The sequence below is a fragment of the Hemicordylus capensis genome, chromosome 5 (genome assembly GCF_027244095.1).
Source record: "Hemicordylus capensis ecotype Gifberg chromosome 5, rHemCap1.1.pri, whole genome shotgun sequence".
In the NCBI taxonomy this organism is placed as follows: domain Eukaryota; kingdom Metazoa; phylum Chordata; class Lepidosauria; order Squamata; family Cordylidae; genus Hemicordylus; species Hemicordylus capensis.
The window spans coordinates 129,999,415-130,143,593 of record NC_069661.1 but is presented as its reverse complement, the minus strand read 5'-3'; the positions used below and the strand labels follow the sequence as shown (position 1 = coordinate 130,143,593).

Sequence of the window (144,179 nt, the reverse complement as noted above, 5' to 3'; positions counted from 1 at the left end):
TGTTGTAAAGTAAAGTTGTGCCCTCAAGTTGGTGTCGACTCCTGACGACCACAGAGCCCTGTGGTTTTCTTTGGTAGAATACAGGAGGGGTTTACCATTGCCATCTCCCACACAGTATGAGATGATGCCTTTCAACACCTTCCTATATCACTGCTGCCCGATATAGGTGTTTCCCATATTCTGGGCAGCAGTGATATAGGAAGGTGTTGAAAGCCCAGTGGTTTACAAGCAGCTAACCCGCTTGAGAAGCCCTCCCCTTAGCCCAGGTTAGCAGAGCGAGCGCTCTGCTAACCGGGGTTAATGAATCATGTGCTGTTGCGGTGCGGCTCTGCACTGCAGCAACTCATGAGGAGACCCCTGACCAGGAGGCTAAAAAGCAGCCTCCCCACTTGGGGGTCTCTCCAGCATGCTCTGTGTGCTTGCGTAGGGCATGCTGGAACTTCCGGGGGCCGTGTAGCCCCCAAACTCCCAAGCCCCCGCTGGCTCCGTGATGGAGAGCTTAGCCCACTCTCCCCGCAAACCCTTTCAAACTGGGTCTCACTGATCGTGAGACCTGACTCAATGTCATACAGTCGGTAAGAAATTAAGCTGGGGGGAGGTTTGCGTTTCAGGCTTTGCTTATAGTAAAAGTGCCCATCTCTTACAAATCACAAATGCAGTAATTTACTGTTTTAATTGCCTAATGTTAAACCAGTCACCTTATGGCGCAGCGGGGAAGTAACTTGACTAGGGAGCAAGAGGTTGCTGATTTGAATCCCCACTGATATGTTTCCCAGACTATGGGAAACACCTATATCGGGCAGCAGCGATATAGGAAGATGCTGAAAGGCATCATCTCACACTGCGTGGGAGGCAATGGTAAACCCCTCCTGTACTCTACCAAAGACAACCACAGGGCTCTGTGGTCACCAGGCGTCGACACCGACTTGAGAGCACCACTTTACCTTTACTTTAATGTTAAACCAGGGTGTTATTCATTCATTCAAATGGTGTTACAGCTAGGGATGTGTACGGAACTGCGACAGGGAGGCTCGGAGGCGGTGGGGATCTCTCTTTAAGAGCAGGGGAGGGTGCACTTACCCCTCCCGCCACTTTCTCCCCCCGGCGTCTGTGTTTTACAAAGCCGATCTGGGCAGCAGCGTATCCCCCTACCACCCCATTGTCCTCGTCTTCCAGATATGACTGGAAGTTGCCAACGCATGTCAGCGACTTCTGGTCATATCTGGAAGACGAGGACAACGGGGAGGTGGGGAGGTATGCTGCTGCCCCGATCGGCTTTGTAAAACGCTTACACCGGAGGGGGGAAAGTGGTGATGGTGGTGGGAAGTGCACCCTCCCCTGCTCTTAAAGAGAGACCCCCACCACCTTCAAACCAGTTTGGAGGCCCATAAAGGGTCTCCGAACCAGTTCCATGCACATCCCTAGTTACAGCAGGACTCTTTCCAGACTTGCGGCTATGCTAGGCAAAGTTGGGCTGTGCAGGGCTTTCTATGGAAGCTTTTTCAAAATACAACACAAAATGTGTCATAGTAAGAAATTCTCCTGGGAGACGGCATCCTATGCACACTGATGGGATCATGTCTGTATTTGTTCATGAGCTTCATATTCCACGCACCCTTATTGAGCTGACATGCTTGACATAAATCCCGGTTTCAGTCCCTCAGTGTTGGGATATAATGGAAACATGCTTTCCATACTTTCCTGTCTTGGGGTGAGGTCCCACTGGTAGTCATGTGCATTATTCATGTCAATAATTAGAAAAGATTTTGTGCCAAAATATAATTAATGAGCCTTCCTATCTCTTTTCAGCACAACAGTGCCAAAAGTTAGCCTTTGGGCCGTATGGCAAGTGTCTGCCTTGGGCCACAGAGAAAGAGATGGAGGCTGTAGCTTCACTTGTAAGTTGTGGTATTTTTTCAAATGCCAAGTGGAAAATGAAAAAATCGCTTCCAAGCAGTGATCGAGCATGGAAAGCTTTCTGTCTCAAAACAAATTCCTGACAAAATTATAGCCACCAAAACACAGTGGTTAAAGAAACACATGAACCTTGGCTTTCCTCACCACAAATACTAGACTTCACATCTGTTTCTAGGAAATTGCCATCCTGATGACTTTTAGGTTCATCTTAGCCTGTCACTAGGGGCCAATTAATACTTTTGGAGGCTCTGGGCCTAAACAGCATGAAAGAGGATGGGGAACACACTGACACATCCCACACCTAAATTGCTTGCATGCTAAAAGAACCCAAGTGTCACATATAACATGATGTGCAGGAGAAAATGAAACCCTCAGCCAACTAGAAGACTGTATCAGAATTATACTTTGCAAATAGTTTACCTGGATTAGCTTTAGATCAGAAATATACTGAAGGATCTGGTAGATAATAATAGTAGTATACATTTTATATGGAGTCTCATCTCTGCACAAAGGCCATATTAGAGGTTCTTCTGCACAACAGGCTGCTGCTGCCTCACAGGATCCGTTTAGATCCTAACCAGACATTCAGAAACTGGTGACTCATTTCTCCCTTGTGAGCAGGTTGCTCATAGATAGATATCAAGGATCTATAGGGATTCCATGTCCAGATGGTGGGAAAAAGTCAATATCCATCACCAAAAAAGTGGAAATAGAGGATGCTTTTCACCAAAAAAGTTTCCCAAAGGTCTCCACTTTGCATTAAATTTGCATAGGTTTATTGGTATTATATCTGCATATTTTGATAAAAACTGGATAATTCAGAACTGTATGTCTGCTGTCTAGGTGCAGAGTTTTCAAGACCTGGTTGCTTCTTAACGTAAATTCATCTCCTGGTTAGGTTTACCACACACACAGTCCTCTGTCCTCTTCCCCCACAGGTCACCCAGCCTGCTCTCCCCAGCCAGGCCAGCAACTTCACTTCTTGGCTCGAGGCAGGGCAGCCAGCTAGTTATGAAGCCAGCCTCTTTGCATGCTGGCACAGTGGTGTATGCATGGTCTCCCACTTGCTTGCTGTGCTCTATGAATACAAACATTTATATATGGCTTTTCAACAGAAGGTTTCACAGTGGTTTTCAATGAAAAATAAATAATAAGATGCTCCCCTGTTCCCAAAAGGCTTACAAGCTAAAAAGAAATGCAAGGTAACACCAGCAACATCTAAAGAAGAAATGTTGTGCTTAGAGAGAGGATAGATTGATCCTGGAGCAATCAGCATAGTCCAATATAGTTATTTTGATCACTATTACTCTAATTTCTGGTGACCACGTTAGGCCCAACCAACTATGCCCCCCGTTACCTCATAGATTCTGGATCCTTCCATGTCTCTGCTATGTTGCAGTGACCAGACACTTGAGGCCGCATTCACATGTAACACGGAACCACAGTTTAAGGGGCCAGCAGTTTCGCAGATGTTATATCCAAATGTGGGCTAATGAGAATTGGTGCAGTGACGAAACCGAGGGTTCAGATTTGGAACTCTAATCTGAACCCTCAGATTGTAGTAAGTTTCATTGCTGTAACCTGAGGTTCCATGCAGCTTGTGGTACATGTGAATTTGGAGCTGCAGGCTGCGTCCCCTGGAGACCGAGTTGAGGGAGGAAGCTCCTCCCTCAACTCCAGCATGATTAGCTGTGTGGGCTGTCTTTCAGTCAAGTAGGAAGCCCACACAGTCAACACCCTGCCTTTCTGCAGTCTCTCTGACTAGAGAGAGACTGCTCTCCTGTACGTCTGAATTCAGATGGGAGAGCAGGAGGAGCGGGGCATGGAACCGTATCACATGCAAATGCAGCCTGATTCTCTTCCCCACCTTCCCTACCTCAGCATGGGCTCAAACTGGTACAGATCCATTGTACAGCTGTTTCCCCGCCCTGCACTCTTCATAAGAAGGCTGGATGGTGGCATGTATTTTACATGATTACAAAGCAATTCAAAGAACTCAGTTTGGCCCCGACCACCAAATGCTCTCCTCACTTGATGTCTTGTGCCACTTGCAGAACATGCTCTGACTGAGCGTGATCAAGTCGGGTAATGAAATTACTAGAATGCCACTAAATATTCCATGCAAAGGCAATGCTTATGGCAATGAGGAACAGAGTTTTTTTCAGTGGTGACAACTTCTTGGTGGTGTGGTGGTCTGCATTGTGAGGCTTCTTTGGCATATTAATTGAGATGATTTAGGAAGTCTGCTAAAACCATAAGCCTCAATAGAGCTAAGGAGATCCATGTGTGTAAGCAGCAGTCTTCTGCATTCATATCACTTGCTGGTTTGGAACCAGGGTCACATATTGGAGCCAAATGTGCATCTGAGCTGAGCTTATATTTCTTTGGATGGGGCATATGTTCCAATGGGCATTTGAATTCATATCTCTGTTCCCATTGTAACCCTTTTATGTGCTGCTAGAAAGGGACGAGGGTGTTCTTGTTTAGGAAGACTGAGACTTTTTGTGTGAGTAGCAAAATAATTTTTATGGAATATATATATATATACACACTGTATATATTGGTGTGTGTGTGTGTGTGTTCAGACCCCATTTTCACTTGATGGAGCCAGAGGAGAGAGCATTGGTTTACCACACCCTGAACAAGTATTACTGTGCTAATGGGCTAACAGAGTCTGTCACTCCTTTGGGTGTTAATCATAGCAGAGGTGTTAATCATCCAATATGTCAGATATACACGAATAAGTTCTTTTATTCTTAAAAGAACAACTCAAGTATTTTTTTTTTTAATAGACGAGACAGAATGGAATTGCTTTATGTCAAACCTGACTCATTTTCTCCTCTATACGCCTTGATTGAAATAATGGAAAGGATGACTTTCTAGGAATATTTCTTTCTTCTGTTGCTCTAGTAACGTGATAACAGTTGCATCTTTTTCTTTTAGAAGTCTTCCAAAAAGGAGATTCATAAGAACATTAACCCCCTGCTGTCTATCATGCTGTTGACATTTGTTAGATTAGATCAAACCACTTTCCCCAAAGATATTAAAGACATTTATAGGTAGCTTCTGTCTAGAGGTTTGCCCTTAGGCATGACCTGCCCATTCTTGGGAACTGGAATGAATACAATGCAGGTTCCTGTTTCCTATCATGCCTTTTGGCACTGCAAGCTGCATAACGTATGGTATTGCACCCCTGAGGTGCAATATTTGTTAGTGCATTCCAGTTGCTCATTAATTTTCTAGAAATGTGTCTTGTTGAGAAAGGCCTGGGTGGCATAAAACAAGGCTGAGGAAAATGTTGATTTCATACTCCAATATGCAAGTATGGGATAGGGTACTCCGATTTTTTCTGAACCTTTGGGATATTATTATTTAGAATATTTATTTTTATTTTTAGTATTTAAAATATTTATACCCTGCCCCTCCAGTACACAGATACAATGTAAAATAAAAGCAATATAATTCACCAAATTAAGTAAACAAGTCAAAAGTCAGGTTAAAAACCACAATCAGTATTAAGTTTCAAATTAAAAGTTATGTTAAAAGCTAAAAATTGAGTTATAAAAACTAAATAACCTACCAAATATAACCAAAGATATAGCATTAAAAAGCCTGTTTTAAAAGATGTGTTTTAGTTAAAAAATAAATAAATAAAATAAAACACTGAGAGAGGGAGCATGGCGAAGATCTTCAGGGAGGGTGTTGCAAAGCCGAGGGACCACAACCAAAAAGGTCCTGTCTCTCATCCCCGCCAACCAGATCTCTATTAGTAGCGGGGCCATGAGCAGGGCCTGAGATGATGAGCGGAGGGCCCTGACAGGTTCATATGGCAAAAGCAGTCTGACAGGTACCCTGGCTCCAAGCTGTGTAGAGCTTTAAAGGTCAAGACCAGCGCCTTGAATCTAGCCTGGGAGTGGACCAGTAACCAACGAAGCTGCCACAGAATGGGTGTGATACTCATAAAGCGACTTGAACCCATGAACATCCATGCAGAAGCATTCTGGATGAGCTGAAGCTTTTGAACAGTCTTCAAGGGCAGCCCCACATAAAGCACATTACAGTAGTCCAATCTGGATGTTACCAACACATGAGTGACTGTGGTCAGGTCCGACTTCTCCCAGTAGGGTCATAGCTGACGTACCAGCCATAGTTGGTGAAAGGCACTTCTGCACACCACCACCACTTGTGCCTCCAAGGACAGCATCTGGACCAGAAGCACCCCCAAGCTGTGGACTTTGTCTTTCAGAGGGAGTGTGACCCTGTCCAAGATCAGGTTTACCTCATTACTCATTTACATAGCATTTTTCAACAAAAAACGGTCTTAAACAGTGTACATAACTTTTGCTATGTGAAGATGGTTTCCCAAAGAGCTCACCATCTAAAAAAGAGACTAGGGAGACACCAGCAACAGCAACTGGAGAGATGCAATGCTGACTTGAAAAGGCACAGTTGCTGCCCCTCTGCTAAATATAAGAGCCACACATTAAAAAATGCCTCTTTGCCCCATTAGCAGGGGGTATTTTACAGAATACATAGCAGTAAACCCAAGTTTGCCATCATGTGTACATTGAACAGCGCACTGGAGCTAATCCCATCACCTTGCCTTGCATGTCTATATTAGGCATATGGTTGCAAACATATTTGTTATATATCCATGCTTGATATTCATTTAAGCAAGGAATGAATTTTGGCACCTCATCTATGGAGTAGCCTCTCCAGTGAGGCTCACCTGGCGTTGTCACTTTGTTCTTTTAGATGCCAGGTAAAGACCTTTCTGTTCACTCAGACTTTTTAAAATTGATTTTTAAAAAAGTTTTAATGAAAGTTTTGTATTTTATTTTTTATTTTTTTATTTTGTGTTGTCATTTGTCTTGTTTCATGTGTTTTTATTAGATTCCGCCCCCCCTCTTGTGATGTTGTGAGCTATCGAGAGAACATTTGTTGTGGGGTGACTAACAAATAAAGTTGTTTTTATTATTGTTGTTGTTCGTTTTGTTGTTATGTCCAGGCTTCAAGACAAATCAGCTTAATACATCAATGAGTTCAAAAAGTATTAAAACAATTGTACATCTACTATGAATCAATGACAGTATAAAAAAGCTCATTTCATTGACCCCCTTCGGATGTCATGGGGAACCTGAGGCAAACTCATCTCAAGTTCGACCCCTCTGATGTCCGTATGATCAGAACTGCAGTCCTCACACTCAAATGTGGTTCTGATGTTGCCCCCAAACCTTGGAATGAACACTCAGTCTGTAGTGAGTTCCACTCATCCAACTGAGGGTCCATTCCCTCCAATGTGACATCCGTATTTGGAATGAACTCCAAACTGGAGTTAAGAGAGGAAGCTCCTCCTGTGAGCTTCTATCCTATTGGCTGACATGGGCTGTCTTTCCTGCATTGGAGAAGCCCATGCAGTCAGTCCTGCCCCCTTTGCCAAGCTCCCAGACTGAAGACTGTGCTCAACTGGGAGCATGCTGGGGGTCTGGTGGGGGCAGGGAATGGAGACACACTAGTTTGCTGTTCTGTCCAAAGGGGCCCATTCTATTTGAGATTCAGGTTTTCATGCTGTTACTGCACTGTCACTGTTTCTAAAAGCAGAATGCCACAGTTGTGGTACTATAAGTGCAGAAGATTTAAAGTGTTTATCAATTTAGATACCTCAATGTCTAGGTTATCCAAATTACAGTTTGGAGGGATGGAAACCGAAACATGAAATCTGTTTGAATTAGGGATATCAGGATGATAGGACAGTGCTGTTAGACATAAAGGTGGGGGATATTATCAAGCTCTTATCGTCCTCAGCACAGGCTGTGGGAGCCCAACCACACACCCCACACATTACTGAACTATCTTCAGGACTAGGAAGTTAAAACACTTACTAGATCTAAGGAACTGACTCCACATTCACTGATACTGAATGACTTAATATCAGACTTTCATTATTCCTTTGACTGTTGGTCTGTTCATTTAAGCTTTAATGAGCCACCTTTCAGTATGGCCACTCTCAGGTTGTCTTAAAAATAATGGAATCATAGAACGTTAGAGTTGAAAAGGACCTTGGAGGCCTTCTAGTCCATCCTGAGAGATGGCTGTTTGGCATCATAATAACTCTAAAGCATCATTGTCATCGTCGTCATCGTCATTCATCATCATTCACAGTGTCATCATCATTGTCATCATCATTCATCATCATCATCATCATCTTCATAGTCATTGTCTTGGCCAATGCAATCAAGTCCTTCCATTTTACTAGGTGTGCTCACTTTATCCCAGCTGCAATTAAACGTTTTACAGCAAAGGTCTATCTGCAGCTCCTGTACGGTGCCCATTTAGGCCCTTTTGAGAACTTCACCCCATTGGAAGTAATACAAACAAAATTCCTCAGAGCAATCTTACAGGTCCCTTGTAGTGTTCCAAATACTGTCCTCAGATGTGAAGCAGGAGTCACTAGGTTAGAAACGAGACATTGGCTGCACATTATTGTATTCTGGCTGAAGTTGAACTTTCCCCAGGTGGGCTTGGCTCTTTTAACATTGGCAGATAGCTACACCTCGAAATGGAAGGTGGCACTAAAATCCAAGCTCCAACTTGACAGTGTCCCCCAGGAAGAGCTCATCAGGCTGGGGTATGACCAAGCCATATGGGTCATCAAGCAGAATGTCTTAGACATAGAATTGCAAGATGAATTAGCAAAGTTACCGAGAGGATTGTATATAGGTAACCAGCCTTTAAATACTAGGCCTGCTGAATATTTAAACAACTTATCAATAGCAAATTTCAGGAGAGCTATGACTCTTGCCTGCCTTGATGCACTCTCCACTGCAGTTCTAGTGGGGAAGTTCAAAAAGATATCTTAGCTTGCTTTTGCCTATGTGGCTGAAGTGGCATAGAAACCACTGCTCACGTGATTCTCTGTTGTGCCTTTTACAAGGATATTTGTTTACATTTTATTTCCCCTTTGTTAAAGAATTTTCCTGGCCACACTGATGAATTTTATTTAGATTATTTGCTGACCAGGCTATAAACTGTGCAGTTGTCAATGAGAGTGGAGATAACAGAACAGAATACACTGAAGGAGAGCAGAATGTGTTCCAGTTTTTTCATGTTTGCATCCAAAGGAGAATTAGAAGGGCTGTACAAAACACTGAAGGTCAAATTCAATATCAAGCTGATTTGGTGATCTGAATTCCTCCCTGTACTTTCTGGGCAGATAGTAGATATCATCTTTTAAAACCTCTACTTTGCTTCCAGCAGCCAGGGAGAAGCAGCTGTGGCAGTTTCATTTTCCAAAAGAGAGGAATAGGATCTCTTGGGAACTGTAATATTTTCAGTGGCTGAAGCCATTGCAGCAAACTGTGAAAAAAAACTACAACTCTCAAGAGACCTATGTCCTTCCCAGGAGTTCATGGAGGAAATATATGTTTATTGCTTAAATGAGTATTTGGAGCATGTGTATAGGAGCTATTCAGATTAGTAGCTTCTCCCACATGGTAAAGCAATGTTCTGGGAGCGCATTGGAACATCTATGGAGGACGACCCAATGGGTGCACTCTTAGTGCATCCCTATCCTGATTGCATGTGCTAGTGGCTGTCTCATCAGAATTGACTTAATGTTACTTTAAAAATAATGAACCAGAAACCTGCTGTGAGAATATTGCAACAATCGTATCTGAGATGTGGGAGATTTTGCTGTGCTCTCACTGTAATCATACCCTTGTGGATAATCACTTCCAACATGTGCTGGGGGACACCTGTAGCACTTTAGGATTGCTACCTACAAATTTCCCCCACCCCAAAAACAACAACCCATAGAGATTATGTGAAATCTTTTAAAAGAAAGTCCAAGACCTGCAAGCTTGCAAGAAGAAACAAAGCCAACATTCCAAATTGTAAAGCAGCACATAGTGAGTGTTTTTAGCTACTTATTCGATCTGTCAGGACTGGTGATTAGAACGCTCATGTTACATCTATAGAACACTCTTTAAATATTTCTTTGCATTCCTGGCCGAAATAAAAGCACTGAAAGAGTCTGATCGTATAATCTACAAATAGATCATAAAAGGAAACGGGATAGTTGGAACGTCATTCCCTCCTATGCACTTGGAACTGCTGATGTTCTAGAGAACCAAAACAGAGATGAAGGTCCCTGAAGGATTAGTGGGCATTATCCAACATCCTAATACTCTTGCTCAGTTCTTGTCTGACTGTCCAGAGTTATAATTGATATCAGATGGCAGATATATGAAGCTCTACTGAAAAGCACCATTTTGGCAATTTTGCTTCAGTCGGTTCATTCAATCCCTTCAAATGAGGGACACAAACTTAACTTTTTTAACTTGGTGACAAAGGGGTGTTTTTGATGACATTGCAAATAAATGTTGGTTGAACTGATGTACTGGGGAGCATATTGTATGGAATCTTTGAAACCAACAGATGCATTGGTTGATCACTCAACTCACTTTCTGCAAGAATTATCTGTGGCACCTCCTTGAGCTAACATCCTGATTAAATTACTCAGTACTATTAAATTACTCAGTACTACACAGTTGGTAGTACTCAGTGGTACTACCCAGGAGTTACTCTAAGCTCTTACATTTCAACAGGGCTTCACCTAGCAAATTTAGTCAAGATGTCGGCCAGTGTTCTAATCTGAGGGTTGACAACAATCCTTGCAATTATGGATGTGCCCACCATTATGGGGAGGGCACTTTTCCTGCTTTCCCTCCACTTCAGACAAGCCCCGTCAAAACTGTGAGTGGCAGGCTTGGGTGAATGATGTGCCAGGGGTGGGACTTTGGCCCACTGTACATGGCTACAGCAGGGCTTTTGGATAACTTCTGAATTAAGCTACTGATGCTTTCGTTCTTGAACTGAGATGCTTCTCAAGACTTCCTCCGGATTCATTTTTCAGGCCTGCTTCAGAAGACTGGATTCAAATGTTTCCCTGACATGTGTTCTCCTGTATGAGTCCTGCAGTTAAACAAATGCTCATGTTTCAAGACAAATGCTTTCTGTAAATGCCTGGCCTCTGTCCTGTCTTGAACTGAGTTGTGCATATGCAGTCAGGGAAAGAGTGGGGAAACACTCTTCTAAGAAGGTGTTTCCCCGCAGAGGTTATGAAGACGATACTGATCATGAACACAGCAACTGAATCCTGATGTGTGGAACATCGCTGCTAGGTTACTGCTTTTACAAATCAGTGTCATGTTCCAATCCAGTATTGTGCTGTATTGATTAATAGAAGTTTTCTGGTATTTTTTACCCCTGAAATCAAGTTGCATTGTTATGTCTTCTTCTCAGCACCCACTTGTTTCCTCTCACATGCTTTTGCCTGCACGCACATATAGTACGGGGCTATCTCTCTGGCCTCCTGAACACTTAGACACACAAAAGGGAACTTTGATGATGGCCACTTTGGAGAGGAAGCACTTGGGGCTCTGGAGGATTAGAGAGTACTTTGCACAAACAGCCGGGCTTCAGAACAATTTTAGCAAGAGCAATTTATTTATTTATTTTATTTACTGAACACATATTTATACCTCCCAAAATGCAAGTTCTCTGGGCGGTTTACAAGACAATAAAAACAACCAATAATAAGATCAACACATTTCAACAATTAAGATTTAAAACATTAAAACTACTAAAACACAATTTTTTAAAAAACTGTTAACACTTGTCCTCTCAGAACTCTTTCATATACCCTGCCTCTGGCCTCCACACAGAAAGACCCAGCAGGAATACATATGCCACCATCCCAATGGGGATGAAAGGTTAATGCACTAGACAGTAAACAAGGTGGTGGTGAGTAATACCATGACTGTACTCTGAACATGACAGATAAACGTTTCTCTGGTCTCCTCTTCTGCACGTTTCTCTTGTCTCCTCTTCCTGTCTGTAATGAGAACTGGGTCATGGCTAATCTGTATCAGTTAAACAATCTTCTCTCCTGTGGCAGCTAGGATGGGGTGGCCTTTCCATGAGGCAGATTGAGGTGGTCGCCTAAGGTGTGGGTGTGAGGAGGGGTACAGGAAGTAGCAAGTACTGTCCCTTGCCACCTCAGACACACCCACCCACAAATGGGGAGGCATCATATTGTCCTTAGCCTCGGACAGCAAAATGTCTCATACCACCTCTGAGCTAGGAGCAGTGTCTTCCACTGTAGGGCTTATCTGATCACAAGCCACCTTCCATGCAGGTAAGCCCTTTGTTAGTGAATGCCAGGTCTGCTGACCAAACACTCATTCATTGCACCTGCTGGCTAAACACTCAAGTTCACAATTGCCTTGCAAGATCATAGCCTGGCCACAAGGAGAAGAACAAACTGACTCTGCATGCTTAAAGGTTGCATTTGTCTACATGGTGGAGGACACTGCCTGTATACCCACTCCAGAACTGAGCTTCTCAGGCTTGGAGGCTGAAGAACTGGGCCAATTTGAGGTGACAAGAGAGGATGTTCTAAACTGTCTTGAAAAAATAAAAATTAACAAATCGCCAGGGCCAGATGGAATCCACCTAAGAGTTCTGAAGGAATTCAAATGTGAAATTGCTGATCTCTTAGCAAAAATATGTAACTTGTCCCTACAATCAGGCTCTGTACCAGAAGACTGGAAAGTAGCTAATGTAACTTCATTTTTCACAAAGGGATCTATGGGGGATCCTGGAAACTACAGGCTGGTTAGCCAGTGCCAGGTAAATTGATGGAAAGCGTACTTAAGGACAACATTGTTAAGTATATAGAAGAACAGGCCTTGCTGAAGGAGAACCAGCATGGCTTCTGCAGCATGGCTTCTGCAAGGACTAATCTTGCCTCACTAACGTTTGGGAGTTCTTTGAAAGTGTCAACAGGCATATAGGTAAAGATGATCTAGCTGACATAGAATACTTGGACTTCCAAAAAGCTTTTGACAAAGTTCCCCACCAAAGACTCTTGAGCAAACTTAGCAGACATGGGATAAGGGTGCAGGTTCATGTGTGGATTGGTTACAGATTGAAGGACAGGGAACAGAGGGTAGGAATAAATGGACAGTTTTCACAATGGAGGGAAGAAAGAAGTGGGGTCCCCCAGGGATCTGTACTGGAACCAGTGCTCTTCAACTTGTTTATAAATGATCTAGAAGTTGGGGTAAGCAGCTAAGTGGCCAAATTGGCAGATGACATTAAACTATTCAGGGTAGTGAAATCCAAGAGAATGTGAAGATCTCGAAAAGGATCTCTCCAAACTGGGTGAGTGGGCAGCAAAATGGCAAAATATGCCAATTTTTTGCCATATATGCCAATGGCAAAATATATTGGCAATAAGGTTCAATATAAGCAAGTGTAATATTGCATAGCAAGTGTAATATGTAAATACATATTGGCGGGTTCGGGATGGGGACCCCAACTTCACATATACACTGATGGGGTCTGAGCTGTCAATGACTGACCAGGAGAGAGTTCTTGGGATTGTGGTGAGCAACTTGTTGAAAGTGTTGACTCAGTGTGTGGCAGCTGTGAAAAAGGCAAATTCCATGCTAAGAATCATTAGGAAGGAGAATAAAAAATAAAAATTCTAGTATTATAATTCTTTTATACAACTGTACAGTGTGGCTATATTTGGAGTACTTCTGGTCACCGTACCTTAAGAAGGACATTGCAGAACTGGAAAAAGTGACGAAGACATCCGTCAGCTTAACATCCGTTCCAGGCAAATTGATGGAAAGTATCCTCAAGGATAAAATTGTAAAGCACATAGAAGAACAGGCCCTGCTGGGAGTGAACCAGCATGGGTTCCGCAAAGGTAAATCTTGCCTGACCAACCTTTTGGAGTTCTTTGAGAGTGTCAACAAGTGTGTGGATCAAGCTGATCCAGTTGACATAGTATACCTGGACTTCCAAAAAGCTTTCGACAAAGTTCCTCATCAAAAATTCCTGAGGAAACTTATCAGTCATGGGATAAGGGGACAAGTACATGTGTGGATTGCTAACTGGTTGAAAGACAGGAAACAGAGGGTAGGTTAAAATGGAGAGTTTTCGCAATGGAAGGAAGTAAGAAGTGGGGTCCCCCAGAGATCTGTACTGGGACCAGTGCTTTTTAATTTATTAATTAATGATCTAGAAGCAGCGAGGTGGCCAAATTTGCAGATGATACCAAACTCTTTCGGGTAGTGAAATCCATAACTGATTGTGAAGAGCTCCAAAAGGATCTCTCCAAACTGGGTGAGTGGGTGACAAAGTGGTAAATGCGGTTCAGTGTTGGCAAGTGTAAAGTGATGCACATTGGGATGAAGAACCCCAACTTTGAGTATATGCTGATGGGATCTGAGCTGTCGGTGACTGACCAGGAGAGGGATCTTGGGGTCGTGGTGGACAGCTCGTTGAAAGTGTCGACTCAATGTGCTGCAGCTGTAAAAAAAAAAGGCCAATTCCATGCTAGGGATCATTAGGAAGGGGATTGAAAATAAAACTGCTAATATTATAATGCCCTAATAGAAAATTATGGTGCGGCCACACCTGGAGTACTGCGTACAATTCTGGTCACCACATCTAAAAAAGGACATTGTAGAACTGGAAAAGGTGCAGAAGATGGCAACCAAGATGATCAAGGGCCTAAAGCACCTTTCTTATGAGGCTAGGCTACAACACCTGGGGCTATTTAGTTTAGAAAAAAGACGTTTACAGGGAGGCATGATAGAGGTCTATAAAATCATGCATGGTGTGGAGAAAGTGGATAGACAGAAATTCTTCTCCCTCTCCCATAACACTAGAACCAGGGGTCATCCCATGAAATTGATTGCCAGGAAATCTAGGACCAGCAAACGGAAGTAGTTTTTCACACAACACATAATCAACTTGTGGAATTCTCTGCCATGAGATGTGGTAACAGCCAACAACCTAGATGGTTTTAAGAGGGGCTTGGATAACTTCATGGAGGAGAGGTCTATCAACGGCTACTAGTCAGAGGGCTGTAGGCCATCTCCAGCCTCGGAGGCGGGGTGCCTCTGGGTACCAGTTGCGGGGGAGTAACAGCAGGAGAGAGGGCATGCCCTCAACTCCTGCCTGTGGCTTCCAGCAGCATCTGGTGAGCCACTGTACATAATGAGGTGGATCTCATGATCAGTGAGACCCGCTTATGCCGGTTTTGCGGGGAGAGTGGGCTAAGCCCACTCTCCCCGCAGATGAGCAGGGTGGTAGCCCTGGGTGGCCGGATCGGCTGCCCACACGTGATGGAGGCGGTGGGGGCTGGGGAGTTTGGGGGCCGTGTGCCCCCCAGAAGCTCCAGTATGCCCTGCGCAAGTGCGCAGGGCATACTGGGAAACCCCCCATTTTGGGAGGCTGTTTTTCAGCCTCCTGCCAGGGGGCTACTCACGATCCCAAAAACCGGGTTTGTGGAGCACTTGTTCCACAAACCTGGTTTAAGGGGTGGGCTACTTGAGTGGGTTACCTACTCAAGAACCACCGGGCTCACAGCCGAGCCTGGTGGTTCACACGGTTGTAGGAAATTGGGCTGGCGAAGGCTAGCCCGATTTTCTACAATCGTATGAATAGCCTCAAAATCTATTTTGTTAAACTGTTAATTTTCCTGATTCAACTCCACTGTCTTGTCCTTGCATACCACGACTCTCTCCTCTGGATTTTACATCTTGTACATAAGATCTGTGATGTTCCAGAGGGCTAAAGTCCTATGTGCAGCCTCCATATTCCTTGTATGTATGGCTGGACCTGTAGGGTGTGAAACTGCATGGGGAGGGGTTACAGAAACCTCATGATTGGTCTTTCTCCTGCTCTGGCTGGGTGGTTAGAGACTTGTTTTGTGGAGTGAAGAGTGTGAATTTGAAAGTTGCCTGTTGTCTTCTTTTTTGCTTCTGACATACGTGTTTCTGACTAGGCATTCAGAAAGGTGAGCTTAATATATTAACCTCATTCTCCCCAGCTAGGTCAGAATCTGAGCAAAGGATTCAGACTAACTCTGCACCCAATGGGAGCACACCACCAACAGTATATGAACCCTTCACGGTTAGGAGGTGGTCTTTGATAGTTATGTATGCAATTCATTTAAGTTCATCCCAGTGATTAATTGATTTATTTATTTCGTTTTTGGCCAAATCTGAAGTGCCCCCCCCCCATTCAGTGAGGGTCCAAAATCAGCCCTTCCAAAATGCCCCATTTTCAGTTTTGGAGCCGACTTGCTCCAAATCCAAAACCGAATTGCAGGCTATATCATTCTCCCCGCTGCTTCTCCCCTCCCTTCCACCCCAGTCCATTCCCCATCATTCCGTTCTCCTTCCCCAGTCCATTCCCTGCCAAATCCCCACTCTTGGGGTTCATTGCCACCATTGCCATGAGTTGGATTGGCTCCTTCCATGCTTCATCCCAATGGGGGCATTGTTGGCATTCAGCCACGGTGCCAGTGGTGTTGCCATGGATGCTGAGGCAGTGGTATGTAGAATTCCTCTTACCTGGATTTTTTTTTTAGTGTGTTTCTGTCTTCTCAGCGTTTGTGCTGGAAGTGTAAACTAAATTATGCCAATGTTACTGTGACCTAAGTGGGCTGTGGGTAGGTTGGGACCATAGCATTGCCCAGCCCAAGACTTAGTTAATTTTAATTGCAAGTGTATTTTATGTTTTTATTATTATTACCTGCTTTAAGTTTCTGTTATGGAAGAAATGCATATATAAATTTTAAGACTGAAACTATCTTGGCTCCACTGAGATAAAACTTGCTTCGAAATGTATAACTATTTTTTAAGTTATACTTTCATGGCCCTTGGAATATTGCCTTGAGATAAATATTACATGAACATTGCTTGGAAACAAGTACACACAAAGTTGACTAGTCTCAGCTGAGACCTTAAATTGCTAGTTTCCTGAATTTCTTTTCTTTCATATTATTACTCACTCTGGTTAGGCAGGTTATATGGCAGGTTATATCTAAGGACAGATACAAGCCAGGTCAGCAAGCTAAAGCTCTTTGTTTCAAGATGTCCTCAGAGTCCATTCATACTTTACTCTTTCAGCTTTGGCACAAAAACCACCCAAGTGCAAATGTCACAATATATGTGGGGCATAATGAACCAAGAGTGTGGTATGTGCATATTAAAACCTGGGCACTAAACACAGAAGTGGGGGGCCTGGTCAGTACAATGTGCATGCACCATTCACACCTGATAGTACTGCACATATATTTGCCATTTGATCCTCAGATTAACAGAGTCCTACCATGCGGATTTGACAGAGGTGGGTTCAGTACCTACTGAGAATGATGTTATACAACAAGAAGGCAGCAACCAGTCAACACAGGTCAAAGAGGAACAGGTCTAAGAAAAAGTGCAAACAGGAATGTATTTTAAACCCAACAACCTTCAGGCTTTTGGAAGCTGTTCTTTATGGGGAAAACTCAATTCCAATAGTAAAGTGTCTTACCAGAAGCACAGTTATTATAGGAGTTTTTGTAAAGTGGCTCCTACTTTCTGATACCAATATGATTTCAGGTAGCTGCATGGTTCACCAGGATGACCCCAGGATTAATCTGACCTATTAGTGAGATTACTTCGGAGAAGCAAAGAATCTTTTATATGACATTAGATTATGGGACAAATCGTGGCCTAGGTGACTAGCTTCTGCAGAGTATTCTTGATGATTTTTGGCAAATGTAGACAAAAGGATGTGAAAATGACTTGCCCATTTACTGGGGACTTGAATGGTGGAGAGATGTGCATGTGTAAACTGAATATGTATTGTGAGCTTTGCCCCTGCACAAGTTTGCCCTTCGGATGTTACAGTGGAACTATGAAAAGCAGAAGTACAACATGACTTGTGTATCACTTGTTGACAGAAGCCACTAGATCAATCAGTGTCATTGGGTCAGGTATTGTAACTTGACATTCTGGCTATTAAATGAGAGTGTGCACTTTTCTTCCATTAATCCAAAGACCTAAGAATTAATATTACAATTTCCTTGAGCTGTGAGTATATGTATAGGACTGTGATGTACCTGTAGGGAAAGTATTCAGCTGTAGCGCTATCAACTGCTTTATCAATGAAATGTGGTCTGTCTCTCTGGGCTTAGCAAGATAGAATTAATATAGTATTTAATATTTTAAAAACCTGCTGTGGCCTTGGTTGGCATTCCGTGTCTTCCTCAGATGATAGTGACTTTTCTATTGTTGATATTTAGCATTAGGAGTAGCATTTGGAGAGGAGTGGAGCTAAGAGGAGAAGCTGTTTTGAAGGGGAAAACACATTTGCTTTCTTTCAACAGTTTTTTGGCATTATGTAAATTTCCCCCTTTCCCATACCCACCCTGCCCACCCTGAGACAACCCTCTCCACTCCAAGCCAAACCTTTCACCCCATGATGGTTGCGGGGGGTGGTGTGTGAGAAAAGAAAGGAAAGATCAAGGGAAAGAGAAAAGGCGAGAAGGAAAGCAGGAGGAGCAGGGGCGTAGCAAGGCTGGAGTGGGCCCAGAGACAAGCTTTTAAAATGAGCCCCCCCCTCACTGAAGCTCAGCTCATGAAGTAAAGAAATCTTAAATGAGGCTGAATAGTGGTAACAAAAAGCATAGTAATATATATATATATATATATATATATATATATATATATATATATATATCCTATTTGCCACAATAGAACATCATCCTAAATTATTTTTTTAAAGGTTTTGTAAATTGTGGACGATGCAAGTCATTTAATGGTACTAGAGAAAGACATGCTGTTCTGGTAGCTCCAGGTCTTAACACTCACATCAATTTCGGAGGATGAATACAACTGAAGGAAGCCCGGGTGGGTGTGCGGCTGGGGGAGTCAGTCATGTGACTTGCCTCTAAGGGGGGGGGTCTTCCAAGGCAGTGGCCCCCCCAGACAACTGTCTCCCCTTGCCCAATTATAGTTACGCCTCTGAGGAGGAGAGAAGGGAAGGAACACTAGGGATGTGCGAGCTAACTCGAATTGAGCTGGACTTGAGTTTGACCTGGCTCGGGTCAAAGGCTTGCTCTCAAGCTTGATTGCTCCATAAAGAGTAAAGCTGGTCCGAGCTTAAGTCGAGCCAGGCCCAGCTCAAAGAGCCAACTCACAGGCCAGCTTACAGAGCTCAAGGAGCATATTTGTAAAAGAGTATTTATTTGTAAAGGTGAGGATTTGCCATTACAAATAAAGGGCTTTCCTTAAAGTAAATGTGGTGTGTGTGTGTGTGTGTGTGTGTGTGTGTGTGTGTGTGTGAAAAAGTAGTCTTTACCTTTAAACTAAGGCAGTGCCAATGGGGACGGTGGTGGTGGTGGCTCCTCCAACCTCCTGGCCTCCCAAATGACAGGACGCTCAGACTGTGGTCTAGTTAGGGCGTCTGCACATTAAATGAGATCTGCAATGTGCGCAGAGCCCATTTGCATCACCATGCAAATTTGTATGGTGATGCAAATGGTCTCTGTGCACACGCAGAAGTCACTCTAATGGCCTCAGTGCATGTGCAGAGGCCCAAACCGGACCACAGGCTGCATGTCCTGTCATTTGGGAGGTCAGGGGGTTGGAGGAGCCCCCCACCACCACCATCCCCACTGCAACCACCTCCACCATCCCCATATGTGCTCAGAGGCCCGAACTGGGCCTCAGCCTGCCTGGCCTGTCATTTGGGAGGCTGGTGTTGGCAGGTTGAAGGAGTCCCCAACACTGCTGCCTTATTTTTAAGGTAAAGACTACCTTTTTTCAAACACCACCACCACATTTACTTTAGGGAAAGCCCTTTACTCGTAAAGGAGATTCCTCTCCGGATTCCTCTTTACAAATATACCCCTTCAGCAGCTCGGGAACTTGCCTGGCTCGGCTTGATGCTTGGACCAGAACTGGCCCTGGCTCAATTGACCCTGAGCCATCCGAGAAACCCAGAAAACTTGGAAACCCGGTTCTGTGCACACCCCTAAAGAACACACACCTTTGCAACAATAAATATGGGTAGTCAAAAGAATAAATAAGATTATTCTATGAATAATTCAAGGAAGTTGTCCCACATTTCTGACCATTTATCTGGTTTATTTGCCTTGATAAGGGCCCATTTTTCATGTGCCGCTAACTCTGGCAGATTGTGCATCCAGTCCTCAGTCCTTGGTGGATTGGGTGTTTTCCATTGCTGCAGTATTAATCTCTTGGAGACTAGTGGACCTCTCCATAGCCATTGTTTAGAACTTGGATTTTGTCTGCAATCAGCTGTGATGTACCCCAGAACTGCATTTAAGTCCTTCAGTTTGAGAGAGATGAAGCCATCACTAAATTAATACTGCATTTAAGTCCTTCAGTTTGAAAGAGATGAAGCCATCACTAAATTAATACTAGTATTATGCTAGTAAATTAATACTAGCATAATACTAAATTAATACTCCTTCCAGAAACCTTGCACAGTGGGATAATCCCAAAACATATGTATAATGTCTGTGTGAGGATTACTGCATCTCCAGCAGTTACTGTTTGAGGCCAGTCTTAAACACTCAAGATGCAAGGGGGGTCTAGTAAGCCCTGAAAATAATCTTCTGTTGAATAAGACACAATTTACTATCCATTGAGCTCTACTTAACACTAGATAAAATCTCATGCCATTGTCCTGGTGCTAGTTTATGTGTGAGTTCCAGATTCCATTTCCTCCTAAGTAAATCCAAACCTGGGTCCAGGTCTCCATGTACAAATGCATAAAGGTTTTTATTTAATTTTGGGAGAAAGGACATCCCTAATGGCATGCAACAGAATATCTGGAGTTGTTGGAGCTGCCAGGGCGTCTGGTCCGAATTGAGCAGAAATACTATGTTGCCTTGATGGGGTAACTGGAACTCCTCTTGCAGGGTTACGAAGGATTTGTAGTTATTACTGTCATTTTTCAGTTGTGGTAGCCGATTGTTCCCTTTTGCTACCCATTGTTTCCATAAAATCAGCTGTTTTCAAATTAATATGTGTGGGTTTCCCCACAATAGGTCCATATGGGCATAGGGACCAAAGTTCAGTTGTCTTGCTAGCTCCTTTCAGGCATGTCAGGCTGCTTGTATTATAGGGGAATACACATTTCTGTCATACCATGGAATCACCACTGTGAAAGGACATGAATGTGGATGCTCAAGAATCTACTTTTCGCTGCTCTCGTGCACTGGTTCCACGTGAGAGCAGAATTTGGCTTGCCTGCCCTTTTCTAATGTTGTGCATTAGGTTTTGCTTGCTTCCTTGCCAGACTATCAGTTGTCGTTCTGTTTTGCTCTGCATTGTGAAGCAAATAAGTAAAGTTCACCACTGACAGCTTGTTAGTTTAGGCGGAGTGGCTTACATCTGATGACTTAAGCTCTCCATTCAAGGCTTTGCCAAAGGATTTTCTCTGTCAATATATAGATCTAAGAGAAGAGAAGTCGTTCACACTTACTGGTAGCCACCATGCACCTGGGGGGCACATGTGCCAGAGGGCAAGCCTCACTCACCTGGAAGGCACCTGGAAGACATCCAGAAGGTAGCTGGAAATGCTTTCTGTGTAAACTGATGCTTCTGTGCAGGGCCTGTATATACTGTACAGCCACTGCACTCATGAGAGCTTGCTTTTGGGCTGCCATAATTACACAAATGGCAGGCTGGATGGGATTGTTGGCTTGGGAGTCCTGCTAGTGCTCATTAATCCAAGTTTTTCCTTTTTCTGTATGTGTGTTTGTGTGTGTGTTTATTACTGGAAGGAATTTTCAGATATGCAAAACAATGAAAGACATAATAATGAAGCTGTATCATGGTTGCATCTAGAGTTCTAAAAAAAGACCAATTCTGTAAACATCTTCAAGAACCTTTCTTTTAATTTTCGTGTAATGGATCAGCTTTGATAGAATCAAAATGTCTCAAATGTTCCCTAGCCATTCATCCTGAAACTGAAAAGTTGTTAACCCAAGCAGTAGTAGCTGGAGAGTGTGGTGCACTTGAGGCAGTGTGGCAATGCCACCTCCCCAATTGTGTACCTCCTGTGGTGGTGGTGGTGGTGGTGGTGGTGGTGGTTTGTGGCAGCTGCAACAGCCTTTGCTGCTTCTTTGTGAGACTCACATCTGCACCCTCCTCCTCAGCAGTGCCACTTGCTACCACCTGCCTTGGTGCACACTCTCCTGCCTCCTTTGTGCACTGATGCCATGATCCAAAGGGAACTCTATGGAGAGAGCAACAGAGTACATTTGGCGTTCTGTAGAGCACCTCCTGCACTCTACTGCCCCTTCATTTTTTCCTCTTCTACTTCCTCCTCTGTATTACCAGCCAAGCAAGGGCAATAGGAAGTGCATGCCAAGTGAGGAGGAAGAAGCCATGGTAGCCGAGGACCCTCTCAGGGCAGCTCTTTGCCAAGCAGTGGATATGTTCAGTCAGATAATTAAATGGAAAATTATATGCTTATTGCCATTATTATTGAAATAATTCTTCAAATATTTCTCGTGAATCACAGGATATTTCCACAGCATGTTGGGAGTGGGAGAGAAGTCCTTGCTTAATCTACATTTTGAACTAGTATCAAAGTTAGTGCCATGAATATGTTTAATCTCACTGGGGTTATACACTAATGAAACATAAGCTCCTTTTATGTGTAATGTTCAATGCATGGGCCATCTGTGTACAGGCATATAGATCTGTAGGCATGTACACTTATTTATTTGCACGTTATGTTCAATGCATGTACAATAGTACAGGTCCTATCTGTATCCTGCATATGAGGGGGCTTGTACCCTGGTTCACATTTACAAATAATGCATATACAGTCACACAAAAACATGTGCATCTGTACAGATACCTGTGCGCATGAAAAATGTGATGTTTGAATAGGACTATCGTTTTGAAATCATTCTCTCTTAATCATGCACAGCATATAAATGGTGTCCTGTTTGCTGGAGAGATTGCATAGATCTACTGATGTCCAAGTTCTTAACTCCTGATGATACTAACAACACAAGACTGTTATCTGTTAATTTTTTTTTAAATCATTTGGGAACTTAAGAAACATGTTTAACAGTCTCTTACTGATTGAAGATTTCTTTTGCATTCTGTTAGTTGTCTAAGGAAGCAATATGATGCAAATGTCACACCAGCTGAGAGGCTTTTAGGTTTGGTGGACCACCAGCATATTTCTAGATACACTCCTACTGGAACAATACCTACTCTGGTCAGTGTTATGTTGCACAAGGTGTTTCTTTCTTCTGGCTGCTACTGTGACTGGATGGCTAGTGAGCTGATCTATGGCATGGATAGTGTAGGTTCTAGTCCTGCCTGCTCCCTATTTTTGGCTGACATGCCTGTGCTGGCCAGGTATGCAAAAGGTTGGAAATTGGTCCTCATTTCACTATTTTCCCTTGGTGGAGCTTGAGCTGGCTTGCCATCATTGCAAGCCAGTAAAAAGAAAGAAATTGAAAGGCATGGAAGTGAATGAGAGTAATTAAAAAAACACCCTATATGAATTAACAACTAGATAGAATGTATTTTCAGTAACTAAAACAAAACAAATAATTTGAAATGAAGTGTTTTTCTTGCACACCCCTACTGTGGCCTCGTTGTGTCTGGAGGATTATGTGTGATAGGCCATGGGGTCAGTGACATCATGGAGATGTATTCTCATTGCCATGCATCATTTGGCTCCGGATTGGATTGGCTCCTTCACTGCCTGCTCAACATGATGTTGCTAAGCCACTTCATGAATGATCTGTTCGGGAACTGTTGTGTTGGGCTGATCTATTCTCTGTTAGTGCTATTTATTTTCTATTTAACTCTTGTGCTGGGTGTGTATGGGATTCTCAGTCAGTTATATCAACATTATGCTGGCATAACTGGGGTGCATGTGTGACAGGATCATAGGATTGCCCTGCCTGGGACTGATACTTTATCAACCATTGGATCAAACATGAATAAAACTAATAAAATAAAACTCTGAAAAAGTGGAGTACATCTTTTAGGTAGTTATCTAACATTGATTGATTGATTGATTGCTGTTATATGCTTTCATATTACAGTCATTCCTCACCAACCATGGGTTTCTAAATCGCAGTTTTGAGTATCTGCTACTAGAAAATTGTGGCAGGTCTTGCCAACTGCGACCCAATCTCGGTTTGGCAAGATTTTTTTTGGCAATTTGGAGGACTTTTTGTGTGATTTTCGGAAGCCAGTGGTGATTTTCGGGGGCTCCCCTTCACTCCTCTTACTGACTCATGGTGATGGGGGGGAGGGTTTGGAGGGTTTTTTCCTATTTTTTTACTGTATTCACAATCCTTTTGTGAAGCCATTCCCCCTGCCCCCTATTTGCCATTGATTTAATTGGCTCGCCAACCATGAATTCACCAACCGTGAGGTTTTCCCAGAACAGAACCCTCATGGTTGGTGAAGTATGACTGTATAATGATGGTTGACATGCTACACATGTCAACACAGTGCTGATAAGCCTGACTAGATGGGGCTGCTGTGCATGTGAAAGACAACCCTGGTGGAATCAGGCTCAAGGCCCATCTAATTCAGCATTCTGTTTCCCACAGTGGCCCACCAGATGCTTCAGGGAAGCCTACAAGCAAGGTGAGTCCCCTCTTCTGCTGTTGCTCCCCTACAACTTATATTTAGAGCCATCTTGCCTCTGAGCCTGGCGGTAGCCTATAGTAATCAAAATTAGTAGCCATTGTCTTCCATGAATTTGTTGAAGCTTTTAAAGCTTTCCAGTCATCACATCCTGTGGCAGAGGATTCCATTGTTCCCATGTTATAGATGGGACTGAGACACATTGAAGTTATTCCCACAATCACTGGAAAGCGGGCTAAGGGAGCTTAGCCTGCTTTCCAGGGACTGTGGGAACCACTGGGCTCGCAGGTGAGCCCAATGCTTCCAAGGCGGCTAGCCTACCTAAAACACCCTCCCCGAAGACAAGGTTAATGGAGCAAGCTCTCCGTTAACCTCATCTTTTTGCTCGTGTGTTGCTGTGACACATGGGGACACACGAGTAGACCCCCGACCAGGAGGCTGCAAGCAGCTTCCCGGGCTTCAGGGTCTCTCCAGAATGCCCTGCACGCTCACGCAGGGCATCCTGGAACTTCCTGGGGCCACATGACCCTCAATCCCCGCTGCCCCGGCCAGCTCTGTGATGAAGCCAGCAGTCTTGTGGGTGGCCGATCTAGCCGCCCAGCTACAAGCGGCTGCTCATCTGTGGGGAGAGTGGGCTAAGCCTGCTCTCCCTGCAGTTAGCCCCAAAGCTCTTCTCACTGACTGTGAGAAGAGCTTTCTTATCTTTCCAAGGCTTAACCCTGTGAGTTATTAGCCTATAGGATTAAGATCCTATGGGGGTTTGGGGGAAAGGTTAAAAATTTGTTAAAAATCAACGCTTGCCCATTTTTTTGTAGATTGGTTGGTAGGTAGCACCCATCATGCCCTACCACCCAACCCACTTTGAAGTCCCTTGGAGCTACCCATGGGGAACAGTGGAATGTTTCAGGTTCCCTATTGTTCCCTATGGCCGGGAACAATCAAACAATTCATAGCAGCACCCAGTTAAAGCAACTGGGGCTGCTGGTACAATTTTGAGAGGGGAGGGGCAGTTGTTGGCACTGCAAATTAAAAAGAAAAAAAATACCCAACTAAGCCCAGCAGACACACTCTCTCTCCACTGGCAGACCCCCCAGGCCACCTGCTCTGCTGCTGCAGTCTCTCTGTTCCAGTGATCCAATCCTCTGATGTATCCTTTTCAAGAGACACACACTAAGGTACCTCAGCCTCCCAGAGTCCCCTTAAATCCATTTTGAAACACCCTTCTTTAGCCTCCCTCCTTCCAACCAATGGGGCACAGTTGCTCATGACAACACTTGCTTTGGATGATAACAAGCCAATCAAGAAGCAAGGAGATTGCAGGCCATTCGGAAGCCAGTGCCCAAAAACCAGTCAGCAAGGGGGAAACAAGCCTGCAAAATGGTGCTTGAAACACTTGAAATGTTTTAATCGAAACGGCGTCACTCTGTGTTGAGCTCAAAACAGGCCCTTTATTTTAAGGGCATTCTGTTTTGAGCTCAAAACACTCAAAATGGCCATTTTGAGTGCGAAACGTTTTGCACATCCCTATTCCTGAGTTCTTGGCGAGTTGTGCTGTCAGGTCTTTCCTACCTGTGCTGCCTGAAAATATCATTTCAGTTGGAGATGCCAGGGCTTGAACTTGGGAGCTTGTGCATATAAAGCATGTGGTCTCCCATGGAGCTATAGCACAAGACATCAGACTTTAGACTATAGAAGACATTTAAGCCTATACTGCTAGTTAGTCCAAATTTAGATTCTCTTTCATTAGTCTTTTCTTTTCTTCTTTGAAAACTCTCTTATTGGAAACTTGTTACCATGTTCACCATGAGATTTTGAAGAAAAAGGAGGAGTGAGATTTTGACTAATGGAAAGACCACTTAAATTTGAAAGTGTTGCCTGGAGGTATTTTCAGCTGCAGCACAAGGCTTCAGGAAGGAACTTTACCTGATATGATGTAATAAAATAAATAGAATAAATCCATGAATGGATGGCTTCTCAGTCTGGTTCTCAGTGGGTGGCAAACATCTACATTACAAACACAAGCATAACTTCTCCCTCCTTGGCAGCTTCACCAGAGTCTATGGACTAATTTGGCATGGAGATTACACTAGCCTTAAAGGTGGTCCCCTACTGTTGAAGGAAGTTTAATGAAGTGGTCCGGAGGAAGGAAAATAACAGGGTGCTTCCATTGGTAGTGCCAATCTATTTCATGTTCTTTGAATGATTAGCAGCCCAATAATTCCTCTGGAACTGTTGGCTCATCTCATCTCAACTGTTTCTTCAGCCAGCACGTGGCCTTGGGCCCTCTTGGGTTTTGGGTGCAAAAGTCATCTGTTAGGGGCTCAAGCAGCCAACTGATGTCTGTAATGCAAAGTGCCATGACGTCTAGAACCTACTTAGTATGATTAGTGCTTTTCAGGCAATTTTTTCCCTTCAATTTAAATACTAATACACTTCTGCATACCTTGAAAGTACCCTAAGCATGCCAAAACAACTACCATGTTTTTGGGTTGCTCCATTTTACTGCCAAAATGATAGGTTCCAAGCCACCCAGGTTATTAGAAAGGATGATGATGATGATGATGATGATGATGATGATGATGATGATGATAGGTTGGTGATGGGCATGTTGACCACATGACTTGTCTGCTTGGTGATAAGGTTGGAGATATCACACACTGTCTAGTTAAGCAAGGATGGTATATCTCAGTACCAGCAATGTTTGTGTCATGGTTCATGGGTCAGACCCCCGCATCTGAGACAGACTATGGCACAGATTCTGATGACGAAGAGGAAGAAACAGCATGTAAAGTCCCCCTTCTGCAGGATCCAGAGGATCCAATATGTCCTGAAACCCCACTCCAAACTGAGTGTGTCCCCCAGAACTAAGAGGACCCTATATGTGCTGAACTTCCTCATCGACCTTCTTTCTTCTAGGAGGAGGCTGAAGCCACAAACTCCTCTTGTTTGAAAGAGGAGGCTGAACCTCTGCTGCAGTGTATGGTTGAATAATAAGTCACGGGCACTTTAGGCCTTGCAGTATTACAGTTCAGGGGTATGGCCAGCCTCCAGATTTCCCCTTCAAAAGGACTTGGTTTGCAACAGAACCTTGCTGAAGGAACATAGTTGCTAAGCTCTCTCAGCTGGATCCTTCTGCTTACCCTTGCTTGCATGTAGACCTGACCTCTTGGTTTTTGACTTTGGCATGATACTTGATGTGCTTTATTAGGCTCCTGTGTATATCTGACTTCCCTGCTTTTCAGCTTGGTGACCTCACTTCACCTCACTCTCTCGATGAATCCTTGATGATAGACCAGCACTGCTTAGCCCTGCAAGACACAATAATTAGGATATGTAGCCATTCCAATTTGGAATAAAAAAAAATTGGTTGCTATTATGATGTTGAAGTCCAAGATGTCAACATCCAACATTTTAAAAATGCTATGTCTTCCTTCCTCAGGGCCAGGTGGACAGGCAGAGCTACAAGGTCTCAATACATAGATGAGAACATGCTGTTAGGAGGAATGGTTTAGATTTGTTAGGCACTGAGAAGAATGTTGAGACAAGCCAAGCTCATACAAGATATGGGCTCCATTTAATATTAATATTAAATGGAGTAAACTGCTGGAGATTAATACCATAAAGGTTGCAGAGCAACTTTAAAACTAATTTCTGGGGAAGAATCAGCAGTAGTCAGGAAGTGCCTGGTTTTGATCAAATTCCTTCCTTAGGGATGACAATGTAAAAGTTTCAGGTCATCTAAATCGGGATAAGGTTGAACAGGGCAACAAGCATGTAGAAAAAGATGTGGGAGCCATGTCCAAAGGATTGTAGAGGAAAATGCACATGCAATTTGAGTACAGATGCAAAGATATGGTAATGTTTAGAAGCCTCCTCCAAGATGAGGGAGCTGGAATGTTTGGTGCTAAATAAGAATATAGTTATAGTGGTTCTATCAGAAATCAGTGGGATACCATTATTCCTAGATACAAACACTATACAAGGGACAGAAAAGAATATAATGGGGTATATGTATGGCTCAAGGAGTTTTGGAAAAAAGTATTATAATAATGCGTGATCTTCACAACCCTTTATTGATCACACTGAAATGCTTGTGAGTCATATCAAAAAGACAAAATCACTAGATAGAATAAATGAATGGGTCATGGAACATTTGACTTGATCAATGGGAGCCAGCGTGGTGTAGTGGCTAGAGTGCTGGACTAGGACTGGGGAGACCCGAGTTCAAATCCTCATTCAGCCATGATACTAGCTGGGTGACTCTGGGCCAGTCACTTTTCTCTCTCTACTTCACAGGGCTGTTGTGAGGAGAAATTTAAGTATGTAGTACACCGCTCTGGGCTCCTTGGAGGAAGAGCGGAATATAAATGTAAAAAAAAAAATCATCATCATCATCATGGATCCACCTGTTGAATCCTGGACATAAATTTTTGTGATGCTCAAAATCCACGTATTAGTGAACCAACTGGGAGGAGTGAACATGCTGCTATTAAATTCAACATATATGTGAGCAAACCTGATCACATTTGATTTCAAAAGAGGAAATACTAAAAAAAAGTGAGAGGATTACTTAAAAGGGAATTGAAAGGAAAAGTCAAGAGGGTCAGATCTCTTCAGGATAGCTGGAGGTTATTTAAAACCACAGTATTGGAAGTTCAGCTAAAAGTTCAGCACAGATTAAGAAAGGAATGAACAAGTCCTAGAGAATACTACCATGGTGAACCAACAAAGCCAAGGAAGCTATAAAAGACAAGAAGACTTCCTTTGAAAAGTTGCATTTCCTTCCAAATGAGGAAAACAAAAAGAAGCACAAACGCTGGCAAAACAAATGAAAGTTGACTATCAGGCATGGGGGAGAAAGAGAATTTGAAGAGTGCACTTCTAAAGACTTTAGGACATGCAATAGTAATTAAAAATGCACCAGAAGCAGGAAGTCAACTAGGGACATTGTTGGACTGATAATGGTTGACTAGGTCTGCGGTTCTCAAAGTTGGGTCCCCAAATGACGTTGGACTAAAAACAACCAACATTCCCAGCCACTATGAATGAAGGAATTGCATTTCAGCATCCGAGGACACAAGGGTGGGAACCCGCATTCCCTCTAACAGGAAATTCCAGATGTTAACTAAAACTCCCAGCATCCCCAGCTGCAATGGCCTTTGACTGAGAATTATGGGAGTTGTAGTCAACAACATCTGGGATTCCCTGTTAGAGAGAACACTGTTGGGAACCTGTGGATTGCATGACAGAAAAGAAAAAGGAGCAGCAAAGGAGCACAGGGAGATTGTAGAGATGTTGAATTGTGTCTGAAAGCTCCAGAAAAATAACATATCGTGTTCCTCTCATCCATCTTCTGGCACAGATCATTCACTAGGATGACCAAAATGCTTTCAGTATCACTACTAAGACAGAACCTCAACTGAAACAGATTCAGATAACTGGTTTCATCCAGAAATGCCTGGTGTTGAGACGCTACTATGCATTCCAATACCTTGCCCAAAAGTGGAAGACTTTAACTTGGGCAATAATTATTTAAAGTGCTAGGTTCAAGACTTGGTTTCTTCAGAAGAGATATTACCGCTGGTTCCTTTATAGCAATGAGAATCATTCTCTTTTTTAAAAGGAGGCATTAGTCACCACTCAGATCTAAATAGAAAGACTCAGTCTGGCAGCTTTAAAAAGCCAATAATATGTCTCCAACTGTTCCTCAAATGTAATGTGCTAAAGACAGAATTTCTCACATTTCCTCACAAGCCCTTCTCTCTTTATTACACTGTACTCATTCACCATGTCAACATCCACCCTGTTGAACAGGCAAAAAGCCTCGGCTTTCTTTTTGATATCTTTCTCTCTTTGGCCTCACATGTTCAGTCCATCGCCAAATCTTGTCACTGGTTACACGTTGTTTTTCTTGCTCTCTCAAATGACCCTGGCCTTCCCCCCTTGCTACCCTCTATGCTGGGAATTGCTTCCCAGAATGCCTCTGTTATGCCACATATCTTCTTTCCTTCAAACTCCTCCACAAAGTCCACCTTTTCCATGAATCCTTTGGCACAATCCTCTAGACCTCTTACCCTGTTGTAAAAATGCCTAAGCATATGTAACTGAGATGATCACAAATTATTCCCCCACTTACCCATGCCTACATTTCCCTCGCCTTCCTCTGTTGTTTCTCTTCTGATTTTTAGATCCTTTGGGGCAGGCTACCATGGTGAACCAACAAAGTCAAGGAAGCCATTAAAAAGAAGGCTTCCTTTGAAAAGTAGCAGTCTTGTCCAAATAAGGAATACAAAAAGAAACACAAATAGGCAAAACAAATGAAAGTTGACATGAAAATTGGCTATTTGCACTACATGGCCTGAACATGAAAGGCTCTATATAAATAAAATTAACAATGAACAACAAACTTCTTGTAATGTTGTTCACACGACCTGTGAATGAGGCAGGGAGGTTGCAGTGGGGAATGCAGGTGCAATCTTACTTTCCCCAACTCCACGGACGCTTCCCCGGTCAGTTGCTTCCCCTTGCTAAATAGAGAATCACTACTTTAAAAGGTTCCTCTTGCTCATTTAGCAGGGGAAAACCTTGGGCCACCCAGCAGGGCAGCACTGGGATCAGCCCCAATCTTTGGTGCTCCACACAAGCAGACCTAACTGGTTAGGGCTGTGCAAGCCAGGATAGAGCTGCTCATGTGAACAGCCTCAGTGTCTCCCTAGGATTCCATTCCATGTTTCTGACCATCAATACCTTGCTAGCAAGTACTTTACTTGGTTTCCTAGCAGCTACAGTACCTGTGCCATCTTTAGTGGTATCTGTTTGGCAAGATTGTTGGGGGCCTTCTCTATATACTTGAAGGTCTAACACAAGAGCTGTATTTCCAGTTCTAACTAATCTGTGGGATTGGTCATATGTAATCCAGTATGTTACTGGCCATAACACTCCCTTGTACCTGGCATGTGTTTAAACTGGGTGTGTTGGGCAAGATGGCTTCTGACAGTCTTCTCTTCCCTTCCAAAGATTCCTGGGTATCTGCCTCCATTCAAATAATTTGTAAATGAGTTCATCATCTAGTTGCTTGGAAATTCAGGGAGACCTATTGACCATATATCATGAACCCCCAGGAACCTCTTGTGGTTGGCTTAATGATGAACCACTTGTCTTGATGTAGATTGACTTTGAGAGGAGGCTGTGCTTGTGAACTCTTATCCTCAACCTCTCCTCATTCTATGAAGAAAGCAATCGGTTTGTGTCCTGGACATCTAGTCTGAGAGTGTCATTGAGAAAGCTCTTACAAAGGCCATGCCTCAAGGATTCTTACTGCCTCTCTTGGACTCTCAAGGCTTTGACCTGTAATGCTATACTGCACTGTTTTCACATTTATGTTGGATGACTGGGATGCAGCTGCATTTATTACTGGCTTGCTTTATATTTTTGCAAATGGTACCAAATGCTAGCACAGGGGCTGGATGTGAGATAACACTGGAGCGTGAACAGTTTCGAGGCAGCAGGAGACTGGATGGTTTTAACCTAAATCACCAAATTGCTTCCTTTATTTGTTCCTTCCTTTTAAATCCATGGTGATAAACTTTAATCAGTTTTCCCCCTCCAGACATTTCCCCAATATCTCCAGAATTTTAATAACATCCGGCTTTGTTCAGCAAGAGAGAGTAATTGGTTACACCATAATTTTGCAAAAACCCTTTGTCTAGGTCAGTATGTACATGCCTAAGCTTGACTTTCACCAAAGTATTTATTTGCTTTCAGAAGGGATTATTATTTCCCTTTCAAAGAAGGAGGCGGAAATAAGGTGCCGTTGGCCATGATCCACCCACGTGAAAACTTGAGATTTGTTTGTCTCTTTCTATTGTTCCATACCTCTTAATTCTGCTTTGGCTTCCTGAATTTGAAATGTATATTTGTTTTAATCTTGTCTTGACTGACGTTCTTAAGAGAACCTGATGTTTTAATTCTAATCTTCAGTTACAAACTCATTAAAAAGCAGTCTGAATTTGGAAATGCAGACCCACTGGTGCTTGCAGAGTTCATGTTACACAGTACATAGACAGTTGGAGCATCAAGGCTCAGCCTTCCAAAGACTTATGTGCTAGTTTTGGCCCAATTAGCTGCATCAGTCTGTTTTCCCTGATCAGGACCAGGGCTGTGAGTAGCTGTACCTGAACCCAGGCCTAGGGTGTGTTTTCTCCAATCTAGTATTTTTTTCTGAGGTTAGTAGTTGCAGCTGGAGGCTGATACCCAAAGTGAAGCAGACAGAGGTCCAGGCTCCTAGTACCAGGCCTGGCCAATCCAGACTCTTCACACTGCCTGCCAATCACAGGGGTAAACTCGGCTCCAACCACTTCAGAAAAGGGTTCTCACTCTGGAAGTTAGCTGATATCCAGGATCAGCCTGCAGCTGATGGCTCACATGACTGAATACTCTTCTGTGGAAACAAAGATCCCTTACTTAGAAAACCAGATGTCAGGGAGAAAGGCGCTAACTTAACTTTCTCCATAAAATGCTAATTTTCCATGTGCACGGAAATTTGTTGGTATGGAGAAGCAATCAGTCAATGCAAGTGCCTCCCTCCACCCTGAAGTGGCACACACAAAACACATGATCACCTTGTGAAAAGGAGGCAGGGATGTGTCGGGGTTGACTAGATTGGGCATGGGCCTGAAGGCCAGGCCCATGTCCATTAGAGGACCCATTTGCCCAATTCCTGAAGCTCCTTTAGTTAGAAGAGCATCTGATGCTGCCACTGTCACTCATCATCACTGCCCATTGGGCTTATCAAACGATGGTGTGTTCATCTCAGTGGCAGTGCCATTTTAGATTATTCATTCCCCAGTGCCTGATGTGGTGGTGGTGGGGCACTGATAAAACTAAAGTGACAACACTGCTGAGAAAAGTGTCTGCTGCTACCACTACTGTCCACCATTACCCAGTAAGCCAGGACCCAATGAAGAGGCTTACTGAGTGGCAGTGGGCAGCAGTTGCAGTACCAGAGGAACATAGGAACATAGGAAGCTGCATTATACGGAGTCAGACCCTTGGTCCATCTAGCTCAGTATTGTCTACATTCCTCTGCTAACTGAGCAAAGAGGCACCTTCTAAAAGTGGAGATTCTCTTTATTGAGCAGGGGGAGAGCAACTGTCTCTATCCCCAGCACAGCATCCCTCCAGTGGCTGTTGTTGGTCTATCTTATGTTTCTTTCTTTGCCTGTTTGTTTGTTTCTCTGTAAACCACTTTGAGGACTTTTGTTAAAAAGCAGTATATAAATATTTGCCATATTCGTACATAGACTGGCAGCGGCTTCTCCAGAGTTGTAACCAGGAGTCTCTCTCAGCCCTATATGGAGATGCCAGGGAGGGAACTTGGAACCTTCTGCATGCAGGTGCTCTTCCCAGAGCAGTCCCATCCCCTAAGGGGAATTTCTTACAGTGCTCACATATGTAGTCTCCCATTCAAATGCAAACCAGGACAGACCCTGCTTAGCAAAGGGAACAATTCATGCTTGCTACCACACAGTAGGTGTCTGCTGTTCCCCGGGGGGGGGGGCACTGTGTGCCATGAGGGGCAGGGGCCTCACATCCAGAACAATAATAATTCTTAATGTTATTAAGATATATCATGATTGTAACTATCATGTAATGTTATGGCTTTAGAAACCTGTTTTGGCTTCTAATATTTATAGCTGGAACAACCAGCTCATCTTTATCAGTGTGCAACTGATTCATGCTTATTCTATATGATACCAGACATGGTGACTTAAAATGAACAACAAATTGAGATAACCCACTCATTTCCGCCCAGTCATTGGACTGAACTTAACAAGAGACTGAATCTTCAGAAATTCTTCCAGCAGAAATCTGGAAAGGCAGAACAGGCCCAGAAAATGATTAATAGTCTAATCAAGGATTGATGAATTTTCTTCATTGTTAGACATGGGAGAAATGAAATCTGGGCCCCCAAGGTATACAAATAGATATGTAATTACATTTTCTCTGGGTGTTCACTTGGGGGCATAAGACTAAGTGGCTATTAACTGGATTACATACAAAACTAAGTTAGAAGCTGGTTCCTGAAGTTTTATAACTAAATTATTGCTACTCCTACAAAATTGAAAATAGTTGTGTTCGTCTGAATTTAAAAGTGACCTGATGTGAAACATCATAGGTTTCTTATTTATCTAAAGAAGGATATTGTAGAACTGGAAAAGGTGCAGAAGAGGACAACCAAGATGATCAGGGGCCTAGAGCACCTTTCTTATGAGGCAAGACTACAACACCTGGGGCTATTTAGTTTAGAAAACACACGATTGCAGGGAGACATGATAGAAGTCCATAAAATCATGCATGAGCAAATGAATAGAGAGAAATTCTTGTCCCTCTCACATAACACTAGAACCAGGGGTCACTCTATGAAATTGATTGCCCCAAAATTTAGGACCAACAAACGGAAGTACTTTTTCACACAATTTGTGGAATTCTTTACCTCAAGATGTGGTGACAGCCAACAACTTGGATGGCTTTAAGAGGGGTTTGGATAACTTCATGGAGGAGAGGTCTATCATCGGCTACTAACTGGAGGGCTATAGGCCTCCAGCCTCAAAGGCAGGATGCCTCTGAGTACCAGTTGCAGGGGAGTAAGAGCAGGAGAGAGGGCATGCCCTCAACTCCTGCCTGTAGGCTTCCAGCGGCATCTGGTGGGCCACTGTGTGAAACAGGATGCTGGACTAGATGGGCCTTGGGCCTGATCCAGCAGGGCTGTTCTTATGTTCTTATTTATATTCCACCCTTCTTCCCTCATGGAGCTCAGGAGATGGGAATTAACCAAGCTGACTATCCCAACAGCCCTTTGAGGAGTTTAGTAGCTTGCCTAAGGCCATTCCTGAGTAAGATGAGTAAGGATTTGATCTCAGGTCTCCCCAGTTCAAGCCTAGCATTTTTATGACTTCACGAGGGGGGTCTGGAAACTAAGTTCCGTGAGGAAAGATGCAAGGAACTGGGTATGTTTAGCTTGGAGAAAAGAAGACTAAGGGATAGCTGTCTTCAATCATCTGAAAGTGTGTCACACAGAAAAAGGAACTGGCTCGTTCTCTCTTGCTTCTGAGAAGGGAGGACTGGAACCAATGGTTGGCAGCCCCAGCACAGCACCTCCAGTGACTGTTGCTGGTGTCTATCTTAGGTTTCTTTTTTGGATTGTGAAACCTTCGGGGACAGGGAGCCATCTTAATTATTTATTTGTTATTTCTCTGTGTAAACCGTTTTGAAAACTTTTGTTGAAAAGCAGTATATAAATATTTGTTGTGGTGGTTGTTGGCATTACAAGGAAGTAGAGTCAGGCTAGATATTATGAAAAATTTCCTAACTGCAAGATCTATTTGACCATAGAACAGCCTGCTGTGTGCAGTGGTAGGCTGTTCTTCGTTGGAGGTTTCCATTCAGTGGCTGGACAGTCATCTGTCAGGAATTCTATAGCAGTTTCCTGCACTGAACAGGGGTTTGGACTAGAAAACCTCCAAAGTCTTTTCTAGCTCTAAGATTTTACATATATATATATATATAAATCTTACAGGCAGATGCAAAAAAATTTCTTTTTAAAATAAAGTGGCTATAACGTCTTGATTTCTCTTCTCGTTAGAACTGAAATGGAGAACGCAAGAAGTGTGGCTGGGTGGGTTTATATTCTTTATAATCTAACTTCCTTGTATAATGTGCAGCAGGTGGAGCTGGTGGCAGGCCTAAACAAGCGCTAGAGAGAGCCCAGGGGCCTGGCTATGGAATGGAGTCATCCTGTGTTCGTGCCTGCCTCTCCAACACTGTGTTGCTGCCTGCTCCTGACTCCCTAGAATAGAGGCAAAGCCACCCTCAAGGCAGAAGGGCCTGCCTGTGTATTGCAGAGTATGAATTGGAGCATTGTCTTTGGAGTAAGCTAGTAGAAGCTCATCACACATCCTGGGGGAATGGAGCTCCCTCTTTCTCTCCCTCTCCATGATGTCTAGTAGTGTTTACCAATACATTTCCCTGCTATCAGCAGTCAATGATGGAGGGAGGGAAGGGTGGGGATGTGACATCATGAGAAATGTGACATCTTTTCAGCCTGGCTTTTAATAATATTTAATTGGTTTAAAATGTTTTTTAATTAGTTTTATGTTAATTTTAACTAATTTTATTGTATATTTATGTTTAAACAGATTTAATATTATATTCTTTTAATTTTTTTGTTTTAACTGCCTTGAGCTGTTCTGGGATGGCCGGTAAACAAACAAACAAACAAACAAACATCATGACATTAATAGATATCATGGGGAAATGACAGAGGAGCAGAATGGGTGACTGATGCTTATGGCAGCAGATACACATTGAGTATCCCATTTAGTTTGAGTCTCATATTTTTTGTCCATCCCTGATGTGATGTTCATGGCTGTTAGACATGCTGGCTACTAACTTTGCAAATCCTGAGTGGGATTCCTTCAGAGGGGATTTATTCAGAGTATTTAGAAATAGCTGAACTTATTAATGGACTTTTGAGCACCTTCGCACTCACTTTGGATTGCAGATTTGGTATTTCTAGTTGTGTGCTGCATATTTGCCATTTCACCGTTTTATCTTTGGGTTTTTTTGTAACTTTCTGATTGCATTATAGATCATTATAATTCTAGTTTGCTTTTCCAATTACATTGTGTTCAACATGAATGTTTGCACAATTACAGTTGTTAGTACTGCTTTTGTTCCCAGCATATAATTATTTTGGGTGGATACCCTGTGTCTTCAGTTTTGTTCTTATTGGTTCAGAAAGTGGATAGAAGCAGCTGCCTGTGGAGTCTGTGCTGATCAAGTAGGAGATATCTAAAACACAGGGACACTATGCTCATATACAACATCCTGAGAGAGAACTCCGAAGGAGCTTCAGTGCCCCCTCCCTTTTTATAATGCCTGAACATCTTCCAGTCAAGGTGAAAGCTGAAAATGACTATCCCAGGAGCATCATCATACGACACATTAAGAAGCTGAAAACTGGATGACAGCAGGGCAAAGGCAGAGATAATGGGACATATTGGTGCCTTGGGCAGAAAAATCCAAATTGCAACCCTCAAGATGTTTAAAAAATACAATAACTAGAGATTTGATCATTTACATAACTTTAATGGTACCCCAAAATCTTCTAGTGCAGACTAAGCATTCTGTCTTGTTCTACTATAGTAGGATCAACCCTGGATGAAGTTGTTTTGCCTTGGAACAACCCAAAAATATTACCAAACAACCTCTGTGTCTTACAATAGCTAGGGATGGCAATAATGACAATGAAACAATTTCCTCTCTGAAGAGTACACCCTACAACTTTGGGAAAATCATAATGTGCTCCCAGATTTGTATTCATTGAGCTTGCAAACTTTTGATTAATTTTGTTTAAAAATGTCAAAATTTAAAATTCTAGGGGGATTCTGATTTCCCATGCATATATGAAATTTCAAGTATCAGTAAGGCTAGTGGCAGGAATCAAAGGCCCACAGTTGTATATATTCAATTTCAAATTGAAGAAGTCGCATATTGGTTTTAAGAATGTATGCAATGTTTTTAAAAAACACTATAATGATATACTTAAAAACCAATTCACTGCTCTTTCACCCACGTTCAACAATATTATCAACAAAGACCAGTCACTTTTTTAGTCTATATGCTGAAAACAAAAGTATTTGTGCCTTTGACATACACACTATTCAGTTGTTTAAAAGAATATGGAATGAGGCACAAACTGTTTAATTATAATTAATGTTTAATTATAAGGCCTGGAAGGTTGTTTTGATGAAGAAATGCTGCTTTTGCTTGGAGTGATTCAAAGCAGGGAAATGACAGGCAGGCACTTAACCCTTTCTTCTGGGTCTGGTTTCCCAGCTTCAGGTCACTCCCAGGCAGCCAGCCTCCGTGCAGTTTTAAAAATCCCCATCCACCACCACCCCGATAGCTCCCATGGAAATAGCTTATCCTCATCTGAATGCATGGTTGAGCTACCATGACATGCATGACCTGGAGAGCTGGTCTTGTGGTAGCAAGCATGACTTGTCCCCTTAGCTAAGCAGGGTCCACCCTGGTTGCATATGGATGGGAGACTTGATGTGTGAGCACTGTAAGATATTCCCCTCAGGGGATGGGGATGCTCTGGGAAGAGCAGAAGGTTCAAAGTTCCCTTCCTAGCATCTCCAAGATAGGGCAGAGAGAAATTCCTGCCTGCAACCTTGGAGAAGCCACTGCCAGTCTGTGTAGAAAATACTGAGCTAGATGGACCAATGGTCTGACTCAGTTTATGGCAGCTCTCTATGTTCCTCCTTATCTGTGTGTAACGTGTAGGTTGATTCTCAGTGTAAAAAAACAAACAAGTTTCTAGCAATAATGATTATTCTGAGGAGTAATGACATGTAGTCTGAAACATGGGGTGGTCAACTGTCCCCACCCTGTTACCCTCCTTCAGTGATGTCTGTAGACCAGTTATGTGTCAAAATGTGCATCCAATTTGTCCAGAAGATGGGCAGAACTTAACCTGACCTGCATTGAACATACTTTATGGAAAGTATGTCTATGTGGGCTTTTACCTGGGGGGTTGGTGTACTGATCATGGGGATCAATCCCTGCAAGCCACATGGCACCCATGCAGAGTTTCAGCTGATCCCCCATCTCTTCTTCCACCAGTATGGATGGCATAGTCAACATGAGTGAAAACTGTATAGGCTGCTCCATATTTTCCACACTCTTTGATTTACTCTCAAGTGTTGAAATAAGAAGACTGCATGGGCATGTTAAGCCAGGAGCTGTTGAAAATGAGCTCATACGTTTGTTAAAATGCCCAGTAACAAAAAAACACAAAAAACTTTCACTGCATTTTTCTCAGTTCAGCTGTGTGCATAAAATATTTTATCACGTTTTAGGTTATCAGTGATTACTAGGAAGAGGATACATCAAGAAATGGTGTGTGTGTATGTATGTATATGTATATATATGTGTGTGTGTGTGTGTGTGTGTGTGTGTGTATGTATATATGTGTATGTATATATGTGTATGTATATATGTGTGTGTGTATATATATATATATATATATATATATATATATATATATATAACCAACCCACCCTGTGGTGTTTTTCGTTAATTCATTCACTGATCCTGGCCAGCTTTTGAATGGTATTTTAGTTACTTTTATTCCAGTCCTGGATTAGAGGCAGTTTCATATAGATGTTAAAAAGTATTGGAGATAGAATGGAGCCCTATGGAACTCCATACAATAGCTTTCCTTTTGAAGAGCAACAGTCTTGAAGCAGCACCATCTGGAAACTACCGTGTTTCCCCGAAAATAAGACAGGGTCTTATATTAATTTTAGCCCCCAAAAATGCACTAGGGCAATTAGCGGTACATCAGAAATTACTGCTAGGTCTTACTTTTGGGGTAGGTCTTACTTTTGGGGAAACAGGGTACCTGAGAGGTAGGAACAGAACCACTGCAAAGCAGTGGCTCCCACTCCCAACCCCTTCAGGTACTCCAGAAGGATACTATGGTTGATGGTAGCAAAAGCCGCTAAGAGAACCAAAAGGATCAACAGTCACACACACCCTGTTGATCATCCAACAGGCTGACCAAGACCATCTCAACCCCATAGCCTGCCTGAAATCCTGTTTGAAATGGATCCAGATAATCTACTTCTTCCAAGACTGCCTGGAGGTGAGACACCACCAGCCTCTCAATAACCTTGCCAAACCATGAGAAATTGGAGACAGGCCTATAATGCCTTAATTCCGAGGGATCCAATGCAGGCTTCTTCCACAGTGGTCTTATAATTGCCTCCTTAAGACAAGGAGGCATCCTGTCCTCCCTCAGAGAAGCTTTGATGCTTTTAACAAGACCCTCTCCAATGACTTCCCAAATCATGTAAGCTATGTCGGGCAAGGATCAAGAGGACAGGTCATAAAGTGAAGAGTCCCAAGCAGCTTGCCCACATCCTTGGGAGTCACAAGCTGAAATTGATCCAATTTAACCATACAAAAGGAGCTTCAGGACACTCTGCCGTAACTGTAAAGTCTAGTGGTTCCTCCACTCGCTCCTCCCCCGAGCTGCCTACAGGGAATGGGTGGCAGCACAGCAGCAGCAGCAGCAAAGGTGCCTCCTCAATGTTAGAGAGAATGACGACAGAGACCACACATTTGCATCCCCATCCAGGGTGGTGACTGGCTGGGTTGTGGAACTTGTGTATGCCATTGCCTCTCAAGCATTTTATTCATTATAAAATGTAGGGGCTTTTATTTATTAAAAGTTATTTAATATGCTTATATGAACTTCAAGAGTCAAGTGCCTTCTTAAAGAGGTATTCCCTCCTGTGCAAGAGAATGCTCCAATATGATGCCAGCTGCAATACATATGCACATCATCTAAGAACTAAACGGAAGCATGTTTTTTTCTTTAGAACTACAATTTGACACATGCAAGTCCAGTGGTCAGGTTCCCTTCCTGCTTTCACTACCTAATCCGAGGAGGGAGAGAAAATCTAGTCTTTGCAGAGAAGTTAAGGGAAGCAGCAGCTCCAGAAAGGTTTTGTTGCTGGCAGGACCAAAATGGGTCAACCCTATTATTATTTTATTTTATTTATTTTATTTTCATATATACACATACACACACACACACACACACACACACACACACACACACACACACTTAGTTTTCATATATTGTGTGTATATGTGTATACACACACACACAACAATATATGAAAACTAAGTGTGTGTGTATCTATCTATCTATCTATCTATCTATCTATCTATAATTTTTACAAAATAATCTTGATGCACCCCCTGTAATTTCCTGCTGGATCCACCCCTATTCATATATGAGCCCTCTCATAACCAACTCTGCTGGACATGAACTTGCAGAAGCAATGTGGACAGAAAAGAACTGCTTCGTTGCTGCATGCATTGCCGGAGCATAGATCTTTCACATTTGCTCTGTCTTGTAATCTGTCAGATTTGAGCTAAGTCTTTCTCTACTTGCGCTCTAGCTGTCTACCTTGCCACTGTATCCAGTGTAGTTCTTCCATATACCAGTTTACAAGTGGTATAGAGAGGGTGCTTAGGGGCAATCATGTATGCCACCCTAGTAAGTTCATTATTCTAAGTGTGAACAAGGGCATCGACAGAATCGCTAGCAGAAACAACCTTAAAGCCTTCCAAGGCTTCTTGGAATCCCATTGATCCAATAGCCTTTTCAGGCGAACCATACTAATAGGTCCTTCACCCCTATGGAGGAGGGTTGTGGCTGTGAGTCCAACCTTAACCAGATGGTGGTCCATCCATGAAAATGGGGAAATCACAGGAGTCCTCGCCCATGGAACACCATCCTGATCAGAACAAAAATGTAGGAAAGGCAAAAGAGAATCCTTCAGTATAACTGTTAATATATACTGTGCTTGTGTATAAAATTGTAAAGTATTCCATTCTATTTTATATACTGCAGTGGGAGAAGTGATTTCAGAACTAATTTAGTTACTGAATTGAAAACAAATGTTCTCAGAAAAAGCCTTGAGACTTTGGTGTGTGGCCTATTTTCAGGCACAACTCCTGATTGGCTCCTTTCCATTGACTGATTGTGGTACTCTGTTGCAAGTCTCCAATCAATCCAATATTTGCAACAGGAGAATAGATGCAAATCTGACAGTTACATGGCCAAGTCCCAAGATATTGTTGATCCGCCAACACCTCCCAGAGCACTCTCCCTCTAGTTTACTCATGGACTTTGCTTTGTCCTTGGTGGTTGTGGGCAGTGTTCATTTGGTGAAAAGTCATCATTTCGGGTGGCTAGTGTGACTTCATTATTCCACTCCCTTTCATGCCTGTCATGGGAAAAATACACAATATCTGTCTACCTTTTGTACTGTAGATGAATATATGACTGCTCTGGTCATGAAATGTCTTTACTTCCCTATGCATATCTGTGAGTTGCAAGTTGTACTTTTCAGTATGACTTCAAAAGTCTCCATCTGGGAAAGTGATGTCACTTGAATTACATTATGTATGAATTTGTTCAGTGCTCCAAGGCCCTTTGCTACTTATAAAGAGTTGCTTTACTTGCAAGTTGCTAACAGATTAATAAAATGCAGCTGGAACACCATGATTCAGCCATATAACTTGCCTGAATTCCTTCAGGGGTTTAGAAAGAAGCAGAAACAGAATGGCTTTAAAGTCTTTTAAAACCAGGAAAGTTGTAATACAGTAAGTCTTTTAGTACTTCTCTGATTAATGGTTGCTGACATGGGTTCGATGCTTGGCATTTGCTGGAGAAAAAAAAAAGGTACTTACAAGTGTTAACTATGTGGAAGCCATATTGTGTGACCAGAACTATTATTCACATTATCGTTAGAATGGAGGCTTCAAAAATGTAAATAACTCCTGCCAAAGTCAATCATCACATAAATAGTATGTAGAAGTATTAGAAACTGGAAGATTAAAAAACCTATGGCATTGTCCTGTAATACCTGTAATATACACACTGATGTGTATATAGTTATACAGTACTGCTATTTTGTATTTTGTAGCTTTCTCATATGACACATTGGCTTTGCATGTACAGAGGGATTTTGATACATATTCAAGCATATTATTCCACATTTCTCACATTTCTGAATTCACTCTTGAGGTTGCATCATGTGTGATGACCATCTGTCTGTGCAGGGAGAGACTTGTGGGTGGCCATCCCATTTGGAAGGGCCAGTCCAACAGTGGTCAGTTGCCTTCAGATGTTATAATCCTGCATGGCTCCCCACCCCACCCCACCTTCTCACAGAACAGAAGCAGTCTTCTGTATGCAGAAGCAACTAGACTACTCACAACATGTTTGAAGCACTGCAAGAGATTTTGGTCAACATCCCAGAGGAAGTCTTTTCTTCCTTGTGATTAGTTTGAGAGAAGATCCTTTGCTTGCCAAGCCTGGGTTAGTTTTTATATGGTAAATTTCAGGATGTAGAGAGGGATGTGGCTTGCATCAGGAATTAAGTGATCTTGAGATGGTACATTAACTGTTTGGAAGTGGTTGGAATATAAGCCTATTATCAATTATTCACAGTGATCTGTATCACTTTTGGAAGCAGCTTGGCCCAAAGCAACCTAAAGGGCTTGCCTGAAGGCAGGTAAGCTTCTACCACAAGTTTGAACAAACAAGTCAGGGCTTCCATCCATATCAGATTCATCATATTGTGTAAATAAAATCCATTGCCTCACATTTGCCTGACAAAAGTGCTTGTTCTGTTCCAGTGATTTGCTAAGCAATGCAGACTATCATCTCATGTGGCACATGATGGCACCTGAGAGAAAATGTAAACGTTTTAGCATTTACTATCTTCATTGAGAGGTCAAATGAATTACTGATATAAAGAACGTTAGTTGCTTAGTTGATGTTGAACTATTTTAAATGCAAATACTTCTTATAAGCTCCTCCTCCACAAAGAGAAGTTCACCACAACTAAAAAAAACTCCAAACAACTTTGCAATGTTTCAGAAAATATTGAAGTGCTGGCTTTGAGTTTACTTCTTATTATAGTATTTCTCTATCCACTTTCTCCTTACCATGAGAGAAATAAATGGGGTACCACAGTTGAGAACGCCATCTCCCCAGTTGCCATCCAGCTCACTTCCAAGAGTGGGGACACTGAGAGGAGAGTCTCTAATGAAGACCCCAGTGTACAGGCAGAATGATGTGGGAGAGGTGAGCCTTCAGGTATCCGATTATGTAGGGCTGAAAAATAAGCACTAACTTTGAGCCAGTGGGACAGTTTAAGTACTGGTAAGATGTGTTTTCAGTGCCCCATTGCAGTTAGCAGCCGATGAGCTAGGGATGCCAGCAACATTCTCCTGAGCCAGGTCTGGAAATGAATTTCAGGGGTTCATTGAAGACTACCTCTATACAGGGGCAAATTTTGCAGGCCCTTTAATTGTTCTCTGACTCACATTAAACTGCAAGTAGAGAAGAACTGTTAGTCTCCTTGCTCCTTATAATGCTCCTTTAATGCATTGGAGCTTTATGATTGTAAGGCTCGAAGGCTAGGTTTAAAGGGACGCACTCTGCAAATAGGGAGAGGTGGAGGAAAGTCAACTCCTCCTCACATGAGTCTGTCAGGGTCACAGAACCTTGTGGAGGATTGTCTTTTCTTCTCCCATTTTCCAGAGTGCAGCCTCTTAGTTAAATAAGGCATTTCTCCCTTGATTTCCTGGGAGACTGCTCTTCAGATGAGGAAGCGAGATATTTCTGGTTTTTTTGTGGTGGAGAGAGGAATAATTCAGTTTACTTCTGATTCTATGAGCCCCTTCTCACAGTTACGGAGAAGGGCTAGAGGGTGGTCTGCGGTGAAGGTGGGTCTAACTTACCTTCCCTGCAGACAATCAAGCCAGTGCTGCTGGGCGCACTCCCCGTGCACCCAGACAATTCCCCACATGCCAAGGCAGCAGGGACTCCTGCCAGGGAGGGCCAGAGGCCGAGATGTGTCTCCCGCCCCTTGGAAATACAATGATGCTCCGCGTGAGTGCATGGTGCATCATGGGGATCCCCCTCCCTGGGTTTCCCACAGTGTGGTGGCCACGGCTACAAGCAGCGACGGCTGCACCACTATCAAGGAAACAGGGTTAAGGGAACACTCGCTCACTTAACCTCATTTTCAAGGGTGACTACACAGGCGGGTTTGCTGCTGTGTTGCTGCTGGGATCGGGCCTGATCCCAACGGTTCACACGTGTGTGCAAAACTGGTCTGGGCTCCCTCAGCCCAGTTTTGCACGCACGTGTGAATAGCCTCTAAGTTAAGCAGCTGTGAGAAAGCTTGCTTCTCTCTGCTAAAGGCCGCATTTTGAATCTGAGGCTTTTGAACAGTCTTCAAACAGCCTTTTGCCCACTGCATTACAGTAGTCTAATCTGAAGTTTATCAGAGTATGGATAGTTTTGGTCAGAATGTCTCTGTTCAGGAGGGCCTCTGATCACTGGAGCTACTTGGGTGACAAGACTGGATCTAGGCGCACACCCAGAACCGTCCTTAAGAGGAAGTGCAACCAAAATAATTTGAATCTGTACAGATGAACTACCCACCAAAAACATCTTCATCTGAATAGGACTGAACTTCAATTCTTGGTCTTCATCTAGTCCATTAGTGATCCCAAGCATAAATTCAGCATCTCCACTGGCTCACTTGAATTAGATGTAAATGAAAGATAGAGTTGGCACCTTATAAATCCCCAGATGACCTCACTTAGTAATTTCATGTAGTTGTTAAAAAGCATGGGGGCCAAAATGGAAACATGCTTTGAGGGAATGGGTCACCCATTGTCAGGGATGGTTGGCAAGTGTTTTACTTTTTCTCATAAGGAGTGAATGGCCATCACTTGCTTATATGGGGGACAGTAAAAGGGTCTGTTCTAACTCGTATTTATGAGGCTAATATATTGTTTACATTTCTAAGATTTCTCCTCAGAGTGTCTGAGGATACCAAGGGCCTAACCGATGGGTTAGTCAAAGTCAATGAGGTGGATAAATTTGTGTAGACATGTCCCTGACTCTAGGGATGAGATAATCATTTGTTCGGAACCCTGCTTCAGTGACATATTCCCTCAGGAGATGCAGATGAAGGTCCAAAATCCTCCAAAAGGGATTGGACAGCAGTGACCAGGGATGTAGCCACCATTGCACCAAAGAGTCTGAAGAACTCGGGCTGCCACACCCCAGGGGCCACCCCTGGCACCCTAGCCATGCCCTTGCATCTGACATCAGATTCAGGAGTGTGGGCATAATCAGAAGTGGGCCACACAGCACCATTCACAAGACACATCAGCAGCCAGCGCCAGGTTTGTAGCCTGGTGGGAGTGGTCCTTGTCTGGAAAGGCAGAGAGATGCTTCTCAGCCAGGCAGAGAGATGCTCCCCACAACCCCTTCCTCTCCTTAGACCTGTTTCGCGAATGAAGATGGAGAAAGTGACAGAGAGGAGAAAGCGAGAAACTGAAATGGAGAAAGGGGGATGGATTTGCCTTCTTTATCATAAACTTGCCGCCTGTTAAGATAATCTGGGGAGGTCAGGTTATGGTTGCCACCGGCTTGTCTGGAGGAGACTTGGAGCCAGGTCTTCTCTGTGGTTGCCCCAGGTCTTTGGAATGTGCCCCCTGTCAAAATAAGAGCTTCTCCATCTCTGATTTCATTTTAAAAGATCGATACACCTGTTTCTCAGGCTTTTAATTAAAATTAATTTTAATTTTTAAATTGTTTTTAATCCTGTGAAATTATTTTAATGGTTTCACTCTGTGAATTGTTTTTATTTTTTATTTTGTGAAAGTGTTTTAATGGTTTTTATATTTATATTGAATTTGGATTTTGTGCACTGCCTAGAGATGTATATATCAAGTGATATATAAATATGATAATAAATACATAAATAAAACAAATGAGGTAAGCTTTAGGAGGAACTAGTTCTTTAGGAGGAACCCTTGCAAAAACTGTAGCCATGAACTAAATCACCTTGTTTGTAGTAATGCTGTCAGCAAATGAAACTTCTGGCCAGCTGAAATAGTAATCCACCATCACTATTACAAATCTTTTTTTTGTGGGTTGGCCCCATTATATCCAGAGCAAGTTTTTCCCAGGGATCATTGGGATACTCTACTTGAGTCAAGGGGGTGGTAAAAGTCTTCTGCAATTTGTCAGATACAGCATAAACCATACAGTGCCTGATTATATTTTCAGTGTGTTTGCCCATACCTGGCCATCAAACACTTTCTCTCTTTCACCTTTTAGTCAAGCTCATGCCCAAGTGATCTTTGTGGGCAATTTTGATCACTTTTGTAAGGAGGTTGGCACCAACAAATGATCAGTCCTCAGCACCAGCTCATTGAGAAGAGACAGCAAATACAAAAACAATGAATATATATATACTGCTTTTCAACAAAAGTTCCGAAAACAGTTTACATAAATACAAATTAATTAACTAATTAAATAAAATGGCTCCCTGTCCCCAAAGGGCTCACAATTTTAAACAGAAACATATGATAGACACCAGGAACAGTAATCGGAGGGATGCTGTGCTGGGAATGCATAGGGTCAGTTGCTCTCCCCTTGCTAAATTAAGAGAATCACTACTTTTAAAAGGTGCCTCTTTGCTCAGTTAGCAGGGGCACTTGCTACATGCATGTATGGTTGAAGATGTTCAGGTACCTTGTTTTTGCATGGCTATCCATTAATTATGTAAGACTTAAGTTCAGTAAGCACCTGATCAGCACTGAGGGCCACTTTCCATTCAGAAGACTATCACTCCATGAGTGGATGAAGCTGTTTGTGCAACTACCCCTCCTTCATCTTTGTCTTCTGGGATCTCCTCTTGGCCTGGAAGTAGAAGTCAAGATAAACAATCTGCAGTTGTATTCTGAAGACCTGGAAGATATTCCACCTGAAAATCAAAATCCATAAGTCTGGTAATCCATTTGGGGTTGCTCGACTTGATCCCTGAGTAAAAAAACAAAACAGACAGTAATATGACTTGTTTGACCGTAGAATGAATTGTCTGCCCCATAAGTAAGTCCCGAAGTGCCTCACTACCCAGAAACATGCTAAGAGCCTCTTTTTCAATGACATAATACATCTTCTCTGAAGCAGTAAGCACTCTGGGAGCAAAAGCTACTGTAACTTCCCTGCCCCCTTTATGCTGGGTCAAGACAGCACCCAACCCATCTTCAGAAGCATCAGTGGTTACAATAGTGTGCCTCTTGCTGTCAGCACTGGCCAGTCTGATAGTCTGAAAACTGGCTTTGCAGGATGCATCCCAGTTAAATGCTACATTCATTTTTTTAAAAGAAGATGCAGTGGAGCAACTTTGGAGGCAAATTGTCTAACAAATTTAGAGTAATACTCACAAAGTCCTAAAAATGAGCGAAGTTCATCCTTGTTGTGTGTCTCCTTGTTGTGTGGCTATGGTGCTTCCCGAATAGCTTACACCAAGTCTGTTTGGGTATGTACGCCACTCTGAGATAATGAAGCTATTCCAACGATCTCAGAATAGGGGAGCCCAGCCCGATTTTCAGTAATTGTTGGAACCACTGTGCTTGCAGGCAAGCCCAGTGGTTCCACGGCAGCTCTCCCACCTAAAAACCACTACCCCTAAACAAGGTTAATGGAGTGAGTGCTCCATTAACCTCATCTTTTTGGTTGTATGTCAGCTGTGGCTACCTGCAGCTGCAGCTGACACACTTGGGACGGTGCTTTCTTGGGGTTTGGGGGGCTGGGGTACCATATGGCTGTGCTCCCCTTCCCCCAACCTCTGGAGCTTCCCAACAGAGCCGTGGCCAGGCACTGGAGTGCCCAACCGGAGCAGCCGCTTGTCTGGGCAGCCGATCTGGCCGCTCAGCAATGAGCAACTGCTCGTGTGCAGGGAGAGTGGGCTAATCCTGCTCTCCCCGCCAAATCCGTGTGAAGCGCCTCATTGTGTATTTCAAGTATGTCACCGAGTGTGTGCAAAACTGACATATCAGCAGATGTATGCTCTATCATCTGTAATATGGGTTCTGTGCTATTTGAGTCTAACACTATCTGTATAAATTTCTAATGTTTTCAGCCTAATAGTGAGACTCCTTTTTGTGACACATATGCTTTTCCTTCTGCAGTATGGCCTTTGTAGTTCAGGACAGCAGTGAAGTATCCATTTATGGCAATAGGGGGTCCTCCATATTGCCATGGGTGGATGTCTGAAGGCTGCAAGTGTGCAGATCTGATGTAGTAAGGAGTTCCTTGTAAATTAGATGGGAAATGATAGTGTTTGGAGAACCAGAATCAGCCAGCATCTGCACTTCATGACCATTAAGCTTAACTTGACAACGTGGAGAAGCAGGTTCTGATACTGTCACACTTAAAACTCTGTCAGGAAGCAGTTAATTTGCCTCATCTTTGTCATATGGTGTTTCAGTAATGGAGTGGACAGCAGACTTGCAAACCTTAGCAAAGTGTCCCCCCCTTTTTGTACCAGTTGCAAGTGACTTTCTGTGCAGGACACTGAGCAAAATTGGCTTTGTGGGCAGAGTCTCCACATTGGCAATATTAGTAGCTTCATTGTTTGTTGCTGTCACTTTCTGGGGCAGTGTCATATGAGAAGATTGGGATTGGAAGGATTTAGACTGAACAGCCTGGATTTCAGGAGGTGGGTTTGGGAGTACCAAAGAGAACAATCTGGCACAGTGAAGAGCATTTTCCATTCTCCTAGCCAACTTTATAATTTTATCCAAGGTAAATTTCCATTCCAATAGCAGTTTTTCACGCAATTTGGAGCAGTTTGTTTTCATAACAATCTGATCCCTGATCATTTTATCAGTAAAGCTGGCAAACTCACATGTTACACTTAAGACACGCTATGCTATGATATACTGATCAATAGATTCACCAGATGATTGGGATCTAGAATAGAACTTGCAACATTCAGCCATCACATTCAACGTAGGGTTGAAATGATCACCTAAGGCGTGAAGAGCAGCTTCATAAGAATTGGCATCCCCTTCCAAGTTGGTAGGAAATGGCAAATGATCATAGATTCTCTGGCCTTCAGAGCCCGAGCAGTGAAGCAATATAGCCTTCTGCTTTGCTGGAGTAAAATTAGGGCTCTTTATGGTGAGGAGGTAATTGCAGAAATAGGAACTCCATTGTTTCCAGGGAAGAGCATGTTCTCCTGGGCTCGGCAAGACAAAAGGTGGTGATGGGAACTGAGCCATGCTGCAGTGGGCATCCAGTGAACCAGGGGTGTAGCAAGGTTAGAGTGGGCCCAGAGACAAGATTTTAAAATGGGCCCCTGCTCACTGAAGCTCAGCTCATGAAGTAAAGAAATCTTAAATGAGGCTGAATAGTGGTAATAAAAAAAAAATAGATAGATAGATAGATAGATAGATAGATAGATAGATAGATAGATAGATAGATGCTACAATAGAACATTATCCTAAATTATTTTTTAAAGGTTTTGTAAATTGTGGATGATTCAAGTCATTGAATGGTACTAGAGAAAGACATGCTGTTCTGGTAGCTCCAAGTTTTAACACTCACATCCATTTCGGAGGATGAATACAACTGAAGGAAGCCCAGGCGGGTACACGGCTGGGGGAGTCAGTCATGTGACTTGCCTCTAAGGGGGCCCCCCCAAGGCAGTGGGCCCCCAGACAACTGTCTCCCCTTGCCCTATTATAGTTACACCCTTGCAGTGAACGACAATGTGCAGGAGTGATAAGGAAAAGGTACCTTCAGGGATTGTGCAGGTCAAGAAGCTGGAGAAACAATCAGTAGCAGTGACAGTAGAAAGCAGTGCACGATTGTAGGCCCAGGGATGCAATGAAATGAGGTTGCAGGAACATTCACAAGCTTTGCAGGCTCACACACTTAGCTGGTTCAACATCTAATCACTATTTTTTAAATAGCTGTTTCTCTCATTGACATGAAGAAATCATATGTAGATTTCTTTCTGACTCCACCCCACACTCTCTACAGGATCCCCTCCCCCTACATACTTCTCAATAACACTACATAAAAGATTACGAGACAGAATACAACAATACACTACCAGAAATAGCCACTGAGATGACACTATGCTAGGATGAATAAGGATAGCTGCTCTCCCTCTACTAAATAAAAGAGAGTCACAATTTAAAAAACCCAGTTCTGTTCCTGATGACATGGGATAATGTATCTTGCTGACTGGTTCTGAAAGACCATATATTCGGGAAGGTTCTTGGACATGAGCCTGTAATTCTATATCTTAATCTTCCTATTTCATAATAATCTAAATAAGAAGTGGCAGTCCATGGGATTGCATGCAGAAGATCCTTATGCCTACTGGGGCTTTGTGTACTCTTCTCCAACAGCAGATGCTCTCCATTCACCTGTGTCATGGCTTGTTTGAATGAGACAGCTGCCAGGAACTGCTCCTGGGGCAGATGTTATGGGAAGCAGTGTGCACATGAATCTCTTGGTCCCCTAGTTTGCAGCCCAGATGCTGACTGAAACAAGGTTTACAGATAAAGAAAATGCTCTGTTTCAACTACAGCAAATCTTTTTGCAGCTTGAGACATCAATTTTATTATTGTTGTTGTTGTTGTTGTTTACACAGTCAGACAGGTGTTATTGACTGGTTTGTTTTATCCAGACATCAAGTCCTTCCCAAGGACCTGGGATGGCTGAATTTTATTGTCAATGTTGTTGCTGTTATTATTATAGATATCGTTGCAGAATATAGGCTGTTGTAAAGTTGCCTTTTGTAATTGGCTGATGGTGATTTCTGTGGCCCCTATGGTGTTGAGGTGCTCTTCAAGTTGTTTTGGAATTACCACTGGGATTATTTTGGTCTTCTTCTGCCACAGCCTTTCAATTTCAATTTGTAGATCTTCGTATTTGGTTATTTTTTCTATTTCTTTTTATTTTATTCTGCTATCCCCTGGTATTGCTATGTCGATTATTTTAACTTGTCTTTCTTTCTTCTCAACTACAGTTATATCTGGTGTATTGTGTGGCAGATGTTTGTCTGTTTGTAGTCGGAAGCCCCATAATATTTTTGCATCTTCATTTTCTACAACTTTTTCAATTCTATGGTCCCACCTATCTTTGGCTACAGGATGATGATGATGATGATGATGATGATGATGATGATGATGATGTGCTCCTTATGCCATGGCTACCCCATCGGCTTAGTTTTCATCTAACACAGGTCTGTACAACTTGTGAGCCTACTGAGTAACACGGAGGTGAATGCAGTCTGTCAGACATGTTTGTATGGTTGCCTGTTATGTGCCCGACAACCCTTTCTCTGCAGTAATCCTCGTCAAGCAGCAAAAACATGAGCTTTATCCAGCAGTTTGTTAGCCATTATGCATGGCAGAGAGGAGGACTATATTTACCTTGCTGAGTCACAATTTTTTTTTAGATCTGTCCTAGCAGTTGCAGAACATCTGGTTGGCATCTTTCTGCCCTCATGCTCTTGCTTGCAAAAGTGAGCACAAGGTCAGCATGGTGCAGACAGAAGAAAATTCCAAATGTTTGGTAGAGGAGTGATGAAGGGATGGAGGAAAAATTCAAGCACAGATAAAAACTGAGTCAATAAGTCATTCATCTTGATAAAGGACAATGGCCTTTCTTCTGCATGCCCATCGGAACATCCTATCACCACCCCGCCATTAACTTTTTTTGTTTTTGTTTTTTTGTTGGAAAAAAGAGTTCTCTGTCATGTAAGTTAAAACCCAAAGTGCAAAAGTGTGTCTTATCACCAGTTGCCAGGGATTGGAGAATGAGAGAGCAGCAGAGACAGAATGATCTGAGGATTATTGAACTTGTGCCATTTCTCACATAAGGGCTTCTCTGTTTTGCATCAGGGAAATCTGGAGAGTTTAGCCAGCTTGGCATAGTGTGACATCAGGCAGACAGTAATATAATAGTCATGTCTGAAGGCCAAGAGCCGTTACTCTTATTGCTTATCATTTGGCAGTGGACAGTCCTGACAGGTGTGTATGGGCAAAACAAGCTGTTCCCACCTTCTCTGTCTCTTGGAGTCATCCCTTGGGTAAATGAAAGTAACCCCATATTAAGTACCCCTCTTCACTTAGGTTACAGCAATGGGCATATGAGGCTCTTTAGTTTTGAGTGGTAATGCAAAAGTAAAGATGTGCACCTTGCACCTGTGTCAGTTGCACCTGTGTTATTTGTCATGCTTGTGAGAATTAACAATAGTTGTTTTGGAAAATTTGTGCATTGCTTTTCTTACTTACATCCAGGCTTTTTCCATGGTATACACAAGCCAAATTCAGTCAACCAGGTTGACAGTGGCTATATATTCCTCCATCCTAACAAGTGGAAGAGAGAGAGCCATTCAGCTGTCTTTTGGATAGTTCATTTTGATAGACAAATGGTAGCTTTAATAAGAATAACCAAATTCCATTGTTTATGTTTATTCATCTGTCACATCTTTCCGAGAGCTCAGTGTGGCTCATATAGGGCCACACTCTTTTCATTTGTGTTAGGAAGGATTATTCCCCATATAAGAAGACCTCCTCCACCTCTTTTGCATTCCCCATCTTGCTCTCATTCCTGCTCTGTTGAACCCTCCAGTTTATATTGCAAATGTGTGTTATACCTGGAGCTGCCTTTGAAGACTGATCAGAAATGTTAGTTTGTTCAAAACACAAATGCTCAGCTACTAACACAGACTGGCCAAAAAGAACACATTATAACAGTTGAACTGCAATGGCTGCTGGCAGTGGCGCACCTCGGTAATTTTGGTGCCTGGACCTGAAGGGCTTCAGAGCCCACCTCCCGCCGCAAAGACCCCCTTAAAATTTTAAAGTAAAAAGAGAAAGAGAAGAAACCTGCATTTTGGGGGGTGCCTCCAAATGTCCTAGAGGGCTTCCCCAGCCTTGCTGAACTGCCAATCTTTGCCATTTTTAGCCACCATGTGCACGGCCTGGGGGGTGAGCCGAGCGGGCCTCCCCTGTAGTGGTGTGGTGGCGGGCCTCTCTGTCCAGCCCAGCAGCCCTTGAGAACTGCAAGATGCTCCAGTGCACCTGTGCAGTGGGAATTGAGCGTTGCAAGCCTGTGACATCACCCCCCACCCCCCGTCCATGCACATGGTGGCTACAAGGCAAAGATCGGCATGGCGGGGCAGCGGCAGGGCTGGCACGAGATTGCGACAGGAGGCCACTCTGGACATTGGAGGCCACGGACCACTGACCCAAGGTCCGGGGGGTAAGAGCACCTCTGGCTGCTGGTCCATTTCTGAACACAATTTAACGTGGTGTTGCTTGTTTTTAAGGCCCTATACAGCTTGGGACCTTGGTACCTGAAAGACTGTTTTTACCCACATGGTGCTGTCTGTTCTTCAGAAGTTGTTTTCTGGGTCCCCTCCCTTCTGAGGATAGGTAAGTTGTAACTAGAGGGAGGCCCTCTGGCTGTAGCTCTCTGTTTCTGGAAAACTCTCTCCAGGGGAGCTTGCTTGGCACCCACTCTTGTATGTTTCTGACAGCAGGTGAAGACCTTTTAAAAAGGAATTCCCAGCCCTTTTAAAATATCTGGTTTTGTTGTGTTATGTTGCTCCAATGCTTTTATAGGTTTCTGCTGTTTTAGTGTGTTTTATTGTTCTGTTTGAAAAAAAACTTTTAACTATTATTATTTATCGGTTACCCAAGGAGAAGAAATGTTGGCTAACATCCAGATGATGGTGGTGGTGATGATGATGATTAACTGAATAATGGTTTCACATGTGCAATTTGAGAGAACGTCTTCTTCACTATGAGCCCCACCATCCATTGCAGTTGTCTCTGGAGGTCCATTTCCAGTTGCCGCCAGTTCATCTGGTGGCCACATGGAGATGAGCCTTTTCGTTTGCTGCCCCGGGACAATGAAATGCGCTCCCTATTGAGATACGATCCTCCCCATCTCGGACAATTTTTAAAAAATATTTAAAAACCCATCTTTTTACTCAGGCTTTTTCAGCTTCTTAATAATGTATAGGTCTTTAATTCTGTGATTGATTTTAAAATTGTTAGTTTTTAATTGTTTTTATGTGTGTTTTAACTGTTTTATCATTGTGAACCGCCCAGAGACACGTGTGTGGGGCAGTATAAAAGTTAAACAAACAAACAAACAAACAAACAAATAAATAAATAAATAAGGTAGGGACAATTTTTGCTGATACCCACTTCCTTCTGTAACCCTCCTAGGATATGTTTCTGGGAGACACAGAGAGCTACTTTAGAAAGGAGGGATTAGCAAAAAGTCCTCCTCCTTTAATGCATGCATAGAACATTATTCAGTTCATGCAACTTTAGTCTATATCAGCCAATGAAGGGCAGGATACAAATGCTTTAATTAATTAATTAAACAATTTCTTTCAGGTCATGACATACTATAAAATATGCCCTGGCAAACACAGAGTTTTCAACTTGTGGGTTGTGATCCTTAATCATTCTAAAGAGAGTAGCATCACTAGAGTCACTACAGTTTTTCTTTTTAATTAAAGAGAGAGAATGAAATAAGTAAAGAAGAAAGTCAGGCACATAAAGTTAAATCAGAAATTAAGTGTGTCCCTTATTGGTGTTAAGGGTGTTTTCTAGTTCTGAAAAGCTTGACAACCAGGGAGGAGAGCTGGTCTTGTGGTAGCAAGCATGAATTGTCCCCTTTGCTAAGTAGGGTCCACCCTGGTTTGCATTTGAATAGGAGACATTGAGGCAAGTCTCACAATTAGTGAGACTCGCCGGAAGGGAGTTTGTGGGGAGAGCGGGCTTAGCCCGCTCTCCCTGCAGACAATCGGAAAGCAGACAATCAGAAGGCCCTGGGTGGCCGGATTGGCTGCCCACACAACTGCTGGCTCTGTCAGGGCTGCGGAGGGCTGCGGAGATCAGGGGCCACGTGGTCCTCGGAAGTTCCAGGATGCCCCACACAAGTGCGCGGGGCCTCCTGGAGAGACCCCTGAGCCCAGGAGGCTGCTTTCAGCCTCCTGGTCAGGGATCTACTTGTGTGTCACTGCACGCCACGGCAACATATGAGCAAAAAGATGCAGTTAACGGAGTGCTCGCTCCGTTAACCTCGTCTTAGGGGTGGGGTATTTTTGAGGGCTAGCTGCTGGGAGCCATGCAGCTTCCGTTGCAGCACATGACCCCCCCAAAGTGGGCTAGGCTCCCTTAGCCCGCTTTTGGGCGATCATGAGAATCGCCTCTACATGTGAGTACTGTAAAATATTCCCCTTAGCGTATGGGGCCTCTCTGGGATGATCACCTGCATGCTTGATTGCAGAAGACTGCAAGTTCCCTCCCTGGTTTCTCCAATATAGGGTTGAGAGAGACTCAGCCTGTAACCTTGGAGATGTTGCTGTCAGTCTGTGTAGACAATATTGAGCTAGATGGACCAATGATCTGCTTCCTATGTTCCTGTGTTCCAGTGGTATTGATCAGGTGGGTTAATACTGGGTGGATGCTGCCTAAGTGAGATAGTTCCTTGTGACCCTGAAGTCTTCTTCAGCTCTGTGACTTGTGTGCTACATAAGGGCAGATGGTTATAGATTCCCATTTATATTATATATAATGCTGAGCTGAAAAAAGTAATAGCTGGAAGAATATGAAAGGTTTGCATGCTGTAAGAAGTTGACATGTTTAATTCTGATGCTTGAATATTCTCTTTGAGACTGTCCTATACTTGCCATTAAATCCTTGTTTATGAGTTTTGCTGAGCTAGCATTGAAGACATAGCATCTGGTGTCCCTGAAGCTTTGTGTGCCCTATTTAAGGAGTTAAAATATGACTCAGCAGCAAAACCAGATGATGCTGGATTATAGTACATGTTAATTTTTGAGGTAACATTTGCTACTTGATTATGAGTTGGAAAGATGATCTCTGAGGACCATGAGGAACATGGACCATGTAATTCTCATGGCAGATAGCAACAGAGCAATATGTAGCTTTGGCTGAAAATGGCAGGGCGCAATGTTGCAGTCACTGAGAATAATGGCAAAATTATCCCAATGTGAACTGAATCTGTGCTGATGATTGAGCAAGATGAGAGATTCTAAAACCACAAAGCTCTTTATGGCAAGTACATGCCTATAATGACTGTTTTTCTTTTAACTCACCAGAGTTTAAATACTTCTGTAATATCCATGTGTCTACAGCTCAATCCTGAGATTTGCTGATCACCCACTGTGAGCTTCAGGCAGTATGGCTTTGACTTGTTTCTTGTTTGCCATAGCCATAGCAGTGCCAGTACAACACATCATAAGAGCCTCTGGAGTCAGGCGGTATATAAAATAAAATAAAATACAATAGTGTCAAGGGTCTCATGATACAAATATGACAAATACGACAAATGTTTATATACCGCTTTTCAACAAAAAGTTTCCAGACAAACAAGCAAATGGCCAGCGGATGTATTTCGGCTAGCCTGTTACATTTTGGCTAGTGCCAAGACCAGCTGTGGCAGGGAGCTGCAAATCAGGTGTAGGCAGGCAGAAAGCAGAGGTCCAAAACCAAAAGCCTGGGTTGCATACTGCGTGGCAGTCAACTGGTGAGCTCTGGGATTGAGTACCAAGGGAGTTAGTCAAACAGTAGTGGGTTAAGGCTGCACAAGGCAAGACAAGGCTGTGCAAGGATAAGAAAGGCTGAATGGGGGAGCCCAGTCTGCTTCACTACTCTGATGAGTTGCTCAGACTGCCAGGCTGGCCTGGAGACAAGGACGGCCATGATGCATGGTCTAACAGAGCTGCAAGGCTCCACATGGGGCTTTACTGAAGCTGCAAGAGAAGCTCTGGAGCTTTTAAAATCTGGTGGCTGTGGAAGCAGTGTTAACCACATTTATCTCCATTGTCATGAATGGGGATAAATGTAGTAACACTGCTTCCACAGTCCCTGGGTTTTAAAAGCGTTGGGCTTATCCTGTAGCTTCACTGCAGCCCTGCACTGATCTTCACTATTCCGTCAGGCTGTGCATAATGGCAGCCAAGAGTTTTAACAGATCCAAGGGCTCGGCTGAAAGTGCATTGCACCTGAGAAGCTGCCCTTGGTTAATGGTAGCACTAGACAAAAAACTGAGGGGAGGGGCATAGAAGAGGCAAAGTTCATTTCTCAGTGGGCAAACTGTCCCACGTGTTAGACCTCTGAAACGGAAATGGGTGGTGGTGGAGGGGCAACTACTTGTCTAAGAGGGTGCTTGCCCCCCTCCCCGAAGAGCCACCCATGCCCTTGGTCCATGAAGTTTTAAACTCTACAGCTTGCTGATGGACCAGAAGGTAAGGTAATGGTGACTAGCTGGGAGACTCAGTTCAAGACATTGACATGACCTTATGATCAGGTGACATAAGCATCCAATAGGATTCCTGCTGCTCCTATACATTTGCTGACTTTGGCCTGGATCTTCAGTCTCAGCAACTTCTCGCTCAAGGAAAGAATGAGCTAACCTTGGGTATCCATCCTCTACCTGCTTGGGCACATTCTTGCCTCCAGACTACTAGCCCTGATGCTTATTAGAATCCTGCAAAAAGGGTTTTGGCTGATTATTTTAAATCAATCTGTGAACTGCAGCTTCTGGTCCTTTAAAAAAAATGTTATTATTGTTTTAAACATAAAAAATTAAAAACAATTACAAACATCATAATAAACATCTTAATAATACAAATTGTAGCAATAAATAATAAACAATTAAAAATGCAGCAGCTAGTCAAAATTTAGAGCTTCTGGAAAAAGTAGGTCTCATCTACTCATTGAAAACCAAGAAGAGAAGGAGCCTGAAGGATCTCAGCAGGGAGTGGATTCCACAGGTCAGGCACTCTGGCTAACATACTGTACAACAGTACATCAGCCTAGTAAAGCTGCATTTGCGCAAATGAAAAATCTGTGCACATTGTGTTACACAAGAGTAAGCTCACTGGAAATAATTGGCATATTCTTGAGTGATGCAATTTACATAAATACAATGTCACTAGGCTGACATATTGTTGGGCAGTATGTCAGCCTCTGTCTTTTGTCTCCTACCCACACCTCTAATGATGCAAAACAAAGCAAGGCCTCTGATGTTTGTATGAACAGACAGGCAGGTTTGTATATGAAAGAAGTCAATTCTTAAAATAATTGATCCTAGAGCAGTAAGGGCTCTATGATTAACATCAGCTGTCAAACCATTATTAGAAATACATGATGATGATGTAAAATCAGAGTTGTATGATCCAATCTGATAGCCTCAGTTAAAACCTTGGCAGTCACATTTTGAAGTTTATGGACTGTTTTTAAAGACAGTCTCATGTGACGTACAGCAACACAAAGCTTGGATGCTGTATAAGCATGCCACTTTTAAACAAGTTGTTCTAGTAAGAACTAATCAGCCTATTTTCCTTTCACCTTCTATACATCTGGATTAAATTTGATTCAAATTGAGTTCCACAAGTGAGAGCTCTTGCACCTTAAATGTTCATGCGTCCACTATCTTGGATCGGGGTGGATGACATCATTACAAACTACACCATTGAGGTGTCCCTGTGTGTCACTCACTGCCACTGTACCCAATTTGGTTCAAATCACTTAGGTAGCCCTCAAGTTAGTGCACTTGTGCTTCAAAAGTTCACATGTCTACCATCTTGGATTGGGGTGGATGACATCACAAACTACATAAAACAGTTACTAAGCCAAACAGTTACTAAGCCAAATCAATCAATCTTTATTACGGTCACAGACCAGCATAGTTGCTAAGCCTGTATTTTCATACCCACTCTAATCCAGCTAGGGGTGATAAAAATGCAAATAGGGGGCTGCATTCAGAAAAGGGTGGGCTGAATCCAGTGACCCAGCTGCCAGAACTCTGTGGTGTAGATAAATACAGTTCATGGGTGTAGATCTATTACAGTTCATGGTTCTGATCGAACAGTGCATACATGTAGCTGGATGCCTGTAGCCCAGTAAAATAAACAAGAAGACTCATACTGATCAACTGTGTGGCAGGGTGGGCTGGGTGCAATGGAATTCAACGCATGACCCTACTCTCAGTTCCCAATAGCTGATCATTATGATTCCAGTGTGATTATGGTGTTGTTTTTATTGATCTACACCACAGAGTCCCCTTATCTGCATTTGTATCGCCCCTAGCTGGATTAGAGTGTGTATGAAAATACAGGCTTAGCAACTGTTTTATGTACAATGAAAGCGAGAGAGGAAAAATGGTGGTCACATCAATGATTACAGTTTTAGAAGGAAATGTGGTAGAGAAGCTGTTGCATTCCTATTCCTGTCATGGCAGTAGTGTAAAATAATGTGCCTAAATTCCTGTGGTGGTTCTTATTTTAGGTTTTAAGTGGAAACTGAGAGCCTACTTGGGTGGCTGTTGTATGGATAGGTGAAGTCTCCAAGTGCAGTTCTAACAATTGCATTATGATTGAAATCCCGACTATCGTTTTAACCTTTGTCCTTTTGAACGCTTGCTAGCACCACTCTAAACTCCACTCTCTTCAACCCAAGTCATAAAGGTGACTTAGGCCCTTGTTCTCTTTCATCCTGAATGCAGTTTAAGCAGATATTCCACCAGAAGGGGTTACTGCAGCTTATGTTGCTTTCAGGAGTTAAAACCATTAATATGCTTAATGCCGCCTCTTGGAATTTAGGTAGCTTAAAAGCTCACACTTCCTTTAAGAGGTGAGGTGACTCAACCATGATCAGTGGTGAGAGTTTTTTCTCCCATCTTTTACAAACAGAATTGTAAAAGAAAGAAAAAAAGATCAGTAATTGAATGTTCGTGAAATCAGAGAAAGCAAAAGGGCAGGTAATGACGACAAGTGTGTTTTTCTTGTTAAGCTGTCTGTGCCTGATGCTTTCTCATTTTTCTTTCTGAATAAAAGAATCATTTTGCAGCTCTTAATGTTTGGTAATCTGAATAAAGATCAGAATATTCACGAGGAACAGGCTTTGTTCACTTTGCACCTCCTGATCTGCATTTAAGCCTCTCTTTTTGGACAGTTTATGAAATTCACATCGTGAACACTGAGGAATTCAGCAATGAGGGAGAAAAACTCTTCTATTTCTTTCCAGAATGAGCAGAGATTAAGGCTGGTTTAGACATGATCTACCTTGTGTGAAGGGTTTCTACTCGCATCAGAAAATGAGCCCGTCCTCATGTTGATACTGCACATGGGCAGAGTAACGTTGCAATGCTCTTTCCTCCCTGTGCGCGCAATTTCCAGCATGTGCAGTGACTGCAAGCCAGTACTGTGTGTACATAGGAGCATAGGAAGCTGCCTTATATTGAGTCAGACCATTGATCCATCTAGCTCAGTATTGTCTACCTAGACAGGCAGCGACTTCGCCAATTCATGCACTGGGCAGCAGTGGACTTGGGTGCTCTGTGTATTGGCACTGCACACAGGGTAAGGGTATTTTAAATGTTTGTTGTGTGGTCTGTGTGTGTGTGTGTGTGTGTGCTGATGGATTGTACATTGCTGGGAACCAATTATTAATCCCACAATCTGAGCAAGTGTAGGAGTGGACTCACCTCAGCACTGGCCCAAGGCTGTGTTATACTACTACTACTACTACTACTACTACTACTACTACTACTAGATTGATTAAGTGCTGTCAAGTCGGTGTCGACTCTTAGCGACCACATAGATAGATTCTCTCCAGGATGATCTACTTCTATACCACTTTTCAACAAAAAGGTTCTCAAAGCAGTTTACATTGAAAAAGAATAATGCCAATAAGATGGTTCCCGAAGAGCTCACAATCAAAAAAGAAACATCAGATGGACACCAGCAACAGCCACTGGAGGGAAGCTGTGCTGTGGCTGAATATGGCCAGTTGCCCTCTCCCTGATTAATATAAAGAGAAGGACCACTTTGAAAGGTGCCTTTTAATGTCCATTGTCTCTTTATGAGGGCTCTCTTGCTGTCACTGTACAGTCACATGAATATGCCTTTAATAAATAAATTCTATATCTATATCTATATCTATATCTATATCTATATCTATATCTATGTCTATATCTGTACACCCTGTCTTTTGTTCCTGAAAAATACCAGCAAAGTGGCTTATAATAACCAACATGTTAAAACATCAAAACAAATCAATGTAAAAGCTCAATTAAAATTCAAAGCAAATCAAGAGCAGGAACAAAAGAGAAACAGCAGAATATCACATGCGGGATGGCAATTAAACTCACTCAAAGGCTGAGTGAGCAGAGCAGTTAACCATTTGCCAAAACACTAATAAAGAGAGTGCAAGAGGGTCTCCTGGGGTAAGGCACACAGCCTGGGTGTGGCAACAGAATACCCTGTGCCACATTCCTATCCACCACACTTCTGTCAGTGGCAGGACACAGAACCTCCACTGATGACCTTAGTGAGTGGGCAGGATCATGTGGGGAAAGGCAGCCCCTTTAAATATCCTAGTCCCTAGTAGGTGAGAAACAGCACTTTGAATTGTGCTCAAAAACACTGATGGAAACTGAACAAAATCAGAGTCATATACTGCAAAACATGATGCCAGCCACAATCCTGTCTGCAGTGTTTTGCATGAACTGAAGTTTCTCAACCTTTTAGTTCAGTCCCATGCAGAATGCATTGCTTTAGTCTGACCAGGTTTTGACCAAGGCATATGTGACAGTGGCCAGATCTGCCTTCTCCAGGAAATGGTGCTCCTGGTAGGGGTGTGCATGGAACCGGCTAGCCCGGTTTGGTTCAAGTGCAAACTGCACTTGAAACTGACTGGGCCCATTCCGTCCAGCCTCCATCGACCCCACCCCCCCGGTCCAGTCCGGTCCGGGGGGGTGTCGCGATTTTTAATGTTTGTTTTTTTAAAAAAAAAGTTGTACCTCCTAGCCCCTTCAGGGGGCTTCCTAAAGGTTCAGCGAAGGTTCTTCCTCCCCCACCGGCCTCGTTTATCACTGCCGAGACTCGTAAAATAAACTTTTTTTGCCCATTCGAGCCTCTGTTATTCGGTACGGCAGCTATTATGCCTACAGCTGCGCATGCTCAAATGGCCTCTGCGAGGCCTGGCATCGCCCAGGGCCACGCAGAGGTCATTTAAGCATGCGCAGTGGCCCTTTTTTAAAAGTCATGAATCATGAATGGCTATAGGGGGCACATTCTGGAGCCCAGGAGTGACCATAGAGAAGGCCTGCTCCAGAGTCGTTGCCAAGTGAGCTGCCAGCATGCAGAGACAAACCTCTCTCTATGACCTCAGTGTGCAGTGGGGATCATGCAGAAGAAGGCAATCTCCTGGGTAACTTGGTCCTAAGCTGTTTAGGGCTTTAAAGCTAATTATGGTAAGAGGTTACCAGAGAGTGCACCACAGTTCTGAGATAATTGTCGAAGGAATGGACGCAGATGTCGTATCAACCAAAATGGATAGAAAGCACTCCTGGCCATGGCCTCAGCCTTGGAAACCAGAGTGAGGCCTGGGTGCAGAAGCATACCTCACACCCAGTGCAGTTCACCTTTGTGTATGGCACAAAGTGCTAACCTTTTGCATATGCTTTGGGCTTGTTCTTTGATTATTTATTTTTTGAAGGATGTCCTATTGGAACAGATCCCAAATTTGATCTGTTTGTGTGAAGGACAGTTATTTATTTATTTATTTATTTATCTATTTATTTGAAACATTTGATATATACCGCCCACTCCGAAGACTCTGGGCGGTGTACAAAAACATGCAAAACAAGACAGCATTAAAATTACATTCTAAATAAAACTAAAGTAACTAACGGGGGGGGGGGAATAGGTAAACTGCAGGGTAAAAGCCTGGCGAAAAAGAAAAGTCTTCAATAAAGATTTAAAAATCGACAAGGAAGGAGCTAAACAAATCTGCAGGGGAAGGGAGTTCCAGAGAAGTGGGGCGGCAACCAAGAAGGCTCTTTCACGGGTCCTAGCACCCCAAACCTCTCGGAAATCAGGGACTGACAAAAGGGCCATCTGAGCAGATCTGACTGGACGGGATGTAACTGGATGGGGGGCAGGTCTGTAGGTAAACAGGTGCCAAACCACTCAAGGCTTTGAAGGTCAAAACCAGGACTTTAAATTGACCTCGGTAGCGAATAGGCAACCAGTGCAATGACTGCAGGAGAGGTGTTACCCTGTCATATTTTCTGGCACCCATAAGTAAACGAGCTGCTGCATTCTGGACCCGTTGTAGCTTTCCGATCGTCCTCAAATGTAACCCTAGATAGAGGGCATTACAATAATCTAGGCAGGAGATAACAAGGGCATGGGTCACTGTCATTAATGCTTGCCGATCAAGGTAAGGGCATAATTGACGAATCAGATGGAGCTGGGCAAAGGCACTTCTGGCTTCAGCCTCCACCTGCTGTTCAAGCTGGAGGTGCGAGTCCAAAAAGACCCCCAAATAGTGTACAAGCTCCTTTGGGGACAGCACCACCCCATCTAAAACAAGGTTCACATCCAGCTGTTGGCCGGTACGAGGGCTGAGTAAGAGTAGTTCAGTCTTGGCAGGATTCAGTCTGAGCTTATTTTGATTCATCCAGACCTTAACAGCTTCCAGGCATCAAGTAAGCACAGAAACAGGATCTCCAGAATGGTCTGGGATGGCAATATACAGCTGAGTATCATCAGCGTATTGATGAAATCTCACCCCAAACTGGGAAATGACCTGACTCAGCGGCTCCATATAGATGTTAAAGAGGGCAGGGGCAAGAACTGAACCCTGGGGAACTCCATAAAGGAGTGGCCATGGGTCAGAGCATCTGTCTTCAATGCATACCGACTGGACATGCCTGCTAAGGTAAGAACGGAACCACTGTAAGACAGTGCCTCCGATAGCCAACCCACGCAGGCGGTCAAGGAGGATAGCATGATCGATAGTCTCAAAAGCCGCTGAGAGATCTAAAAGGACCAAGGGAGGGACACTACCCTCGTCAAGGTCCTGAAGAAGGTCATCTACCAGAGCGACCAGTGCTGTCTCTGTACATGCCAAGGCCTGAAACCAGACTGATAAGAATTAAGATAACCAGTTTCCTCTAAGACCCTCTCAAGCTGGACATGGTACTTAAAGTTGATTTGGACTTCATTACTTGCCTGTTGACAGCAACAAGAATGTTTACTGAACATCACAGAAGAATTCTGATCTTGCTGCCATTTCAGATTTGTTGAATCAAATATGAACAATTGCTTTAATTACTAAATTGACATTGTACAAATTTGTTGAAAAGTGGGTCTCATTAATTAAAAACCATCCATGCTTTTTATTTATTTACATTATTAGGCTGTTACAGACTGCATGAGAGATGATATTAGTAGGGTAATACTATGTAATACAAATGCGGTGTTTGTGTAAGTATCTATCATCTATCTGCTTTGGACCGACTGACTGACATGAAACTTCCAGACCAAACCAGGTAAGATAGAAACATGCCATTTTTCACAGGTAGGTTCCAGACCTTGCCCAAATGACAACCCCACCTCACAATGGAAAAACAAATTAATGTCCTAGAAAATGTGGGAATACTCTCCCATTGGACAGCATGGGCCATGAAACCACCTAGAGTTAGAAAAAGACTAGAGTCATAGCAACAAAAGTTGTTAATATGCTTGCAAACTGCAAGCCATTTTACATACACACACACACTTATAAAAGACCAAAGAAAGAAAAAGAAAATTAGGTAGGCTGTTTATATTTCTGGTTGGCTAGCAATTCTACTTTTAAATAGCTCAGCTTTGCAAGAGGGAGCATTTCCAATAGCAGCCAGGAACCAGTATTTATGTTTACAGAATGCTGCACAGAGAAGCTAGCAAATAGCATGGATGACCTGGGATCTGCTCTACCAAATGTTATAAATGTTGTGTATTGTGGGCAGTGTTAAAGACAATGTTGCTTTAAGACAGGGCCTCAGCCTGCTTAGTAGTTGTTACTGGAGGGTGGAGTTAAGGATTGTTGCTAAAGAGCAAATTGCTCTCTTGCTAGGTTCAGGCTGATGATTTCTTCAAGGACCTGCTTCAGATAAGTTCAGTTATCCTACGTGCTTTTCCAAGGATTGTTATTAATAAATGTTTGTTCAGTAATCCGACAGTATCCTGCTATCTTGTGTGCTGACTGTACTATAAGAAATAAGCCTCCATCTTATACTAGGTTAGATAGAATTGCTTCAGCATTGCTTTATCTCTTGCAGAATAACTGAAGTTCAGTATTAAGAATGGAACATGTATGTGGGAAGCAAATTCAATACTATTCTGGCTAGGAAATATATATGGAAATATGCTCTCTTACCAAAGTCTCGCCCATCCTAATTGCTTCCCCACATAAGTTTGTACTTGTCCCATGTAAACAAAGCTTTACCATATTAATAAGTGTGTGGGGAAACCAAGCAGCAACTCAACGGAAGGAATCCAGGAATGTGATGAAAGGCCCGTCACTGATATCTAATTTATGCTTTTTGCATCAAAAGGGGAAACAAATTACTGGTTAATTTTTTTGAAAGCATTTCTTTAATGCTTTATTTTCTTTAGTATGGAAATTGCTGTAGAGCTCCTGTTCAGCCACATTAGTTCATGGTAGGAAAAACACAGGGTTAATTCAGTTAATTAATATTGGGGTTTGTGTTCTTTGACAGATGACATTTCCTTCCCCACCAGATTTGAGTGTTCATGTGAATAGGTGATGATAGGCAACATTCTATCTTAGCTACAAGCATTCACAACATTCAATTTCATTCATTTGGTTTCCCACATGAGACAGTGGAACTGTCCTTCTAAACCCAGCATGACCTCTGGCTCATTGCCTGTGTGCTTAAAGGCAATGTACCATGATGAGCATTGAACATCTCAGTTTGGGGAGCAGTTCTTGTCTCCAGAATGTTTGCCTTTGGGGAATTTTTAAGTGTCAAAACATAACCATGGGCTCCTCTGGGCTCCTTGGAGGAAAAGCAGAATATAAATGTAAATAAATAAATAAATTCGGATGCACAGAGGCTCAGGTGACATGAAGCCAAGGCACTGCAACATCTTAGAGAAGAATTACATGTTATAAATTACATAGGACTGTTGCCAAAAATGGCTTCTGTGTATTGAATTCTCAGTGTGCTATCATTTATCTCAGGTCAGTGTAGGTTTTTCTGCCCTTGCCAGCAGCAGCCAATTATGTAAAGTGGGAATGAGCAAATAGTCAGCATCATGACATCATAACACAGGTAAATGCTGTTACTTGTAATGGAGGGTAGGGCGGAATGGAACAGGCAGTGCCATTTGGGATGGCATTTGTGTCTGCTATGATGAGTAGTACCACCCTTAGAGTGGACTCCTAAGCAATAGTTTGTACACTCATGTCAAATCATTCAATTTACAATATGAAGAATACTTATTAGAGCATTTGTATTGCTTGTACAATGTAGTGTGAGATGCTGTGATTAGGATGTTTGACTAGATTCCAGAACTCTGAGACTGAAGTTTCACTTGGGGACTCTGGGCTGTGCATGTACCCAGGGGTGAAAGCTATAATTGAGCGGATGGGCTCAGAGAACCCGAGCTCCTGAGGGGCCCCCAGCTCCACCCCTCCCTATTTTCTTCATTATCTCCCTCTCTCCAAGGGGCTGCCAGAGAGGGGTGAACATGGGCCCCCTCTCCCCTAGCTATGCATGTATCCACCTATAACTGGGCACCTGGGGCAGCTTCACATTAAACGGCTGTTCACCAATACTGTCTTAGGTCACAAGGGCCACATTCTCTATTTGCATCTGATGAGCTAGAAGTGCATTGTTGAAACATGCAAGTCATCATATGATGCTGCTTTCAACAAGTGATTAACATGCACTTGTGAACTGGCCCTGTTATTGTATGTCAAGGTTGCTCTTTTTCTCACCATACAGTGTGAAGAGGGGTTTCGACATCTCATCTGTAATGAGATATGTGAGCTTTGGCTGACTTTAAGAACCCATAGATTACAATGGTGTCACTTACTAGACTCTGATGGCTTCTCCCATCAGAATATTTCAGGGTCATTATTGCCCCATTCAGAGACATTCACTGGCCTCCTGTACTATCAGTCAATGATTTGCTGAAGAGCTGACCAACTAGTATTCGTAATCATAATCCAAAATTGATTACAAAGTAAAATAATAGAAATATAGAAAGGCGAAATAATATTATGAGATTTTTCAGGTTCACCAGACTTATCAAAAAGTGTTGAATGGAAGCAGTCATGGTGGGGCTAGTGAGTGCATTTCCCCATCTAGAGCACTGCTTCACCTCACCTGGGATTTTTGTTAGTTTGAAAGAATTGGCTTTTTAACTTGTGACATGACAATGATAGCCTCCATTTAAAGGAGAGCTTGTTTTAAGAACAGGAACAATTGTTGTCACAAAAAAATAGAAGGTAGCAGGGTGGATAAAAATCAATGATTTTTTTAAAAAAATAAAAAAAATTGGATTTTTTTGATTTAAATCAGATTTTTTTATTTAAATTGGATTTTTTTTAAATAAAATGCTTTTTGAGGAAAATATATTACCATCCAAAGGTTATTCCATCATGAAATAAAGATTAGTTTTTTAATTATGTAGAATAAGGCTGTATATGTTTAATTTTTTTGGTAAATAAATTCCATTAATCCATTCACAATGTCATGCTCTTCCAGAGGTTTTTGTAAGATTATTGGGCAGTTTCTCTGCCTACAAGATATTATCACAGATGCTTGGTTTACTTTTGCAGTTCTCAAAACTGAATTTGACTCAGCAGAGATCACATGCCTCTTCTTCACAGCAAAAATGTTATGACATGAACAGAGTTGAGAAAAAGACCTTAATCCTATTGTTCTACAAACCTATGAATACAGAATCAACCCCTTCAGTGCTAAGTTTCAAGAAGTTCAGTGAAATAGAATAGAAACAATATTTTTCTGATTGTTTGGAGTGGAATAGATCTGCACAAGAAGAAAGTGAAACTAAGTGTGAGGAGGGAGGGGCAAGCAGACAAGCAGTACAAAATGAAAGCGAAACTTTCTGAGCGCAATACTGCATAGCCACAGACAGATAAGTCTTTGGATCTTTTTGTGTGTATGACCTGAGGTTTATCACATTCTTTCCTTGGAGGAAAAAACCTATAATGGCAGCAGGCCGTAAAAGAGACCCAGTTTGGCAATATTTTAATGAAGTTCCTTTACCTATCGGTAAGGCAGGCATGCGTGCAAAATGCAAACACTGCAACAAAGAAATGCAAGGCCTGGTGGCCCGAATGAGGCAACATCATGAGAAGTGCTGTGATGAAGATGACCAAAGAAACACATTTGAACAGGCAGGATCTTCAGGTTGGTAAACATTTTTATTGAATCATATAATATTTCTAAAGACTGCCTTGAACTGTCATGTTTGAGCAAAATTATATTTCTTATTATTACTGCATGTTACTGTCATTTGGTACAGTTATGAAGAAAAGCAAATATTCCTTTTGGGGCAGTGCTGTGTACAATAAGCAGAAATTGTATAAACAATAAAATAACAGCATTGACTTTTTTGTTTAGGGGAATTCATGGATTCTGGAAACTATCCACCTTCAAGATCACCATCCTCCTGTTCTACAGTTTCAGAGTTATCCATCCAGGATACTGCTTCATTAGCATCATCATCAGACACCCACAGCCACATATCACTATCACCTAAAAGAAAGAAAAAATCCTTCCCTCCTGGAACCACCATAGATAAGTTTGTGATAAAAACTAGCAGATTAGAAAAAGAGTTAATTGATGAAAAAATTGCCCAGTTTGTTTATGCAACGAACTCTTCTTTCCGTCTGACTGAGAACCCACATTTAATTAATATGGTTCAGTCACTGAGACCAGGATACAGTCCACCCAGCAGAGCAGATGTTGCAGGGAAACTGCTGGATAAAGTGTATGACAGAGAAATGGAGCAATGTGCAACAGCTCTGGAGGGTAGAATTGTTAACCTAAGTATTGATGGGTGGAGTAATGTCCACAATGATCCTATTGTATGTGCTTGTATAACAACAGAAGAAGGGAAAGTCTTCCTTGCACAAACAATTGATACGTCAGGAAATGCACACACAGCAGAATACTTACAAGAAGTGGCAGTAAAAGCTATAATAACATGCGAACAAAAATTCAAATGTCTAGTACGCAGTTTGGTCACAGACAATGCTGCAAATGTATCCAAGATGAAAAGAAATTTAGAAGAGCAGGAAGGGAATACAAAGCTAATAACATATGGTTGCAGTGCTCATTTGCTGCACCTCTTAGCCAAAGACTTAAGTGTTCCAGAAATAAAGACTAATGTTGTTGAAATTGCTAAATACTTCCGTAACAATCACTTTGCTGCAGCAGCTCTGAAAAGGATGGGTGGAACCAAGCTAACGCTCCCACAAGATGTTAGATGGAACTCTGTGGTGGACTGTTTTGAGCAGTATATCAAGAACTGGCCTATTCTGATGACAGTTTGTGAACAAAATCGAGATAAAATAGATGGCACTGTCACAGCCAAAATCCTCAACATTGGGCTTAAGAGAAATGTTGAACATATGCTGAGCATCCTGAAACCCATCTCTGAATCTTTAAACAAAATACAGAAAAATAGCTGTTTTATTGCTGATGCTGTTGAAATTTGGAAGGAACTGAGTGAACGCTTAAAAACAGAACTACACATGGACAGAATTAAATTACAAGCATTAAAAAAACGAATGGGACAAGTACTGTCTCCAGCTCATTTTTTTGGCAAATATTGTCAATATCCAGTACCAGGGTCAAAACTTAAGTGCTGAGGAAGAGGAGTTAGCTATGACATGGGTATCCAGCAATCATCCATCTGTAATGCCAACTATAATAAACTTCAAAGCTAAGGGGGAACCATTCAAGAAATATATGTTTGCTGAAGATATTTTAAAGAAAGTCACACCAGTGAACTGGTGGAAGTCACTTAAGCACTTGGATTTAGAGACTGTTCAAGTAATGATTTCACTTTTAACAGCAGTAGCTTTTTCTGCAGGCGTTGAAAGAATATTCTCTTCCTTTGGACTCATTCATTCTAAATTGAGAAATCGTTTGGGACCTGATAAAGCAGGAAAGCTTGTTTTTCTTTTCCAGATTATGAACAAAGCAGAAGATGAAGATGACGAGTGAGCTACAGAGGACAGTATTTAAGTTTTTCATGTGTAGGCTGGGCTGACAGTCTAAGTTTCTTAAAATATATATATTTTGTTTAGCCAAATTAGTTAACAAACATGGATGTTTGTTTAAGCAAATAACATATGCTGTAATGTTATTGTTTCAGTTGAATAAATCTATTTAAATTGTTATTATTAAGGTAATGATTATTTTTCTCCTTCCTAAGTACAACAGGAAAGTTGTCCAAATATGAATGATTAACCTATTAAACTGGGGATAAAAAAACTAATATGAAAAGTTGTTGTTCTAAAAATCTTCATCTACTTGCATATTAAAGTTATACCAGCAAGAATTAGTCTTTATGTAGAAAACTATGATTTAAATCAAGCCTTACTGACTAGTGATTTAAATCGTGAATTAAATCAGTTTGATTTAGATCAAATCCACCCTGGAAGGTAGTGCTATTGCTCCGTAGTAGGAGGACTCCAAAGTCTACTCACTCAAGATTTTCCCCTGACTCTGAAAGGGAACAATCCAGTTGCTTTCCACCATTATTTTTCTATGTGTGAGTTATCCCTTCACATGGCAACCAATTAAAAAGCTTTCCCTGGTTGTCTGATAGGAAGGAAAATCTAAAGAGAAGTCAGGAAGGGGGATTTCAGACAAGGTCTTTGTTTCCTCTGTCCTTCCAGAAATTATTACGAGTTGCAGAATGGACAAAGTTTTTATTTGGGTAGAACCTAAAACTGAGATACCTGATTCAGCTTAAGATCCTTATTTCTTACAAGTAAAAGGGCTTGCAGTTTGCAAGCATTCTTCCTGTATTACAAAATGACCATAAATTCTCCTTTCACTTCTTGCTAGTTGATGATCAGAAGTGCTGCTTTGTTTTGAGCATGTTATAATGTTGCTGCTAAGAACCCCTAAAAATACAAATTCTAGGATATTGAATGAGATAGAAGAATGAAGATATCTAGTGCAAGTTTTTTTCCATGTTTTTTGAAAGCGAGTTTCATGAAATATAACATTGATAGAAATCTGGTGAACTGAAACAATATAAGGCTCTACACACGATCATTGTGCATAGCTGAAAGGGGTTCTGCAGGGAGAGAGGGCTTGACCCACTCTCCCCGCAGACGATCACACACCTCTCCTCAGGCGGGTGGATTGCCAAGTCCAGACGAGTGGCAGTTTGGCTCCGGCACTTGCGTGCCTGGCCACGGCTTGCCCAGCAGCTCTGGGGGTCGGGCAAAGGGAAGCGCCGCTGCGCTGTGACCCATCCCTATAGCCCCACTAATGCACTGCACAAGTGTGCGGTGCATTCCTTGGATCCCCCCTCCCCGAGTGTGCCCGCCAATGTTCTTTCTAATTGTTTTCATCTGTGTCTGGAATGAGTTTTGTTCTGGGCAGGACTATCAAGGCAGTGTGTGCACACATGCATTCAGAATGGGGCCTTCCTGATTTAACCTGAGCAGGATCTAAAATTAACTGAGTGCACATCAAAAAACTTGTGAGCGCAGGCATGTGCGAACGCCTTAGGTGGAACACTGGTGTCCGCCGTGGCTGCAAGCAGCCAAAGCAGACACACGATCATTAAAATGAGGTTAACAGAGTGCTCGCTCCATTAACCTCATTTAAGGGGGCGGGTATTTAGGTGGGCTTGCCCGCATGGAGCCACCAGGCTTGCCTGTGAGCCCAGTGGTTCTCACGAGCAAGCAAAACTGGGCTAAGGGAGCCCAGCCTGGTTTTGCTCGCTTGTGAGGATCACCTCTTTAGCTTGTTTGTTTCTTCAGCATTCTGTGAAAGTCAGGACTTCCTGTCTGGAAACGTGCCTGAGAAAACTGCCAAAGTTTGTTGGAAGGTACCATTACCCAGTATTTTCCAATAGGAGAGTTTTTCTGCATTTTTGGGGGAATTGATGAATTTTTCTGGGGTTTTAGATTTTTCTGGTAGTGCAGGTGAGATCTGGAACTTACCTGTAAAACAGCAAGTTACTATCTTTCATGGTTTGGTCTGGGAGTTTAATGTCAGTGAGTGAATATATATCTCACAAACACCCACACATGATTTAATTCCTTTCATTCATAATGAATTTTTTGTTAACTTGACCTTTCCACAGCCTGCTATGTATGCTCTCTTTGCATAGAGGAGGAGTGAGGGAGAAGGTCAACAGGGCAAAGAGGCACATTTCAAAGTGTTGCACAGACACAGGAGAGGTCAAACAGTATGGGTAGAGAGGTCAAACAGTATTCTATCATGTTATTCCACTTGACTCCCCTGAAAAAACCTAATATGGCCCCTCAAAGATTTCTGTTTGCACTGTTCTAGAATGCTATTCTAGAATATTCTAGAATGCTAGAATGCTATTCTAGAATATTCTAGAAACTATTTTGATGCTAGAAGGACATTGTTATGCTCAGAATCACCTGTGCAACAAGTGTATCAGTTTTTTTGTTTGTTAATTGAATCTATGGCAAAATGGCAAAAATATGAGGAGCAGTAGTTCAAAAAGCAGACATGAAACCTCAAGACCGCAATTCTTTCTTCTCCCCACTACCATCTTTATAATGCTATAAATGGTATAATGGAATATTCTACATTCAATAGCACAGACGGACTCAATTTCTTCAAGAAGATATCTTCAATGGTCTGTCTTCTGTATGAATCTCCTTGATGGCTTTGTCAAAGTAAATATGTTTTGAATGTCTACACATTAAGGAAATAGATGACATTGTAATGTCAAGTTTGCACATGCCCAGATCATTTGGAATATCCGTGAGGAGAAAAGGGGAGGGAGAAGGGAGTGATTGGGCAGAGAAAGGAGGGAGGAGTAAACAATCTCTCCTCTTGTTGTCCTTAGCCCTGGAATCAGCTGTGAAGGGCCTCTGCCAGGGCTTGCTGATGAAATCTTTCCACCCTCCCAGAGAAGGAAAAATGGCTTGAAAATAAAGGGTAACCATTACAGTTGAATTATTTAATTCATGTCTCTAAGGTAAATGGAACAGGCTCAGTCACATAGGCATTGGCTTCTTACCTCTGGCTGCTTCTAATTTGCCTCGTATTACCTCAGAGCTGATAGGCCTAAGTGCGCCTGTACAGCTTTTATGACACTCCAACCTTAGTCCTTATAAGGGGGAAGGGCTGCTGAATTCCTTGTAAGGGCCAGAGGGCCCAGGACTTTTAACATCTGCATGACAAGCAGACATTCATCAGGTGCAACATTGCCTAGCATATGAGGGTGCAGGCAGCAAAGGTGCCCTTTGTACCTCCAAATGCTAGGGGGAACTCAACTGGCCAAGTTTCTGCCTGCCATTCATCTGGGAAGGGCCGCTGAGTTCCATGTAAGGACTAGAACAGTTGCATGATAGGCAGATATTCAACAGGTGTAACTTTGAGGGCAAAATTATTCAGCTGTTACACAGAGAGCAGAGGACATGGTAGAAGCAAGTAATGCTTCAACCATAAAAATTACTATGTTTCCATCATGCCTACTATATTTCTTATTTTTGTTATGGTTTGTTTTAAACCCAAGCGCTGATGTCTGCCTCTTTATTACACCTGACAATGCTAAAGTAGTTCACGTTCCTTATTCTGAAATTACTTATGTTGAATGTGGCACATGTGGGATCTGCACTGCAGTTTTGAAAAGCAAGCGCATTCAGTTAAAGGGGAAAAAACGCTTTGGTTTACAGCAATCATTATGTATGTAGCAGCTCGAACCAAGCTCAAAAAAGTGAGTAAATTCAATGGCCCATCATGTTTACACCTTGAAGGCATGAGAGCTGATATCTAGTCTGAGATGATGTACTAGACTACAAAATCCTAACCATGGAAACAGAGAATAATTAACACATGTTGAAGATGGATGTAAGATGGTTTATTGTATTATCCTCCAAATTCAGCCCATGAGATGTGAGAGTCTTGCATCTATAGACCCCCGCAAAATCTCATTTGTCCATCATCCCTTGATGTGTGTGTTACTCAGTGGGAAATATTTCCATATTGGTGAGACTGTGGTGGTCTGAGTGGACATGTCTGGCAATAGGTTTTTCCAGTTTCTTAGTTAAGATGGTGGATTTCTGGTTCCGGAAACGTGTCTTCGGCCCTGTGGATGTTTTACCCCTCATATTGCATGTGGCAGCCTGGATGTTTGCGTTCAGTGATATAAACCACATTGGTGAAAGTGCAGTACAGTTGGGTTTTTTAAAAATAAGATTTGATTTGGCTCAGAAAATGCAGTTTTTGTGTTGTTCATTAAGTAAATGAAGATTTGGAGGTTTCAGCCTCATGTGGTTTGTAATAATTTGGATGAATGGCAGCAGTTAAAATGTAGTTTTACCTAAATTCAGCTTTATTTTCCTTTTTTGTGTGTGGCCAATTTATAGATTTCCTCTGATTTTTGGCCAATTTATAGATTTCCTCTGATTAAGAAGCGGCACCACTTCATTACTCAATTTATTGGCAAAAAATAATAAAATTGTAGTTAAGAAGCTTGCCATATACAAAAAGAAAAGTGGAAGAAGGTGTGAAAATCCCATAGATAAAATGATAGAGAGGAGATTCTCGCGTTCAGCAAAAAGCGGGCTAAGGGAGCCTAGCCTGCTTTTTGCTGATTGTCTGCTGCCACGGGAGCTGCATGTCTCCCAGCAGCAAACTCTCCTAATTCCCCCTCCCCTTAGCCGAGGTTAGCGGAGCGAGCGCTCCGCTAATCCCGTGTTTTTGATTGTGTATTCCTGCGCTGCGGCTCCACGCCGCAGCAGCACACAAGGAGACCCCCGGCGGGAGGCTGAAAGAAGCCTCCCGACCCTGGGGGTCTTTCCAGGATGCCCAGTGCGCTTGCACGGGGCATCCTGGAACTTCCGGGGGCCATGCGGCCCCCAATCCCCGCAGCCCCCGCCGGCTCCATGATGGAGCCAGCAGTCGTGTGAGCGGCTGATCCAGCTGCCCTGGGCTGTTTGGGAATCATCTGTGGGGAGAGCGGGTTATCGTGAGACTCACCTCAGAGTCCTTAAACTGAATTAATATAAAGTAATACACAGCTTCATGAAGGTCATTAATAGTCACCGTATCTCATTAAAGGTTGCCCAATTTACTCATATTCTTACATATTTTGAATTGATAAAGAAAAATCCTTCCGAAGAGCAAGCCTGGGCAGTGATCAGCTATTAAGCTGAATGCAGCTCACCAATTATGCAAGCAGCTCTATAGAATATCTGTAAATATCCATTTTTGCTACCTACCTGGACCTGCAAACACAACATGGGGCATCAGACTCCAGTTAGGCCAAAACACATGGCTGGTGGGCTGCATTTGGCTTGGGAGAGTTGTATATTGTATGGACCTGTTCTAGAACTCCTGCAAACTTCTGGAAACCACAATCTCAAAATTTAATTTCTCTAACATCTGCTATAGCTCATTTTCTAGACCATTATTAAAAACAGTTGAAAGAAGAAAATAGCACGAGGCTTAGATAAAATAAATTGATTTAAAGATACTTTTCAGGGAGGTGCTTAATAAAATTCAAGTAGCCACTGTTTCCAAGCATGCATTGCAGTGTATTCAGAATATTCCAAATTACAGGAAATGTATTACAGGAAAATTTAACAGATTTTGAAATTTTAATAGAAAATAGGATAGGATAAACTGTTCAAAGTAGATTCCTCAAAAAGATTTAAGAAAAAGTGTATGTAATGGGATTTGATTACTGAAAAGTGATGAAGGAGGTTATTGGGCTCTCTGTGAACTCTTCAGAATTGAAAAACTCTGGGATAAACCATCCAGTGAAATCATTATGTGTGTGTATACTCAGGAGCCTGTCTTTAAACTCATACTTTGTTGGCATTTGACTTATTAAGATACGATTAATATATGGCCACACTTGTAATTTATATTTTACATGGACTTCCACAAAAATCCCAACATTTTAGCATAAATGAAACAGAAAATAGTATGGATCAATTTTATATTTTGTGATCCCAGATTTATTCTCCCTAACATATACCTCAATTACATGCCAGAACTTCTTTGGAAAATGTGATTGCATCATTACTAACTGCATCTAGGAGAGAGATTGCTAAATATGGGAGAGATAATGGTTGACTATCATTAAAAAATTGGTATGAAATAATCTGGGAACTACTGTCTTTCAAAAGAGCAAGCCAAAAGAAAGAATTTCCTTTTAAAAATAGTTTTGACAAGTACCACATAAGTATTTGTTATCCTTAAATTATTAAAAAGGTTTTGGTGTGCAATGATTTCAGTTTTATGATGTGTTTATTTTTAGCCTACTTTCCAAAGGGAAGAAGGCTTATGAGATCACCCTGTCTGTGTGTGTGTTCATGTGTCTGAGTGTCCTGCTCTAATAACTTTTGCAGTTCAATATAAACCAAATTGGACTGCAATTTTACAATCCAATATAAACCAATTTCTCAGCACATGGGAGGGAGTCCTAAGGGATCATGATGGGCTTTTGGGGGAGGGGGGGGGCTGATCCACCATCTTGCTTTAAGATGGTGGCCAGTCAAATTATAGACAACAGACTGTTAGAACATTGGTCCATCTAGCTCAGTATTGTCTACACAGACTGGCAGAAGCTTCTGCAAGGTTTCAGGCAGGAGTCTCTCTCAACCCTATCTTGGAGATGCCAGGGAGGGAACTTGGAACCTAGGTGCTCTTCCCAGAGTGGCTCCAATATCTTACAGTGCTCACACATGTATCCTATTCAGATGCAAACCAGGGCAGACCTTGCTTAGCATTGTGGACAATTCATGCTTGCTGCCAAATCTCCTCCTATTTGCCCTGGCCCACTTTGATATGCTCCCATCTGCTATAATGGAGGGCAGATTTAGAAAAAGGTCTTATTATGAAAGATTTAGTCCTTGTGGAACTAATGAAATTGAAAATATAGGTCATGTATATCGCTCATGTCTATGTAATAGTGTAGGCTTTATCAGGATTTGTGGGTTTCTTTGATATTTCTGCTTTTAGATAAGCTGCCTGGTGATGGTGGGGATGAAACTTGTATTTTACTGATCAGTCCTCTAACATCACATATAATGTAGCTAAGTTTTGCTCTGTTACCATGTGAATCTGTCAGCAAATTTTGATTAACAATTAATTAGATTGTTAATTAGGGCTGAGATCAAATATTAATGTATAGTAACTGGTTAGTAAGGATCCACATGAATCACGATTTGTGCACCGATTCAAAGGGTCAGTTCAGGCACCTTTAAGAGCAAGGAGAGCAGGTCTTTCTCCTCACGCTTAAAAATGCCTGAACTGAACCTTCGAATCAGTCCCCAGATCATGATCATGCACCCACATACTGGTTAAAGTAATGGTTTATTTGCTATTATAATGCATGGTTTGTGGGGTATCTATCTATCTATCTATCATATGTTTATATTGCCTGATATGTGTATCTGATATTATGTATTTTGCATTACGTGTACTTTACAAATACTGGTCAAGGACCCTTTTAAAGGAATTGATTGATACTCCTGACAGGAAGCCTCTCCCTGTCTGTAGAGGAACCAATAGCAAGTTTGTTCAGGTGGGGCCAGCACAGAGCCTGGAGGATGAGTAAATGCTGTAGTGTAACAGAACTCCAGTAGCCCCTTTGTAACCTGTGCACTGACAGTCAAATACAAACCAAATTCACAGAGCATGGGAGGGAGTCCTAGATCAGAGTCACTGGTCAAACCTAGCACTATTGGTTTGTAGCTGTGTACTGTTAATGTTATTAGATGGGTTATGTATTTCTATGCTTCTGCCTTTGCCACTTGATGCTGTGTTGCTTTGTATTTTGTATTCAAGAATAAAACTAGGAGCATGGGCAAGTCACCTATGGGTACAGTGATGCCCATTTTGTGGGCATGTGCACTGTAGCAGGATGTGAGGGGGAATGGAAGGCTCATGCCTCCCATATCTGCTTCTAGCCACACTTCTCTGCCTGATCTGTTACTTCCCTTTAGAGCATGGGTAACTTGGAAGGCATAGCAAGCATGACAGAGAAAAGCTGCTCTCATGTAGCTCAAAGCACATTTAAAGATCAAGACTATGGGCACTTTTTTGTTTTACATAGTTATCGCTGGTACTTACATTGTGTGGACATAATGGAGTATTAGTTCACACTTTAGATCTTAATAACCTGTAAACATTTGGTTCTCCCACAGCCCATAATATTTGCATTATTGGGCATATGAATTTATAAATAACTATTTCTGGGAGCTGAAAGGTCTTTGGTTTTGGCTGTTTAAAGCTTTTCCACACTTGTATAAACCAAGGAGTATCCAGTTAAAAGGCAAATTGCTCTCAGCGGTTGGAGAAAATCAAAACAGATGCTAGTTTCACTCTCTATGATAAAATTAACTTAGCCTGTCACATTTTCTTAACTTCTGAAAAACAAAGGAAATGCCTTCTAATCCACCTCTGCCCTTCGTTTGTAGGTATAACATGTCCTCCCAGATTTATTGTATCTGTTCTAAAAGTTCAGAAAACAAAAGTTAGCATTATGGGTTCTCCCAGAGTAGCAGTCCTCTTTTGTATCCCAGCTATTCTAATGAAGTTTTAACTAGGTCAGTAGACAGACCTTGTGAAAGTGTGGCTTCCGCCAACATAGGGTACACAGACCAAGAGGCAGGGATAAGCAACACTGGATGTGGATGCCACATGACTTGCTCTAGTCTGTCGCTGTCTAACAGTCTTGTTTGGCAATCTGGCTTTTTAACTGCTGGTCTTGCTTCAGCCAGACCTTAGCACAGGCTGAATCCCCACCTGATGCTCCTCCGGTGAATGGTGGGCCCCTGTTTTGGCCTCGCTTTTTACTTTTATCGATTGATCAGCATCTATACCAAAGGATTGGCAAATCGCTATCATTGTTCCCATTTATGAAAAAGGGAAAAGAGATCTTCCCACCAACTACCGACCAAATAGCCTTTTGAGCGTAATAAGTAAGATCTGTGCTAGGCATTTATATGAAAGGTTGCTAGATTGGATAGATACTGAAAATATTTTAGAACCAGAACAGGTTGGTTTTAGGTCCGGCTATTCACCATTGTCTCCGGCCTTGATTTTACAGCACATGCTAGCAAAACATACTTCAAAGCCGAAAGGGGCCCTTCATGCTGCGTTTGTTGATCTTAAATTTGCATTTGATTCATTTTCTAGGGAGAAGCTGTGGTTCAAACTTCAAGCATCCACTACTGGTTGTTGCTTACTTTTGTTAATATATAAACTGCTTCCGAACACCTATTTGAAAGTTAGATGCAATGCAGCAGGTCCCACCCCCCTCGTGCATCATTATGGGTTAAGTACGGAGCATGCTCAGAAGACAAGACTGATGTCATTGTAGTTTTAACTTCCTGCCACCAGGAGGTGCCTGGATCCCAGTTCCTGTCCTGTCTCCACTCGGAATGCAGCATACGGAGAGAGCTCTTGCAAATTTAGGCCTTCAGGTCTTGTATTTTCTTGTGCTCCTATCTTCCCCCCTGTACCCCTTAGACTGTGTCAGGGTGGGAAAGGAGTGACCTAGACCCATTTCTTAGTGAAAAAAAATCCCTCAAAAAACTTTTTTGTTTTCCAATTTGACTAATTCAGCTTAGCCTTTTGTTTGAGTCTTTTACTTTTGATTTCCCTTTTCTCTGCTCATGGAGAGAGCACAAGCCAAAGATATCTTGGGGGGTTCCCTTTCTGACGGTCCCCCTGCAGCAACAGAACCCACCCACCCCCAGCAGCCCGTTAGGGCAAAATCACTACACCCCGCTTTCCCTGGTCCCTGCCCTTGCAGAGGTGGCGGGGATGCATGAAATGACCGCGAGTCCACTAAAAGCGTCCAAAAAATCCCAAGCACCTTAAGGAGTATGCTCAGCCACTGAAAAGGAAAAAGAAAAGATCGCTCGCTTGCCTGCGCCTTAGTGATCACCTTATCATTAAAGATTTATGCAGGCACATCAGACCACGCCTGAAAAACGGCACAGCACAGAGCAGCAAAAAGAGGGCGGACAGCCAGGGCTCTGTGGGCAATTCCCTGGTGTCCAGTAACATCACCTCTGGGGTAATTGGTGTCGAGGGGGAACCAGCTGGTCCGTGCTGTCCCCCCACACCAAAATCCAACGCTCATGAGAAGGATGTCTTGGCCCCAACTCTAACTGGGCCAGACAAGCCAAATCAGCCTGCTGATGACCAAAACTCAGCTCCACCTATGGAAGCTTTTCTGGGAATGCAACTGGATGCTCCACCAGCAGGCCTGAGCAGCAAAGCACAGATCCCAGTAAGTAACCCCGCGAACCCTGTTCCAGGGCTGGTATTGACTGTGACAGCTGATGTAGCTGATTGGCTAAGACTACTTATGGGGGAGGGTGGCTTAGCCTTGTGCAGTACCTTAAACTTGCCACCTGCGATGCCACCTCGACCCAGGGGCACCCACTGTATCCATGAGACCCAGACTACCCAGAAAACAATTGTCTTCTTCCTCTCCTGACTCTAGTCCATGGAGGAAAGCTACTCCACCATCTGAGTACAGCCTTTTCCTACAAGAAAAATTGGGAGCCAAACGCAAAAGGAAAACACATTATTGTTCCTCTTCTGATTTCCTCATCCTATCCCAAACATCCCTGCCCTCTTCCATCCAATACTTGCACACCCAACCTACACCCCCCATACATACCACCTCCCCCTCTACTGGCCAAGCCTAGAGACCAGGTGCCTATCAAGCGAACATCCGAACCTGAGACCAACCCTGGTTCACCCACCCACCACCACACCCAGATGGGTCTGACAAGGAAGAAGGGGAACTATCGGGGGAGGAGGTAGCTCAGCCATCTACACTATCTGCATACCTTTTTTCGTCCTCTGATTTTGATATCCTATTAGAGAAAGCTGAAAGAGCTATCAGTGATGTGGCCCTGGCAGAATCAGTACAAGAGGCTACCAATCTGGATCAAAATATATTCCCTGCTTGCGACCCCCCATCTCCCATGGTCCCCTTCCCCATCAGTTTTCGTAAGTCCATGCTGGAAGAATGGCAGCAACCAGCCTTTTCTAGGCCAGTAGGCAGCTATCCCAGAAAACATTATTCTCTGCCCCAGGATGTGACTTCCCTCCTGGCAGTACCCCGCATTGACGATCACCCAGATGGTGTCAGGGGTGATTCTTACTATTGAAGGGCACGATCAGTTTAGATCTCATGAGGACAGGAAGTGTGATTCCTGCCTTAAGAAAGTGCATGAGGCATCAACAACAGTCATCAAAGCCACCACTACCAACTCTGTCTTTGCTTGGGCTTCAGTCTTATGAGCCAAGGAACTCACAGCTCTGGTCCCTCCTGAAAATGTCAACCTTCACCAAGGCATTGATAAGCTAGTCAAGGCAGCGGCACTAACAGCGGACTCTAGCCTTGACTGCCTGCAGCCAAGCCTCCAGGTCCATGGCAGCCAGGGTGGCTGTGTGCAGATCTCTCTGGCGAAGATTGTGGCAAGTAGACCCCAAGTCCAAGACTGCGCTCACAGCATCTCCCTTTACCGGATCAGACCTGTTTGGTCCAATGCTGGACCTCATATTAGTAGAGACCAAGGACAAAAAGAAAGTCATGCCTTCGATGGACAGAGATTTATGCAGACAGTTTGGCAACCGTCTGCAGACTCCAATGTCCTCCTCTTCTTTTTGCCCCTCCAGGCAGTACCAAGGCTCCTTGCCCTCCCAAGGGAGGGAATTCCACACACCCAGTTTCAGAGGTACAGGATGACCTCATTGGAGGCAGTGCTTCAGAGGCCAAGGCAGGTCCCAAGGTTTCCAAGAACCTTCATCCAGCATAATGTAGTGGTTAGAGTGCTGAACTAGGACCGGGGAGACCTGAGTTCAAATCCCCATTCAGCCATGATACTTGCTGGGTAACTCTGGGCCAGTCACTTCTCTCTCAGCCTAACCTACTTCACAGGGTTGTTGTGAGGAGAAACTTAAGTATATAGTATACTGCTTTGGGCTCCTTGGAGAAAGAGCAGGATATAAAATGTATAAGTAAGTAAATAAATAAATAAAACTTCCAACGGAGCAGAAAGCAATTATGCCGGTCAGGTCAAGGGCATACTACACCTTTTCATCCCCACTTGGATGTCTACCACCCAAGACCAATGGGTGATAGACACAATCTCCCTCAGTTATGCCATAGACTTCATGACCACTCCACCAGATTTCTTCATGGTCACTCCTCGATCCACCAGAATGCCCAAACATCAACTGATGATTGAGGCCATATATCATCTTCTTCAGATTTAGGCGATCGAGCAGGTACCCTCCACAGAAGAATGTTCTGGCGTCTACTCACTGTTATTTCTGGTCCCTAAAAAAGACAGATCCTGGAGGGTGGTCCTGGACCGAAAACCCCTGAACAAGTTTGTCAGGAAGAAAAAAATCAGGATGGAATCCCTCCACTCCATCAAGGAGGCCATCCGACCTCACGAATTCCTGACATCAGTGGATCTATCCCAAGCGTACCTACACATGCCCATCTGCCCCTCGTAAAGGAGATACCTACACTTTGTCTAGAATGGGCAACGTTTTCAATGCAGGGCCCTCTCCTTTGGCCTGTCATCAGTGCCCAGGGTATTGACGAAAATCATGGTCACACTGTTTGCAAACCTACGCCTTCAGGGGGTGAATATTTACCCGTTCCTCAATGACCTCCTCCGAAAAGCCAAGAGAGCAGTTCACCACTCACTTCAGTGCCTCAGAGATCACGGTTTTATAGTGAACAAAGAAAATCGCCATCTGACACCTGTCTGGATGCTTCAACACCTGCTGGCAGTATTCAACACAGCCAACGGAGGAACAAACTCGTGTCTCTTCCTCAACCACTCCTATGATCCCAGGCTGCGGAACTCATGCTCCTCTCACAAGTGTTGGAGTCCATGGTAGCATACATGGAATGCACGCCCTGGTCCAGGGGACACTCCCGCCATCTACAGTGGCTCCTCTTGCCACATCAAGACAACATCATGGCAGGTACACACAAACAGGTTGCTCTTCCCAAGAATGATCCTTCGAATGGTGGATGTCTCTGGCTATGAGCAACGGCCTACCATTAACCATTCCACAACAGATCACAGTGATCACAGATGCCAGTTTGAAGGGATGGGGCACTCACTGCCTAGGCTCATTCTGGTCCAGGGCTCATGGTCACAGGTAGATGCAAACAGGAACCTAAACTACTTGGACAAAGCAGCAAGACTTGCCCTGTTAAAATTCCAACAACTTCTTCAGGGACAGCATGTGCTCCTCAGGACAGACAACATCACCATGAAGGCTCACATCAACTGCCATCAGGGCATGAAGTCACAAACTCTGATGGAGAAAACAGATTGCCTTTTTCAGTGGTTGGAACTTCATTTGCTGTCCATCACATCAGAACTCCTAAGTGGGACAGTCTACGATCAAGTTGACTGGCTCAGTCAAAGGATGGTGGACTCGGTGGAATGGGCCCTCCAGCCAGAGGTCTTCCAGCTGATCACAGCACACCTGGGCGAGCCTCTAGTGGATCTCTTCACCTCTCCTCTGAATCAGCAGCTCCCACACTTCTTCTCAAGATACCGCTCTCCAGCGGCAGAAGACCTCGACACCAATTGGCCCAAAGGTCTCCTTTTAGCCTTTCCACTGACGGCCATCATCAACAAGGTCATCAGAAAGCTGTTTCAAGAGCAGGCCCACCAAATCCTGGTGGCCCCTCATTGGCCCAGGAGGTAATGGTTTTCCAACCTAGTCAATCTGCTGGGAGCTGGGATGGTTCCAACTCTGTGCCTGGACGTTGAGTGCAACAGATTTGCGGCCAAGGGGTATTCGGCCCTGTTTAAAGATATCATCCTAGCATCCCACCATCTGCCCACTCGGCGGATCTACCACTGATGACCTCGACTTCCTTCAGGCAGGTATAGGCCTTCACTTTAGGCCCAGTACCCTTAGTCACCAGGCTTTGGCGCTTGCTTCTGTCCTCGACTTAGCAGAACCTGGCCTCTTCACTCTCACATTTCTCGCTTCCTAAAAGGGGCCTCTAACCTCGCACCTCCCCCTATCCAGAATTTTCCATCCTGGAATCTCCCCCTATCCAGCGTTTTCAATCCTGAATGCGCTGACCCAACCCCCCTTTGAGCCCCTGTTGGACATCAATCTCAAACTTCTCTCTTACAAGGTCCTGTTCCTGGTGACCATCACATCGGCCTGCAGGGTTTTGGAGTTGGGAGCCCTATCAGCCCACATGGAATTGTGCGTGTTCCAGCCAGAAATAAGATTTCTTCCTTCCACGCACCACAGGCAGCTTTCGGACACCACATGCTTCAACAGGTCGTATTGGTACATCTCCCTCCCACGTTTAGGCTGCTTGGGCATGTCCCATAATGATGAGTTCCAGCACAGGGGGGACCAATTTTCCTATCTCTCTAAGGACATTCCAACAAATAGAGGTGTAAAGCAAGGATGTATCCTGGCTACTTTATTATTTAACTTTTTAATAAACTCTATGGTCGCTTCTCTGATTCATTCAGACTTTCACCCCACAATATTAGCCTCTAAACCTGACCTGTAGCAGTGCTCCTGTATGCAGACAATGCTGTAATATTATCAAAGACCCCTATTGGCTTGAGAAGAGCACTTAATTCCCTCACTTCTTAATGTAAAAACCATGCTCTGCAAATTACTCTAAAATGCAGATTATGTGCGCCCCAAGCTTTTCTGTTGGTCTGTTGATGGGTATAAGCTCGTGTAGGTTAATTGCTGTAAGTACTTGGGCATTGTATTCACTCCACTGTTAGTCGTCAACCTCACCAAGAATATGTCGTCTAAAATGTCCAAAGGTCATCATCGGCAATATTGGCATTTTTCTACTCTAGAGGTGGTCTTTTTATTCCTGCAGCCATAAGACTATTCAAGTCCAAGGTGCTGGCTCATTTACTTTATGGAGCACAGCTTGGCCTTTATTCTAACACCTAAGCCTTAGAAGCTGTGCAATCTAAATTTCTTAGAAAGCTGTTTCAGGTACAACAGGGCATTCCTAGCGCAGCTTTGAGAGTGGAGGCAGGTTTGGTAACGGTTAAGGCTAAAATCTGGCTATTAATATTGAAATTTTAGCTTAAAATAAACTTTAATCCCACTGGATTGCTACCGCTTATGTTAGCAGATAAATTCACCTCTAACTGGGAAATGGAAGTTAAAAGGAAATTGTTCTCTTATGGGTTTGCCCCCCAGTTATTGCTGAAAATGAATGTGAATCAAGCCAGCCTGGTGCTCACATAAAGAATTTGTGATATAGCATGACAATCTGATAGAAGTTCTAATCGAGGAAATTAATGGTGAGTAACCAACTTTCGAATATGAAACCTGCTAATTATTTAGATAAGCTTACAATAGCAAAATACCATAGAGCTTTTATGCTAGCACACTTTGACATTCTACCTTCTGCTGTGTTTGAGGGTAGGATTAAAAAAGTCTCTTATGCAGAGCAGTTTTGTCCTTGCAAGGCAGGAGCTATCGAGACACTATCTCATGTGCTACTATTCTGTAGTTTCTCTACAGGGACACTAGCTATGAATAGTGCCCCTTCTAGCAAATTACCCTGGCTGCCCGGATGAATTCTCTATTAGTTATCTTTTATCTGACAGCGATGACAAAATCACTTATACAGTCGCTACGTTTTGCCTTGTTGCCATCAGAATTCATAGTAAGAGAATACCTCTCTGTATAGTTAGATTTCATGAGGTTTATGAATACCTGGATTAGTTATTGTTATTGTTTGGACTGTATGTATATATTTTTCTGGTCAGTAACCACAAATAAACTGACCTGAATACTCCTCAGGTTCTGGGCTCAGAATATTTTATTTATTTTATTTATTATTTATTTCTTACATTTGTACACTGCCCCAAACTTTCGTCTCTGGGTGGTTAACAATAGTATAAAACAAGTTAAAATATAAAATATATATAACAATATTTTTATACACACACACACACACACACACACACACACACACACACACACACACACGTTAAAATATAAAAAACTTAAAACAATTTAACAATTTAAAATCAACCACAAATTAAAACCTTAGAATTTTAAAGAACAGAAAAAGCTTGAGTGAAGAGGTGGGTTTTCAAATGCTTTCTAAAAATTGTCAGAGATGGGGAGGATCAGTAGGGAGCTCTCAGTAGGGAGCACATTCCACAGTCTTGGGGCAGCAACTGAGAAAGCCCGTCTCCCTGTGGTCACCAGCCGAGCTGGTGGCAACTGGAGAAGGACCTCTCCGGACGACTTCAGTGGGTGGTGGGGATCATAATGAAGAAGACGTTCTCTTAGATACCCAGAGCCTAAGCCATTTAGGGCTTTATAAGTTATGACAAGCACTTTGTATTTTGCCCGGAAACCTATTGGCAGCCAGTGTAACTCTATCAACAAAGGAGTGATGTGGTCTCTCCAAGATGACCCAGAGACCAACCTGGCCTCCACGTTCTGTACCAACTGAAGCTTCTGGACTACGTACAAAGGCAGCCCCACATAGAGCGCATTGCAGAAGTCAAGTCTGGAGGTTTCCAACATACGTACCACTGTTTTGAAGTCGTTCATCTCAAGAAATGGACACAGCTGGCGTATCATCCGAAGCTGATAGAAAGCATCCCTGGCCACCACCTCAATCTGAGTAACCAGGGAGAGGTGTGGATCCATAAGTACTCCCAGACTGCGAACCTGTTCCTTTTGGGGAAGTGTGACCCCCATCTAGAACAGGTAGATCAAAATCATCGCTAGAGTTCTGACCCCGCACAATAAGTACCTCCGTCTTATCTGCATTCAGTTTCAGTTTATTCTCCCTCATCCAGTCCATTACTGCTTCCAGGCAAAGATTTAGGGAAGTTATGCCATGAAGAAGTTGACATGGAGAAGTAGATTTGGGTGTCATTAGCATACTGATAACACCCCTCTCCAAATGCCCTGATGATCTCTCCCAGCGGTTTCATGTAGATGTTAAATAGCACTGGAGAAAGTATGGAGCCTTGAGGGACACCACACTTAAGCTCAGATTTTGAAGAGCAACAATCTCCAATCAACACCATCTGGAATCTGTCCAAGAGGTAGGAGCGGAACGACTGTAAAACAGTGCCCCTCACCCCCAACACCCTCAGACGTTCCAGAAGGATACTATGGTCGATAGTATCGAAAGCCGCCGAGAGATCCAAAAGGACCAACAGAGTCACACTTCCTCTGTCAATTGTCAATTGGAGATCATCCATCAGGCCGACCAAGGCAGTCTCCACCCCATAGCCCACCCGAAAACCAGTTTGAAATGGGTCTAGATAATCAGTTTCCTCCAAGACCACCTGGAGCTGAGAGGCCACCACCTTCTCAATTAACTTGCCCAGCCATGGGAGGTTGGAAACAGGCCTATAGTTGCTCAACTCTGAGGGATCTAATGCAGGCTTCTTTAGAAGAGGTCTAATAATTGCCTCCTTAAGACAAGGAGGTATCTTGCCCTCCCTCAGAGAAGCATTTATGATTTCTACCAGGCCTCTTACAACAGCCTCCCTGTAGATCGAACAAGCCATGTTGGACAAGGGTCAAAAGAACAAGTGGTAGGCCTCACCGCTCCAAGCAGCTTGTCCATGTACTCAGGAGTCACAAACTGAAACCGATCCAGTCAAACCAAATAAGTGGAGTTGTTGGACACCTCCAATTCAGACATCAAATTAATTGTGGAGTCTCCATCTAAGCTGGCCCGAATCCGAGAGATTTTATCTGCAAAAAACTCTTTAAACACATTGCAGTGGGTAACTGATGGCTCCAAATTCTGATTCAAGGAAGGGGGGCCACTTACTAGCCCTCTCACAACCCTGAACAACTCCGCTGGACGTGAACTCGCAGATATAATACGGGCAGAAAAGAACTGCTTCTTTGCCGCACGTATTACCTGAGCATAGATCTTTAAATGTGCTCTTTGTTGTAATCTGTTGGATTCGAGTCGAGTCTTTCTCCACTTGCACTCCAGTCGCCTACCTTGCCACTTCTGGCCCCGTAGATCTTCCGTATACCATGGGGCCTGTTTTGAAGTGGTTCGGAGGGGATGCTTAGGAACAATCTTGTCTACTGCCCTGGTGAGCATGTTATTCCAGTTTTGCACCAGTGCATCAACAGGATCACCAGCAGAGCCAACATTAAATCCCTCCAAGGTTTCTTGGAATCCTATTGGATCCAATAACCTCTTTGGGCGGACCATTCTAATAGGCCCCTCGCCGCTGCAGAGATGGAAAGTGGTTGTAAGCCTAATCTTAACCAGATGGTGGTCCTTCCATGACAATGGGGAAATCACAGGAGTCCCCACCCATGGAACACCACCCTGATCAGAGTAAAAGACCAAATCAAGCGTGTGACCTGTAATATGCGTCGGTCCGGAGACCACTTGGGATAGGCCCATAGTTGTCATGGCCGCTATGAACTCCTGAGCTGCCCCAGACAAATTGGTCCCAAAGTGAACGTTGAAGTCCCCCAGCACCAAAAATCTGTGAGACTCCAACGCAAGTTACGCGACCAAGTCTGTAAGCTCAGTAAGGGATTCCGTCGGGCAGCGGGGCGATCGGTACACCAACAGAAGTCCCAATCTATCCCTGGTCCCCAAACTTAGGTACACACATTCAATATGGTCAGATACCTCAACAGGAACCCTGGTAAGGGAGATGTTATCCTTATAGACAACAGCCACTCCACCTCCCCGCCCACATCCCCTCACATGCTCCTCTGCAGAATACCCTGGAGGAAGAAGCTGGGACCAGACTGGGCCACCAGCCTCCCCCAATCAAGTCTCAGTGATACACACCAGGTCAGCCCCTTCATCCATAATCAAATCATGGATGACCTCGGGTTTATTTTGGACCGACCTGCCATTGCAGTGGAGCAAGGTAAGGCTATGTGGGTTGTTGGCAGTGCTCCCTGAGATCATAGAGCTGGCAGGACAGCCGGAAGGGGAGACAGCTATTAAATTTCTGACTACCCTTCCCCTGGAATGGCTTGCTGACCTGCCAACATTACTTCTTCTATTCCCCACCACCACCGGAATAGCTGCCCCACATTCAACCAAGGCGGCCCCTGTCTCCCCATCTCTAGATGAACCCAAACACATAACTACTTCAACCCAATCTCACCAACAGTGAAGTGAGCAAGAATCTTTTCTAGCTGTTCATGTTTGTCTGTTGGCCCCAGCCCTCAGTCCCACCTTCAAAGGCCGGCTGCCTGCAGGCGGCCTGCGCCAGTGGCTGCACCTCTGGCTGCAGCCCACTCTACTAAAGGCCAAGATCTCAGAAGCCCAATGGGTGTGTCTCACACCCACACCAATCAGGCAGTTTGGCCAGGTGCACAATTAGAGTGAGTTCAGCCCCTGATAGCAAAAAGGCTACAGCAAGGAGGACAAGAGCAAAGAAAAAGCCTTGGCCAGACCCTTCCCCACCCAGAGAGTGGAGCATAGAAGCCAGAGAAGAACTCCTTACCCCCACAGCCGTCTTCCTTCCAGCCACCCTTCTGACTGGAAGGGTGGCTGGAATATGTTGTAGGTTTGAGTCTTGCCATATTAAAATATGGGGGCAGGCAGTATAAGAAGTGAAATGAAGCATTCTGAAAGCATTTAAAATACTTGTATCCCATGATGAAAAGGAGTGCCTTTGTATCTCAACCAGGTTCATAGATCTTCACATATTTCTCATTTGAATAGCATGGCATTTTAGGATGGGGTTGTCATTTCTTGACAATCACATACAACAGTGATCTCAGATAGTTGTCTTTTAGTCCAGATTGGGGCAATGTCCACACCACATGTGGACATGGGGCAATGTCTACACCACAGCCCCTGCTAACTGAGCAAAGAGGCACTTTCAAAGTGGTGATTCTCTTATGTTTAGCAGGGGAGACTGTTGAAAAGTAGTATATAAATATTAGTAGTATAGAATAGTACATGTGGGGGTGGGGGAAACCCTAGGTTCATTCCCATTTTGGCTTGCATCCATCCTGTGGAATTACCACTGTAATGTTTATACTCTATGTTTTGCCCTAGTAACACCCAGCTCCATAATGTACTTCATACTGTCCTTGACCCGAATCTATATGGGCATGATTAAATTGCAGAGTACTTGTACCAAACTGTTCCTGTTAAAAAAGAGATGCATTTTCCCAGAAGCATATAAGATCATTTGAGGGATGGTACAGGCAGCTGGTTGATTTTATTATGAACAGCTGCACCATTGGAAATGGAAACAGGAAATCCACATTGGAAATGGAAATGCTTGTAATTTCAAGAGAAAAGATCATCCTATCCAGGAGACCACTGCAAAATCGGGACAGCAGATAGTATGATAAACAGTTTTCCACTTACACATGTTCAGAGGTCTCTAAATCAGGTTTTGAAAAAGATGCTTGGGTTTTGTTTGTCTGCTCTTTCACAGACCTCAAAATGGTGTGTTAAACTTGAACCAACACAATAAAGTAGATTAGGCTGAAAGATTGCAGGAAGTAAACATTCTTACCATGAAGCTCTGATCAGATGAAAAGCTGTCCTGTAGGACTGTGCAAACCTTCAGATTGATATTTGATGTGGCTGAGATTCAAGCTGAATAGGATATTGAATAGCTAGATCTGGATCAAATAGCTGGACCTCTGAAACTCTCCAAATTAAATCATCATTGTCTGAACTGATTCGGAGAGATTCAGCCATTTGGAGGCTTTCTCCCCTGTTCTTTTCCAATGGCAAACATTGTAACTTGTTGAAACAAATAAAAGTGAGTGAATAGGATGATAAAGACATGGAGGGAGTGAAAGAGGCATTTGAAATTAATATCCCAAGCTGGCCTATTACTTTGCTCATCCTCTCTCTTCCTTTCCAATCACAGTGCTTTGGGGGAGGGAGTAGAAAGAATATAGCAAACTCTGCTTGCTCAGCCAATGTGCCTTCTGTGAGTTGCTTGGAGAGCCCCTGCCAATTTGTGTAGACAATACTGAGCTAGATAGACCAATGGTCTGACTAGGTATAAGGCAGCTTCCTATGTTCCTATATCTCTGAATGTAATGAGTAGTGATTAGGGATGTGTGAACTGGCTCGTGCTCGAGCTGGACAGGGCCCAGTTCAGCTTGAGGTCAAGCCAAAGCTGCTCCCCTGCCCCCGGACTGGCTCAGGGCCGGTTCGGGGGTTCAACATGGAAAATATATTCTTTAGAACTTGCTGCCTCCAAAGACCTCAGAGTGTGTGGCTGCAGCTGCAGGGAGTCTCTGGCAGTTCCCCCTCCCGCATCGGCCTCCCCCGGTCTTAAATGGGCCGTTCTGTTTGGCCCTTTCTGCACTGACGGTGGCCATTTTTGTTGCCATCACACATGCACACTGGTCATTTGCATGGTTGGGTCATCCAGCCATGCAAATGGCCAGTGTGCATGTGTGGCTGCCAGAGATGGTAAGTTCTATTAAAAAAAAATGTTTCACCCTCCCTTCAAGGTGGGCCCAAACCCGTTTGGACTCAAGCCGGACCGGGGCCTGGCTCGACATGCACAAAAGTGATCTGGTTCAGCTTGAGTCTGGTTCAAGTTGAACCAAAATTAATTTTCCGGTTTTGTGCACACCCCTAATAGTGATTGGAAGTATTGGAGTGGAGGGCGGGGAGAGTATCTGTGAGATAGCAGTCTGTTTTTACTGTGTATCCTTAGTTTGTTGTTGTTTCTGCTTGAAATGTTGTAGGCATAGTGCCCTCAAAAGAGGCTATCAATTCCCTCCTATTCTCATTGCTCATTTGAATTAAAAAAAATAAGCATAAGACTCTTTTCTCTAAAGCTTTATTATTAGTATTTTAGGAAATCCTTGCACCTATTTATCTGAACATTTGCAGGCTTCATACGGGGCCCAGATAAGGGGCTACCACCCTGTTGGTTTCCTCCCATTCAGCAAAGAAATGAAGACAAAACAGGCATTTCAGTGATTGTTTCCATTATATCCTATGGATAAATATCGGACGAATAGAAGATTAGGATTAGAATCACCAAATCCAAATTGGGCCAGGTTGGGCACAGGCCTACTGTCCTGCCTCTTTTAGCCAGCACCTTTTGAAAAGTGATCAAAGCAATATTTTTATCCAGTTATAATTTATCAAAATAATATTTTTATATAAAAACCAAGAAACTTCTCCTCTGGCTCAAATATGTAACAGTATTGACTTTTGATTGTTTATAGTTTCATCTGATAATAAGGGATATAGCATTTACAACCATGAAGCATGAAGGCCACCTTTGAGGCTCTTCCGCAGTGGGATGGAGCCTGAGAGGGATAGTCAGGGCCAGGAGGAATATAAGGACTTGAATGGAGTTGAGACTCCATTGGAGCAAGTAGTATTGACCTAGTGATTTGTCCAAGGTCCTGAAAAATGTTTACCCAGCTAGCCTTGTTCTCTAGGATCGTGACCTTGGAATATATTCTACCTGCTTCTAAATTTTGGCTCTTTCTATTATAGTGCATGAGCCAACTGAGATGGTTGATAGCATCTGCAGGAATGAATGTTCAATGTGATTTTTGACAAAGTTTACACACTTAGACATGGAAAATAGGTGATAGCATTGCAATTCTTCCAGTTTCCAATGAGGCTATTCACATGATTGCAGAAAATCGGGCTTGCCTCCGCTAGCCAGATTTTTTGCAACCGTGAGAACCACCAGGCTCAGCTGAAAGCCCAGTGGTTCTTGAGCGGGTAACCCGCTCAAGTAGCCCACCCCTTAAACTGGGTTTGCGGAGCGAGTGCTCCGCAAACCCGTTTTTAAAAAAATCGTTAGTAGCTGCGGCGCTCCGCACTGCGGCTACTCACGAGGAGACCCCCAGAGGGGAGGCGAAAAGCCACCTCCCGGCTCTGGGGGTCTCACCAGCATGCCCTGCACGCATGCTTCCAGGGGCAGATCGGCCCCCACTCCCCCCAGCCCCCGCTGGCTCCATCATGGAGCCAGCAATCGTGTGGGTGGTCGATCCGGCTGCCCAGGGCTCCCACCCTGCTTGTGTGCGGGGAAAGCAGGCTTAGCCCGCTCTCCCTGCTCACTCTCACAAGCCAGGTCTCACTGATTATGAGACCCAGCTCAATGTGTTATCATGCTTTTATTTTTCTGACTTACAAACACAAAAACTACTTTAAAATTTCATCAGAATTTTCAGAGAAATGGAAATAAAAACTGGCAGGAATGTCCTCCAAAGATTACTCCTCAGAGAGATTACAGCAATTTGTTCATAGTTGCTCTAACCCTGATCCTAACACTGCCCATATCCTGATCCTAACTCTTTCCTCTGCAAAAATGACTGCAATTTTACCCCAATCATTTGTGGGTAAGGAGAAAGAAGAAGTGATAACACAGAGAAAGCTGTAATGCAATAGTACTATCAACTATTTTCCATCTCTAGGGAGGCAGACATTGCCAGAATTCACTATTAGTCCAGTATTCCTCTTCTGAGATGGTACTGACGGTCAAAATGTGTGAACCCGGATCATGGACCATGCTTATGGCCCAAGGCTGCTTAGCCCTCCTTTCCCATCTATGGTCATCTTTTATCTGAGCAAGCTGAAGTGCAGGTCCTAATTGATGATTGATTGATTGATTGTTCAATTTATATACTGCCTTTCATAAGGTATCCCAGGGTGGTTTACAAAAGTTAAAATACAATAAAACTCCATAAAACCTTAAAGTCAGTTCAACAGACCATAACATTAAAACAGAATTTTTTAAAAGCTGAGAAAGCTTGGGTGAAAAGATGAGTTTTCAGGTGTTTTTTGAAAATTGTCAAAGATGGGGAGGATTGTATCTCAGCAGGGAGTGCATTCCACAATCTCGGGGCAGTGACCGAGAAGGCCCGTCTCTGTGTAGCCACCAGACGAGTTGGAAGTAAATGGAGACGGACCTCCTCAGATGACCCCAATGGGCGGTGGGGCTCATAGTGAAGAAGACACTCTCTTAGATACCCAGGGCCTAATCTGTTTAGGGCTTTATAAGTTATAACTAGCACTTTGTATTTTGTCTAGTGACCTATTGGAAGCCAGTGTAACTCCATCAGTAAAGGAGTAACGTGGTCTCTCTGACATGACCCAGAGACCAACCTGGGTGCTGCATTCTGAATGAACTGAAGTTTCCAGACTATGTACAAAGGCAGCCCACGTAGAGCACATTACAGAAGTCAAGTCTGGAGGTTACCAACAGATGTACCACTGTTTTGAAGTCATTGATCTTGAGATACGGGCGCAGCTGGCATATCAGCTGGAGCTGATAGAAAGCACCCCTGGCCACCGCCTCAACCTGAGAAACCAGGTAGAGGTGTGAATCCAGAAGTACTCCCAGACTGCGAACCTGTTCCTTTTGGGGAAGTGTGACCCCGTCTAGAACAGGTAGATCAAAATCATCGCTAGAGTTCTGACCCCCCCCCCAATAAGTACCTCTGTCTTATCTGCATTCAGCTTTAGTTTATTCTCCCTCATCCAGCCCATTACTGCTTCTAGGCAGGCATTCAGGGAGGATATGCCAGCTCCTGAAGAAGTTGACATGGAGAAGTAGATCTGGGTGTCATCAGCGTACTGGTAACACCCAGCTCAAAATCCCCTGATGATCTCTCCCAGCGGTTTCATGTCGATGTTAAAAAGCATTGGCAAAAGTATGGAGCCTTGAGGGACACCACACTTAAGCTCAGATTTCAAAGAACAACAATCTCCAATTGACACCATCTGGAATCTCTCTGAGAGGTAGGAACGGAACCTCTGTAAAACAGTGCCTCCCACCCCCCAACACCCTCAGACGTTCCAGAAGGATCCAAAAGGACCAACAGAGTCACACTTCCTCTGTCAATTACCCATTGGAGATCATCCATCAGGCCGACCAAGGCAGTCTCCACCTCATAGCCCATATCCTACTAATAACGTTGAATTAGTAGGACACAACAGACTTAGAGCCTGAGCAATAACTTTATCACAGGAAAAACAATAGTCAATTGTAATTGTTTTTCCCAAAGGTGTGGCTGGTGCCTCCAGATAGTGGTTACTACAAACCCTGCCCAGTCAGATTCACCGCATTTTCACTTAGCTCTACATGCCCAAAGGTTCTGCTCCTATGTGTTCCACCACAGCTGTTCTGTGTAGAACTAAATGCACCCCCCATGCAGTGTTCTCTCTAAGGCATGCATGTGTGCACATGCTCACGAATTTTTTGATGTCTGCTCAGTTAATTTTAGATCCCGCTCAGGTTGAATCAGGAAGGCCCCATTCTGAATGTATGTGCGTACACATTGACTTGATAATGCAGCTCAGAACAAAACTCATTCCACACACAGATGAAAAAAACTGGAGAGAACATTGCCCCCATGTTCAGGGAGGTGTGATGGGGACAAATAACATGGGGATGCTAGTAACTTCATGTCTTGGTTGTAAGCTTCCCAGAGCATCTAGAAGTCCACCATTGCAAAAGGAGTGCTGGATGAGGGGCCATAAATTCCTGATGCATTGTGATGCATCCAGTTGCTGATGTGTTCACAATGAGTTGCTAAGTGAATATGTAATCAATAATGTACACTAGACCTGTATTCTCACAACATCCAGCTGTAGTCATCGAATAATCTGCACTGGATTGAATAAGCAGTTCAGTTGTCCAAGTCGACATCAGTTCCTCACACCTCAGCCAAAACTGGTAACAGCAGCTGGAAGAATTGCGGACAATTGGATCAAGTCTTTGATTCCTCCCAACATTTAAGAGGAACTTTTTTCAAACCTGAAAAATGATATGCATGTTTGAAAACGGGGGTGGGGAGGCATAGCCATTACCTTTTACTTTGTCAATATAACAAAGCAAACTGAAGTGGCATCTCTGACAAAAAGAAGAAGGAAGGAAGGATGGATAGAAGACATGTTGAGTAACAAGGGCCTTAGCTAGTCCATTCAGAGTTAAGCCAAATAAAGGAGGGAGCATAATTCACAAACATGTTTGTCTCCATCCCCCAAACAAATTTTTGTTCTGTTCTTTTAGGGGAAGAAATACATCAGCATGTTTTGAGGCAACCAAGCAATAGGGATGTGCAAATCGATTCAGGTACAAACTGATTTGTACCCAAATCTAGCTGGTGACTTGGAGACAGAACAAATAGCTTCTTCCATCGGCTAGATTCGGATCCAAATTGAATCGTTCCAGATTTGATTTGAATCTATTCGAGATTTGGATTCCTCCTATTAATTCCCCAGATTTCCAGATTTCATTTTTTAAAAAGCTAAGCTCTAGCCCTTGTAGAAGTGGAGTTATGGAGCAAAATGTGTGGTCTCTATTTTTCAAGTTTTTGGATTTGGTGTATAATAACATTTCCTCAATGAATCCCTATGAGGATTCATTACACACCTTCATTTCTTCTATTCATTTTGATTGTATTTGGGCAGTGCCAGTTGTCAACTGCCATGTGCCAACTACACCCCCTCCCACCTTCAAGGCAGTGGGGTACTACTCAGTTTATGTTCTAGGAATTTTTCCAGTGTTTAGACTCTTTGGTGTCTAATGACCTTTCCTGATAATGGATCCCTATGAGGATTCATCACACACCAAAGAGTCTAAACACCTCAAAAATTCCTAAAATATAAACTGAGTATGCAGTGGCTTGCAGGTTGTGGGGTAATTAGAACATGGGGTGCCACTAATTCCCCACACCCACCCATGAAGCATTGGGATCAAACTGAACAGAAGAAATGAAGGTATGTAATGAAGACACCAAAGAATCTAAACACTTCAAAAAATCCTTAAAAAATAAACTTACCCCAGTGTGTGTAGGTACCTTGTACTTACTGGGGATGGGGGGAGGTATTCTCTTATTAAGAGGCTGTTAAGACGACCCCCTGCCCCCAGTAAGTCATGCTGCTATCTCTTTCATCAGAATCATTTCAGGTGCTTACTGTTATATAGTGGGAACTTGGGTGGATGAGCTTAAAGCCACCAGCAGGAGTGTCCACCCTGTGACAAAAGTACCAGAAATGGCATCTGTGGCAGAAAGTTAAACCTACACTTCTGTCTGTCTTTCCAGTGTTGTACTGCTTGCCTGCTCTCCAGCTCAGCAGACTAGAGACAGATACTAATTCAGAATTGGACTGCTTAATGGACTGCAAAAAATGGACTGCAAAAAACAAATCTTCAAGGGCCTCTGCTACTAATTAGACATGCAAGGAAAATCTGTAAAAGTTCTTGAAATAAATACTGCTAGAGGGATAACTGCTGTTATTTCTGTGTTGGCAGGAATCTTTCTGGCACTGCACAGTCTTTAACTCCTGGGATGTGTAAATAGTAAGCTATTGTCAACCGCTGAAGCAATTACAAACATGCCAGTTTGTTCATGTTAGCTCATGTACTGATTCTCTGGTCCCTGTAGCAGTAGAGCTACTAGTCAGAGGAAGGAAGTGAAGTCAGTTCAAACTAAGATACAAGCATTTTAGACCAGAACCTTCTGTATCCTGGGAGTCAGGTGCTCTCAGAGAGTCAATCTGATATTGAGCCAGAGGTGCACCTAAGTAATTTTAGAGCCTGGTCCTAAAGGCCTTTGGAGGCCCCCTCCCCTGCAAATTAAGCATCATCATGCTCTGCCAGCTGACCGCACTACCCAAGACAGACTAGAGAGGATTTGGGGGCCCCCAGGGGCTGTGGAGGCCCTGGACTTCAGCCCCGAAGTCCAAAGCTCTTAGGTCTGCTCCACTGAGCAACTTGCTGTTTCAAGAAACTGCCTTGCTGTGTTTCTATATTGAGATATATGTAACAGTTCTGAAGAATGCTGTTGCTGAATTTTAAGGGACAACTTACAGTTTGTTGGGCCTGAAAACCATGAGCTGTATGTTTATACAGCCAACAGACAGCACTAGAACTGCTTTGTTGTAAGCATACTTTGTCTTTTCTATTATTTTTATACATTCATCCTATGGTCTCCAAATAAAACTAATTGACACAGTATGTCTGGTGTGAAGCCCATGCCTAATAGAATTACTTGGCAGTGAGGATGGGATTTCATTAAAATAAAGGCTTCCTGGTCAATTAGGAGGGGAAACTAACTACTTAGGGAAGCACAGGACATTTCTAGTTTAATGAAAAAGGGGGAAACTTTGAATCTTCAAAGACTAGAACAGTATTTTAAAGCAAGATTACAAGAAATTAACATGTTCCTCACATTAGTAGGGAAGGTTACTTTGCTGAAGAACTAGGCTTACCCATGAGTCTGGGCAAATTGACTGTAAAGACATTGTTAAAATATTGAAGCCCCATTACATGCTTACTAATAATTTCCTTGTAAACTGTATAAAGTTGTGTTTAACCCGTAACACTTTTCTTTGTAATGCATGTTAGAAGAAAGTAAGCAGCAGACTTGTGGTGGGAGGGAATCTCTGTACTGTTCACAAATCATAAGAACATCATTCACTTGAGAAGGGAACTTGGTCAAACTAAATGCCTAGATTAGAACATTTGTTTTAAATGTATACAGTATGTCAGTCCTACATCAGCCTTGGTGATGGTGTAGCTCTCTGGAAGGCTGATGAAGGCTGTCCAATGGCCAGTCACAGAGCAAGTGATGGAGAGAAAGCAAAACCCTTTCCATTGACCTGCATGGCCAAACGGCCACCTGCTTTCCCCTCCCTGGGTCCCATCAATGGTCAGTCACTCTGAAGGATGGGGGTGGGGGCATACATATTTTACATTTCTCTTTTAGCTTTCTTGAGCTTTTCTGTTGAAAAAGAAAAGCAAGATATGCATATAATAAAGGCATTGGAAGATAATGAATGGAGGGGTTTTACTCTTTGCAGGACTGATCCACCTGCACCAATCCTACTCTTCCCCCTTCTTCTGTTTATATTAGTGGTGGTAATCATGTGGATTGGCACAACTCCTGTGCATGTGGCAAGCAAACTTGATGCTCAGAAATTTAGTTATGAAACTTAATATCTCACGAGGAGAAGACAGGTCAATTCACCAGTTAAATTTTAAGTTTGGTGTATGCAGTTGTGGCATATCAGAACAAGCCACAGCTTGGACTATTTCAAGTTTCCACTTGAACTATGACTAATTTGAATGACTATGCAGCTATTCTCCATTATTTCTTTTTGTTCTTTGCTATGTATCTTTTCATGGATTAGAGCGGAAGAGATCACTTGTTCCGGTCATTTGTCTTTTTTTATTTTTTATTTTAAATTAAGGCAAATGAAAACTGAAGAGCAAAACCAAAGGGAAGCTTTTGATTTGGCTTTCATTTAATAATACAAAAATCATTTGATTTGGCTTTTCATTTAATGGAACTTATGCAGTGATGTTGATATGTTATCCTCTATCTTAGTCATCAGATTTACTATCTTCCGATGTGGTGCCAAGATGGAAACAATAAGGCAGGGCCCTGGCAATGGCTGGGCCAAGACTGGCTCACTATAGGAGGGAGAGAATGAATAACTATCCTTATTTGTTCAGCTTAACTAGCCTTTGGACATGCGTTATAAAGCTCTCTTGATGTTTTTGTAATGGAATAAGAATTAATTGAGTGCCAGGAATGTATACTCCTTTATTTTTATTGTCTAAGAGACTAGAAATATTTCTCCCCAGCATAGATGACCCTTAATTTAAGATAATCTTTTCAGGGTTTTTTCCTCTTGAATGTTCCTCATATTGGTATGTAATCCATTTTGCAGCACTGCAACAGTGTTGACACAACCTCCTGCCCCCCAAAACTGAAGGACTCTAGAAAACTCTAACTGGGTGCCTTGGAAGGCAATTATTCCCCACTTGGACATAGATGAGATGCAAATAGGTTTTCTTCACTCTGGAAACAACGGAGGAGAGTAATGGAAAAGTAGAAGAACTATAGTTTGATATATCAATTTATACAAATTAGCTAGATCTATCCTCAGAACCATCACACACACAGACACACACACACACACTGCCCCACATCTGGATGGCTAGCAATTTCCTTCCTAACACAGTACATTAGCAGCAAGGCCCAAGGAAGTCTTCATTGTTGGAATCTTGCCATTTAATAGGAGTCCTAAATAGCATATCAAACATATCACATGCAGGACTGGAGCATATACTTGCAAAGAGATTGTGGGACTGGGTGGGAATTAGATACTTGAAGTTATGTAATACTAGTAGATAAATTAATATGGTTGTCTTTTATCATAGTCTGAGAAACTGGAACTATTTAACTGGAGGAATGATTATTAACTGGAGGAATCACTAAAGGAGATCTCATTTAGTAGTTTAAAAGACATGATTGTTAATTGCTAGAATGTGAACTTTGATGTTCACATTCTCGCAATTAGTCTGCTAGAATGTGAACTTTGATGGTTTTGCCAATAAGCAAATGTTGAATAGTGTGAGGGGAAAGACTTTTAACAAGTAATGAGCAATTTTTTTCACACTTTTGTAGAAATGATGCCTCTGCAATCTGTCTTCAGCGACACTCAACACAGGGTGGAAAAGCTAAGCAGAGCCAGTTCATGGTGGGGCAGTAGCATTTCATCTGTCTGTTCTCTACTCAGGGCATTCCTGTCCCTGGGCCCATTTCACCTCCATTCATTAGATGTAACATGCAACTGATACACACATGTAATGTCCAGTGCTTACAGCCGCAATGGTTTGGGGAAATCAGGAGAAGGAATGCAGGTTATATTTGTAGTAGAGATTCTGCTTCTTTATGCCTTGGTTCTAAATTGTGTGGAGGAGAGGCAGGCTTGGGGATGTTGTTGGGGTGTGTTTGCTCCATCCCACTTCATGTTTGTTAGACCACATTTTACCCATATGTAAGCCTGGGGTAAATGACATGTGAGACATGTCAATGTTTGCCAACGTAAGACTAAAGAGAAGACTACGAATTGTGTCTCGATTATCACCTCAGGTGATCTGTGTTCAGACCCATGTTGTTTTTACAAACAACTGAAATGTTTGCATCAGCATTGGGGTGTAGAGGGTAATACTTGGGAAAGTCCAGAAACAAGCCTCATGTCACGTAAGCTCAGAGCTGGGGGGGAGGTGGAACCATATGGCATGTTTTAACTTATATACAGTTACAAAAGGGATTGGCAGCATTTCCACCTATATGGGATGGTGAAATCAAAATGAATCATAACTCTTCATTCAATGTTTTGTTAAACCATCTTTCATATATTTCTGGAGCATTTTGGAACTCTGGAGCAATCTAACATGAGCTGCTTGGCATAGTCATCTGTTTTGCTTTCAAATGGAAGAGTGATTAACATCTGAACACAACTTACAATCTGGATGTATACATGGAAGTCAGTGCCACTGAGTTCCATTATGGTTCAATTATGGGAGGAGAGCTGGTCTCGTGGTAGCAAGCATGACTTGTCCCCTTTGCTAAGCAGGGTCTGGCCTGCTTTGCATATGCATGGGAGACTACATGCATGAGTGTTGTAAGATATTCCCCTTAGGGGATGTTGCTGCTCTGGGAAGAGGATTTCAAGTTCCCTTTCTGGCATCCCCAAGATAGGGCTCAGAGAGATTCCTGCCTGTAATCTTTGAGAACCCGCTGCCAGTCTGTGTAGAGAATACTGAGCTAGATGGATTAATGGTCTGACTTGGTATATGGCAGCTTCCTATGTTCCTTTTTCATGACACAGCACAAGCATGATCCAGGGGTGGAGCTTGAAGGTGTCTGGTGCATCAGGATTGGAGCCTGGTATAATTTGGAGTTAGTTGGCTTTTTGGACCCCTTTACTGGCTACCTAATACAATACAGTTTTATTCGCTAAACTAATACTGGCTTGCTCACAACAATGGCAAGATAATGTTAATTGATAATTACCATCCTCACAAGTTAGCCCACTTCAGCCTTAAATGTTAATGCATCTACTATTTGGAATTAAGGTGGATAAAATCATCATAAACTATACCGTTGAGGTATTCTTATGTGTCACTCACTACAACTATAGCAAATTTGGTTCAAATTAGTTATACGGTCCACAAGTTAGCCCACTTGCTCCTCAAACACTCATACATCCGCCATCTTGAATCGGGGTGGATGACATCACAAACTATGCCACTGAGGTGTCTCTATCTGTCCCTACAACTGTACCCAATTTTAGGGGTGTGCAATTCGGGAATTCAGTGATTCGGTTCGGGACCCGAACCGAATCACCCCTGTTCTGTTTTGTGCCCGAGTATGGGCCACCCGAATCACCCTTGATTCGGTTCGGATTCGGATTTAATCCGAATCTGAATCGATTCGGGGGTAAAAAAGGGGCCCAGGGGCAAAATTTTGGGGTGGGGTGGTAGTGCCCAATGGGTGGAGTCTACCACCCAATTTCAGGGGAATTGGGCGAAGGGCTGATTTTTGGGGAATTTTTGAAATTTTAGTGACTTTGGGGCAGTTCGGGGGCATAGCATGGGATCTGGGCAAAAGGAGTGGGGTGGGGTGGTAGTGCCTAATGGGTGCAGGCTACCACCCCAATTTCAGGGGGATTGGGCAAAGGGCTGATTTTTTGTTAATTTCTGAAGTTTTCATGTCTTTGGGGCAGAAAGTGGGGACTGGGGCAGAATAGTGGGGTGGGATGGTAGTGCCTAATGGGTGGAGGCTACCACCCCATTTTCAGGGGGATTGGACAAAGGGCTGATTTTTTGAGAATTTTTGAAGTTTTAGTGACTTTGGGACAGTTTGGGGGCAGAAAGTGGATCTGCCCCAAAAGAGTGGGGTGGGGTGGTAGTGCCTAATGGGTGGAGGCTACCACCCCAATTTCAGGGGGATTGGGCAGAGGCCTGAATTTTTGGGAATATTTGAAGTTTTGGTGTCTTTGGGGCAGATTGGGGGCAGAAAGTGGATCTGCCCCAAAGGAGTGGGCTGGGCTGGTAGATAGTGCCTAATGGGTGGAGGCTACCACCCGTCCCCAATTTCAGAGTGATTGGGCAGAGGGGTGAATTTTGGTGAATTCTGAGGTTTGTCTTCATAAGGTGAAGTGTGCTAAATTGATTACTTCCTCATATTCATAGTAATTGAGAGTGTGAAAAAGTGAAAGTGGGGTCATGAGAGTTGTCTAATTGAAAAAAATCTCATTTGCTATGATAGAATGAGAATTCTGAGGTGTGAACATCTCATGCCAGGCAGTGAACCTGAACCCGAAACAGATTCAGAAGGGGTTGTACAGCTTGTACTAGAACTGAGGTGCTCACAGAGGCCCAACAAAGGGATTCCACCCAAAAGACTCTCACTCATGACAAGAAGTGAAGAGATACAGGAACCCTGCACATAGCAAGATGTTGAAAAAATGCCAACCCACAAAACTGAGAAATGGAAGAAAGCTGCAGAAGAAGAAATTGAATCTCTGCACAAGAACAAGGCATGGACACTTATGGAACTACTTGCTGGAAGAAGGACTGTAGGATGCAAATGGGTCTTTAAAATCAAACAAAATGCAGAAGTGAGTGTACAGTGCTACAATGCAAGGCTTGTAGACAAAGGATACTCCCAAATATATCATGAAGACTATGATGACACATTTTCACCAGTCATGAAACACACTTCCATCAGGACATTACTCGGCATAGCAGCAGCCAGAAAGATGCCTGTTGACCACCTGGACATAAAGACTGCCTTCCTACATGGAGAAATTGAGGAAGACTACTATATGCAGCAACTACCAGGCTTTGAAGAACCTGGAAAAGAGGATTTGTGCCACCTTCAAAAGAGCATCTATGGCTTAAAGCAAGCTGCTAGAGCATGGAATGATAAGCTAAACCAACTGCTGCTCAAGGAGGGGTTCACACAAGGACAAGTTGACCCCCTGCCTGTGCTCAGGATTCAGAGACAATAAATGGACTTACATCCTGACTTATGTTGATGACCTGATTATTGCATATGAGGGAAAGCAAGACAGCCATGAGTTTGTACAGCACCTAAACAAGAAAATAGAGGTGTAGGAACCCAGATGCATCTCCTATTGTCTTGACATTCAAATAGAAAGAGAAGGGGATGGGACATTCCTTCTCAACCAGAAGCAGAAATTAAAGGTTCTAGAATGCCTGGGACTGACAGATGCCAATGAAGTCAGTACTAGGGATGCACATGGAACCAGTTTGGAGGCCCTTTATAGGCCTCCGGACCGGTTCGAAGAACTGGTGGTTCCGCCAGTTCCAAGGCGGTGGGGGCCTGTCTTTAAGAGTGGGGGAAGGTGCACTTAGCCCTCCTGCCACTTCCTCCCCACCAGCGTCCGTGTTTCAAAGCCCATCGGGGCGGCAGCATGCCTGCCTGCCATCCCGTTGCCCTCATCTTCCAGATATGACCGGAAGTCACCGCAGCACCTGCGCCAACCAACACAGAAAAGCAATTTGCCAACTTCTTTATATAGCCACAGTGAGAAGGCCAGATATTGCTGCCGCGGTGGGAATCCTAAGCAGAAAAGTAAGTGCACCAACCAAGAATGACTGGACTGCAGTCAAAGGGCTGGGGAGATACCTGAAGGGTACCACACACTCCACATTGGAGATTCCAGCAAGCAGCAACCCCAGTTTAGTGGGATACATGGACACAGATTGGGCTGAAGACAAAGCTGATTGCAAGTCCACCTGTGGACACCTGTTTTTCTATGGAGATGGATCCATAAGTTGGACTAGCCAGAAGCAGACACTTGTTGCACTCGCACCACAGAAGCAGAGTATACATCAGCCACTGAAGTGTGCAAGGAAGCTGAGTGGATACACAAGCTACTGCTGGACTTTTGGATTGAAGAACCAAAGCCTACTGAGATGTTTAAAGACAACCAAAGTTGTATTCAGCTCTCACTTGTGGAGAAAGTCATCTCGAACAAAGCAGATTGACACAAAGCACCACTATGTTCGAGATGCACAAGAGAAGGGTCTAGCCAAGTTGAAGTACTGCCCAACTGAAGAGATGGTGGCAGATGGACTGACCAAGCCACTACCAAGAGATCGGTTCCAGATGCTTTGTGAGAAGATGGGAGTCATGAACCAGTGCAACAGGTGATGAGAAGGGGTTTTGGAGATCTAGCTCCAGCTGGCATTGACCTTTTGTACCAGTAACCCTAATGACTACAGAGGCATTGGGAGTAGAGATACGAGTAGTTAGGGTCTCCTCTTCTTTCCTGTTTATCTCTGCCTCTATGATCCCTCTATTGATAGAATGTACTCAGGAACTTCCTGAGAGTGACCCTGCCCCCTGAATGCTTCTAGCTCTTTCTTTGAGCACCATGCTTCTATAGGTCCCTCTCTCTCTGACCACCATGTAGCCAGTGGTTAGATATAGGTCTTTCCTATCATCATGGGCTTCTGAGTAAAGTAGATTAGTTTGACCTTATATGAATCTCCATACTTATCATTTACAAGCTGTTGCCCCTGAGACTCTGTTAACTTCTGCTGTAATGGGAGTGAGTTAGCTTCTGAAATATTCTGCTATATAAGTAATTAGCCCCAACACTGATGCATCTTGAAAACCATGCCCCTTGCTTTCTCCAGGTTCAGCGCTTGTCTGTAGAGGCAAGTGTTGAACCCACAGAGAACAAGAGGCATAGCTAGGGAGTGCATCAGTGCCAGGAAGTGTGGCTAGCCAGTATTCTCCCATTCCTTCTGTACCTCAATAGCACATTTAATAATGTTTGAAGAGGGCAAGAGTGTCTCCCATAACCAACTCAATAATTTAACACAACCTTTCAAAAAATCAGTTCTATTTTATTTTTAAACGTTGCCTAGAGGAGGTTGTTCGTCTTGAGTTTGAATGGCTGACAAATGACTTATGGCTCATCATATTTGATGGCAGACTTGTCTCCCCACCCCTTTTCCTTTCCTTTTCTTTTTTTTAGGAAAATCCCTGCCTAAGGTGAGAACATAAATAACACTTCTCAACAGTGAAAAAATGGGGTGGAATTGTTGGCAGGAGAAGGGGCTGGGGGGAAGTAGCTGAGGAGATAAATGTTTTTTAAAAATCTATCAACAAGTCATTTGCAACAATTCATTCCTGCATTCCTTCTATAAATGTATATGTCAATGAGAGCAGTGATTCTCTGCCTTGTGTGATGCTCCCAAAGCAGCTGCTCTTTCTTCTGAAGAGAAAACAAAGAGGATTTGTGGCATCTATCAACTAACAGATTTGTCATGGACTAGAGCCCACTCTAATTAATCAATTAATTAATTAATTAATTAATTGTCATATTTCTATGCCGCCTGATAAGTTCATCTCTAGGCAGTGTACAAAATTTAAAATATTTCAAAGTCACAGATTAAAATACATGACAATAAGAACAATAGAATAAAATAGTTATTAAACCAAGTTTTTTAAATTATTAAAAGGTAATTCTAATTAAAAGCCTGAGAAAACTTAATCAGATGCATTAAATCTTATGCTCAGTATGTACATATGCATGCCCCGCCCCACGTATACATACATAGGTATAGAGTGGGGGAAAGAATACACTTTTGGATGTTCTGAACCAATATCTGGAATCAGTGGACTGAGTTAGGATGAACAAACTAAATCCGGATGAGACAAAGGTTCTGCTGCTCAGGAGAGTCACTGATTTGGTGTCAGCATATCAGCCTATTCTGGAAGGGATTAGCACCATTTCATCCAACATGAATTTGTCCATCCCATAAGATCTTTTAGAGAGACCCCTTTGCACATCCCGCCACACTCAGAAGCTTGGTTGGCAATGATGCACAAACAGGCATTCTCTATGACTGCTCCTGTCAGTGTCTGCTTATTGCCACTTGCTGCTTGAGGTGAATGGCAACAAGCCCCTATGCCCCCACCCCACCCCCTTGCTGGTTACATCCCTGAGCAGGAACCAGTGCTGACATTGCCCCATCCTCTCTCTGGCCCCAGCTCCTACTTCACTGGTCCAGGCACTTTCTTCTTCCACCTCCCTGATGGTCTCAGCCATGTAGGTGCATGTGCACCACCCCTGTTGACTGTTTGCACAGTGTGTAGAACTTAAGAACAGGCCTGCTGGATCAGATCCAAGGCCTATCTAGTTCAGCATCCTGTTTCCCACAGTGGCCCACCAGATGCCTCTGAGAAGCCCACAAGGAAGAAGTGAGGGCATGCCATCTCTCCTGGTGTTGCTGCCCTGCAACTGGTATTTAGAGGCATCTTGTTTCTGAGGCTGGAGGTGGCCTACAGCCCCCAGACTAGAAGCCATTGATAGACCTGTCCTCCATGAATTTGTCTAAGCCCCTTTTATAGCCATTCAAGATAGCGGCCATCACCACATCGCCTGGCAGAGAATTCCATGGATTAATTATGTGCTGTGTGAAAAAGTGCTTCCTTTTGTTGGTCCCAAATTTCCTGGCCACCAGTTTCACGGGATGAACCCTGGTTCTAGTGTTGTGAGAGAGGGAGAATAATTGATCTTTGTCCAATATCTCTATTTCATGCATAATTTTATAAACCTCAACCATGTCTCCCCATAGTTGTCTCTTTTCCAAACTAAAAAGCACCAGATGCTATAGCCTCGCCTCATAAGGAAGGTGTTCCAGGCCCCTGATCATATTGGTTGCCTTCTCCTACACCTTTTCTAGTTCTAAAATGTTCTTCAATATGTAAGGCAGCCTGGAGCATGCCTTCAGCAGTGGGGACTGACCTTTCCATCATCTTTGTGCTGCTAAGCCAGCACTGTTTCTCTCTTTCTCTTGGGCTGCTTCTTTCTCCAGCAACAAACTTGTTTACTTTGTCTCTGGACTGGGGCGGGGTGGTGGTGGTAGAGGAACAGCAGCCAACAGGTGAGGTGATACTCGTGAGGGAGGCACAATTGCCACCTAAGACTGTTGTCTCATATGGCCTCTGTTCTTTGCTATTTGAAGTGCATATGGCATCCTTTCCTTTTTAAAAACAAATTTCTTAAGATGTTACTGTTCTAGCTAGCCTTTAATAATGTCTTTTGAATTTGTGGTGCTCTTGACTATGGTTATTGTTGTTTGTAGTTGTTTTATTGCTCGCTGTTTTAATTAATGTTTTAATTGCTGTTCTTATTGCTTGTATTTCAGATTTTATATTTGATTTTACATATCTGAGGGTAGTGGCCTCTCAGCTCCAGGCAATTTTGGATGATGCAGATTATCTAGACCAATTTCAAACTGGCTTTCATGTGGGCTATGGGGTTGAGACTGCTTTGGTTGGCCTGATGGATGATCTCCAACTGGCTATCGACAAAGGGAGTGTGACTCTGATGATCCTTTTGGATCTCTGCAGCTTTTGATACAATCGACCATGGTATTCTTCTGGACAAGATGGTGTCGCTTGGAGATTGTTGTTCTGCATAGCAGGAACTAAAGTGTGGATCCACAAGGCTCCATATTTTCTCCAATGCTCTTTAACATCTACATGAAATGGTTGGGAGAGATCATCAGGAAATTTGGTTCGGGGTGTTATCAATAGGCTGACGACACCCAGATCTACTTCTCCATGTCAACCTCATCAGGAAATGACATATCTTCCCTAAATGCCTGCCTGGAGGTGGTAATGGTCTGGATGAGGCATAACAAACTGAGGTTGAATCCAAATAAGACGGAGGTACTGACTGTGGGGGGTCGGTGACACGAGAGATGGTTTAGATTTGCCTGTTATGGATGGGGTTACACTCCCCCTGGAAGATCAGGTATGTAGCTTGGGAGTACTCCTGGACACAAAGCTCTCCCTTGTTTCTCAGGTTGAGGCAGTGGCCAGGAGTGCTTTTTATCAACTTCAGCTGATATGTCAGCCACGTCCATTTCTAGAGGTAAATGACCTTAAAACAGTGGTACATATGCTGGTAACCTCCAGGTGTGACTACTGTAATGCGCTCTGCATGGGGCTGCCTTTGTACCTAATCCGGAAACCAGGGCTGTCCTTAGGGCATGGCAAGCAGGGCGACTGCCCTGGGTCCTGCTATTTTAACCCCCATTAGAATTAACTGGAAGGGGGCTCTGGACAGCTCTGCTGGAAACTACGATTGGTACATAATGCTACAGCCAGATTGGTCTCTGGGACAACACGAAGGGACCATATAACATCAATTTCGAAAGAACTTCACTGGCTGCCAATATGTTTCTGGGTGAAATACAAAGTGATGGTTATTCCCTATAAAGCCCTTAATGGCTTGGGTCCAGGCTATTTAAGAGAGCTCCTCCTTTGTCATGAACCCTGCCACCTGTTAGGATCTTATGGAGAGGTTACGGTCAAAGTACCCTGCATGCATATACACGTCAGGCACACACGCAACATATGCATGCTCGCGCACCAGGTACTTCCGGTTACTTCTGGTCTGACAAGGCAACAGGGCAGCAGTGAGGTATGCTGCCACCCTGCCGAACCCTTCTAAAGTGCAGCGCCAGTGGGAGAAATGCCCTTAAAGGTTTCCCCCCACCTTTGAGCTGCTCCCCGCCGGTTCTGTGCACATCCTTAACAGTAACCATTCACAAAAACAGTAACTGGTGATAACACAATCTTCCTAGGTTTGCTATGCTAATTTAATACATGTACTGGGGGAGAAGAAATTTTTTTTGGTCCAATTGAGTCCTAAATGAATGCAATCACTCCTTCATGATCTGTTGTAGGGCTAAGAAGAACCCTAAGATTCTTTGCACAATTTTGTGAGGATGAAAAGTTGCTGATAAATTACAAAAAAGACTAAAGTAATGACCTTTGCCAGGAGAGTAAAGGAGAATAATTGGTATATTAATGGCAATAAAATAGACCAGGTACATTGTTTTAACTATTTAGGAATAACCTTCCATTCATCCGGTCTGAGAGATGCACATTTAGATTATGCCTCACAAGTAGCACAGAAGAGTGCTTTAGCTGTCCTATCTTACTATCATACCAAGGGAGGGCGATATGTCTCTGTGGTTCTGAAACTATTTGAGGCAAAAGTAGTGGCACAGTTACTATACGGTGCACAGTTGAGTCCTTACTCTAACCTTGCCCTGGCAGAGATGGTACAATCCAAGTTTTTTTAAGGTCACTTATGCAAGTCCCTAGCTGTGTCTCTAATACAGCACTAAGATTGGAATTGGGAGTCGTAAGTGTGGAGACCTGGATGTGGATTACCATCTTTAACTACTGAGTTGAAGGTGGTATTCTCTCCGATGGGGAGAGAATACCCCATCTGATATACCCACTGATACTTGAAGACAGCTTCCAGTCATGGTGGAAGTAGGCTGTTAAAGAAAAGCTTGCTCTTTATGTCTTTTCTGCTAAAGCGCTGTGACCTATGGGCTATGAATAAGCCAAAACGGCTGTAAAGCAAAGAATTATTGGATATGGAATGGCAACAGGAGATGAATAGGCCCCCAAAATGACTTAAAATATGGAGATTTGCCTTTAGTACTAAGCCGGCTGATTATTGCCAAGCTCTAATTGCTCCTAAGTACTGTAGAGGATTTGCACTGGCCTGCTTTGATGTATTGTCCTCCGCGGTTCTGTATGGTAAATATGGTAAGTACAGATGTGATGAACTGGTTCGGCCCTCCTTTTACAGAGCGCTGAATTAGTTCAGCACAGCGTGCACATGTGTCAGCCACTTTCGGTATGATGCTTACCGGGGCTGCAGGGAGGTACACTGCAGCCCCCCACCAGCAGTTTTTGGGAGAGCACCAGTGAGGGGAAAGCGGCAGGGAAGGTAAGGGCACCCTCCCTGCCCCTTAAAGGCCCCATCCCAGGAGTGCATGAACCGGTTCGTGCACATCCCTAATGGCAAGGCTCCTTATCCTGAATTCTACTTCCCATGTGCTGCACAGTACATAGAGGATGTGGGTCATGTTATATTATATTATATTATATTATATTATATTATATTATATTATATTATATTGGGACTCACATGTCTTTAATTTTACCTGTGATTAAGGGCATACTAGGCAGAGAAGATGAAGTATATATCTCATTTCTCTTGCCAGAGCATCAAGCCAATGCTACTTACAGCGTGGCTACATTCTATTTAATAAATGAATATACAACACCTTATGACTAATGTAGTGGAATAATTTCCTATGGCATTATATATTGTATATTCACAAAACTATATTGTTGTATGGGTGTAACAGTGTGTTCTTTTCTTCATGTTTCTGTAATAAAGTTTATCTGATCTACAATCAAACCTTTTGATTAATTCTAAAGGTCTTTGTAGTTCTTTTACTGATGAATGTTGACTTTCAGGAAATAACTTCAAAGAGAAAGTTCATGTCAAATTGCTTAACCATAATATTTTTAATTAATGTTTAATAATTTATATCCTGCCTTTCCTAGCCAATGGTCAGCACACGGTAGCTAGCAAAGACAGAAAAATAGAAAAAATCTATAAGAAATAAAATTAACGTAAAACAATACAAAGCACAGCACAAAAATACAAACAGAGCTTTACTGTGTACACACAGATGTTTAGAAAACCTTTCAGAATAAAAACGTCTTCAAATTTTGTTTGAATGATGGAGGTGGCCTGTTGCACGTTCCTGGGGAGCACTTTCCATAAATGAGGCATAGTCAGTGAGAAAGTGCTGTCTCTGGTACCCACCAAATGAACCTCCAGGGAAGGGCGGATCAGAAAGTAGAGCTTCTGATGCTGATCTTCAGGCTTGGGCAGGTTCAGATAGGTGTAGGCAATCTCTGTGAAGGCTTGGTCCCAGGACATGAAGGGGTTTTGAGGCTAAATGCAGAAGTTTCATATGAGCCTGGAATGGACAGCCAGTGAATTGTAGGTGTAATATGATCTATATGCCAGCCTGTCAAGATTGCCCTTGATGTTGCAGAGGTAACACATTTTTGAGCACTAAAATTGCTCTAATTTTGCACTTGGGAAATGTGTGATATGCTCCCCTAACTGCCAGATCACATGCTGATTCACAACTAACTGTAAATCAGTATCAGATTAACACCAAAAGACATGCCCTACCTAATGGCGCAGTGGGGAAATGGCTTGACTACCAAGCCAGAGATTGCCGTTTCGAATTCCTGCTGGTATGTTTCCCAGACTATGGGAAACACCTATATTGGGCAGCAGCAATACAGGAAGCAATACAGGAAGAAAGGCATAATCTCATACTGTTCGGGAGGAGGCAATGGTAACCCCTTCCTGTAATCTACCAAAGACAACCACAGGGCTCTGTGGTCGCCAGGAGTCAACACAGACTTGATGGCACACTTTACCTTTACAGGGAGCTATCCAAACGATCAAGGTTCTTTAGTGTTCACTGAGGGGACATCTTTAACAAGTGGCTATACAAAAGCTTGTAGAAAAGGTCACTCAGTTTGCACAAGCATAGTAATATAGAACACTAAAGTGATTTAAAACAACAACCACCAGTTTTCATGGATGTGTGGGTGTAGGTCTGTGTTTGTGCATGTATGTGTGTTTCGAATGTAATTTTATTCCTCTGGTAAAAGTCTCTTTTCCTCTATATTGGTTGGTGGCAGCTCAAGTATTTGTGCTTTCTTGTTAAATCACAATCAGTCCTCAAAATCCTTGATGGTTTTTATTTTCTTGTGTTGGAGTGAGTTATAGTTTTGTAAATGAAATTAGTCATCCTGGCATTCCATATTGTACCATCTGGGCACAAAATTAGATGCAGAATTTCAAGATCTCTTTGATTTGTTTCCCCAATTTCTCAAAATATTTTTAGAACATTGATCCAGAAAATAGAAATAAAGATGTTTATTGCCAAAGCAGCTATGATTCCTAGTCAATGCAGTAATACAATTAGGCTGAGAGGAGGGACCACTGTACAATTAAATATTTCTAAGGAAATAATTTTTGGTGGAAATCTTGTTTGTCAGAGGAGAATGAAAACATAAACTGAGATTTAATCAAGCAATCTTTTTTCACAACATCAATTTTTAAAACTATTGTGACATTTTCCATTGGGATGTTTCTTGGCTGGTAACTTTCAAAAATAGTCAAAGTTGTCTGATGAAGTGTGCATTAAAGATATGAAAGAATTGTAGCAAGCAGTGCTCATTAAAAAGTGATAGGATGGGGACACTGTGTACTTGATCTGTACTTCATACTAACTATAATATCAACAGAGATTGATATTATAGTTAATGTGCTAACTCTCTCGCCGCCCACCACAATGCTCTTGCCCGCTCTCGCCGCCCCCACAACGCTCCCGCCGGCTCCCGCCGCCCCCACAACGCTTCCGCCCGCTCTCGCCGCCCCCCCACAACGCTCCCGCCCGCTCTCGCCACCCCCCACAATGCTCCCGCCCGCTCTCGCCGCCCCCCACAATGCTCCCGCCCGCTCTCGCCGCCCCCCACAACGCTCCCACCCGCTCTCGCCGCCCCCCACAACGCTCCCGCCCGCTCTCGCCGCCCCCCACAACTCTCTTGCTCTCTCTCTCTCTCTCTCTCTCTCTGTCCTCCGTCTTTCTGTCTCACAGTCCTTGCTTGCCCCTGCCCCTGCCAGGCACTGTCGCCCGCTCACCTGACAGCCTCCGAGCTCCCTGCTGCTTCCTGGCGCAGCTCAGCCAACCATCTGCCACCCACTGCCCCCAGAGCCAACTGTCTAGCTCCCGAAGCTGCCCCCAGCCTCCAAGCTCCCTCTCGCTTCACGCCACCCCCGAGCCAACTGTCAAACTGCTTTCCAGCTGCCCACAAAACTCCCTGCTGCTGTGGAACTTCCCCCCCTCTGTCAGCCAATCTCCTCCTTTCTGCCACGTCCCCATGCATGGCACCTTGGAGAATTATTGATTGATTTGATTTGATTTGATTTGATTTAATTTCTATACTGCCCTTCCAAAAATGGCTCAGGGCGGTTTACACAGATAAATGATAAATAAGATGGATTCCTGTCCCCAAAGGGCTCACAAACTTAAAAGAAACATAAGACAGACACCAGCAACAGTCACCGGAGGTACTGTGCTGGGGGTGGATAGGGCCAGTTACTCTCCCCTTGCTAAACAAAGAGAATCACCATATTAAAAAGGTGCATCTTTGCCAAGTTAGCAGGGCCCAAGGACATGGATGGAATTCTTGGAAGCTTGACTCTTGTCCATCCTTTCTGAATAAGAGACAGACAGAGAGGAACTGGCCAAATTGGTGGGCACTGGGCAGTGTTGTGAATGCCTTCCTTTGGGGTGGTACAGTTCCAGCTTGGTTAAAAGAAGCAGTCATTAGGCTGCTTCTCAAGTAACCATCATTCCCACCAAACCAAATCCTGACAAGACAGGGATGCTTCTGGTCAAGAGAGATACTAATCAGGGGAAACGGCGAGTATCATAATGCTGTTATACAAACCGAGGAGGCTCATCTCTGACCAAGAAGGCCCGGATGACTTTGAAAGACAAATTCATGGAGAATAAGATTTTCAGTGGCTAATTGGAGTTACATGGAACCTTTTTGGTTAGATGCAGCATATCTGGATGCCAGTTACTTAGGAGGCAAACAACTGGGCTCTTGCCATTATGCTGGAAGCATCTGATGGGCCACTATTAGAAAACAGAATGCTGGAATAGGTAGACCCTTTGCCTGATCCAAATGGACTTTTCTCCCAAATGGACTTTTCTCATATAATTTTTCTTACTAAATCTCTGGAATATATTTCCTTTCTACCATTATTATGTCTGAAATTATTTGAGAAACAAACCTATAGTTATGGATAGGATGGGTCCTTCTAAATATGTTTGCCTGCTGCTGAATTTGAAATCTGTTTGAGGTCAAGGGGCAGGAAAAGTGATATGAAACATTCAGAAAGGTTTTTTTGTTCTACAAATTCTGAAAGTCCAAAGTTATCTTTGCACAATAGAGTACCTTCAGAGAGACTCCCATTGGGTAAATTTTGGTTAAGCCAGAAGTTCTGTAAGCTGGGCTCCTGGACAATGAAGCCTCTGACAGGAGGGCTGAACCAGGCTCATCGTCTGCTTTTCTGATAGGTAAAAATATCTATCATTATGCTGTCATTGCATGTGATGAAAATATTTGTACTTATTAGCTCTCATCAGCTGAATGGGAGTGGATCAAAAACTGTGATTAATTAGGACTGATTTATAAATAAAGGTTCATCACTCATTGATTACAGCATCAAGCAATGATTCGTGTATGTCAAATCAGCCAGCACAGGTGAACTACCATAGACAGACAGAGTTTCCAGGTCACCAGATGTCAGTTCAGACACAATGAAACTGTCTCAACAGAGATGGTTTGCCCATTCAGCTGAGAATCATCAAGTGATGAGTAATCGGACTACAGATGTAAAAATGAGCTTTTCTTTTTTAATATGCTTGTATGGAATCACATTGCCCCATATCATGGTTCTTGGCAATAACCATTTCCCCCTTTATTTTATTAGTGCACAAGAACACTAAATTGGATCTCAAAGGCAAATGGACTTCCCTTTGGAAGCTTGTTGTCATGGGCATGCTGGAAGACTCTGCGGAGGAGTTGGAGGTGGAGACAGAGATGATAGCAGAGGAGGATGGGCAAGGACCAGAAGTTGCAAAGGAGAGTGGGTCTGACACATGGGGAGTTGAAGATGAGTTAGAGCTGGGTGAGGCAGCTCTTGTGGAGGAGGCGCGACCGATCTCAGCTGTGGAGAGGCGCCAGTCCAAGAGACAGCAAGAGTTAAGGAGCCACATGAGTAGAACAACAGGCAAAGCTGCTGACTCAGCAACTCTTAATTAACAGCACTGGGTGTTAGCCTATTTAAGACACCTGTAACATAGCTACCCTGCTGATAGCAACATCAGTTTCCTGTGAACTAATCGGCTGTGTTCGTGTATTACTTTGACCGTGTTTGGACCCTGGACTGTGTTGACCTTGCCTGTGGATTTCACTTTGGACTCTGTTGGATTTATTGGATTGAGTCGGACTGGACCTGGTTTGGAGAATTTATTCCTGTCAGACTTTGCTGTTCTGCTTCTGCCTCTGTTATGCTTTGGCTAGCCTGACAGATTTATGACACTTGTTCTGAGAGTCAATCAATCAATCAGTCAATCATCTGTCTTTACTACAGTCCAAGACCAGCATAAGATAGTGTGATGCAGTAATTATGAGTACAACATACATTAGGATAGGACAGATTATGAAGTAATAAAACCATATTACATTAGCATTACTACATTAACATTACTATAAACTATAATTACTATAAAATGCTTACTATAAAATGACTAATAATTACTAGGGGTGTGCGAACCAGAGTCTGAACCGCACCGGGCCAGTTCAGTCTGGCACCCCTTGAACCCCCCCCCCCCGGTTTGGTTCATTCAGGGGTGGGTGGGTTCATGAGCTTCTTATTTTTTAATAAAAATTTAAACTTACTCTCTCCGGGGGTGTTCTCCCACCTTGAAGAACACCCCTGGAGGGGCTACGTTAAAAAAAAAAAGACCAAACCTCACAGACCCCCCCACACCCTGAATGGGCCAGGGAGCGGTTCGGTCTGCTATCGGACCAAACGAGGTGGTTCAGTTTTACCCCAAACCTTCGAAGCAGTCTGACGCTGAACACGATTAATAACTAGTAGTTGTTATAAACTATAGTTACTATAAAATGCTATTCTGTTGTGAGGACTTTAAAGCTACTACCACAGCTCAACTTAAATATAGTAAAATATATTAAAATAGGGAGAGAATAGAGACAAAAGTATAAGTCCAAAGTCACTACATTTATATTCAAAGTTATATGCATCTGTTTATGAGAGGATAAAACGTAAGATATTTAAACTATAGGATGGGGTGACTAAAATATGTAGGACAGGATAACTAGCTGAGAGTGAAGCAGGCAAGACAGTGGCTAAAATCAGTACAGACTAATACATGCTTATGGGCTGGCAGTCAGGGCTCAGTGGATCATGTACGCTCTGCACAGAACTTGGCAATGTTATGCATGAAGGCCCAAACTTCATCCAAAAGCAGCATCCTGGTGTAAATTTGACTAGGGCAGCCAGGGTACTTGAGGAGCAGTGGAAGTATAAGCTTGTCACAACTGTCCTTATAGAAGGGGCAAGAGAGGAGTGCATGCTCTGTATGGTTCCAAGGTTCAATGGTTCAAAATTTCAAAGGTTCAATGGTTCAAAGATTCAAAAATTCAAAGGTACAATAGTTTGAAGGGTCAAAAGTTTGAAGAGTCAATAGTTCGAAAGTGAACTTTCCTAAAGGGCTCACACTCTAAAAAGATACATAAGTTGGGAACCAGGAACAGCTCCCCCCCCCCCCCCGCCGAGGGATTTTGTGCTGGGGCTAGATAGGGCCAGTTGCTCCCCACTTTCAATCAAGAGAATCATCACCACTTTTAAAGAGGTGTCTCTTTGCTCCGTTAGCAGGGGGCTGGTGTGTGCTTGCATGGAGGTATTAGATACAGGTTGCTCCAAAGGAGAAAAGGACGACTGGAGGATTCAGCTAAGATGGGGAACCCAGCAGACCACCAATCCAACTCCCCCTTCCCCTGCAGTGACTGTGGCATGAAGGGACACCTTTTCATCTTTATTCCAAACCATGCTTTATTGGCTGCCACAGGATTGGTCTTTGGACAGCTCACACTGGAGCACACAAGAAAATTAGTCTCCACCTGGCATCCAGGATGACATCAGTAGGAGAGCAGGGGAAACTTGCTGCCGAGACTACTCCGCAAGTGGGGCTGCCCCTGCTGCCAAGCCGACCCTCTCCCTTGTGTCTCTTTCTAGGGAGAGGGGCCAGTACTTGGCCAAAGAGCCTAGGACAGGTATCCCCAAACTGCGGCCCTCCAGATGTTGCTGAACTACAACTTCCAGCATACCCAGCCACAAGGCCCTCAGAGGCCTCTCCAAGGCTCTCCTGAACTCTGGGAGGATTGGGGCCCTTGTGACAAGCCTCATGGCTTATAAAGTACTATTCATTTTGGGATTAACTAACTGATGCAGTGTGGTCCCTTTGGAAATCTAGCATGTTTCCAAGCAACGTACTGAAGCAACTTTCTCTTAAGCACAACTCTGCTTCTAAGCTTGATCTTGGCTGAAACACACACACACACACACACACACACACACACATCCATACCACTCAGGCACTCTGTACACAGCTCTGCAGATCCACAATCACATGTATATATATTAAAGGATCGAAGGTTCAAAGGTTCGAAGGTTGCAAGGTTCAAAATATCAAAGGTACAAAAGTTCAAAGGTTCGAAAGTTTAAAGTTTCGAAAGTTCAAAGATCCAATGGTTCAATGGTCCGAAGGTTCAATGGTCCGAAGGTTCAATGGTCCGAAGGTTCAAGGGTTCATGGGTTCAAGGGTTCAAAAATTCAAAGGTACAATAGTTTGAAGGGTCAAAAGTTTGAAGAGTCAATAGTTTGAAAGTGAACTTTCCTAAAGGGCTCACACTCTAAAAAGATACATAAGTTGGGAACACTAGCAACGGTAATTATTAAAATGGGACCCTCGCTGCAGATTAGCAAAGGAGACTTTCAACCATGCAGTGTGAGCCTATGTATGTTTTCTCAGAATTTTGAACAAATTCAGTAAAGTTTGATTGCAGGAGGTTTTTCACAGGAAGCTTTTAAAGCCCTTTAACACACATCTCCTCTGGAATGGAGGTGCTGCATTCACATGTTGGCCAGATTGACCCTGAAGTCCCTGCGAGTTATTGGGGAGCAGTTCACACACAAGAAAAATAAAATAAAATAAAATAAAAGCACCACACATGCTTCACAGTTCTCACTCAGACCTTCTGGGTTGCAAAACAACTTGAGCATAAGTGCATTTATAAATGAATGAATGAATGAATAAATATAATATTGTTTGTTCCAGAAGTTTTTATAATTTTCTGCCATGAAACAAGCCACTTATAGGATTTTTAAATAGGGTTTTTTTAAGCCAGCAAATTTTCCAAGCTGTTTTAAATTAAATATTCAGAGACTTCTCAGTCTCCCCCGCCCATATCAAAGCCCAATGGCAAGCAGATCCCTATATATGCACGGGGGGGGGGGGGTGACCACAAAAAGGAGTTCACATTCTACCTGGCAAATGCTGGGCTGGGCAGAGGGTCTGCTGCAGAGAGCTGTGGGGGCCACTCTGCCTGCATGCCTGCCTGCCTGCCTCCTTCCTTGCTTGCTTGCTTGGGGCCTCCCTGCAAGCCTACTCCAGTTCAGGCTTCACGGAGGCCTACACGGAGGCCTCCCTGGAAGACCGCCTTTCAGCTGAGAGGCGGGGAGAAAAGGAGCTCTTTGCAAGCAGCTTGTCTGCTGCTTAGATTGCCGGCCAGGAGGACAAGCAGGAGAGAGGGCGAACAGGGCAAGTGGCTGAGGGGACCTGGGGCTGGGCAGGGGACAATAAGGAGTCATGTGAGGTGTCTCTGGGGGGAACCCCAAGGCAGTGGGGCCCCCAGGCAACCACCTCCCCTTGCCTAAAAGTAGTTACACCCCTGCTCTGTGGTTTCTACCTCCCCAGTGTTACAGGGGCAAAGTCTTTCCATGATTGGTAGCTTTCTGTATTTGCCCTCTAGCACCGAGGAGGGAAGGGCATAACAACGGGCAAGGGAGAAAGCCCTTCTATGGCTTGGGATTTCCGTGTCAAGTACACAGCGGGGGAGTGAATCTAAGTCTTTCTGAGGACAGGAAGCCTGGTGCCCTGCCGAGGTCAGCCTGGTGCTCAGTGTCCAAAATCCTTTGTTTGATGGCCATTTTTGCCTTGTCACAGCCAATAGCAAGTAGGAGGGGTGGGCAGAAGCCTAGTAACACCACTTTATTCCAGACTGCCCGTTTCCAGGAGGATTGGAAATTGTCCTGTAGGGTCAGATGGGCCAGGCCCCGAGGGCTGAGAGCTAGTTTGAGCCAGTGGTTGAGAACAGTCATCAACTTTTATCATACCAGATTCCAGACATAGAGTAGCATTGGAGATACAGCAAGGCACTTGTAGGGCCGCTCTTAGCAATTTAGACTGGACATGTTATAGTGAGGCAAGAATGGAGGAGGATCCCAGGTGGGCACCATAGAGTAGTTGAGCCAGGGGCTTGGCAAATAGTTTAAGTGTTGTTGGTACGTAGTAGCCACCTCTAGTTTGTAAGAACTTCAGAATGGCAGTGGAGCTTCTCTGTGCATTGTGGGCAACGTGATCACAATGGGCCTTTTTTGTGCCAGAGGCAGGAAGGACCACCCCGGATATGTGAAGGAAGCGACCTGCTCAATTCTGTGGCCGTCAGTACTCCAGTGGCAGATCTTGGGTCTTCTGGCGAAGGCCATGACCTTAGTTTTTTGGTAATTAATTTCAAGTTGTTCACTCTTTCAGAACTGCGCTAGTGTTGTCGTCCTGAGATTATTGTTGAGGGATTGAGGACTGCGTTATCCAACATTTATTCCAACAAGCTCAGAACAGTTTACACCAACCTATCCCATGTTTATTTTCACAAAAGTATGTGAGGTAGGTTAGGCTGAGAGATAGTGATTGGTCCAAGGTCACCCAGAGAACTTGATGGTTGATGGGCAGGGATTTGAACCTTAATCCAAGTATAGCTACAGTATACTTACTCTTCAATATATAACAGTTTCAGTAAGACTGTTTTTGACATAGGAAAGTATTCCACCATGCATTTGCATTATAAGCTAACTTCCATCCTTATCAAGCATTTATTAAGCTTTTTCTGGGCTTGTAAATGTTCTTTAGTGATATCTCTGGAAAAAAGACCCAGCAGCCAAAAATCTGCATTTTATTAGATGTGCACACAAAAACAAGGCAGACAGGAAACTTATTTCCTCAGAGTTGCTGTGGTTTATGGATTTTGTGGCTGCTGTTAATACTGGAGAACCTGATGCTCCTTGTCTCGTACATGTCTGTTACAGATATTCAGAGGGATGTGAAATCTTTATATATTAACAAAATGTTGTATTTCTCAGTTTTCAGACATTTTATTTATTATTTATTTAGCACATTTTTATACTGCCCAAAACGCAAGTTTGCTGGGTGGTTTACAACAAAACAATAAAAACAACCAATAAAAAGATTAAAACATTTCAACAATTAAAAGCTTTAAATGTTAAAACTATTAAAACACAATTAAAACAGTATCTAATTAAAAGCCTGGTGAACAAATGCATCTTGACTGCCTTTTAAAAGTTGTAAGAGATGGGGCGGTTCTTATTTCAGCAGGAAGTGTCTTCCAAAGCTTTGGGGCAGCAATGGAGAAGACCTGTCCTCGAGTAGTCACCAGACGAGCCAGTGGCAACTGCAGATGAACCTCTCCAGATGATCTCAATGGGTGGTATGGTTCATAGCTTCAAGAAGACATTCTCTTAAATACCCAGGGCCCAAGCTATTTAAGGCTTTATCGGTTATAACCAAAACCTTGTACTTTGCCCAGAAACTTATCGGCAGCCAGTGTAGATCTTTTAAGATAGGAGTTATATGGTCTCTCCGAGATGACCCAGAGTCCAACCTGGCTGCCGCATTCTGGACTAACTGCAGTTTCCGGATTATTTACAAAGGCAGCCCCACATAGAGTGCATTGCAGTAGTCAAGTCTGGAGGTGACCAGCAGGTGTACTACTGTTCTGAGGTCATTTATCTCAAGAAACGGACGCAGCTGGCGTATCAGCCAAATCTGATAAAAGGCACCTCTGGCCACTGCCTCAACCTGGGACACCAAGGAGAGTTTTGTGTCCAGAAGCACCCCTAGACTGCGTACCTGTTCCTTCTGGGGAAGTGTGACCCCATGCAGAACTGGCAGATCAAAATCATCTCCCGATTTTTGACCCCGCACAATAAGTACCTCCATCTTATCTGGATTCAGCCTCAGCCTGTTACCTCTCATCCAGCCCATCACTGCCTCCAGGCTGGCATTTAAGGAGGTTATGCCTTCTCCTGATAGCAATAGCAATAGCAATAGCACTTACATTTATATACCGCTTTATAGCCGGAGCTCTCTAAGCGGTTTACAATGATTTAGCATATTGCCCCCAACATTCTGGGTACTCATTTTACCGACCTCGGAAGGATGGAAGGCTGAGTCAACCTTGAGCCCCTGGTCAGGATCGAACTTGTAACCTTCTGGTTACAGGGCGGCAGTTTTACCACTGCGCCACCAGGGGCTCCTGATGATATTGACATGAAGGAAAAGATTTGGATGTCATCAGCATACTGATAACACCCTGCACCAAATCTCCTGATGATCTTTCCCAACGGTTTCATGTAGATGTTAAAACAACATCGGATACAATATGGAGCCCTGAGGGACACCATACTGAAGTTCAGTTTTTGACAAACAACAGTCCCCAATGGACACCATCTGGAATCTGCCTGAGAGGTAAGAGCGGAAGCACTGCAAAGCAGTGCCTCCCACCCCCAACCCCCTCAGAAAGCAGCCAAGAGATCTGACACTTCCTCTGTCAATTCCCGATTGGAGATCATCCATTAGGCCAACCAAGGCAGTCTCCACCCCATAGCCCACCTGAAAGCCATTCTGAAACGGGTCTACATAATCAGTTTCATCCAAGACTGCCTGGAGTTGGGAGGCCACCACCCTCTAAATTACCTTGCCCAGCCATGGAAGGTTGGAGACAGGCCTATAGTTGCTCAACTCTGAGGAATCCAAGGCAGTGTCACACCCTCGATCTCAGATAGCGAAGAGGAAGGAAGGAAGGAAGGAAGGAAGGAAGGAAGGAAGGAAGGAAGGAAGGAAGCTGACAGCCTTTCAGCCAATGAGGGGCTGAACCCAGCTGTCAGTTCCCAAGAGACAGCTGAGGAAGGTCCGGCTGATGTTTCAGAGCAGGCACAGCAGTCTGAGGCAGCAGAGACAGCGACGGACAGACTAGAAGATGATCTGTGCAGGCAATCCTCACTGACTCCACAGCACAGGCATGTCGCAAGGCGAAGAGCACAGCTGGAAACTATCAGGAGGAGTAAACGCCTCTTGCGGAGGGCTGATAAGCCTTGAATCCCTGCCAGCTGAGAGTTATCAGCTTGGACTATAAAGCACATCAACAGCTTTCTGTTAGTCGCTGAAAGACAACATTTGTCAACCCTCGTGTCGACAGCTTTCAGCCCAAGCCAGATATAGAGAACTATTCCAAGCCATGTTTCATTGCTGCAGCCCAGTTTGTATTATGGACTATCTTCCTGGACTTCCCTTCCGGGTGGCCAGATTGCTGACAGGCAGGCTTCTTCAGACGTGGTCTAATAATTGCCTCCTTAAGGCAAGGAGGCATCCTGCCCTCCCTCAGAGATGCATTTATTATCTCTGCTAGGCCTTCCAGGAAAGCCTCCCTGCCAGATAGTATTAGCCACGTCGGGCAAGGGTCAAGAGAACAGGTGGTAGGCCGCATCATTCCAAGCAGCTTGTCCACATCCTCACAAGTTACAAAGTGAAACTGATCCAGCCTAACCACATCAGAGGAGTGGCTGGACACCTCCGATTCAGACACTGCAGTAATTGTGGGGTCTAAATCCAAGTCGGCCCAAATACGAGAGATTTTATCCACAAAACAATCATTAAACATGTCACAGCAGGTAATAGATGGTTCCAAATTCTGATTCAAGGGAGGAGGGGCACTCACTTGCCCTCTCATAACCCTGAACAACTCCGCCAGATGTGAACTTGCGGATGCAATACATGCCGAAAAGTACCGCTTCTTTGCTGCCCGTATTGCCAGAGCATAGATCTTCAAATGTGCTCTATGTTGTAATCTGTTGAATTCGAGTTGAGTCTTCCTCCACTTGCGCTCCAGTCATCTACCTTGCCCCTTCAGCCCCCGTAGTTCTTCTGTATACCAAGGGGTCAATTTTGAAGCGGGTCGGAAAGGACGCTTAGGTCCGATCATGTCTACTGCCCTGGTGAGCTTGCTGTTCCAGTTCTCCACCAGGGCATCAACAGGATCACCAGCAGAGCCAACACTACTGTAAATCCCTCCAAGGCTTCTTGGAACCCTGTTGGATCCAATAACCTTCTCAGGCGGACCATTCTAATGGGCCCCTTGCCCCTGCGAAGGTGGGTGTGTGACTGTGAGTCCAACCTTAACCAGATGGTGGTCCGTTGATGACAATGGGGAAATCACAGGAGTCCCCACCCATGGAATACCACCCTGATCAGGGTGAAAGACCAGATGAAGACATGCTGCTTCATTCAATATGATAGTATGCCCTCCAACTTTCCCATATCAGGGACAGCCACAATTTTTCCACACAGCCCTGTCCCAAGGAAAACTCCCCCTCTCATTCTTCTGATATTTAGGAAACATCTAGATCTCTCTCTTTCCCTCTCCTTTCCCCCCGCTTCACTATACATTCCTATGGCAGCTAAATCTAGAACGTAGGATAGGCAGCACAAATGAACTGTTACTAAAGCTATATACATAGCTTTATATTTTGGCACTCCTATTGTTAAAATGGTGCCAACATTGTAGTTGTTGATCACCTGTCTATAAGTTATGTGATCTGAGGCAAGCAAAGAACTTACATACAATGTAATTGCTGATTTCCTCTTGCTCTGAACTTTTCTCTTAATATCCTTAGAGCTAAATGCAATTTAAAAACTTTTGCTAATGGCTAGTTCTCTCTTCTCCCAGTTGCAATGGAAGTTTCAAGAGAGAGTGGCATGCTAGAAGGCATTTGGCAAAGAAAGTGCTGTTTTCAACCTTGCACCCCACCCCTTAATTTGATAAAATAGGATTAACATTTTTTAAAACATGGTGCTGCTTAGTTTCTAAAAAGGAGACCTCTTTGTTGTGGGTATCGGTAAGGATGAGGGAAGTGTAAGATCTTGTGTAGTATTCACACAGACTAACTCCAGGCAGACACAGAGCTCTTAACAAAGCATTTTCATTGAGCAACAAAGTAAAGATAGCAGATAAAAGAGTTTGGCAGGTTCAGCATAATCCAGTGGAGTAAAACCTATCTGCATATTCACTACACACAATTCAAACATGTAAAAGGAAGGAGAGGCGGAGTAGATTTTGTGTTTTATACCCTCCCTCCTTCCCCCTCAAGCAAGATTAGACACTGTCACCTACCCCCTAACATTTAAAACATAAAATTTGTGCATACATGGATGGTACTAAAGGTGATGTCTAGCAGCACAACATTGTAGGGGTGTGCATTTTGGAACTTTCTTGTTTCAATTTGTATCCGAATTGAAACACCCCCGTTTTGTTTTGTACCCAAATTTTCTGAATCCGAATCAGCCCTGTTTTGTTTTGTAGCTGAATTTTCCGAATCCGAATCGATTTGGATTTTTAAAAAGGGTCCCAGGGCAAAAAGAGTGGGTGGTGGTGGTAGTGTCAAATGGGTGGAAGCTACCACCCAAATTTCAAAGGAATTAGGCAAAGGGCTGATTTTTTGTGAATTTTTTAAGTTTACACATCTTTAAGAATTTTCCCATAGGGAATAATGGGGATTCCAGCAAATGTATTGCTTCAAATCAAGGGGAAAGGGATGACCCAGAGCAGAGTGTGGTGGGCAGTAGTGCCCAATGGGGGCAAGGAAACTTCTAGAATTATCTCAAAAGAATTAGAAACATAGGTAACAGCCATATACTGAGTCAGACCATTGGTCTATCTAGCTCAATATTGTCTTCACAGACTGGCAGCGGCTTCTCCAAGGTTGCAGGCAGGAATCTCTCTCAGCCCTATCTTGGAGAAGCCAGGGAGGGAACTTGAAACCTTCTGCTCTTCCCAGAGCGGCTTCGTCCCCTGAGGGGAATAACTTGCAGTGCTCACACATCAAGTCTCCCATTCAGATGCAACCAGGGCAGATCCTGCTTAGCTATGGAGAAAAGTCATGTTCAGCCACAAGACCAGTTCTCCTCTCCATTGGGCAAAGGGCTGTTCTTTTGTGAATTGTTGAAGTTTACATGTCTTTTAAGATTTCTCCCATAGGGAATAATGGAGGTTTCAGCAGCCCCATAATTCCACTTGGGGGGCACTGGGGTTTCCCAGAGCGAGGGGTTGTGTAGTGCACATAGGGTGCCAACCACCTCCATACCCACAAGCCCTTGGGGTACTGGGTTTTGTGTTTCTGAGGTGTTCTTTGTAGATTCTCTGGTAGCATATGAGATTTTCAGTGAAAAACAAGAATCCACTCTCATATGCTACCAGATAATCTACACTCAGAACACCACAGAAACAACAGAACCCAGCACCCCATGGGTTAGCAACCCTTCCCCTGGCCAATGTGGGGTCAGTAAAGAGTGGAAGAAGCAAAAGAGCCAATGGGGAACAAGGAGGGAATTGTCAGCAGGTCAGCCCATTATTTAGGTCACCGATCAGAAGGCTGGAAGGGTGGGAAATTCAAAGAGATGTCAAACACAAAATGGAGACTGACTCAGAGATCACTACAAAATGGAGGTCTGAAACAACAAAATGTTTTGTAGCTGAAACAGGGACGTTTTGTTTTGTATACAAAACTTTTGGATCTGGAAAATGGGTGTTTTGTTTTGTCTACAAAACACCCGAAACAGGCTGTTTTGGGTACAAAACGTTTTGTATCCGAAACGTTTCACACATCCTTACAACATTGTGGACTGGTAAGCAATGGGAACATGGGGAGTATGAGGCCCAGACCCCACTGACAGAGTACCTGTACTGAGACCCCTGGCACCTTACACCAGGTACCTGAATGTGACAATCTCATTAACCCCGTCAAACTGATTACAGGATATGGTCCAGCAGTATCCAAACTTCTGTGATCAAAATCCATGGCAAGAAATGTGATTCATTTGAATGGGTGTGCTCCAGGAGATAGTGCATATAAGTCACTAGGAAGGGAACCTAGCTAAAAACTCTTTCAGAATTTGCTTGGTTTAGGAGAAGTTGTTTTTAGCAAGGCACATTCTATTTCTCTTCATTGGAATGATGTGGGTGTAATTATGCATGGAAATTCTCACAGATTCCTGTTCAGAAACGCCCTCCCCTCTGTTTTTATGTTAAACATGGGAGACACCAGTCTGGCCCACTACGGTTTTTAGTTAATTTGATTGTGTGAAATGTGGAATGGTGATGGCGGAATGTGCCCTTTTAGCTCTTGCTTTCTGGCAGTGAGTCAGCACTCTGTAGGGAGACAGGCAGTCTGGTGTTCCTCAGTGACTGGCCTGAATTTGCTTCACATTTTAAATATGTACATTGTTGGCTTCCTTTTCCACCTCATGGATAAAAGATGGTCAACATACATTTGAGACCAATACGAATGTATTTTACATCTAGCATTTTAGGTTGCATATTACATTACTTCCCCTGCCCTATAACTAGAAATGCTATTGGGGAAAATCCTGGAGTTCTTCACAGCAGCAACACTAGCTGTCATCTTCACAATAAAGAATGGTTTTCAAATAGAGCAGTACCAAATTTTTGAGGTGAAAGGCAACATCTGAGGCAGACAAAAAGTTTCATGAACACCTCCCCCAACACTTCCCTTTGCTTTTTGTGCTGTTCACTACCTTGTCCATCAGCCACTTGCCCCTACAAATCTGTAGTATTTATTTTTAATTGGCTTATTTCTGAAGAAGTGCTGGCTGACCAGGAAACACTTAGGCAACTTGATGATGTCGTATCGATAGATTCTCCAATCTGACTGGCTATGTAGCATTGTCATGAAACTGAACATTTCTGTTTCACAGCCTCCCTCAAAGTAATCAAAATGTGATATGTGTGGCAAAGGAGGCAACATTTTTCATGCACTACACCCCCTCATTTTGGTTCAGCCCTACTCGAATTCATAAATAAGGAAGACTCAATAGTGGGTTTCAAGAGCTTAGTAGACAAACCACTAGAGGGGGGTGCGGGGGCAGCACCCCACAAAATAGCTTCCTTCTACTTTTCACATACTTAGATCTCTTTTATTAATGATCATTATTGTTTTATTATTATTCTATTTTTTATTATTCTAAGAATATATGTTCTTAGTGTTGTTATTCACTAATCAGAAAAAAACCAAAACATAGTCTGTTATTACCCGGAAATTCAATCTGAAATAAGGCTGCAATTCCAAGTAAGATTACATGAAAGTTAAAACCAATAAGACTTGTTTTAGAAAAGGTGTTTCATATGATACGAGGCATTATGGCTTTGAACACTGCACCCTGGGGCTGCTACAGATTCCTAAGTAAGCCCCGACATTGCACTGAACAAACAATCTGGAAGCAGCTCTTCTGTACTTTCCCCTATTTGTGACAATAGGGAAAACTACAGAAGCTCTGCTTCCAGAACTGCTCATTCAGAGCAATATTGGGGCTTATCTAGGAGTCTTAAGTAGCCCCATGATGCAGCATTATGAAGCTGTAACAATGTGCATCATGTGGCCATTATGTTTAGAATGGTGGTATTAATGTGAAATATACCAACTCACATACTACACTGCATCCTGTTGATGGAAGAGCAGGGTCCGCCCATCTTTCTCCAAACCCTGTGGATACTAGGGATGTGCGAGCAGGTTTGGAACCGAACCAGCTCGAAGCTGAACCAGTTCAGTTCAAAGGCTTGGGGTTCAGCTGAACCACCCCTGTTTTCGGCTTAACCGTGGACCAACACCCACACCCCGGGCCGTTCAGGGGGTTCATGAATATTTTATTGGTTATTTTTTTAAAAAAATATCTTTTTAACTTACCCCCTCAGGGGGGCAGAGATTCTTTGAGGTGGCGGCAGCGGGGGGGGGGTCTGTGGAGGCCCCCCTTCCCATCACTGGCCTTCCCTCATTCGAAAATGGCCCCATTTGGCTGATCTTAAGTCTGTCTTTTGCCTGGCACGGCGGCCATTTTGGAGGCCACCGTGCTTGCGCAGTGTGCTTCTGCGTGACCTGGATCATGCTCAGGCCATGCAGAAGCCAATTGTGCAGGCACGGTGGCCTCCAAAATGGCCACCGCACCAGGGGAAAGGCCCAAATGGACTGAAGATTGGCTGAACGGGGCCATTTTTGAATGAGGGAATGCCGGTGGGGGGATTTTTTTTAACCAATAAAATGTTTGCAAACACCCCCAGACCAAAATTGAACCATGGTGGTTCGGGGGGTACTGGACCGAACTGGCCTGGTCCAGTTTGGACTCGAACTGAACCAGACCAGCCGGTTCGATGCACACCCCTAGTGGATGCTGCTTGCAACCACAGAGAACCTCTGTAGCTCTTAATAATGGCATCATCACTGTAGGATGCTTTTCCCATAGGAAATGGGAGAAATGACCTACTACAGTGATGACACAATCCTCAAGAGCCACAGAGGCTCTATGTGGTTGCAAGCAGTGTCTATGGGGCTCGGAGGATGGAATGAACACACACACACCCCACTCTTCCATCACTGGGATGTGGTGTGGTATGTGGGTCATTCTTATTTCTTTCTTATAAATCTGACATATAGGACAATGTTCCCTGCCACAGAAATGCACTTTGCCCCATCTCTGCCCTGAAGTATTTTCTTCCGGTGATGCCACTGAGGCTGACAAGGCACTGGTAAAGTTTGTCAGTGGTAATGACAAAGACTGGTCTGAGTGTAAGACCAGAAGGTGTGTCCTCAGAAAACTATGTTTTACTCTCTCTAGTAAAAAAGGTTGGCTAACTGAACTAGCTAATAATAAAATTATATTAACTTCTTGTTGCAAAACAAGATCTACTTTTTTGGCAATTTACCGCAGAAGTTATTGACTCAAATGAAGGGTAGTTCACACTCCAAACTCATTGTTGTTTATTTTAAGGGTTGTTCCTGTCCTGCCCTTTTCCAAGTCAGTGGGGAGTCCCAGAAGACTGTGTCGCCCACCTCCTCCCTCTCTACTTCTATGGCCACAAGGAGTGGGAAGGTAGGATTCCAACTCTGCATCACCACTCATGGCACCCAGCAAGGGAACACAGAACTTACAAATGAAGCCACAGGACTTTGATGGTGGGATTCTTTGCACAAACAAAACACATCCAGCAGCCAGGAAAACAAAAAGGAACTGAAGAGTGGATAAATACCAGTTGAAATAGTATACCTGGACTTCCAAAAAGCTTTCGACAAAGTTCCTCATCAAAGACTCCTGAGGAAACTTAGCAGTCATGAGATAAGGGGACAAGTACATATGTGGATTGCTAACTGGTTGAAAGACAGGAAACAGAGGGTAGGGATAAATTGAGAGTTTTCACAATGAAGGGAAGTAAGAAGTGGGTTCCCCCAGGGATCTGTACTGGGACTGGTGCTTTTTAATTTATTCATAAATGATCTAGAAGTAGGGGTAAGCAGCGAAGTGGCCAGATTTGCAGATGATACCAAACTCTTTCAGGTGGTGAAATCTAAAACAGATTGTGATGAGCTCCAGAAGGATCTCTCCAAACTGGGTGAGTGGGCGACAAAATGGCAAATGCGGTTCAGTGTTGGCAAGTGTAAAGTGATACACATTGGGACGAAAATCCCCAACTTCAAGTATACGCTGGTGGGATCTGAGCTGTCGGCGACTGACCAGGAGAGGGATCTTGGGGTCATGGTGGACAGCTCGTTGAAAGTGTCAACTCAATGTGCGGCAGCTGTGGAAAAGGCCAATTCCATGCTATCATTAGGAAGGGGATTGAAAATAATAAAACTGTTTACTAGCCTGATAACTCTCTTTTACTCAACAGGTGTGGCATAGACTCCCCTCAAGTTCTAAATGGAGACAGCAGTCAGCAAAAGGCTTTAGAAGGAGTGGCCTCTGCCAAGGAATACTGTTGATTATTCAAAATCCATGTTTCCTCAATGGGGCAAATCCATTTTGTCCTACTGTTGGAACTTTGGAATTCTTTGTTATATTTTCTCAGGAGACTGAATTGCACACAATATCACGTTATGTGGCTTTCTTTTGTTTCATGCAATGTGGGAAGCACAGGAGAATCACACCATGTGTTATTGTGCTATTGAATAAGATATGGTCACTTTTTTAAAAAAAGAGTCAGTAGGGGTCAAAAGTTACACAGTTGGCCTTGAGATGCATATCTTGGATTCCCCCCCCCCAGTTCAGCTATGGATATATAGTAGGTAGCCTTAGGAAGTCTCTGGCTGACATAACATGCAAGAGTATGTCAGGCTAGTAATGAATAATTGTGCAATGCAATTTACACAGATTGTGCAAATGAAATCTTACTAGGTTGAGCCTATTCTATCTGTAAAATAGGAATGGGGTATTTTCCTAAATGTCAGTATTCATTGTGTTGTCAACTGTTATTCATACAATACCTATTGGGGGGGGGGAATCAGTGCTGTTATAGTTTTCCTTAAAAACACCTCTTCAAAGTTAGTTGAAAACTGCAATCCTGAAAAGACTGAAAACGCACTCCCACTGGCTGATGCAATTATGACATCACTTTCTTGTTCTGACCTTCTTCTTTGCTTCTTTGCTAGCAGGCCTTACAGTTATTAAGGACAGTAAATTACATGAGTGCGGGAAGTTGGGGAAATCATCCAAATTTGCTACTTTTAGAGTTCCTCAGTTCTCCCACCCCAGTAGTATTTCACCTAAATCAGAGCTGCAGCCTCATTACTTGGTAGCAAAGTTGGATGAATCCCCCACCTCCCCACGTAGTTTACTCCCCTTAATAATGTTAAGGCCTCTTGGCAGCAAAGAAGAAGGCAGAGAAAATCCACCAGAATAAGGTGCAGTATGTCTGCCCACAGCAGAACAAGAAAGTGATGATAAAATCACATCATCCAATGAGGTGCATTTTCAATCTCCACTCATACTAGGCTAACTTTAAAGTATATTTTCTTGAAAACTATAAAGGTTAAAACAATGATTTTTGTTTCACTACATATTAATTATGTGACTGAATGCAGTTATGGAACTGAAACAAAAATCTGGGAATTAGGAAAATACTAGAAGTGTGCCCGAATCTTGCGATTCGATTTGAGAGAATCACAAAAACTCAAATTGATTAGTCTAAAATGGCTGGCTTGGCTGACTGTCTTGACTAATCAACCTCGAATCACTCAAATCGATTTGACTGATTCGAGCATCATTTTGAGGCCAGTTTTCCCAGGGAGAGCGGAAAAATAGGCCTCAAAACAGTGCCATTTTTCTGGAAAGAGCTAGTCTACCCATTGGGGTTGGTGGGTAGACCAGCCCTCCTTTCTGGACATAGCCTTGAAGGGTAGACCAGTTCTCCAAGGTAGGCAAACACGCTAAATCCAGAGCAGAGGGTTGGTCTATATGCCTACCACAATTGGTAGACCAGCTCTCTTTGGGAAAACGTTGCCTCTTGAATCACCCAAATCAATTCAAGTTGAATCAGGGGTGATTATCCTTGGCCCCAAATCAGGCCCTTTATTTTGAGGACAATTCAATTCAAGGTCAGATCTCTGAATTGCCCCTGATTTGGTGTGGATTGATTCAAGGTTGAATCTAATTGCGCATCCCTAGGAAATAACCCCATTGTACTTTACTTCATAGGATGCTTGGGGATTGAGGGAGGGGAAATAAGAAAGACATATTGGTCTAGCAATATGTACTTTACTGTGAATGAGCAAAAAGCCTGGTTTGCATCTGAAATATGACAAAAGAGGTAATTTTTTTTAATGGTTCAGGGTGCTTGCTTAATGGTAGATTTCCCTGGAAGGTGGAGATGTCGCCAAAAGCTATTCGCCACCCCTTCTGCCCACCTCTACACAAATCAAGGAGGCGTGTGGTCACTGTAAAGAAATGATAGATAAGCAGTTTTGGATGACACAGCCAGAGAATGAATGGTGAGAGACAGAGCAGAAAGCTGATGGGAGGCATCTTAGGGTGCAGAGGTGTGTCTCCAAGGATCTCATGTAATTGGGGTATAGCTAGTGGAGAGGAGGCCCAAGTTAACCCCTCTCCTTGGTGGGCCCTTGGAGTGAGGGAGATAATGAAGAAAATACGGACGGGTGGAGCTGGGGGGGCCTCAGGAGCCAGGAGGCCCAGGTTCTTTGAACCCATCCGCTTAATTATAGCTACACACCTGCATGTAATCTGTTGCCTGTAGGAGTGCCCTGCGGTTCACCTCCATCTGATGCTCAACCTATATTTGTATATTTGTAAATAAAACCAAATTTTGCAGAGATGCCATAAAAGTCCAATTATCTCTACTACCAAGAGAGGCAGAATCCAAGTAGTGCCCCTAGAACTTCTCACCACTTGGCAAGTGGGGAATATGCATAGCAGTGTTCATTTAAAATGGCTTGAGCTCTTCTATGTGCCTTGTATACTATGCACAAGGCAATCAATGCCCATGTTTTATGTCCTTTAGTGCATTTCTATAGTCTAAGCTTAAACTGATTTGTTGAGAGCTATTTTCCAAGAGTTATTTTCTCTGTCTGGGAAAATATTTGTATTGTAGTTGAACAGATAGTTTTGGTACCACACAGTCCTACCTTGCCAAATTACAATTCCCAGGATTCTGTGAATGAATAGAACTAATGTCAGATAATTTGATATAAAACTGTAGTGTCAGTAAGCCCATACTGTAGATGCATCTTCCTACAGACTTCTTTTGCCACAGGCCAACTACTAATGTTTGAAGCCATGTTTCATGGTTTTAACAAATGAAGAATTCAAGAGATGCTTCCTTCTTTGTTTTGATTACCTAACATAAGATGTAAGGGAAGCCAGGAAAATAATTATCTCAGACACTCCCCTAAAATAAGTATCCAGAGGCACTGGATCTTGCCTTATTTATTACTAAGAGTATATTTCCTTGTATAGAATAATAGAGCAATGTTGGTATATTTCCTTCATACCCCCTTTAGAACAAAAATAACAGTAGCAGTGAAATTCAAATGGTGAACTGATTCCTGGTATGTATGTCGTGGTGTTTTATAAACAAAGAACCCAAAAAATATATTTTATTTAAGCTGAACATATTGCAAAGATATTTGAGTAACTATCTTTTTCTTGCCATAGAAGGACTGCTGCTATCAATTTGTGCCAGGATGTGCAGGCTGAATGGAAAGAGATGCCACACAGCCAGTCTGAGAAATCAGTGTTCCTGTGAATTCTTTTATGGCTGTAAACTGACAACATCTATTTTCAAGCATACCTCTTGATCATGCTGAAATTAGTTTTGATTAAGTCCCATTGACAGCAATTAGCAATTAGACTTCAATTAGTTGTTAACGTCTTTTTCTAGTAATCATTTTTGCTTGATTGATGGGGTTATTGCTGTTAAGCCTGCTTAGGACTGTTTATTTGAATGTGTGGTTGCTATTAAGGTCAGGGCAGGGGAGGGGGAACAAAAGCAAGAGACATACAACTTGAGCATTTACATTTCTTACTAAATGCCCCCCCCCAAAAAAAAACCCCACCAAAACAAACCACCACCAACAACAACATAACTCTTTAAGGCTCCTGTGTGAAAACTGCCTTAGTAGGGGTTGATGAAGAATACGTAACAGAATTGTTGTGTTACAAATTGTAGCACCAAAACCAATAATTCATGTTAAAGGACTCTCTCCTGCCATAAGAATGCTGTTTTTAATTTACTAGCACTTAATACTGAGTATGGGGAACCACGTATTACATGTTCACAGTAATATACATTACAATGTATCCATCTAAAAATGTGAGTGGTAAAAGTGTGAGTAAGACAAATGTATGAGCCCTGTTCAGGTGTTTAACAAAGGGCCCTCTCCATGCTTACAGTGGGCCAAGTGGATTGAAAGTCTTGCCCCAGTGTGCCTGTCATCCTGCCACCTGCTCTCTTCACGCTTAGGGAGTCCATCTGAAGAGGCAAATGCCCTTAGCGAGATCATTCCCGTTTCTGTGATCAGCAGGCTTTGGTGCCCCAGTCTGCTGATCACAGAAATGGCATGATCATGAGTAGGGCATTTGCCTCTTCAGATGGACTCCCTAAGAGTGAAGAGAGCAGGTGGCAGGATTACAGATGTGCTGGAGATATGCTCGAGGTGGGACTTCTGACTTGCTTTTCCCACTGTAGGCATGTAGCGCAGGTTTTTAAAATTATTATTTAAAGAACGCCTCAACAGGGCTATGTTTGCAAACATGTCCATCATTCAGGAACATCGCTCTGATTGGCTGTAACTCCCTCTTGAGTGTACACTTGATGACAAACCCAGAATTCTCTCTTTGAAATGCTCAAAGATGAGAGTTTAGGGTTTCTGGTGGCAGACAACCATTCAGTAAAGATGGAAAGATATACATTTTCTATGGGGAAATGGATTCTTGGTGAGTTGATTCTGTATAAAAGGCCTGAATGCTCTCTTTTGGGTCGAATCAGTTTTGAGTCTTCTCCTCTGCCTTCTTAAATTACTGCAAGATGAACAATAGACTGCAAAATAAATTAGAAGCAGACTTTATTTTGTAGACTAGCTGAGCAACATTAACAAAGTCACTAGCCCCAAATAAAAATAAACCCAAATGTTCAGTTGTTAGAGGTTCCCTTAGTTTTTTTTAAAGTAAGAAACCAGATAGAATAGGGTCTAAACATAAGCAGCAATGCATGGCTATGCAGATAAACTCTTAAATACAGCCTGACCTTATAGCAATATGCCTGTTAAACATTTGAATTTTCCAGGCTGCCTGTCCAGAACCAGCATTTTAGACTTTCTGTTACATAAAGTGACCGGAAGGGGCTGGGCTGGGGTGTCAGGGCTTACAGAGTCATGGCCATGTAAAGGTCTGTTCTTATTACTTCTGTTATCAAACTCTTCGACAATATTATTATAGGCTGTTCCAAGCTACATGAATAAAAACAACCCACCCTAGTAGTTCACAAAAAATGAGAAGCCCCAAGAAATATGATCTTTGCAGCTGTAGAAACAAAGCTATTGTTAGAGGATAGTGAAATATACAGTGAATAAGAAAAATGAGAAGGAAATAGGTGGAGGAGAAACAGTTGCTAAAACATGAAAGCAGTTCCTTTTCCCACACCTCTGGGAAAAAAGCTTATTCTTGCAGGGAGAAGAAGGTCAGGCACTGGGTGGTGTGCTGCCCAAGGGTATGACATCAGGAAGTTATCTTTGAGCTACTGGATATTTTTCCCCTTGGCAAGGGATAAGAAAGGAAAAATAAGCAGGGAGTCCATTTTGGCAAAGAGGATGTACATTCAGGTGCTATATCAATCATGTGTCGAATGGAATAGGCCTATGCTAACAAACAAACAAAAAGGATAAAAACAAGGGAAATTGATGTTAGTTTTAAAAAATACTTTGAAATACTGTAGATTTCTGAACAGTATAATGGTGTGGTGGTTTCTTTCCCTTTATCTAGCTATTTAATAATAAGACTCAGCATTAAGGAAGCACATTTCAACTGTTCTTTGTGTACATGATCTCAGTTTCCTTTACAATAGCCTTGTCAGGAGGGCCAGCATTATTCTCCTCATAGTGAGTAAGAGGAGGAGCCATGGCTGAGAAATGGTGGCTTGTGTCAGGCCATCTAGTGCCTTTGTGGTTGAAGTGAGATTTGGTCATGAAATGTCCGGGCTCACAAGTGGACACTGTACTTTTCTAGTTCCCAATTGACAACATGAAGTGATTTTGTATCTTCTGTTCTAGCCCTTGAGTTATTCATGCTCATATGTGGAAAAACTGCCCAGTGCTGGGCAAGAGTTGTGGCTATGGGGCATGGTGATGTAGGCTGTGCAGGAATGTGATGCTCAAGTACACTATTCTCCTAGTTATGACCCATCCCTTGGCTGAAATCACACCAGCAGCCTGGGAACAAAACAAGATAGAGGAAGACTATAGTGACAGCTGTTCCTCTTCAGCTTGTAATAGGAGGGAATAGCTTTGGCTCAGCCAGTCCCCTGTGAGTACAAACATAAGTGGCTGCATTTGTGTTCATTTTGGCATAACAGCTGCATAGGTAGAATGGACCTTGCAACCAGATGTTCCCATTCCTTTTGCTGTTTTGCTCATCTGTGCTCTGTGTACCTTTCTCTTGCTGAAAATTGCCAATAATGCTGCTCTGCCACATAGATGCACACCCCACCTCCACTGTCTAGCATGTGGCAACTTGGAAAGGTGTTGAAAACTATAAAGGACATGATCACTGAAGCTTGAGATTATGACAAGAGACTGGGTGGGATGGAAAAGGAAAAGGAGTGGCTTGCTTCACACAGCTGTGCTGTCTCTTAGCTGACAAAGTTACATGTCCTTCTGCTCATCACCACCTAGCTGACTGACAACAGTTTCCAGACAGACCAGGTAGACTACACAAGATTTTCACCTGCATGAGAGACATCATAGACTGGAAGTTGTTCTGTGTTCTAAGAAATCGGAGGGCAACACTGAACACCTGATTCATTTTCATGACATGAACACGACTGGCTAAAGGCCAGGCATAGCATCAGCCCAGCTATTACGAAACCACTAAAAACAAATACATCAAATATAGTTTATTAGTGTTCTTGATATTTCTCTGAATTAGATTAAAGTTAATTTTGGAAGTGAGAATTTAGCAGTACTGTAAAGGCAAGCCAGCTGACATAATTTATTTGGGTTTACATAAGGCCCAAACAAGACTCTCACAAGGGTTGTAAAGAAAACTGAAATGTCACAGGGAGAAAATTTAATTTCTGTCCTGGGTCACAAGCTGCTAGCGAAACAGTAGCAATAAAATGATCTGAAGTTCTCAGTGTTGGAAGTACTACAGAGTTCTGTAGTGTGAGATGGTTTAAAAGGCCTTCATCACTGCCTTGGAGTTATTAAAAGTAGCAAGTTGTACAGGTGGCACAAAATATGGAGAAAAGAAATATGCAAGGAAGAAGCTCTATCTTTTATGTATTTTACATTTCTCTTAGATATTTCTGCATATGTATATTTGTCACACATGACCTTCTTAATGTCGTAATATGTGAAGAGACCCCAGGTATTAAGTGGTGGTGGTGGTGGTGGTGGTGGTGATGATGATGATGATTTTTACATTTATATCCCACTCTTCCTCCAAGGAGCCCAGAGGGAGTACTACATACTTGAGTTTCTCTTTCACAACAACCCTGTGAAATAGGTTAGGCTGAGAGAGAAGTGACTGGCCCAGAGTCTCCCAGCTAGTTTCATGGCGGAATGGGGATTTGAACTCGGGTGTCCCCCCGGTCCTAGTCCAGCATTCTAACCACTACATCACGCTGGCCTTGTTAGTATGATGATACTAACAGGGGTGTGGCAAGATTGGTGTGGGCCCTGTGGCAAAAGTGAAGGTGGGCCCCCACCCCACTTCTCTTGCTTCCCATCTTGTGTCTTTGTTGCAGAAGAAGTATAGGGGTATGGTGAAAAACACAAAGTTCTTGACACACCCTTTCCCTCACTCCTTGCAAATATCATGTGCACTCAGAGGTGTCATTACAGGGTAGCCCATGGCTCATGCGTCACCAATGAATTGCTCATGCTCAGAACGCCAAATCCCATCAGCTACCTCCCTCCTCTGCGACCTCTTCCAGAAAGGAAGCTTGGGAGAGAGCTCCTAGCCTCACCTAGCTCTCTGCTGCTTTCACTTTCATAGGTGCTATCTTATAATATTAGAGACTTTAAAGAACACGCATAATTAACCTTGTGGGGAATTGAGTTTAATTATCAAAGGGGAGACGATGGGCACAAGTCCCAAAGTACCTAGCAGTGCCTCTACATGCTCCCCATGCACCCAGACACTTCCACACAGTCACTTGCATGTGTGTATTCCCCTGGCTTGCTTTTTAAAAACATTATATATAATTTTTAAAAATATTTTTTAAAATTATATAGCGCTGGAGAGGGCTCCTCTTTTTTTGAAGCGGAGATGAGCCTTCTGATCAGGAGCCAACAGCATACCTGTGAGCCAGGGATGTGGGAGGAGGAGAGTGAGCTGTCGCCCAGTCAATGGGCCCCTCTCCCTCAGGAGCCCCAGGACATTTGCCCCCCTCTTGTTCAATTGTAGCTACTCCTCTGATCACTAAGAATATTTATATACTGATTTATTTATTTATTTATCTATCTATCTATCTATCATATTTTTACACCGCCCAAAACTTACGTCTCTGGGCGGTTTACAACAGCATTAAAAGTAAAACATTAATTAAAAACAAAAACAAGAAATTTAAAAGCAAGAAATTTAAAACACAATTTAAGAATTTAAAACAATATTCTAAAAACAACATTAAAATAATCAAAACAATATCAGTTAAAAGTCTGGGTGAAGAAATGCGTCTTTAGAGACTTTTAAAAAGATGTCAGAGATGGGGAGGCTCGTATTTCACTAGAGAGCGCATTCCAAAGCCATTGATATAGCATATATGTACAAATAAGTTAACACAGCAAACAGAATGAGAAGATGGTTCTTCTCAAAGAGGCTCACAATCTAGGAACATAGGAAGCTGCCATATACTGAGTCAGACCATTGGTCTATCTAGCTCAGTATTGTCTTCACAGACTGGCAGTGGCTTCTCCAAGGTTGCAGGCAGGAACCTCTCTCAGCCCCGCTGTGTTATAACCCTGTGGGTTACCAAATCCTTGTTTGTAAATCTTTGTAGATATATGATGTACAAACAACCACTTTGTATATAATTGTGCTTTGGTAATGTATTGTATGCTTTGGTAATTTGTTGGTTCAATAAAAAAATCTTGTCCTATTAAAGATAAATAAATAAATAAAATCTTGTCCTATCTTGGAGAAGCCAGGGAGGGAACTTTGAAACCTTCTGCTCTTTCCAGAGCAGCTCCATCCCCTGAGGGGAATATCTTACAGTGCTCAGACATCAAGTCTACCATTCATATGCAACCAAGGTAGAGCCTGCTTAGCTAAGGGGACAAGTCATGCTTCCTACCACAAGACCAGCTCTCCTCTCATTGAAAAAAAAGAACACAAGGAATACACCAACAACAGTTGCTGCAGAAATGCTTTGCTGGTTTGAACAGGGACAATTGGTTTCCTCCTGCTAAATATAAGAGAATTTAGAAACATGGTGCTTTTCCTAGTTATGGGTAAAATAATACAATATAAAGGGCATATTCATTTTACTGTTCTTACCCATTTGCTGGATGGGGGTAGATGGATATAATCTATTTACCATTCACATTGGAACTAAATAATTAGTTTTCTTGCTGCTGTCCTTAATTTTTATTTACACTCGTTTTTCTAAACCACACACTACTGTACAGTTTGCCAGTGGCACTCCTCCAGAACAACTTTGAAACTAGCATATTAACTCAAATAATATTTGTTGGATAAATACTTTGATCATTTTCAGTTGGTTAAACAATCTTGTCATTAGCGTTTAGAACATAGAACACAATCAAGTAATTGTAAGGCAACTAGGTGTCATTTATGATAGTCCTGCCAACTCTTTCTCTTTGGGAGGTTGTTTATGGGCATTTTCACACATGGCACTACAGGTGCTTTTTGCTTCCTCATCTGTAATGCCAATGCAAGACCTACCTCAGCTAGAATGCACATTTGACTTACAAACAGTTCTCATCTGCTTTCAATCCCATCTGAAGAATGTACAGTCATCAACAGGAATAATGCAAGAGAAACACAAAGATGCCTTTAGTATTCGATGTGACACTAATACAGACTGGAGTGACTGAGCTGGTTTAGTGTTATTATTTATTTAATATTTATTTCTAGAATGCTTTTATGGGGGTCTTTCCAGATGGCAATAAACTGTGTGATGTTCAAAGCTTTTGCACATATTCCAAATATGATCTTACTTCCTGTATACATGCCACTGCAAGCTTCTGCACTATCTTATCCTTTTGTTGCATGCCAGTCAGAAATCTCAAGGGAGGAGAGCTGGTCTTGTGATATCAAGCATGACTTGACCTCTGTGCTAAGTAGGGTCTGCCCTGGTTGCATATGAATGGGAGACTACATGTGTGAGCACTGTGAGATATTCCCCTTAGGGGATGGATCTGCTTTGGGAAGAGGATCTCCCAAAGATAGGGCTGAGGGAGATTTCTGCCTGCAGCCTTGGAGATGCCGCTGGCAGTCTGTATAGACAATACTGAGCTAGATGGACCGAGGGTCTGACTCAGTATATGGCAGTTTCCTGTGTTCCTGTTCCTTAAGTGCTTTTTGCAGTGCCACCTGCTAGTTAGCTATTGCATTCCAAGAAGAACCCACTCTTTTACCCAGTCACCACAAAATTAGTAATAAAAAGGAGTGGATTCCTCTTTGAATGCAAGAGCTGACTGGCAGGTGGCAGTGTGAAAATTGTGGAAGACTCTTGGTGTGTGTACAGAGGATAAGATTGACTTTTATGGAGAAACAAACATTTTTTGGTATATCCCTAACCCCCAGATGAAGACAACACTCGTTTTCTTAAATAACCAGGTTTTCACTGCTCACTGAAAGGTGAGCAGTGACTGGGCCAGTTGAGCCTACTTCAGGAGACAATTCCATAACTGTGGCACCATGATTGGAAAAGATTGTTTCTTATGGCCATCCACCCCACTACTGAAGGTCGGGGAACGTATAGCATAGCTATAGATGAGTGTACAAGTAGATGCTTATGGGATGTAGTGGTCTTTCAACTAGCCTTTCCCCAAACATTTAAGGATCTAAAAGTTAACACCAGTACCTTGAATTAGACCCAGAAACAAATTGTTGAAATTATATTGACATTATTGACTCTACAGTAAGCCCTCTGCATTTTGGCCTATTGCTATTCTGAGCACTTTTCAATGGTGGTTCCAGTTAGCACATTGTAGTAGTCCAATGAATGTTACCATAGCATGAATAAGCTGTGGCCAGAATTTCTTATGAGGCAAGGCTACAACACCTGCGGCTATTTAGTTTTAAAAAAAGGCAACTGTGAGGAGACATGATAGAGGACTATAAAATCATGCATGGAGTAGAGAAAGTGGATCGAGAGAAATTCTTCTCCCTCTCACATAACACTAGAACCAGGGGTCATCCCATGAAATTGATTGCCGGGAAATTTAGGACCAGCAAATGGAAGTACTTTTTCACACAACGCATAATCAACTTGTGGAATTCTCTGCCACAAGATGTGGTGACAGCCAACAGCTGGGTTGGTTTAAGACAGCCTGGGTTGCTTTAAGAGGGGTTTGGATAACTTCATGGAGGAGAAGTCTATCAACAGCTTCTAGTCTGAGGGCTATAGGCCACCTCCAGCCTCAAAGGCAGGATGCCTGAGTACCAGTTGCAGGGGAGTAACAGCAGGAGAGAGCGGCATGCCCTCAACTCCTGCCTGTAGACTTCCAGTGGCATCTGGTGAACCACTGTGCGAAACAGGTTGCTCGACTAGATTGGCCTTGGGCCCGATCCAGCAAGGCTGCTCTTATGTTCTTATTGGCTTTCTCCAAGTAAGTGTGCAGCTGACACACCAGCGTAAGCCAGTAAAAGACTCTGCTGGTTATCATCACCACCTTGACATCCAAAAACAATATTGCTTGCAGAAGCATCTCCAAAATGTGAACTTGATCTTTAAAGGGGGTTGCAACACCATCTATAACAGGCCGCACATTTACTCTTGGATCAGCTTGTCCCCAAGCCTTCTTTCTGGATTAGTCTGTTGTAACCAATAGGTCATTTGATTATTCCATTGAAACCAATGGGACTTAGGGTGGACTTGCACATTCAGCAAATTGCACCAGTTGAGATTGGATGTGCCAAAGAAGCCTACTTTTATACCCTCCTAATGTAAAGATACCCCGTACATGCAAAAAATAAAAATAAAATAAACAATACACAAAAAGAACTCTAGCACATAATCCCTATTGTGCTAGTTTCATACTGTACATACAAGCATTTTTTTGGTACGTAGATTGTGTAATTTTCTTTTGAAGTATGAACTGACACAGTCCTAGAAAGAACTCTACCATGTGATCTTGCTGCATTTTTGCAGCCAGACTGAGTCTAATACCATGGTTCTATGCCACAAAGTCTCCAGTTTGATGAAATAATGGAAGTGAACAAACATGGAAATCAGCTAATCTGACCCATGGCCAAATTTTAGTGAATCATCCAGGAATAAGGTATAAACAATGACTTGTATATGGATTTTGTAGGATTCTTCTGCGGCAAGACATGTCTGTCTTAAATTTCCGCAGGCAGGTTGGAGTAGATGATCTGCAGGTACTTCTCAAACATATAACTTTACTAGACAGATGGGTTTATTTGTCAAGTAGAACACTCTCCTCCTTACTTACACTAATTGGCCTGGTTCACCCAATCATTTGAAACTAGGTTTACTATGGGTTACCAGCATTAGTGTAATTGTGTGTACCCACACCATCTCAGTTTCATCTTGGGCCATAAACCACCAATCACACCAGTGTTGGTAACCCCCATTAAACATAGATTTGAGGGCATTGTGTGGTATTTTTGTAGATAGGTTGAGGAAACAGGGCTACC

General features: G+C 43.2%; 1 protein-coding gene across 5 annotated transcripts; it reads left to right on the top strand.

Annotated features, from left to right (window-relative positions):
- Positions 1 to 65,838: 65,838 nt before the first annotated feature.
- LOC128327193 (uncharacterized) lies at positions 65,839 to 135,569 on the top strand. 5 transcript variants are annotated; one of them, XM_053255614.1, is made up of 4 exons: positions 65,847 to 65,925; positions 67,017 to 67,107; positions 68,622 to 69,216; positions 69,430 to 71,216. In XM_053255614.1, exons 3-4 carry the CDS (start codon positions 69,015 to 69,017, stop codon positions 70,680 to 70,682), a joined length of 1,455 nt encoding a protein of 484 aa, XP_053111589.1. In that variant the 5' UTR covers positions 65,847 to 65,925; positions 67,017 to 67,107; positions 68,622 to 69,014; the 3' UTR covers positions 70,683 to 71,216. The 5 variants fall into 5 exon arrangements, 3 of the variants coding, with proteins under 3 accessions (XP_053111591.1, XP_053111589.1, XP_053111590.1); XR_008308525.1 differs by lacking the exons at positions 67,017 to 67,107; positions 68,622 to 69,216; positions 69,430 to 71,216 and adding exons at positions 130,599 to 131,217; positions 134,772 to 135,569 and having other exon boundaries at positions 65,839 to 65,925; XM_053255616.1 differs by having other exon boundaries at positions 65,846 to 67,107; positions 69,088 to 69,216.
- Positions 135,570 to 144,179: the final 8,610 nt, after the last annotated feature.

Excerpts from the sequence above, each read along its gene's own strand:
- LOC128327193 (XM_053255614.1), top strand. The coding sequence starts at position 69,015 with ATGGCAGCAGGCCGTAAAAGAGACCCAGTTTGGCAATATTTTAATGAA. Across the intron at positions 69,217-69,429 it reads TGAACAGGCAGGATCTTCAG|GGGAATTCATGGATTCTGGA; the intron begins GTTGGTAAACAT and ends TTTTTTGTTTAG.